The 144179-nt window shown below is 36.7% G+C and overlaps 9 protein-coding genes and 1 pseudogene across 9 annotated transcripts; 5 read left to right on the top strand and 5 right to left on the bottom strand.

Annotated features, from left to right (window-relative positions):
• Positions 1–10294: 10294 nt before the first annotated feature.
• On the top strand, positions 10295–11251 carry LOC131484013 (olfactory receptor 9K2-like). Its single transcript, XM_058682307.1, has one exon. The coding sequence runs from the start codon at positions 10310–10312 to the stop codon at positions 11249–11251; it is 942 nt and encodes a 313-aa protein (XP_058538290.1). The 5' UTR covers positions 10295–10309.
• Positions 11252–21471: 10220 nt separating this feature from the next.
• On the bottom strand, positions 21472–22452 carry LOC131483840 (olfactory receptor 9K2-like). Its single transcript, XM_058682225.1, has one exon. It carries the CDS (start codon positions 22432–22434, stop codon positions 21472–21474), a length of 963 nt encoding a protein of 320 aa, XP_058538208.1. The 5' UTR covers positions 22435–22452.
• A 14927-nt stretch (positions 22453–37379) lies between these two features.
• LOC131484011 (olfactory receptor 9K2-like) lies at positions 37380–38333 on the top strand. The gene has a single exon (XM_058682306.1). The coding sequence runs from the start codon at positions 37395–37397 to the stop codon at positions 38331–38333; it is 939 nt and encodes a 312-aa protein (XP_058538289.1). The 5' UTR covers positions 37380–37394.
• Positions 38334–48728: 10395 nt separating this feature from the next.
• On the bottom strand, positions 48729–49706 carry LOC131483839 (olfactory receptor 9K2-like). Its single transcript, XM_058682224.1, has one exon. The coding sequence runs from the start codon at positions 49689–49691 to the stop codon at positions 48729–48731; it is 963 nt and encodes a 320-aa protein (XP_058538207.1). The 5' UTR covers positions 49692–49706.
• A 17318-nt stretch (positions 49707–67024) lies between these two features.
• On the top strand, positions 67025–67978 carry LOC131484010 (olfactory receptor 9K2-like). Its single transcript, XM_058682305.1, has one exon. The coding sequence runs from the start codon at positions 67040–67042 to the stop codon at positions 67976–67978; it is 939 nt and encodes a 312-aa protein (XP_058538288.1). The 5' UTR covers positions 67025–67039.
• A 10380-nt stretch (positions 67979–78358) lies between these two features.
• Positions 78359–79336, bottom strand: LOC131483838 (olfactory receptor 9K2-like). The gene has a single exon (XM_058682223.1). It carries the CDS (start codon positions 79319–79321, stop codon positions 78359–78361), a length of 963 nt encoding a protein of 320 aa, XP_058538206.1. The 5' UTR covers positions 79322–79336.
• A 17318-nt stretch (positions 79337–96654) lies between these two features.
• LOC131484009 (olfactory receptor 9K2-like) lies at positions 96655–97608 on the top strand. Its single transcript, XM_058682304.1, has one exon. The coding sequence runs from the start codon at positions 96670–96672 to the stop codon at positions 97606–97608; it is 939 nt and encodes a 312-aa protein (XP_058538287.1). The 5' UTR covers positions 96655–96669.
• Positions 97609–107988: 10380 nt separating this feature from the next.
• LOC131483837 (olfactory receptor 9K2-like) lies at positions 107989–108966 on the bottom strand. Its single transcript, XM_058682222.1, has one exon. The coding sequence runs from the start codon at positions 108949–108951 to the stop codon at positions 107989–107991; it is 963 nt and encodes a 320-aa protein (XP_058538205.1). The 5' UTR covers positions 108952–108966.
• Positions 108967–120948: 11982 nt separating this feature from the next.
• LOC131483835 (glyceraldehyde-3-phosphate dehydrogenase-like) lies at positions 120949–121907 on the top strand (annotated as a pseudogene).
• A 3353-nt stretch (positions 121908–125260) lies between these two features.
• On the bottom strand, positions 125261–126199 carry LOC131484008 (olfactory receptor 6C75-like). Its single transcript, XM_058682303.1, has one exon. It carries the CDS (start codon positions 126197–126199, stop codon positions 125261–125263), a length of 939 nt encoding a protein of 312 aa, XP_058538286.1.
• Positions 126200–144179: the final 17980 nt, after the last annotated feature.

The following is a 144179-nucleotide window of genomic DNA, read 5'->3' as shown; positions in this document are numbered from 1 at the left end:
ATCTTTAGCAGTTGAAATGTGTCAAAAAAAGAGAAATCAAAGACTTGATTGCATTTACAGTTGAACATAGGGTAAGAGGAGAAAAAAGAGAGAGGGAAGCAAACTGTAAGCGACTCTTGACTATAGAGAACAAGCTGAGGGTTGATGGGGGCTGGCGAGTGGGGGATGGGCTAAATGGATGTTGGGTTTTAAGGAGGACACTTGTGATGAGCTCTAGTTGTTACATGTAAGTGATGAATCACTAAATTCTTTACCTGAAACCAATTTTACCATACATGTTAACTAATTAGAATTTAAATAAAACCTTGAAATAACAAAAAATAAATAAACAAAAGAAGATGTATATAAACACAAGAAGATTGGAGTCCGCATAATCCTATATAGTTCATGTTATCGATGTGGGTTTGAAGTGTACCAATGTAATTGAAAAAAAAGGCTGATTTGAAAAATTGTAGGTGAGATACATAGAACTAATTAACTAATTATTATGAGGGGAGTACACCAAGGAGATGTGCCTCACCATTTTTGGTTTTGTATGATGTTTCTGGTGATGGTACCAACAGATAAAAAGTTAGGGAACTCTTAGCAAACTAGGAATAGGGGGGGAATTTCCTTAGCTTGAAAATAACCTCTACAAAAACCTACGGCTGAGATTATATTTAATGGTGTTGAAATAGAAGTTTTCCCACTAAGATAGGAATCAGGCAAAGATGGTCCCCTCTCACCACATCTCTTCAGCACCCTTTTGAAAATTTTAGGTAATGCAATAGACAAAAAAGGAAATAAAGGTATTATGGGCTGAATATTGTCTTTCCAATCTCATATGTTGAAGCCTTAACCCCCAGCACATTGGTATGTGACTATGTTTGGAGATAGAGCCTTCAAAGAAGTAAATAAAATAAGTCTGTTACAGTGGGTTGTAATACAGTCTGGTTTGTGTCTTTATAGGAAGATATTAGGGCACACAGGGAGGCACTAGAGGTGCATATGCACTGAGGGGCAACCATGTGAAGAGGGAGAAAAAGGGCAGACATCTCAAATCCAAGAAGAGAAGCCTTATTTATGGCACTTCGGTCATGGACTTCTCTCTAGAATTGGGAGAAAAAAAATGATGTTTAAGACACTCATTCTGTTGTATTTTGTTATGGCAGCCCTAGTAAATTACCATAAACATTATACAGAGTGAAAAGGACGATTAATCTGTCTTTGTCCACAGGTGACATAGTTGTCTATGTAGAAAATCTGAAAGAGTTGCCCAAACACCCTCCTAAAATTAATGGGATATTTAGGAGTGTTACAGGATACATGGTTAATATACAAAAGTTAATTGCTTTCCATAGACCAGGAATGAGAAAGTAGAATTTAAAATTAAAAACAGAATACCATTTATATTTATAATTTTATATTATAAAATTAAAAACAGAATACTACCCCCAATAAAATATTTAGATGTCAACCTCACAAAATATGTACAAGATCTCTAGGAGGAAACATATGAAATTCTAATGAAACAAATACAAAAAGACTTGAATAAATGGAAAATGATTGAATGTTCAAGGCAAGGAAGACTTAATATTGTCAAGATATCATCTTTTCCCAGCTTGCTCTATTTATTCAATGAAATCTCAATCAAAACTCTAGCAAGTTATTTTTTGGTGTTTGACAAATTTTAGATATCGAATGAAGTTTATATGAAAAATGCAAGAGATCAGAATAACCAACACAATACTGATGGGGAGAACAGAATCAGAGGACATTCAAAAATATACTAATTCAACTATACATAACCATACAACTATATTAATCCAGACAGTGTGTGGTATTGGTGGAAGAATTAACAAATAGATCAATGGGAATAGAATAGAGAAACTGTGCTAGAGACTCTCATTGAAGAAGAAAAACATAATGTTCCCAATAGGTGAGGAAAAGTATTTGATACAATTCAACACACATATATATGATACTTTAAAAAATCATAACTAATTGAAGGTAGACATAAGAATTAAAGAAAAACTTCTATACACATAATTTTAATGGGAAACTGTTACAAGCCTTTTATTTGAAACCAAAAATTAGAGAAGCGACTACCAATGACTCATCTTCATTCACCAAAGATTGTAGCCAATGAAATAAGGAAACAAATTTAAAATGTAAGAGAGGAAAAACACTCATTATTTTAAGACATAACTATCTTCTCAGTAGGAAATTTGTGTACACATTATGAGGGTAGAATGTTTTTAAATTTACTATTAATATTTAAGATGGCTACCAATGTGGGTTTAGAACTTCTTGTTTTTGTGTGGTGAATATTATAACCATGAGTTATCCCCTTCATCAAGAAAGAATGAAATGTGGTATATATTTATGACTTGTGTCTTTTTATGTACGTAATACTTTTATGGAAATTGGTAATGACTATGTCTCCACTGATCATAAGTATTACATAATCAATGAAATATATTTGTATCATATACATTTACCTGTATATAATTTTAGGAAGATTGAGCTTTTCTTTTTGATCTCACAATTAACCATATTGTGAACTTGCAAACAAGGCCACTGAAATAACTGCGATAGGCTAATTAAACAGAGGAAGCACAACCATTGTAAATAATTATTTATATCATAATTTCTCACTCATTACTACCATCTCATCAAGGATTACAAGGAAATGGAGCAACCATCTTAAAATCTCAAAAAATATTTCAAGTACAAAACATCTTTTAAAAGTTGTTTTCCTTCTGAATTTTGGATCTTAAATTGGGGAAAGCAATTCCAAAAATATCAAAGTTGTCTAGTCATTATGTGAATATTTAAGCATAGGTCGTGGATATTTTGAGATAAGATTGGAATCTTAGGGGGCACCTGGGTGGCTTGAGCCAGGTGGTTGAGCTTCGACTCATGGTTTCAACTCAGGTCATGATCTCACAGTTTCATGGGTTCAAGACACGCATTGGTCTCTGCTCTGGCAGCATGGAGCCTGCTTGGGATTCTCTCTCCCTCTCTCTGCTCCTCCCCCACTCATGCTGTCTCTGTCTCTCTCAAAAGAAATAAATAAACTTAAAAAAAATATTGGAATGTTACCATTATTAGTTTCTGAGAAAAAAATAGAGTCAGGTTGATAGGTGGTGCTTCATGTGATATGATAACCAGCTGGAAATGGACTATTACTGCAGCATTCTAGTCCAATTCAAAGTTACTTCCTATGATACTTGTAAGGAAAATATTCTTAATAGACATAATTTTAAGCTGCATAGTTGTTCTCTTGTCTGGAATATAGTCTCAGACACATATTTGCACTGACTTAGGGTCAGTAGGCTAGTGGTTTATGTGGATAATTAGGAATTTGCCTTTTTGTTTTTTTAATTTTAATTTTAATTTTTTTAATATATGGAATTTATTGTCAAATTGGTTTCCATACAACACCCAGTGCTCATCCCAAAAGGTGCCCTCCTCAATACCCATCACCTACCCTTCCCTCCCTCCCACCCCCCATCAACCCTCAGTTTGTTCTCAGTTTTTAAGAGTCTCTTATGCTTTGGCTCTCTCCCGTTCTAACCTCTTTTTTTTTTTTTCCTTCCCCTCCCCCATGGGTTTCTGTTAAGTTTCTCAGGATCCACATAAGAGTGAAAACATAGGGTATCTGTCTTTCTCTGTATGGCTTATTTCACTTAGCATCACACTCTCCAGTTCCATCCACGTTGCTACAAAAGGCCATATTTCATTTTTTCTCATTGCCACGTAGTATTCCATTGTGTATATAAACCACAATTTCTTTATCCATTCATCAGTTGATGGACATTTAGGCTTTTTCCACAATTTGGCTATTGTTGAGAGTGCTGCTATAAACATTGGGTACAAGTGCCCCTATGCATCAGTACTCCTGTATCCCTTGGGTAAATTCCTGTGGATAACTAGGAATTTGAAAGCAATAATATTGAAGGAATCCAGAACAGTGTTCTGTTTGTAGAGAGACCTCCCTGAATGGTAAAAAGAATTGAGAATATCAATTTCCCATATGAATGCTCAGTAATTCATATCAGATATGGGGTAACTTATCCAAAATCTGGTGAAGGCACTGATTCATTATCTTCCAGATTCTTTGCCATCCCTATCATTGCTCATTCAGTAGGTTCTTATCAATAATATAACCATGGTAGAAGAGATAGAAGTCACAACACAGACGGCTCAACATTGGCTAACCTGGAAATGAACCATGCTAATTGCACAATTTTCTGATGATGATTATCAAAAATATAGGGAGAAAACCAAGATGTGATGGATGAATGGATAATGTTGAATATACATACAATGGAAACTTATTTGGCATTAAAAAGGAAGTAAATTCTGCCTTTTGACAACATAGATGACCATGGAAGACATAATGCTAAGAGAAAACGCCAATCACAAACAAATACTCTATAATTCCTATTATATAAGATAACTGAAAAAGTCAAGCTCATAGAAGCAGAGAGTAGAATGATGATTGCCTGGGGTTTGAGGGGAGGTGAAAATGAGAAATTGCCATTCAATGGGTTTCAACTTATTTAAATTATGCATGGTGAATGAGTTCTAAAGAACTGTTGTATAACATTGTTCCTATAGTTACAATACTGTGCGTTGCACACTTAAAACTTCTTTAAAGGCGAAGATCTCATGGTAAATATTCTTACTACAACAAAAAATTTTCCTGATAAATATAGTATAACCTGGGGCTATCAGCCAGTCATCATGCTTCAGTTTGATTACATTGATTTTTCCATGAAGAAGAAGCAGCGATTTGTCCAGGCTCTGCTCTAGTTATAATTTTGCCCTTCCTGCTCAAATTACTTATGTCAATACCACTATATGAGATGCAACAAATGCCTTATTTGTTACCATGTCTATTGCACTAGGGCTTTGGTGGAAGACACTCACTTTACAAGAAGAGAAGTGAGGGGATACACTCCTATCCATGGGATTCAAAGGAATTATCATCATCTCGTCAGACAGAATCAGGTGAACTCATGGAATGGTAGAATCACTTATTGAAGACTCCGTTTTTGGATATAACTGTCTGTCAGCACTTTACACAGTTGGGTTATTGTCTCTAGGATATTGTATTTATACTGCATTAGCAAATAATACATGAGGTTATTTATTTCATAATGTGACTATTGGCAGTCATTTCATTTATTTCATAATGTGACTATTGGCCCAAGTACCGTGGGTCAATGTTGGAATGTCAACTACCACTCTAAAACCTGCTAACCACTTTTTTTTCCTTGCTGCCCCTATGACATTGGATTTTGCTGAGTTATTATACTTACTACTCAACAGAGGGCTAATTTTACTGGGGGTCACAGCAATTGCTCCTGTCTCCTGGGTATTCATTTCACTGAACCGACAGGTAAACAAAATGCTTTGTATACTTTTGGGTACTGATAGTGATTAGCAAACGATATTAATAGAAAAGAGAGGAGGAGGTATAGCAGTAATTAAGGAATTTTCCAGGATGCCTTCTAGCACCACCATGCCTGATGGTAAATATTAATGAACAAGTATGGTATGCTTTTGTACTTCTAATTGTCAATTATCAATGACAGAATATAGCTAAAGAATAAATATGGAGAGTTTTAAGTGAAAAGGAAATGAACTTTATGATTAGGAATACAAGTATCTCGGGGCGCCTGGGTGGCGCAGTCGGTTAAGCGTCCGACTTCAGCCAGGTCACGATCTCGCGGTCCGTGAGTTCGAGCCCCGCGTCAGGCTCTGGGCTGATGGCTCGGAGCCTGGAGCCTGTTTCCGATTCTGTGTCTCCCTCTCTCTCTGCCCCTCCCCCGTTCATGCTCTGTCTCTCTCTGTCCCAAAAATAAATTAAAAACGTTGAAAAAAAATTAAAAAAAAAAAAAAAAAGGAATACAAGTATCTCTAAATACTATTTCATAATACAATATTTACTTTGGTATATATGTCAGTTTGCCTATGACAAGTTTTGCTGTAATGATAAATTGAAATGCTTCTTTTTCAGTGAAGTTACACAGATTGAGAGATCATTTTGGTCCCTCCCAAAGGATTCACACCACAAAAAAGGAAAAGAGAAAAAACAAATGCTTTATGTATTTTGACTCCTACTAAGTTTAGGCTCTTCTTTTTCCTCTCCTTTTTTCTTTCTTTTCTTTCTCTGTCTTTCTTCTCTTCCCTACCCCCAAATCTAGAGCATCTGTGTTCCTCAAGGAGCTTGACTCTGGCACCTAGGTACTTTAATAACGTACTTATACTTCCTTCTCTCCCAGGAGAACTATCTCTCAGAGGATTAGAGAAACCTCAATGGTGTAATTATTTGAAAAAGTTATACTGTTAGGCCAAAACAAAAGGCAGGATGGATAACTGGTGCTGATATTCTGGTAGATTATCGGAGATTCCAGATGGCTCGGGGCCTCTTACATATCCAAGACAATCCACTTCACTTCTTTAAAAGGACTCAACATCCAAGAATGAAGGACAGAATATCCTGTGGATTGATCCCTTGGGTTCACTTTGCAAAACCATAGACTGTAATTTATGAATCTGTTTCAGTCTTAGCAAAGCATCATTTAGAAAATTCACCTTGTGTCTCTTCTACAAAGGACCACAGCATTTTCCAAGAAGTCAACTGCTTAAGGAAAGTACAGTTGTTAAATAGAGAAATAAGGGGAATTAGTTTGATTTCTCCATGGAAAGTACTAAATCTGGATACTAAGCATGCATTTGGAATTTCTTTGCGGGGGGAGGATTCATTTTATCCTCACATACTGATTATTTAGTACTTGTAGCACAGTCATTAATTAACTTCATGCTTCTAAAATTAAAACAATAACAAGAGGAAAACATTGGAATTCTGCTGCTTCATTTTCAGGATCTGAAAAATTACCCAACCATATAAGGTAAGGGTACATCTTAAAACATGAGAGTTTTAAGTCTCAAACTGACTACTTGTTTATTGTCTACTCCCTTCTCCAGATATAAATGTCTTTAGGTATAACCTTATTAACATTAGAATAAGTTCAATAGGAATAAATCTGGATGATTAAAATGACGTATCTTCTTACCACTAGTAAAGATTAGAGGAAATAATAAAATATATGATTAAAAAATATTTCATGATGACTTCAGGCTTTCTTCTCACTATTTAAGTAAGTATCTTATGTCTCCTCAGAACCTAAGTGTTATCTATTTAAAATTTTGCTCTTTTATAATACAATTACTTGCATATTTAAGTTTCGGTGGAGGTGGTGAATAATGAAAATATAACAGGGAGACACCATACCACTTTTCTTCAGTGATCTCTTTCTGGGGCAAAATATTATACTTATATCAGATTTCTTTATTCTTTTAAAACTGTTAACAGTTTCTCTGATTCTTTCCCTCAACATAGAATGGTTTATTCCAAAAAAGCCCATATACATATTATTTATTTTCAGCCTAATTAGTGCCTATTATTTGGTGTGTATTGTTGGATTGAACACAGAAAGATATGATAAATGATAATGGTTAATATCTGTCAAGTGTTTATTCTGTGATAAATGATATTCAGTTATTTATGTGCATTATCCTGTTTTTAAGTTTATTTATTTATTTTGGGCACCTGGGTGGCTCAGTTAGTTAAGCAACTGACATTTGATCTCAGCCGAGGTCATGATCTCATGGTTTGTGAATCTGAGCCCCCTTCAGGCTCTATGCTGACAGCATGAAGTCTGCTTGGGATTTTCTCTTTCTCCCTCTCTCTTTATGCCTCTCCTCCCTTGCTCTCTTTCTCTCTATAAAATGTAAGTAAACATTTAAAATGAGGTTTATTTATTTATTTTAAGAGTGAGGGAGAGAGAGAACCCCAAGCATGCTGCATGCTGTCAGCACAGAGAGTGAAACAGAGCTCGAACTCATAATCCATGAGATCATGACCTGAGCTGAGATCAAGGGTCAGTCACTTAACCAGCTGAGCCACCCAGGTGCCTCTTATGTGCATGGTCTAAGTATATACCCCCAAGAAAACTTGGTAGTTATGTTGTTTTATCCTTGCTCTATGTGATGATACACTGGTATAGTAACTTGCCGCAAAATTACATCAGTAACTTAAGGAACATAAGGAGGTTGTACAGGAAACAAATAAGTGACATAAGTCACTTAGTCCAAGGTCCCAGTTAGTAAATGCGAGAAGCAGCACTGGCTGTTCCCTTACTTAAATCTAAACCCATGCTAACCACCTCAGTATTTCAAAGTCCTCAAGTTTTTCTGATTCTGCATGTTCAAATATCATGCAATATATTATCTATATGAGAAATATTGACCGCTATTTGCCAGACACAGAACACTGTGCTGAATTTATGGAGGACAACTTGAAGTTTGATCTTAAGGAAGAACTTATGAATATTTAATATGTATATTAAAATGTGGTGATCATAGCTACCATCCTTGGGAGCGTGATCTATACAGAAGTGTCTTAACCTAGGTTGATAATTGGAGAATTTATTTTGGAGATAAGAAACTTTAACTGAATTCTGAGGTACAAATAGAAGTAAGTCACCTAAAGGAACCAGAAGGGCTTATTATAAAAGGTGGTATCCTGCAGTGAATGAGAATGGAGGGATTCTGGAGCCAAGTTTTTACTCTAAAAATTCGGATTCTGACACCAGTAGGTGGTATCAACAGACTTAATTCCTCTGTATTTCAATTTCCCCTTCTGGAATATAATAGGATTCACCTCATATTATTGTTGTGTGGATTAAATGAGCTACTAAAAAGCATTTAGAAAAGTGTCTGGCACACTCTGGAAAACAGTATGAAGGTTCCTCAAAAAATTAAAAATAGAATTACCCTATTACCCAGCAATTGCACTACTAGGTATTTATCCAAAGGATACTGGTGTGCTGTTTCGAAGGCGCACATGCACCCCAATGTTTATAGCAGCATTATTGACAATAGTCAAAGTATGGAAAGAGCCCAAATGTCCATCAATAGATGAATGGATAAAGAAGATGTCGTACACACACACACACACACACACACACACACAATGGAGTATTACTCGGCAATCAAAAAGAAAGAAATCTTGCCATTTGCAACCACATGGATGGAACTAGTGGGTAATATGCTAAGCAAAATTATTCAGTGAGAGAAATACAAATATCATATGACTTCACTCCTATGAGGACTTTAAGATATAAAACAAAAGAACATAAGGAAAGGAAGCAAAAGTAATATAAAAACAGGGAGAGGGACAAAACATAAGAGACTCTTAAATATGGAGAACAACAGAAGGTTACTGGAGGGGTTGTTGGAGGGGGGATGGGCTAAATGGGTAAGGGCATTAAGGAATCTACTCCTGAAATCATTGTTGCACTATATGGTAACTAACTTGGATGGGTAAACTAAAAAATTTTTTTAAATTAAAAAAAAGAAAAAAAGTGGCTGGCATATCAAAAGTGCACCTTTATTGTTGTTGTTGTTGTTATTTAGGCAGAACCAAGCACATGGAACCCTCAGAAGATGGAAAATGTTACCATATTTTTACTATAAGCAGTTCAAATTCTCCGTTGAGCTGTCTTGTAAATGGCAGTTAAAAGTGTGACAGCTATGAAAGTCATATCCAGGGTAAAGAAGAATGCAGTCAACAATCCCTCATATGTATCTTTTCAGTATTTTTCTCTAAAGTAACTCTTCCATGTAGACTACCTGGAAGCCTCTTCTTAAAAATTGTAAACTGCAAGCTGAGTTAACACAGGGAAATTTACTTTATGGAAAGGCTATGGATGCCCATCTGGGAGAGACATCTTAGCACGTGAGTCCCGATAATACTTGTGTTTATTTGTGCACAACTTTGATCTTAGTGAGCAAATGACTTATATCAGAATTCAAAGTTTCCATTACTTATGAAAAGTATTTGCACATCTTAAGTAATTTTTATTTAAGGTCAGTCACTTTATTTAGATCTGTTTACATGTAATATGAGTTAAGGCCTCAAAGTTAAGATTTCCTAAAAGAGACTACTAAATGCCCTCATATCTACAAATGCAGACACTGTAATTCCTTCCCAAATGTCAACTATTAAATTATTTGTGGTCTCTTCCAATCACCTCTTCATGACAATGAATTTATTGAATAAATAATGAATCAGAAACACACAGAAGTGATACTTGCAAATGTGAAAGCCACTTAAGAAATATTGTGAAAGCCACAATAAGAATAGTGTTTGTACAATAGCTTTGTAATCCTAAATCTGCAATGGTCAAGGGCTATGTTCAAAGCCCAGAGTTCATTTATTTTTTCTTGTACCTCTCAGCAGGTTTCTGCCATGGGTGACAGGGGAACAGACAATCACTCGGAAGTGACTGACTTCATCCTTGTAGGCTTCAGGGTCCGCCCTGAGCTCCACATTCTCCTCTTCCTGATCTTTCTGCTTGTGTATGCCATGATCCTCCTAGGGAATGTTGGGATGATGACCATTATTATGACCGATCCCCGGCTGAACACACCCATGTATTTCTTCCTAGGCAACCTGTCCTTCATTGATCTCTTCTATTCGTCTGTTATTGCACCCAAGGCCATGATCAACTTCTGGTCTGAGAGCAAGTCCATCTCTTTTGCAGGCTGTGTGACCCAATTCTGTCTCTTTGCCCTCTTCATCGTGGCAGAGGGATTTCTCCTGGCAGCCATGGCCTATGACCGCTTCATTGCCATCTGCAACCCACTCCTCTACTCTGTCCAGATGTCAGCACGTCTCTGCACTCAGTTGGTGGCCAGTTCCTATTTATGTGGCTGCATCAGCTCGGTTCTTCAGACAAGCATAACATTTACTCTGTCCTTTTGTGGTTCTCGGGCCATTGACCACTTTTACTGTGACACTCGCCCACTTGAGAGGATATCTTGCTCTGACCTCTTCATCTCTAGAATCATTTCCATTTCTTTATCCAGCATCATCATCTTGCCTACCATCATAGTTATTATTATTTCTTACTTGTATATTGTGTCCACAGTTCTCAAGATACGCTCCTCTGAGGGACGTAAGAAAGCATTCTCCACTTGCAGCTCACACCTGGGAGTCGTGAGTGTGCTGTACGGTGCTGTGTTTTTTATGTATCTCACTCCTGACAGATTTCCTGAGCTGAGTAAAGTGGCCTCGTTATGTTACACCCTAGTCACTCCCATGTTGAATCCTTTGATTTACTCCCTGAGAAACAAAGATGTAAAAGAAGCTCTAAAAAAACTTCTACAGAAGAAAAATCCTAAAATTTGATTATTATTTTTTTCCTCCATTGATTTTGTGGTTATTTCTTTCATACTCCTTGTATCCATTAATGAAAGTTATTCCATTAAACATCATAAATATATTATCAGAAGCTTTTTTCTGGTGAGGTACCTGGAACATTGTTCATCTTGAACGTCTCAGATATTGGAGATGTCCTGGATATTAGAGAAGCATTTTTCATGATAAACCTTCCCACTATCTCAAATAACATTCTGTTTCACAGAATTGATTTGTATTTGTTTAATGGATTGCTGCTGAGCACAAATTTTATAGTTAATATAGTGTATAAACAATGTTTTGTGACCTCTTTGTTTTGGAAGGTCTCCTTGCTACATAACATAATCACTAATATTGACAAGAATGTTCAACCTATTTTAAAAAATAATGTTTTCCATTTATATAACTACCTTGTTTTAGCATGTTATGCAGTTATAGAATTTTCATTTTGAATCAAATATCTGATATTGTTATATCAAGAGGAAGTAATAATAATAAAAACAAATAATGAGTAATCCTTGCTATAATGATTAATTTGGAAATTTTTATATCAAATGATCTGACATTGTAGAGTGTTCTGAGACATTGTTAGTTGTTAAATCCTAAAATAAAGAACCAAAATTGTAGATAGAGACCTGCAAATATTTTTGAGCAATCATTGCCTCAATTTGGGTTGTCATGCATTGTTTTCCTGGGTTAATTATTGTGAAGAATATTTAATAAAGGTATAGAGCAAGTTTAGCATTAACACAGCTTATTGTCCAAAATTTACTCATCTATGCCTATGAATATTTATATATTTGATTAATTTATTGACAGTGTAATATGTCTTGTGGTAGGCTCAGGTATAAACAACGTTATTCTTTAGGGAGCTTACAATTCAGTGTGAGAATCACATCCTTGCATGCACAAGCAATCCAAATCCACAGATTTTTATGCCAAAGATAAACATACAGATTTCAAAGTGGGGTGCCTGACAGTGTGTCCCGGCAATCAGAGGAAGTCTTTATGCTGTATTGAAGATCTATTTAAAGGGAATAAGATTGGAGCCAGTATACTACTGTATCAATCATGTTGTTGATGTGGGCTTGAAGTATATCAACGTAATTGAAAGAAAGGTGATTTGAAAAATTGTAGGTTAGACACACGGAACTAATTACCTGCTTAGTGTGAGGGGAGTACACCAAGGAGGTGTGTCTCACCATTTTTGGTCTTGTATGATGTGTCTGGTGATGGTACCGACAGATAAAAAGTTAAGGAACTCTCAGCAAACTAGGAGTAGAGGGGCATTTCTTTAACTTGAAAAAGAACATCTATAAAAGCCTACAGGTGAGATTATATTTAATGGTGATGAAGTAGAAGCTTTCGCACTAAGATAGGCATTAGGCAAGAACGTCCTCCCTCAGCACATCTCTTCAGCGCCCTTTTGGATGTCTTAGGTAATGTCATAGAAAGAGAAGAAATGAAAGTGTAATGGGATGAATGATGTCTCTCCAAACTCACATGTTGAAACCCTAACCCCATAGTACCTCGGTATGTGAGTATGTTTGAAGACTGAACCTTCAAGGAAGTAATCTAAATAAGGCTGTTGCAGCTGGGTTCTAATACAGTGTGGCTGGTGTGTTTATAAGAAAATATTAGGACACACAGAGAGATGTTAGAGGTGCATATGCACTCAGAGATGACCGTGTGAAGAGGGAGCAAGAGGGCAGACATCTGCAAGTCAAGGACAGGAGCCTCAGATGTTTACTTACGGCACCCTGATTCTGGGCTTCCAGTCTTCAGAACTGGGAGAAAAAAATTTGGCAGTTAGGGCACCCCGTCTGTGGTATTTTATTATGGCAGCCCTAGCAAAATACTATAAAGCACTATACACAATGAAAGGAAGAATAAATCGATCTTTGTTCACAGGTGACTGTAGAAAATCTGAAAGAATTGCCCGAACACCCTCCTAAAACTAATAGGAAATAAAGAAGTATTGCAGGATACATGGTTACTATTCAAAAGTTAATTGCTTTCTATATGAGCAATTAGAATTTATGCAATGAGCAGGTAGAATTTAGAATTAAAAACACAATGCTATTTATGTTATCACTTTCCCTGATAAAATACTTAGGTATAAATCTCACAAAATAAGTATAAGATCTCTAGGAGGAAAGGTATAAAATTCAAATGGAAAAAACCAAAGAAGACCTATATAAATGGAGAAGCATTGAATGTTCATGGAGAGGAAGATGATATTGTCAAGATATCATTTATTCCCAACTTGCTCTATACATTCAATGCAATCCCAATCAAAATTTTAGCAAGTAATTTTTTGTTATTGACAAATAACATATTAAAATGAAGTTATATGAAAAAGTAACAAGCCAGAATAGCCAACACAATATTGAAAGAGAAGAGCAGAATGGGAGGAATGATACTACACCACATCAGTTATACACAACAATACAGCTACAGTAATCCAGACAATGTGGTATTGGTGAAAGAATAAACAAATAGATCAATTGCGTAGAATAGCGAAACTAGAAATAGAGACACATCGATAGGAGCAAAGCAAAGATAATACAATGACGAAAAGACAAGATGTTCAATAAAGAGTGCTGGAATACTTGGACAACCACATGCAAAAATGTGAGCATAGACATAGACTTTACAACATTCACAAAAATTAACTCAAAGGAGTCATAAACTTAAGTGTAAAACACAGAGTTACAAAACACTTAGAAGATAACATGGGAGAAATCTAGATGACTTTGTGTTTGGTGATGCATTTCAATATACAACACCAGGGCATAATCCATGAAAAGCATAACTGATAAGCTGAACTTCACTAAAATTAAAAACTTCTGCTCTCTGAGGCACACTTTTAACAATTAAGAAGAAAAGACATAGCCTCAGGAAAATTATGTACAAAAGATATATCTAGTAGAAGATATCCAATATATGCAAAGAACACTTAATACTCAAGGGTAGGAAAAAACCTTATTAAAAATGGACCAATGACCTTAATAGACACCTCAACAAGGAAGATATGCAGGTGGCAGATAAACATATGAAAACATGTTCCATACCATATACAGTGAGGGAATGTCATGTAAGACAACAATGGGATACCACTATGCACCTATCAGAATAACCAAAATTCAGAATACTGACAACATCATATCATTGCATGTGGAGCGACAGGAACACTTAAGCATCACTAGTGGGTAATGCAAAATAGTACAGCCACTTTGGTAGACAGTTTGGCAGTTTCTCACAAAACTAAACACACTCTTACTGATCTATGATCTAGCAATTATGCTGCTTGGTATTTATCCAAAAAAGCTGAAAATGTATGTCCACACAAACACCAGCACATGGAAATTTATGGCAGGTTTATTCATAGTTGCCAAAATTTGGAAACAACCAAGATTTCCTTCAGCAAGTGACTGGATAAATAAACCATGGTGTATTCAGGCAATAAAACATTATTTAGTGCAAAAAAACCCCCCACATTGAACTATCAAGCTGTGAAAAGACCAGGAGGAATCTTAAATACTTATTACTGAGTGAAAGAAGCCACTCTGAAAAGAATACCTATGTATGAGTCCAAATATGGCATTCTGAAAAAGCCAGAACTATAGAGTGAGGAAAAAGATAAGTGGTTGCTAGGGCCGTGGGTGGAGGAAGGGATGAACAGCGGGGTAGAAAAGATTTTTAGGGCAAAAGATTGTATGGCTCCATCATTATGGATATATGTCATTTATATTTGTCCAAACCATAAAATATACAATACCTAGGGTGAAACCTTAGGTAAACTGGATTTTGGATGATGATAGGTGTCACCATAGGTTCATCACATATCAGTCTGGTGGGGAATGTTGGCAATGGAGGAAGGTATGTATCTGTGGGGGCAAGGGATATCAGGTAAATATCTCTGTTCCTTAAACTTCTCTAAAATGTAAAGTCTTAAATAAAAAAGAAACAAAAAGAACAGTATACTATTACTACTACACCCCTATTAGAATGGCCACAATAGAAACCACAGACTCTACCAAATGCTGGCAAGGATATAGAGGAACAGTAATCCTCAGTCATTGCTATGGTGAATGCAAAATGGTATAGCCACTTTGGAAGACAGTTTTTCGATTCCATGCAAAACTAAAAATCCTCTTACTATACAATCCAGTAGTTGTGCTCCTTGATATTTACCCAAACAAGTTGAAAACTCTCACGTCCACACAAGATCCTGCACATGAATGTGTCTAGCAGCTTTATTCATAATTGCAAAAACATGGAAATAACCAAAATATCCTTCGGCAGGTGAATGAATAATAGACTGTGATACATCCAGACAATGGAACAATATTCAGCACTAAAAGGAAATGAGGAAATGACGCGTGGGTGGCTCACTTGGTTTAAGCATCCAACTCCTGATTTTGACTCAGGTCATGAATCCAGGGTCCTGGGATTGAGCCTGGTGTCAGGCTCCACGCTGGGTTGGGATCTACACTGGGTTGTTTACATTTCTCTCTCTCTCTCCCTCTGTCCCTCTCTCCAGTTGTTCTTTCTCTCTGTATCTCTCTCTGAAAAATAAAACAAAATAAAGTAAAAAAAAAAAATTAACAAATGAGCTAACTCTCATGTTGTGGAAGGATATGAAGCAGCTGTAAATGCATGTGATTAAATGTAAGAAGCCAATCTGAAAACAGTACACTATATAACATTTTTCAGTTATTGTACCTTTAAACTCCAGAATGTGTTTTGGAAATAATTTTTGTATTTTTGTTGTTTTTTTGTTTTGGTTTTTTGACTGTATTATTCAAACCTGTTTGCTCTGAGAAACCCTTTGTGTCCCTTTCCAGAGGCACAAGCTTAGGCTTGTGTGTCCTCTTGGATGACAGTGGATTTATAAGGTAAGCTTTGGCTGTGTCCTCCCGTGAACATTTTGTTGAGTGATGTGCCACTGTAGGTTTCCCACTGAGCACAGAGACTCCACAAATTTTCTTGTTCTGTTGTTTTGAAAACATTGTGGGACATCTATTTCTCCACTGTGTGATCTGATTGTTTTGGCCCCCTCTGGAAGGATAATCTTTAAAGCCAGTCTTTGAGGTTTGCTCCAATCCCAGAAGGGCCTTCTTAGCTGTCTCCTTCCCTGGTTCTCTCTAATATACATCTAGTTGGTCTACACTTAGATTTTTGCTCTCATGGAGCTACCAGCCTCCTCTTAATGTCTTATCACCAAATGTGCATTGTGTTTGAGAGTCACTTGAGCTAGAATTTTCCCACACTTTGCTCAAAATAAAGTCAGTTCACTTGAGGAGAGTTTGGAGCCTCTGTTAATACTGCCTGCCTTTCATTCCAGGTAAAACCTGTGTTCAACTGTTCTGGAACTGGAACAGGAGCATGACCAGTTCTGTCACAGTGACACCCTGGTTTATGAGCAGGTTTCCGCTGAGGTCAGTAACCTATGGTCTTCTAAGCTTATCTCTTTTGGCAAAAAACCTCTATCCTTTGAACTGACTCAGTTGAAGTTGAGCCCTGTAATTCTTGGCCTATCATGCTTGGGGTAGACCTTCTATCTTATGAATAGATGCTGGATAGAGGTAGAGACCTCTAGACCTTTTAGCTACTATTGCCTTGAGTGGAGCTTCTGCAGCATGGAGCTGGAAGGGGTAAGAAATGTTTTCAGCCTGCCACTCTCAAGGTGATAGGGTAGCCCTTGACTGGGATCTAGGGGAAGAGGAGTCTGCACTTGCCTGTGTGCTTCCTATCATGCTGGGCTGGGAGAGGGGGGAGACAGAGTAGGCCCTGTTCAAATACATGTCATGTGAATGTTCATATTGGCTTTATTCACAATATCTAATCAATTGCCCATCAATTTAAGAGTGCATAAACAAAATTTGGTGTATATATGCAACTAAAGATGGAATGCTACTGACCAATAAAAAGAGTGAATTACGTCTACACATGACAAAAGGAATAAATTCAAATTCATTTCACTCACTTAAAGAAGCCTTCCAGGAAAGAATGCATATCACATGCAGGTTAAATAGGTAGATAAATAGATGGATGTGCAAAACAAAAACAAAAACAAAAACAAATCAGATCACTGGTTATCTGGGAATGGGATTGGAAGGAGGCATGACTTAAATAGGGGCATGATAAATCTTTCTGAGGTGATAGAAAACTTCTGTGTCTTGGGGTTCCTGGTTGGTCCCGTTGGATGAGCAGGTGATTTCTGATTCCAGGTCATCAGTTTGAACCCTATAAGAGGTGTAGAGATTACTTAAATAAATAAAAAAAAAACCTTTGAAATAACAGTCTGGAATCTTAATCTAGTGAAGGTTTCACTGATGCATAAAACTGCCAAAATTCAGAATTGTATACTTTGAATGAATACAGTTTATTTTACAACTATTTCTCAATACAGTGGTTGAAGAAAGAATTGGGCAGATCTTATTTTTTAGATTGAAGGAGTTGCATTTTAGAGCAATGATTCAGAGATGTTTCTCTCTTTCTCACTCTCTTTCTCTCTCTCTCTCTCTCTTTTTTTCTTTTGGATTGAAGTTTTAATGTTGGCCTAAAAACAGGAAACTACTAAAGGCATAGAATATATTTATTATATAAAAAATCTCAATGACAAAAGTAGGCTCAAACCTTTTACTATGATCGTTAGTATAGCAGCTGTGGAATGAGGTTTCACTACCATTAACACTATTATTTAAATTAAGAAAGCTTTATTAGTTACTGGCAATGCAGTCAGCTATATGACACATTTAATGGGAAGTCATTAGATGAGTTTGAAGATGTTCCTTATGTGCATAAAGTTTTAGATAACAAGGTGGGTGAAACAGGTGAAAGGGCTTAAGAGTACACTTATGATGAGCACTGATAATGATGTATGGAAGTGTTGAATCACCATATTGTACACCTGAAACTAATATAACACTGTATGTTAACTCTACTGGAATTAAAATAAAAACCTTAATAAAAAATCATGTAATCTCAAAATTAAAATATTAGTTGTATGTTATTAAATGGTTTTGTACATGACTTGTACTACAATGATACGTTTATAAGTGGTCCTATAATGCATATATCATATTCAAAGAATTACATATACATATATGTTTATGCATTTCTGCATCTATTTTGATACATTTATATTAATATGCTAGCTATTATTATCATTATTATTCAATATATCCCTGCTTTAAGAACTTACATTGTATGGTACATGCATCCTTTTTGAATCAAAAAAAGGAGAGGAGTAATTTCCTAATAGGAGTGAGAACAGAATATACCTGACTGCAGGTGTATGCAATTCCTATAGCAACACAGAGATTTCTTGACATCAGGAAAAGGGAAAAGGTCAGAATTGAAGAATTATTGTGCATGTCTTGTCATGGTGAGGTCTGTTAGCTTCTACATCAGCCTGTGGATTCTGAGTCAGCTGCATGACATTGGACATATATTGTTCTAGGTTCGGTGATTGGTGTTCCTTTCAAAGATAACCTGGTGTGAGTGTTTGTGTGTGTGTGTGTGTGTGTGTGTGTGTGAGATTGTGTGTGTGTGTGTGTGTGTGTGTGTGTGTGTGAGAGAGAGAGAGAGAGGCAGAAACAGAGGCAGACAAAGACAGAGAAAGAGACAGAAAGACCACGTTAATGTTTGTATATATGTGCATGTGTGTGTCCAATGGTGGTTGTGGCAGTGTAGCACATAGTGAATATAGAGGAACATTGTTCTGCCATGGCAGTTAGCACTATGATTAGGGTCTTTTTTTTCTCAGTTTGATAAAGGATTACTAATATCAATTGATGAAGATTTAAAAAGTTAGGAGCCTCTCTCATTTCAGGTTTATCTGGAGTACTGCCTGAGGGCATCTGCATTTTATTCCCTAAGGAGGCTTAGTAAACTATGCCTCTTTCAACCTAAACATGTTTCTGCTTCATCTCAGGAGAGACAAGACACAACCTTAGCACAGTGACCACTTATTTGAAAATCGTAAAGTTTTTCTACCCAGTGAATCCTGTATTTTCCCTAGTAATCTGCAGTTTTTAAAATGTGGATGAAAGAGATGACATTTGTTAAAGTATAAGAGAGGATTCTTAGAGAAAGACATGGGTAGAGAGATGACTAGATAAAACATTTGATGATTAGATACTATTTTGCATTTAATTGGGGGATGGGCTAGATGGGTGATGGGTATTAAGGAGGGCACTTGTGATGAGCACTGGGTGTTGTATGTAAATGATGAGTCACTGAATTCTACTCCTGAAACCAATATTGCCCTATATGTTGGCTAGCTAAAATGTACTTAAAAAAAATAGTACTAAATAGAAAAAAAAATAATTTGGACCTCTGTTGCCTTTTTGATAATTTTACAATCTTTTCCATTAGTTTTCTGCAGAGAGAAAGGTAAAGAAATGTTATTCTGAAATGACAAAGTAGTAAGCGTTTCTCAAGCTCTGTCTATGGAAATGGAAGCAGATACACTTGGAGAGCTGGGGACACTTCATGGCACAGAGTGTAGAGAAAGGGGCAGAGAAAGTTAGTGTCTTCCTCTCTCAGATGTAACATGAATAGTGTTGAGAGCAGGAAGAAAGGACAAATCTGATGTGGATTTAACAAACATGCGAAATTTACATAATTCAATCATTCAAGTGACTCTATGGTGGAGATTCTCTTATACACCCCATTTTTCAGGAGGAAATAACAATGCGGAGATACTATGTAACTTACCCGAAGCAGCAGGGGCAAAAACAGAATTTGAAAGCTCTGTCTGACACCTGAGCTTATTTTCTTAACTCTTACTGATGAACTATTCTTACCCTTATATTTCCTTCCTCATTATGAGGTAGCATTTTCTCCAGCACAGATGCTCAAACATTAGAGTCATTGTTCACTTCTAGGTCATTCTCATGTGATCAACCAGCAATCAGTATTCAGCTTACTTTACCTTCCATTCTAAAGGTCATCTCTTTCTTCGCTGTCCCTAATAAGACTCCGTCCATTAAAGCCACCATAACCTCTTGGATGACCACACACTTTCTGGGATCACCGTCTTCTCCCTATGAGTATTTATCTTCCTCAAAGGTAACAGTATGATTTTTGTAAAATGCTAATTTGAATACAACACTGTCTTTCTAAAAATCCCCAATGCTTACCCCTGTATACAGAATAAAGGTCAGCTTCCTTAGCATGAAAAATATGGTCTGCATGATTTCCACGAATTTCCTTTGAAGTGTCATCCCTCACTTTGTCTTGTGCCTCACAAATCACTTACAAACTTCATGAAGCTCACCATATACTTAACTCTCCTTTTGCACAGAAAGCTATTTATTTCATTTGGCTTACTGCTATTTGTTTTAAAATGTGCTTAGGAAGTGTTCTGTGACCATAGGACCACTCACCTTTAGAGACTACACTTTCTTTGTATTTTCCATAAACGCCTTTTTCACTGGATTAACATATAGCAGCTTAGTTCTCTATAGCTATTTCCCCCTGATTTCACAGTGAGCTAAGCACTGAAGTTATTTATACATGGAAATTTCACAGGACAAGGGTGCATCAAAATTCAATAATTACCAATGAGATGAATTAATTTTCACTAAGCCATATATAACAAAAATGCATTATCTTTATTTTTGGTTCAATTTCATTACAGTAGTTTTGTGAAAGGGAGGATTTGCAAAAACAACTGATCTAAGCCAGAGAAACCATTAACTAAGAGTGTGAATCATTCAGTCCCTGGACAATTGAGCGACTCACATGTCACCCTTAGGATACTGTACACTCTATAGAGTATCTGTTTTTCCCATTCAGCACTGAAAAAGGTTTCTTCAGTAAAGCTGATACTTTGATCTGTCTTATTATATCATATTTTGTTACATCTACCAATTATGTATGTTAAATAACATTTGTTACTGACTCAAGATAGACAATACATCCCTTAGAGAGCCAGCGGCAAACTTGGAATATATTTTCCCTAAATTCAAATTACTTGGCAACCATTCTCTTTACTCAAATGAAGATGAAGTATGGAGAAAGCCATTCCACCCCAAAATTAACAGCTAGACAAAACATAGACCAAATGTATTCTTCAGCTATAAGTATGTGGGATTCAAATAAATAAACTTTCTAAAATTAAATATTTCAACCTCATTGGTTGCATTCTTCGCTTCAATGCCTCCCCAGATTGTGATAATATCGGTGCCTTTCAGTTATGTCACTGTTAAGATAGAATTAAACAAAAATATTTTTTTCCCCAGATTCTTTCTCAAAGCTTCTTTGACATCTTTGTTTCTTAGAGAGTAAATCAAAGGATTCAGCATGGGAGTGACTAGGGTGTAACATAACGAGGCCACTTTACTCAGCTCAGGAAATCTGTCAGGAGTGAGATACATAAAAAACACAGCACCGTACAGCACACTCACGACTCCTAGGTGTGAGCTGCAAGTGGAGAATGCTTTCTTACGTCCCTCAGAGGAGCGTATCTTGAGAACTGTGGACACAATATACAAGTAAGAAATAATAATAACTATGATGGTAGGCAAGATGATGATGCTGCATAAGGAAAAGGAAATGATTCTAGAGATGAAGAGGTCAGAACAAGATATCCTCTGAAGTGGGCGAGTGTCACAGTAAAAGTGGTCTATGGCCCGAGAACCACAAAAGGACAGAGTAAATGTCATACTGGTCTGAAGAACCGAGCTGATGCAGCCACATAAATAAGAACCGGCCACCAACTGAGTGCAGAGACGTGCTGACATCTGGACAGAGTAGAGGAGTGGGTTGCAGATGGCAATGAAGCGGTCATAGGCCATGGCTGCCAGGAGAAATCCCTCTGCCACGATGAAGAGGGCAAAGAGACAGAATTGGGTCACACAGCCTGCAAAAGAGATGGACTTGCTCTCAGACCAGAAGTTGATCATGGCCTTGGGTGCAATAACAGACGAATAGAAGAGATCAATGAAGGACAGGTTGCCTAGGAAGAAATACATGGGTGTGTTCAGCCGGGGATCGGTCATAATAATGGTCATCATCCCAACATTCCCTAGGAGGATCATGGCATACACAAGCAGAAAGATCAGGAAGAGGAGAATGTGGAGCTCGGAGCGGACCCTGAAGCCTACCAGGATGAAGTCAGTCACTTCAGAGTGATTGTTTGTTCCTCTGTCACTCATGGCAGAAACATGCTGAGAGGCACAAGAAAAAGCAAAGAAATGAAACCTGTGCTTGGTTTCTAGTGACACAAATAATTTCTTACGTGTAGAATAAATTAGTTATATCTTAATTAAATATTGCATATAAAGCCATGTTAATGTCATGAAGAATCAGGAATTTGAACTAGATAATATGAAGTCTGTAAAACTGTTATTTTCTTAAGCAGTGAAAGAAGTTAATGGGTTATTGCATTTTAGATCATTTTTTTGCTGAGTATTCACCAAGAAAGTACCATAACATATTGTCTAATGTTAGTGACATTTTGAATTTCTATTCCTAATATATTTATCATTAAATAGTTGTCTTTAACTAAAGTAAGAATATAACCTAAAATGCAGGGAATACATATAATCTGTATGATAGTGCCATAGCCATCATGATTGCCTGTCACTTCCTGAATCATTAAAAGACAGTAATATGTTTAGATACATTTTTACCTTCTTTCACCACTACTATTTGGTTTCCATTGTTACTGCGCCATCTCCAAAAATAGAATAAAAGGTGATAAGTTGTTGGTAATTAAAATTAATAACACCAAAACAATCACTAAACCTAGATATCATTTTCTAACGCTCTTTCCAAACCTGTGTTCATTTTCTCAGGTCAAGGATATTCCTCCCAAATAGATGCATTTTTATTGCCTCATTATATATATTTTTCTTTCCATTACTAGTTGTGTGATTTAATATATTAAATATTAACCTAACCATTTTCTTTGAAGCAGAGAAAGAAGCTGCTAACCATTCCAGTCCTTAGATGACAATGAATAACTTTTTTATCAAACCTGCATCAATTCAAGAGCTCTCGCTTTTTAGGGTAAGTATACTTAAGGAATATCTGTCTTATATTCTATTATGCCTTATATATCTTAAAATAAGGACAATGGGATGACCAGGGATATTTGAGGACCATAACAACCTTCGGTCTCCAGAGTCCATGATCACTTGGTAGAATATCAACAGTACTTACTTTACTTCTGATACCTTTCTGCAGGATTTTTCCACATGGAGGTTTTGTTCATCCTCTGTGATGGATTCCATTGGGAGAGGAGCAATCATAAAGTCAATTATGGAGACAGAAGTGCAGGCTCAAGGGCTGTTGTCCATGAGGACTGCAGTAACCTCAGACATAAGCAAATAATCTAATAATAGTCCATATGTGAGGAGCTTTTCTTCTCTGGTTGTGTGTATCCTTTGGGAAATTTCTCTGGACTTTATTTTCTTCATTGACAAGGAAAGACGTTCTGGTAATTATCATAGCATAGATATCGGTAAGCATAAGGAAACAGATTTAAAGTTTGTGCTATTTAAGTTTAAAACGAATGAATATATTAAATCATCATAAATTACATCTGCTATGCTTTAAAAAGAGATAGAAGTTAACTCCAAATTATGATTTACCTGTATTTCCTGATGTCGATGTGCTTCATGCCATGACAAATGCCCTCTAAGTCACAAAGTCAGATAATGTTTTGCTAATCTAAGCTTTCTTATGTGTAAATACTAAATATTTTGAAAATATAGTGGAAGAAATGATAATTTAAAAAATATTCTAAGAATTCTTAGCATGAAATTGTATAAGAGATCATGATCTGTATTTAAAAATCCTCAATAATTACGTGTGACTAAAAGACTACAGTAAAACCAAAGACATAATACTCTAATGAAACAGCATATTATAATTATGCAGATGCCATTTTCCCCTGAAGATTTCCATAATTTAATTATAATTCTACTTTTAGAAAACCTTTTTTATTTAAAAATTATTTCTAGAATTATCTGGATTTTTTTTTAGTGTGTACATAGCAAAACATATGGGCCCGGCGCTTTCCTTTATTATAATGCAGCATTAGTAAAAGTTTGGTAAGTGTAGGAAGAGTAAATAGTTTAAGTATCTTAAACTGGAAATTATTAATGAAGGTGAATTGAGGCCTGTGAAGTTTGGAAAGGCTGGAGGAATTTCTGGGTGACACTCTAATAATGACCCTTAGAGCAATATAATAAGATTCACGAAGATAGGCTACCATCGGAGATACAATGTAAAAATACTGAACCTTAACTCTGGTCCAGAGATCAGACACATGGAAGCAAAAAGATGTCACTGCTTCCTCATCCATGAAAATAGCCTCTCTAGGAAGTTGGGGACTCAACAATGCCGCAGAAAATAGCCCATATGTACCCACAACCTTCCTAAGGTGACATTTCCATGGTAGAAAATGTTGAAATTTTCTACCAAATTCTGAGTTTGTGTGGATCTCATTGGTAAAACAAAATCTGTGCCAGGAACCATAGTATTAGGAGACATTTGAACTTTCCAACATCTCCAAGGGGAAAGCACATGTGGTAGAGCTTCGCTATCCAATTGATCAAATATACCAGAATCCAATTCCTTAAACTGCCCACGATGGCCTTAACAATAAAAACATGCTAGGGCGCCTGGGTGGCGCAGTCGGTTAAGCGTCCGACTTCAGCCAGGTCACGATCTCGTGGTCCGTGAGTTCGAGCCCCGCGTCAGGCTCTGGGCTGATGGCTCAGAGCCTGGAGCCTGTTTCCGATTCTGTGTCTCCCTCTCTCTCTGCCCCTCCCCCGTTCATGCTATGTCTCTCTCTGTCCCAAAAATAAATAAAAAACGTTGAAAAAAAAATTAAAAAAAAAAACAACAATAAAAACATGCTAGTGCTCAAAATACATAAGAACACTTACTGCCATTCTCTAGTCTGATGGGACATAAAGAAACCCTCCACAGATTCAACTATTGAAATCATTCAGTGTGTGTTCTTTGATGATGGTCAGCTTAATATAGAAATCAGGGGGCGCCTGGGTGGCGCAGTCGGTTAAGCGTCCGACTTCAGCCAGGTCACGATCTCGCGGTCCGTGAGTTCGAGCCCCGCGTCGGGCTCTGTGCTGACAGCTCGGAGCCTGGAGCCTGTTTCCGATTCTGTGTCTCCCTCTCTCTCTGCCGCTCCCCCATTCATGCTCTGTCTCTCTCTGTCCCAAAAATAAATAAAAAACGTTGAAAAAAAAATTTTAAAAAAGAAATCAGTTAACTATTAGATAATTAGTTGAGAAGGGTCTAATGGCATGGACATTAAAGATACTCCCTAAAACTCAATAGATCGAAAAGAACTGAAATTAAATTTTGACTAACTTTGAACTAAATAGTGCATTATGTTATGTCTAAACTTTTGCAATTCAGTGAATGAAGTACTTAGAGGGATATACACAAAGCAATATAGGTAAAGACTATAAACAAGAAAAACAGGAACAACTGGATTAATCTTCTATTTTAATATAGTGAAAGAGAACATAGCAAGTCAAACAAAAAAATGAGAGTAATTTTACAGATAAAAAATCATGAAATAGAAACATGTGGATAATATAGGATATTCACATGGCTTAACATTTTTTTTTTCTACTGGCTATTTTAGTATGTCTTATTAAGTTTTTAATTTTAATTCCAGTACAGTTAACATACATGTCATACTAGTCTCAGGCGTACAATATAGTGACTCTTCAATCGTGTACCTTATTCAATGCTTATCATGATAAGTATACTCTCTAATCCCCTTCCTTTATTTCCAGGATCTCTCCAGTCACCTCCCCTCTCCCCTCTGGTAACCATCAGTTTGTTCTCTGTAATTAAGAGTTTGCTTCTTGGTTTCTCTCTCTCTGTGTCTCTTTCCTTTTTCCTTTGCTATTTATTTTTGTTTCCTTAATTTCACATATAAGTGAAATCATATGGTATCTGTCTTTCTCTGACTGAGTCATCTTGCTATCTCCATTATCCTCTCTAGCTCCGTTGATGTCATTGCAAATGGCAAGATCTCATTCTTTTTTATGGCTGCATAATATTCCATTGTATATTTAGGCCACATCTTGTTAATCCATTCATCTATCGATGGACACTTGGGCCACTTCCACAGTTTGGCTGTTGTAAATAATGCTGCAATACACATAGGGTGTGTGTCTTTGAATTAATGTTTTTGTATTTTTGAGTAAATACCCAGTAGTGTGACTGCCAGATCAGAGTGTAGTTCTATTTTTAACTCTTTGAGGGAACTCCATACTCTTTTCCATAGAGGCCGCACCAGTTTGCATTCCCACCAACAGTGCATGAAGGTCCCTTCATGGAGAACTGCATCCTCACCCACATTTAGCCATTCTGACAGGTGTGAGGCTGTCACATGGCTTAACATTGATTCTCAGAAAGACTAGTAAGATGTGTAAAACCTTAACCAATATAACAGTGGAAAAACAGCAACATTAAGTCACAAGTATCAGGAAAGAAAACGGGATAGCACTACAGACAGATACTCCTGATATTAAAAAATATATACAGTTGACCCTTGAATAACATGGACTTGAGCTGCATGGGTCCACTTCCATGCACATTTTTTTTTTTCAACAAATACAGTACAGTGCTGTAGATGTACTGTCCCTTCCTTATGATTTTCTTAATAACATTTTCTTTTCTCTAGCTTACTTAATTGTAAGAAAACAGCATATAATACATATAACACACAAAATGTATGTTAACCAACTGTTTAGGTTATTAGTAAGTCTCTGGTTGTCAGTAAGCTATTAGCAGTTTCATTTTTAGGGAGTCATGAGTTATATGCAGATTTTCGGCTACATAAGAGTTCTGTGTTCCCGACTCCTGGTCAAGGGTTCAACTGCATAATAAACAATATTTTTACCAAAAATTAAGGATTTGTTAAAGTAAAAAAAATTGAAGAGATCAGGGTGATGTATGAAGGAGAAACATACATTTTTAAATGTCTACTAAAACAATTGCATTTTTATTAACAATTTTCCCATGAAAAATGATTCTCTTGTAATTGGCTCCACTAGTGTTTACTACTAAACATTTAAGAAAGAAACGAGACCATTGTTACAAACCCAGGAACGATCATAAAGACAATATTTCCTAGCTGTATTTATGAGTCTCTCATAGTTATAATTTAGAAATTAAAATACAAATTATAGGTGTGTCTATCTCATAAATTTCACTCCAAAACCCTTAAACAAAAATAAATAAAATATAGCAATATATAAAGAATAGTAAGCTCTCACTGAAATGTCTATTGACACTACAAATATAAATATCTTTTAGTATTTAAAAAATAATGAATTTAAGGTATTTACACATCTAGTCATTTTTTGTGAATTTTTCTACAGTAAAATTATTAAACACCTGCTATGAAATATATTAATTAAATGAATATTGTATTGGTTAAATGAAAAAGAAATATATCAAGGGACAAAATAACCTGTCCAAAAATAAACATATATATTGATATATATGTGTAAATAAGCCTATCTGTCTATCTATGTTCAAATAACTTTTGATTCTGTGTTTTTTACGTTTGTTTGTTTATTTTGAGAGAGGGAAAGAGAGAATGTCAGCAGAGGAGGAGCAGAGAGAGAGGTAGAGAGAATCCCAAGCAGGCTCTGCGTTATCTGTGCAGAGCCCGATGTGGGGCTCGAACTCACAAACTCACGACCTGAGCCCAGGTCAGGAGTTGGACACTTAAGTGAGTCACCTAGATGCCCCTGTTCAATCCACTTTTGAAATAGGTGCCAAGGGAATTCAATGACAACACATTAGTTTTCTACAATTGGTCCTAGAAAAATGGGCTTCTCTAAGCAAAAGTCTGAAGCTTACATATTTCACGAAGTACAAAAGACAACTCAAAACAACTTCTTCCTAAATATGAAACCTGAAGTTTTATAATTTCCATCAACTGGTGAGTCTGTATATCTGTGCAATGACCTACTACTCCAGCAAACAAGGAATAAGCCAATGATATATACAAGTACATGGATGAATCTTAAAAGTTCATTCAAGGTGAAAAAAGGGACACTCAAAAGCTACCAACTATATGATTCTTGTTCTGTGACAATACAAAATAAACAAAACCATAGGACAATGTGGGTTTTTCAAGGGCTGTGGGTGAGGAGTAGGGATTGACTACAAAAGTACATCAGGAAATGTTTGGAGTCATGAAGATATTATTTATTTTGACTTGTCAAATTTATAAAAGCATGCGGCTGAAATTTACTGTTCGCAATTTAAAACCCTAAACCTGACCCAAAACCCCCAGGAAACAAAACAAAACCATAGTGTAATTTTGGTGGTGTGAAAAGTCAGTATAGTTGATGTGTCTTTTGAGATCTATATTTTTGGGGGCAGAAAACTGGGAGTTTCTGTTTTAGTCTGGTGTTTGCTGTGTTAGCCTGGGAAGTGGATGGATGTAAATAGTTTTTAGTTATTTTAATTAATTAATTAATTAATTAATTATTTAAATTTATATTTAATTTTTTAAAATTTATATCCAAATTAATTAGCATATAGTGCCACAATGATTTCAGGAGTAGATTCCATACTGCCCTTTACCCATTTACCCCATCCCTCCTCCCATAACCCCTCCAGTAACCCTCCGTTTGTTCTCTATATTTATGAGTCTTTTCTGTTTTGTCCCCTCCCTGTTTTTATATTATCTTTGTTTCCCTTCCCTTATGTTCATCTGTTTTGTCTGTTTGAGTCCTCATATGAGTGAGGCCAGATGATTTTTGTCTTTTTCCGACTAATTTCACTTAGCGTAATACCCTCCAGTTCCATCCACGTAGTTGCAAATGGCAAGATTTCATTCTTTTTGATTGCCAAGTAATACTCCATTGTATATATATACCATATCTTCTTTATCCATTCATTCATCAATGGACATGTGGGCTCTTTCCACACTTTGGCTATTGTTGATAGTGCTACTATAAACATTGGGGTGCATGTGCCCTTTCAAAACAGCATACCTGTATCCCTCGGATAAACACCTAGTAGTGCAATTGCTGGGTCATAGGGTAGTTCTATTTTCATTTTTGAGGAACCTCCATACTGGGTTCCAGATTGGCTGCACCAGTTTTCATTCCCACCAGTAGTGCAAAAGTGTTCTTCTCTGCATTGTTGCCAACATCTGTTGTTGCCTGAGTTGTTAATGTTAGTCATTCAGACAGGTGTGAGGTGGTGTCTCATTGTGGTTTTGATTTGTATTTCCCTGATGATGAGCGATGTTGAACACTTGGAAAAATTATTACAGTGTGAACATTAAATACAGGCATAAATTCATTTTGAAAGCCTCTAAAAACATGACCACCAACATATATATCTGATACATTTCTCACCAAAATTACATTTGGAATGAAAAGTTCATTATTTTATAATACTGCTAAATAATATTTCAATTTAAAGCATTTAATATTTGTTTTGGAAAGATTTATAGGGATTTTATCTTACCAACAATGTGAATGTTAGAATCAACTTCTTTGGAGAGGTTTTTGTCAATAAAGGTTTTATCCTCTTATTTCCCTCCTTCTCTCTGCTGTCTTCCTACTTAGCTTCTATTATACTTACCACACATATAATATATATTTGTTTAGTTAACATTTGCATGATGTTTTTCCACATTCCTGTGTTTCACTTTTGCATTTCTGCTTACTTGGTATAGTCTTACAAGGGCAAACTTGTATAGCTTCATTTCTTTACAAATTGATCTAATAAATAATTTGTAATCAAATAAAATCAGTTAATTTTCACTTCATGATAGTATTGTGTTAAGTCTGTTTGAAAAAACAATGTAACTCATTCCATGAAAGTACAGTGGTAAGAAATAGATGACTGCTCGCAGAGAGTCTCAACAATGAGCAATCAGGTAGGAAAAGTCTCTACTTAGAGACTATGTATGGTAGAAGTCTTTACATTAACCTATATATCGGACCAAGCCGGAAATCAGGAAACTAAAGTCAAATCCACTTACCCACTATGTAGTTAGACTCATAACTGTTGTTCCAAGACAGACATTCTTGTTAGTGATATATTGGAGCTGAGGAGATCATTGAGTGCAGGAACCAGGCTTGGACACATTTTTTACAGTTACCTGCCAGAGCCTTTTTTTTTTTGGACATGGATGTGGGAGGGAGAGCCTGCTGTGAAAGAGGCAATGGACAGATAAATATAGTATGTAGATATGCTAATAAAGGAAAGCTAAGGCATAAATGAGTCATATGTCATTGCTTCCAAGACAGTTTCTGAAGTTTACAGCTCACAGTGTTCAAGTTGCTAAGTTTCCTGTTTTCTTCATGTCAGTAGAAAAGACCATTTTTTGTATCAATTGAAAAAATATGATTATAAAAATGAATTTTTTAAATTTGCCTTTATAGACCATGGTTTTTGTTTTTAAATATGATTGGAAGAAATAGGGAAAATTTCAGTGAAAGATATTCTTCTCTTGGTGAAAAAAAGATTTTTGGGATACTAATTAAGATTCACATTTTTACTTATTTAACATAAAATAAATTTTGTATATGTATATATATTTCATAAGCTTTCTATTGTATAGCCATTTGCATTTTAGTACATGTTCTTAGTTATTTCTAAAATAACTTTGCACTTCCCTGCACAGATTATTCTTTTCTTGAAGGGTGAGAAAAGGGAATAGCCCAACGTTCAGGGTAAGTTTTGGGAGGCAAAGTTTATTATTAATTTTTCTTTTATTTTTGGTTCTAATACAACTCTGGGTGTTATTCAGGATTTGTTTGCTTTTCCTGTTTAAAGTTATTATTTTCCATAAAAGCTTTAGATGTGCTGTCACCTAAGATCATTTTTAAAAAATATTTAACTCTCCAGACAGCCTGTCTATGCCTGTATTGTCTTATTCATTTTCTATGTTTCAGAGGTTTAAGAGTTTTAAAAAGAAATGATGTTTTCTGAGGGTTTGCCAATTAATTTAATATGTTAATGAACTTACTAAAATCTTTTACCTGCATAATTGCTGGGTGGTAATAATTCCTACTTTCCATCATGTGTCCTCTTTGTTGTCATAAGATGTGCATTTTTTTTGGCTTCTGCCTTTACTTGACAGATGCTAACTTTTAGTATGTATAAATTCACATTGTGTAAAACTAAAACATAAGGTATATCTGCTCAGTGTTAAGATACATCAATTAAACTGTTTTGAATCTTGCAGAAAAAGAATACATTTTGTGTCCTGAAATTGATTATATTAAAATGATATTTGGGGCATCTGGCTGGTTCAGTCAGTACAGCATATGACTCTTGATCTTGATCTTGTCAGTTTGAGCCCCATGTTGGATGTAGAGATTATTTAAAGAATAAAATCTTGAGAAGGGGCAAGATGGTGGAATAGCATCAACACCAAACCATCTTGCACACCTAGAAAACTGATCTGAAGGTTACCTCAACGATCTGCACAACCTGAACCACAGAACTTGCCAGGTATATGGTGGGGAGAGGTGAACTGGGGAAGAGAGAAGCCATGAAGGGTAGGGAGCTGTTTTTGCTTGCAGAGAGAGGATGGAGAGAGAGGGGAGAGTACAGGAAAGGCACTCCCCCTGAAAGCAACTGGAGAAAAAGAGAAAGAGTGGAAAACACATAAAAGAATTAACAAGAAAGAAAGAAAGAAAGAAAGAAAGAAAGAAAGAAAGGTAAAAGGAGAGGATTTGGATACCATTAAGACTCTTATGAACAGGGGAGCACAGAGTCTGAAACTCTGCAGCTCGATAACCTGGTAGAGCTCTGGTGGGAAAGTGAGTCTCCAGCAGCAAACAGTGAGGTCCAAGGGGTCCTTGTGACACACAGGGAGAAGTGGCTCCCATGATGTGAAAGCATTTGGTAGAGGCTGTGTGGCCTCCCCAAAGGCCAAGGACCCACCCAACAGACCAAGGATGTTATGAGGTGGTGAAGCCTGGCACCAGATGTTGATGTGATGTACCATAAGCCCTGAAATGCTGCTGCTACACAATCCCACAAAGTTTTCAGAGGGGGGGGGGGGCTGGCACTGGTCTCAGTCTCTGGGCATCTGCAATGGTGTGGTTCCATGAGCATTCCTGGGGGTGGCCCAGCACTAGTCATTGCTTGGTGAGACCCTCCCCAAGAGGGTCTGAGTGGGTTGAAGATGCAGGGCCCTCAGAAGTGAGGGGTTTGGAAATGCAGCCCCATCTGAGATAAACTTGGGAGGAAGGTGCTGCCTGGAAGGTGATGACTTGGTCCCTGACAGGGTAGAAGCAGAGAGTGGATAGAGGTGGGAGACAAAGGAGGGGTGCTTGATTGCCAGTTGGTGAGAGCACAGAGTTCTGAAACCAGAGACTAGGTAGTTGTATGATGAGATTTTCACCTTTTCTGTGTATGTGCATACACATGTACCAGTGCCACAGTGATCCACCCTAGTGGGCTAAGCAGCACCCTCTAGTGAAGAATGGAGCCGTTACACCAAGCCCCATCCAAGGGTGTAAACAGTGCTCTAGAGAAACACCACAAGTCTCACTGAACGCCTAGTTTATGGATTATAAAGTGCTTCAGAATTTGACTTCTAGGGGGAGTGATGTAATTTCAGTGGTATTCCATTTTGTTTTCTGGTCCATCTATTCAATTTTTTCTTTTTCTTTTCTTTTCTTATTCTTGAATACAGAAAGAGAAAAAAAATTCTATTTTCCATTTTTATAAAACATATTTACCTTTCATTTTTCTCCACTCTATTTTTTACTTTTTTTGAAACATTTTTCCATTTTATTTGACTTTCATCATTTCATTTTGTCCTATTTTATTATTTATTTAAATTTTCATCATTTTCATTTTTCCATTTTTTCCCCCTTTTCTTCTATTCTATCAAGTTTCTTTCAACAACCAGACCAAAAAACACCTAGTATCTAGCATCCATTATTTATTTATTTTTGTGTTGTTTTTTATTTTTATTATTTATTTTATTAATTCTTTTTCTTCCTCCAAAATGATGGAACAAAGGAATTCACCCAAAAGAAAGGACAGGAAGCAATGACAGCCAGGGACTTGACCAACACAGATACAAGAAGATGCCTGAACCAGAATTTAGAATCACAATAATATAAATACTAGCTGGGGTTGAAGAAAGCATAGCATCCCTTTCTGTGGAAATAAAAGATGTAGAATCTAGTCAGGACAAAATTAAAAATGTTATACCAGAGATGCAATCTCAAATGGGTGCCAGGGCAGCAAGGATGGATGAAGCAGAGCTGTGAATCAGTGATATAGAGTACAAATTGTGGCGAATACTGAAGCAGAAGAAAATGAAGGAAACTAAGGCAAATGATATAAGAATTAGAGAACTCAGTGACTCATTCAGAAGGAATAACATCTGAATCATTGGGCTCCCAAAAGATGAAGAGAGAGAAAAAGGGGTAGAAGGTTTATTTGAGCAAATCACAGTGGAAAACAGGGTGGGGGACAAAACAGAAGAGACTCATAAATATGGAGAACAAACAGTGGAAAACTTTCCTAACCTGGCTAAAGACACAGGCATCAAAATCCAGGAAGCACAGAGAACTCCCATTAGATTCAACAAAAACTGACCATCAATAAAGCATCTCATAGTTAAATTCACAAAACACACAGACAAGGAAAGAATCATGAAAGCAGCCAGGGGAAAAAAGTCCTTAACCTAAAGAGAAGACAGATCAGGTTCACAGCAGACCTATCCACAGAAACCTGGCTGGCCAGAAAGGAGTGGCAGGATGTATTCAATGTACTGAATCAGAAAAATATGTAGCCAAAAACTGTTTATCCAGCAAGACAAATATGAATATAGCTTTTGATTGGAGCGTTTAGTCCATTGACATTTAGAGTGAGTTCTGAAAGATATGAATTTATTGCCCTTGTGTTACCTGTAGAGTTTCTGGTGGTGTTCTCTGGTCCTTTCTAGTCTTTGTTGTTTTCGGTCTTTTTTTGTTTGTTTATTTCATCTTTTATCCCCACAAAGAGTCATATTTGTCTATTTCATGAATTTTTATCCGTATTATTTACTTTCATTTTTTCTGTTTTGACTTGTTGTTTTTTCTTTCACTATATTAAAATAGAAGATTAGTCTAGTTGTTCCTGTTTTTCTTGTTTATAGTATTTACCTATAGTGCTTTGTATATATCCCTCTAAGTACTTCTTCTTCTGTATTGCAGAAGATTAGACATAACAAACTGTACTATTTAGTTCAAAGTTAGCCAAAATTTAATTTGATTTCTTTTTGATCCGTTGAGTTTTAGGAAGTATCTTTAATGTCCATGGCAATAAACTCTTCTTAGCTAATTATCTAATTGGTTATTGACTTCTATATTAAGCTGACCTTCATCAAAAAATACACACTGAATGATTTCAACCGTTGAATCCATGGAGGGTTTCTTTATGCCCAACTATGGCACATGACAGTAAGTGTTCTTACGTATTTTGAGCCCTAGCATATTTTTATTGCTAATGCCATTGTGGGCAGTTTAAGGAATTGGATTCTGGTACATTGTATAGACTGGATAGCCAAGTCCTATTCCATGTGCTTTCTAATTGGAGATGTTGGAAAGTTCAAATGTCTCCTGCTACTACGGTTCTTGGCACAAAATTTGTTCTACCAATGAGATCCCCACAAACTCAGAATTGGAAAGGGTGAAGTGAGGTGGGGATCAACTTTCTGGTCCTTTTGACATTTTCTATCAAGGAAGTGTCACCTTTGGAAGCTTGTGAATACATGTGGGTTATTTTCTGAAGCATTGTTGAGTCCCCAACGTCCTAGAGAAGCTGTTTTGATGGATTAGGAAACAGTGACATCTTTTTGCTTCCATGTATCTGATCCATAGACCACAGTTAAGGTTCTTTATTTTTAAATTGAATCACCAATGGTGGCCTATCTCTGTGAATTTTTCTATATTGCTCTAAGAGTCCTTATAAGAGTGTCACCCAGAAATTCCTCCAGCCTTTCCAAATTTCACAGGCCTCAATTCACCTTAATTAATCATTTCCTGTTCAAAATACTTAAACTGTTTGCTCTTCTTACACTTACCAAACTTCTACTAATACTGTATTATAATAAGGAAAAGCTCTTGTCCCATACGATTTGCTATCTACACACTAAAAAAAGTCCAGAATAATTCTAGAAATAATTTTTAAATAAAAAAAGATTTTTCTAAAAATAGAACTGTAATTAGGTTATGGAAATATTCAGGGGAAAATGGCATTCGTATAATATTAGTTTCATTATATAGAGTATTATGTCTCTTGTTTTACTGTAGTCTTTAGTCACACATAATTATTGAGGATTTTTAAATACAGATCATGATCTTTTATACAATTTCTTACTAAGAATTTTTAAAATATTTTTAAAACTATCATTTCTTCCATTATATTTTCTAACTATTTACTATTTACACATAAGAAAGCTTAGAATTAGTGAAACTTTATCTGGCTTTGTGACTTAGAGTACATTTGTCATATCATGAAATACATCGACATCAGGAAGTACAGGCAAATCATAATTTGGAGTTAACTTCTACCTTTTTTTAAAGCATGGTAAATGTAATTTATGACAATTTAATATATTCATTCATCTTAAACATATATATATATATATATATATATATATATATAGCACAAACGTTTAAATCTGTTTCCTTATGCTTACCAATATGTATGCTATGATAATTACCAGAAAGTTTTTCTTATCAACAAAGAAAATAAAATATAGAGAAGTTTCCCAAAGGAAACACACAACCAGAGAAGGACAGCTCCTTATATTTGGACTATTATTAGATAATTTGCTTATGTCTGAGGTTACTGCAGTCCTCATGGACAACAGCCCTTGAGCCTGCACTTCTGTCTCTGTAATTGACTTTATGATTGCTCCTGTCCCAATGGAATCCGTCACAGAGGATGAACAGAACCTCAATGTGGAAAACTCCTGCAGATAAGAAGAAAGTAAGTACTGTTGATATTCTACCAAGTGATCATGGACTCTGGAGATCCAAGGTTGCTATGGTCCTCAAATATCCATGGTTATCCTATTATCCTTATATTAAGATATATAAGGCATAATAGAATACAAGAAAGGAACTCTCCTTCCTTAAGGAGATCAGAACAGAAGTCTGTTCTTCTGTTAAGTCTGTATTTATGACTTAAGTCTATATTTATATATATATGTCTCTATATATATGTCTATATTATATATATATATATATATATATATATATATATTACTTATGTCTGTTTTCTCTGACTAAAGAGTGAAAGCCCTTGAATTGATGCAGCTTTGATAAAAAGCTATTCATTGTCATGTAAGGACTGGAATGGTTATCAGCTTATTTCTCTGCTTCAAAGAAAATAGTTAAGTTAATATGTAATATATTAAATCACACAACTAGCAAGGGAAAGAAAATATATGTAATAAAGCAATAAAAATGCATTTATTTGGGAGGGATATCCTTGAACTGAAAAAATGAACATAGGTTTGGAAAGAGCTTTAGAAAATGATATCTAGGTTTAGGGATTGTTTCGATGTTATTAATTTTAACATACCAATAACTTATCACTTTTTATTCCATTTTTAGAGATGGCACAGTAATAATGGAAATCAAATAGATGGAGGTAAAAGAAGGTAAAAATATTTCTAACTATATTTGTTACTGTCTTTTAATGATTCAGACACTGACAGGCAAGTGATGGCTATAGCACTATCATACAGGTCATATGTATTCCTTGTATTTTAGGTTATATTCTTTAGGTAAAGACAACTATTTAATGATAAATATATTAGGAATAGAAATTCAAAATGTGACTAACATTAGACAATATATTGTTACTTTCTTGGTGAATGCTCAGCAAAATAGTGATCTAAAATAAAATAACCCCTTAACTTCTCTCACTGCTTAACAGAATAACAGTCTCATGGACCTAGTATTACCTAATTCAAACTCCTACTTCTTCATGACATTAACATGGCTTTGTATGCAATATTTAATTAAGATATAACTAATTTATTTTACACTTAAGAAAGTATTTGTGTCACTAGAAACAAAGCCCAGATTTCATTTATTTTCCTTGTGCCTTTCAGCAGGTTGCTGCCATGAGTGAGAGGGGAACAGACAATCACTCGGAAGTGACTGACTTCATCCTTGTAGGCTTCAGGGTCCGCTCTGAGCTCCACATTCTCCTCTTCCTGCTCTTTCTGCTTGTGTATGCCATGATCCTTCTGGGTAATGTTGGGATGATGACCATTATTATGACCGATCCCCGGCTGAACACACCGATGTATTTCTTCCTAGGCAACCTGTCTTTCATTGATCTCTTCTATTCGTCTGTTATTGCACCCAAGGCCATGATCAACTTCTGGTCTGAGAGCAAGTCCATCTCTTTTGCAGGCTGTGTGACACAGCTCTTTCTCTTTGCCCTCTTCATCGTGGCGGAGGCATTTCTCCTGGCAGCCATGGCCTATGACCGCTTCATTGCCATCTGCAACCCACTCCTCTACTCTGTCCAGATGACAGCACGTCTCTGCATGCAGTTGGTGGCTGGTTCCTATTTATGTGGCAGCTTTAGCTCAATTCTTTTGACCAGTGTGACATTTACTTTGTCCTTTTGTGCTTCCCGAGCCATCGACCACTTTTATTGTGATTACCGTCCACTTCAAAGGATTTCTTGTTCTGATCTCTACTTTCTTAAGGTGGTTTCTTTTTTCTTATGCAGCATTATTATTTTGCCTACCATAATTGTCATTATTGTGTCCTATATGTATATTGTGTCCACGGTTTTAAAGATAAGATCCACTGAGGGACGTAAGAAAGCGTTTTCCACTTGCAGCTCTCACCTGGGAGTCGTGAGTGTGCTGTATGGTGCTGTGATTTTTATGTATGTCATCCCTGACAGATTTCCTGAGCTGAGTAAAGTGGCCTCGTTATGTTACACCCTAGTCACTCCCATGCTGAATCCTTTGATTTACTCCCTGAGAAACAAAGATGTCAAAGAAGCTCTAAAAAAACTTCTAAAGAAAAATCCTATTCTTTGATTATTATCTCTTTTTCTCCATGGATACATGGGTTTTGTATTTCTTTCATACTCCTTTTGACCATTAATAACATTCATTCTATTAAACATCATAAATATATTAGCAGAACCTTTTCCTGGTGAGATACCTGGGACATTGTTCATCCTGATATTGGAGATGTCCTGGATATCAGAGAAGCATTTTTCAAGATTTCCCTTCCCATTATCTCAAATAACATTCTATTTCACAGTATTGATTCGTATTTACTTAATGGCTTGCTGCAGAGCACGACTTTTATATGTTAATATAGTGTATAAACAGTTTTGTGAGCTGTTTGTTTTGGGCTTTCTCCTTGCTTTATAACATAATCTCCAACATTGACAAGAATGTCCAACTTTTTTTTTTTTTTGAGCAGCAGGTAAAAATTTATTAGAATATAAGATTAGAAAGGTAGAATAGTAAGAAAGCTCTCTTTACAGAGAGGGAACATTCAGAAGTGAATTCCCCTCCAACTTATTTTTTAAAATATTATGTTTTCTAATTATATAACTACTTTGTTTTAGCATGTTATATAGTTATTGAATTTTCATTTTGAATCAAGTATCTGAAATGTATTATATTAGGAGGAAGTAATAATAAAATACATATAATAATAAATAATAACAAATAATCTTAGCTATAAAGATTAATTTGGGAAATTTTATATCAAATTAACAGGCAGTGTAGCGTGTTCTGAGACATTGCTAATTGCTAAATCCTAATGTAAAGAACCAAAATGGTAGAGAGAGAACTACAAACATTTTTGAGCAACCAGTGACTCAGTTTGGGTTTTCATACATTGTTTCCCTGGGTTAATTATTGTGAAGAATATTTAATAAAGGTATAGAGCAAGTTAGCCATTAACATTGTGTGTTGTCCAAAATTTACTCATCTATACCTGTGAATATTCACTTATTTGATTAATTTATTGGGTGTGTAATATGTCTTGTGTAGGCTCAGGTCTAAATAATCTTATTCTTTAGGGAGCTTATAGTCCAGTGTGAGAATCACATCCTGCATGCAAAACCAATCCAAATCCACAGAATTTTATGCCGAAGATAAACATACAGATTACAAAGTAGGGTGCTTGAGAGGGTGTCCTGACAATTAGGGAAAGTCTTTAGACTGTATTGAAGATCTATTTAAAGGGCTAAGTTTGGAGGCAGTACACTACTATATCAGTTCATGTTATTGATGTGGGCTTGAAGTATACCAATGTAATTGAAAAAAAAAGTTTATTTGGAAAAAATTGTGGGTTAAGTACACAAAACAAAGTAACTGCTTAGTATGAGAAGAGTACACCAAGGAGGTGTGTCTCATAATTTTTGGTCTTGTATGATGTTTCTGGTGATGGTGCCAATGGATAAAAAGTAAAGGAACTCTTAGCAAAGTAGGAATAAGGGAGCATTTCCTTAACTTGAAAAAGAACATCTATAAAAACCATTATATTTAATGGTGATGAAGTAGAAGCTTTCCCAGTCACATAGGAATAAGGCAAAGATGTCCCTCCTCACCACATCTCTTCAGCACCCTTTTGGATGTCTTAGGTAACGTAATAGACAAAAAGGACGTAAAAGTATTATGGACTGAATGATGTCTTCCTAAACTCATATGTTGAAGCCCTAACCTCCAGTACCTTGGTATGTGACTATATTCAGAGATACAGCCTTCAAAGAAGTAATCTAAATAAGGCTGTTACAGCTGGGTACTAATATAGTTTGGCTGCTGTGTTTATAAGAAAATATTAGGACACACATAGAGACATAGAGGTGCATATGGACTCAGAGGTGACCATATGAAGAGGGAACAAGAGGGCAGATGCCTGCAAGTCAAGGACAGGAGCCTTAGAATATTTACTTATGGCACCCTGATTCTGTACTTCCAGTCTGCAAAACTGGGAGAAAAATATTTGGTGGTTAGGGAACCAAGTCTTTGGTATGTTGTTATGGCAGCCCTAGCAAATTACTATAAAGCATTATGCAGAAATGAAGAATACATCAATCTTTGTTCACAGGTGACATTTCTCTATGTAGAAAATCTGAAAGAATTTCCCAAATACCCTCCTAAAACTAGTAGGAAATATAGGAGTGTTTCAGGATACATGGTTACTATACAAAAGTTCATTGCTTTCTATATACTAGCAATGAGCAAGTAGAATTTAAAATAAAAAACACAATGCTATTCATATTGTCACTTTTGCTAACAAAATACTTAGGTATAAATTTCACAAAATATGTATAAGATCTCTAGGAAGAAAAGTATAAAATTCTACTGGGAGAAATCAAAGAAGACCTATATAAATGGAGAACCACTGAATGTTCGTAGAGAGGAAGGCAATATTGACAAGATGTAATTTCTTCTCAACTTGCTCTACATATTCAATGCAATACCAATAAAAACTCTAGCAAGTAACTTTTTTGTTATTGACAAACTATATATTTATATATTTATTTATTTATTTTTCTTTTCTCTTTTTTTTTGTTTTTTTTTTTTTTTGACAAACTATACATTAAAAATGAAGTTATATGAAAAGGTAACAAGCCAGAATAGCCAACACAATATTGAAGGAGAAGAACAGAATTGGAGGACTGATGATACTACACAACTTCAATTATACACAACTACACATCTACACTAATCCAGATAGTGTGGTATTGATGAAAGAATAAACAAATAGATAACTGAATAGAACAGAGAAACTAGAAATAAAGCCACATCGATAGACTCAACTGACCTTTGCCAAAGGAGGAAAGCAAAGAGGATACAATGGAGGAAAGACAGGATGTTCAATAAAGAGTACTAGAACACCTGGACAGCCACATGCAAAACGGTGAGCATAGACAAAGACTTTACAGCATTCACAAAAATTAACTCAATGGAGCCATAAATTTAAGTGTAAAACACAAAATTACAAAACCCTTAGAAGATAATTTAGGAGAAATCTGGATGACTTTGTGTTTGGTGATGCCTTTTTAGATACAATACCGGGGCATGATCCATGAAAAGCATAACTGATAAATTGAACTTCACTAAAATTATAAAATTATGCTCTGCAAAAGACATTTTTAGCAATTAAAAAGAAAAGACATAGTCTCAGGGAAAATATGTAGAAAAGATATATTTAACAAAGGTTATGCAAAAATGCAAGGAGCACTTAATACTCAAGTATAAGAAAACAAACAACCCTATTAAAAACTAGACAATGACTTTAACAGACACCCCTCAAGGAAGATATGCAGGTGGCAGATAAACATATGAAAACATGTTCCATACCATATACAATGAGGGAATGTAATGTAAAACAACAATGGGATACCACTATGCACCTATCAGAATAACCAAAATGCAGAATACCGACAACATCAAATCATTGCATGTGGAATGACAGGAACACTTAAGCATCACTAGTGGGTAATGCAAAATAGTACAGCCACTTTGGTAGACAGTTTGGCAGTTTCTCACAAAACTAAACACATTCTTACTGATCTATGATCTACCAAGTATGCTGCTTGGTATTTATCCAAAAGAGCTGAAAAGGTATGTCCATACCAAAATAGCACATGGAAATTTACAGCAGCTTTATTTATAATTGCCAAAATTTGGAAACAACCAAGATTTCTTTCAGCAAGTGACTGGATAAATAAACCATGGTATATTCAGGCAATAAAATATTATTTAGTGCAAAAAAAACACCCCACATTGAATTATCAAGCTGTGAAAAGACCAGGAGGAATCTTAAATACTTATTACTGAGTGAAAGAAGCCACTCTGAAAAGAATACCTATGTATGAGTCCAAATATGGCATTCTGGAAAAGCCAGAACTATAGCGTGAGGAAAAAGATAAGTGGTTGCTAGGGCCGTGGGTGGAGGAAGAGATGAACAGCGGGGTAGAAAAGATTTTTAGGGCAAAAGATTGTATGGCTCCATCATTATGGATACATGTCATTTATATTTGTCCAAACCCATAAAATATACGATACCTAGGGTGAAACCTTAGGTAAACTGGATTTTGGATGATGATAGGTGTCACCATAGGTTCATCACATACCAATCTGGTGAGGAATGTTGGCAATGGAGGAAGGTATGTATCTGTGGGGGCAAGGGATATCAGGTAAATATCTCTGTACCTTAAACTTCTCTAAAATGTAAAGTCTTAAATAAAAAAGAAACAAAAAGAAAGAACAGTATACTATTACTACTACACCCCTATTAGAATGGCCACAATAGAAACCACAGACTCTACCAAATGCTGGCAAGGATATGGAGGAACAGTAATCCTCAATCATTACTATGGTGAATGCAAAATGGTATAGCCACTTTGGAAGACAGTTTTTCGATTTCATGCAAAACTAAAAATCCTCTTACTATACAATCCAGTAGTTGTGCTCCTTGATATTTACCCAATCAAGTTGAAAACTCTCACGTCCACACAAGATCCTGCACATGAATGTGTCTAGCAGCTTTATTCACAATTGCAAAAACATGGAAATAACCAAAATATCCTTTGGCAGGTGAATGAATAATGGACCGTGATGGAATAACATTCAACCCTAAAAAGAAATAAGCTAAGGGGTACCTGGGTGGCTCACTCGGTTAAGCATCAGTCTCTTGATTTCAATTCAGATCATGATCCCAGGGTCCTGGGGGTGAGCCCCATGTCAGGCTCTGTGCAGGGTGGAGAGTCAGCTTAAGATTCTCTCTCTCTCTCTCTCTCTCTCTCTCTCTCTCTCTCTCCCTCTGCCCCTCCCCCGCTCATTCTCTCTCTCTCTCAAAAGTAAAATAAAGTAAAAAAATTAAAAAAATGAGCTAACTCTCAAGTTGTGAAAGGACATGAGGCGGCTGTAAATGCATGTGATTCAGTGAAAGAAGCCAATCTGAAAAGGGTACATACTGCATGATTCCCACTATTTAACATTTTTCAGTCATTGTACCTTTAAGCTCCCGAATATGTGTTTGAAATAACTTTTGTATTTTTTTGTGTTTTGGCTTGTTTAGTTTTTTACCTGTATCATTCAATCTGTTTGCTCTGAGAAATGCTTCGTGTCCCTTTCCAGAGGCACAAGCTTAGGCTTGTGTGTACTCTTGGATGACAGTGGATTTATTGGGTAAGCTTTGGCTGTGTCCTCCCCTGATCGTTTTCTTGAGTGATGTGCCACTGTAGGTTTCCCACTGAGCATAGAGACTCCACAAATTTTCTTGTTCTATTGTTTTAAAAAAAAAATTGTGTGACATCTATTTCTCTATTGTCTCATCCAATTGTTTTGGCCCCCTCTGCAAGGATGATCTTTAAGGCCAGTCTTTGAGGTTTGCTCTAATCCCAGAAGGGCCTTCTTAGCTGTCTCCTTACCTGGTTCTCTCTAGTAAACATCTAGTTGGTCTGCAGTTTGTTTTTTTCTCTCATGGAGCTATCAGCCTCCTCTCAATTTCTTATCACCAAATGTGCATTGTGTTTGAAAGTCACTTATGCTAGAATTATCCCACACTTTGTTCCAAATAAAGTCAGTTCACCTGAGGAGAGTTTGGAGCCTCTGTTATTACTGCCTGCCTTTCATTCCAGGTAAAGCCTGTTCAACTGTTCTCGAACTGGAAAAGAAGCAGTGGCCCATTTCTCTCAGAGAGACACCCTGGTTTTATGAGATTTCTGCTGAGGTCAGTAGCCTATGGTCTTCTAAGCTTATCTCTCCTGGCGAAAAACCTCTATCCTTTGAACCAATGCAATTGAAGTTGGAGCCTTATAATTCTTGGCCTATCATGCTTGGGGTAGACCTTCTATATTATGAATGGTTCCTGAGTAGAGGTAGAGATCTCTAGACATTTTAGTTACTCTTGCCTTGAGTAGAGCTTCTGCAGCATGGAGCTGGAAGGGGTAAGAAATGTTTTCAGCCTGCCACTCTCAAAGTGATAGGGTAGCCCTTGACTGGGACCTAGGGGAAGAGGAGTCTGTACTTGCCTGTGTGCTTCCTATCATGCTGGGCTGGGAGAGGGGAGAGACAGAGTAGGCCCTGGTTCAAATACATGTCATGTGAATGTTCATATTGCTGTTATTCACAATATCTAAAAGGTGATAGCACCTCAATTGCCCATCAGTTGTGGGAGGGGGGAGGGGCTAAATGGGCAAGGGGCATTAAGGAATCTACTCCTGAAATCATTGTTGCACCATATGCTAACTAACTTGGATGCAAATTAAACAATAAATTTTTTTTTAAAAAGCCCATCAATTGAAGAGTGCATAAACAAAATTTGGTGTTTGTGTACAACAGAAAATGGAATGCTACTGAACAATGAAAAGAATGAGTTACTTATACACGTGACAAAATGGATAAATTCAAATTCATTTTACTCAGTTAAAGAAGCCTGCCAGGAGAGAATGAATATCATATGCAGATTAAATAAGTAGATAAATAGATGGATGTGCAAAAAAAAAAAAAAAATCAGGTCACTGGTTATCTGGGAATGGGATTGGAAGGAGACATGATTTAAATAGGGGCATGATAAATCTTTCTGAGGTGACAGAAAACTTCTGTATCTTGGAGTTCCTGGATGGTCCAGTAGGAGGAGTAGGCAATTCTTGATCTTAGGGTCATCACTTCAAACCCCATGTTGACTGTAGAGATTACTTAAATAAATTTTTAAAAACTTTAAAATAACAGTCCGGTATCTTGGTCTGGAGAGGGTTTCATGATGTATAAAACTGCCCAAAGTCAGAATTGTATACTCTGAATGAATACAGTTGATTTCACACCAACTATTTCTCAATAAAGTGATTGAAGAAAGAATTGGGCAGATCTTTTTTAGGTTGAAGGAGTTGCATTTTAGAGCAATGACTCAGAGGTGTCTCTCTCTCTCTTTTTTGTTTCCGGATTGAAGTTTTAATTTTGGCCTAAAAACAGGAAACTACTGAAGGCATAGAAAATATTTATGATATAAAAAAATCTCAATGATAAAGTAGGCACAAACCTTTTACTGTAATTGTTAGCATAGCAGGTGTGGAGTGAGGATTCACTACCATTAACACTATCATTTAAATTAAGAAAACTTTACTAGTTATTGACAGTGCAGTCATCTGTAATGATACTTTAATGGGAAGTCGTCAGATGAGTTTGAAGAAGTTCCTTTTGTGCATTATGTTTTAGACAAGAGGGTGGGTGAAATAGGTGAAAGGGATTAAGAGTACACTTATTATGATGAGCACTGATAACGATGTATGGAAGTGCTGAATCACTATATTGTACAACTGAAACTAATATAACACTGTATGTTATAAACTCTACTGGAATTAAAATAAAAACTTAATAAAAAATCATATATCTCAAAATTAAAATATTAGCTATATATTATTAAAATGGTTTTGTATATGACTCCAACTACAACACTGATTTGTTTACAAGTGGTCCTATAATGCATATCATATTCAAAGAATTACATATACATATATATTTATGCATTTCTGAATCTATTTTGATTCATTATATTAACATGAGAGCTAATATTGTCCTTATTATTCAATATATCCCTCCTTTAAGAATTTACACTGTACAGCACATGTATCCTTCTTGAATCAAAAGTAAAAGGGTAAGAGCAATTTCCTAACAGGAGTGAGAATAGAATATACCTGAATGCAATTCCTATAGCAACACAGAAATTACTTGACGTCAGGAAAAGGGAATAGGTCAGAATTGAAAAATTATTGTGCATATCTTGCCATGGTGAGGTCTGTTAGCTTCTACATCAGCCTGAGGATTCTTTCCTGAGTCAGCTGCATGACATTAGACATATATTGTTATAGGTTCAGTGATACATCCGGTGATCTTTCTGGGTGTTCTGATCAAAGATATCCTGGTATGAGCGTGTGTGTGTGTGTGTGTGTGTGTGTGAGAGAGAGAGAGAGAGAGAGAGAGAGAGAGAGAGAGAGAGAGAGAGAGAGAGAGAGAGAGACTGAGAAACTATGCAAATGTTTGTATATATGTGCATGTGTGTCCGATGGTGGTTGTGGGGGTGCGGCATATGGTGAATATAGAGGAACATTGTTCTCCCATGGCAGTCAGCTCTATTGTTAGGGTCTTTTTTTTTCTCAGTTTGATAAAGGATTACTAATATCATTGGATGAAGATTTAAAAAGTTAGGATCCTCTCTCATTTCAGGTTTATTCCAGAGTGTTACTTAAGGGTATCTGCATCTTATTCATAGGGAGGGTTAGTAAACTGTGCCTCTTTCAACCTAAACATGTTTCTGCTTCCTCTCAGGAGACACAAGACACAGTGAGTCCTGTATTTTCCCTAGTGATCTGCATTTTTAAAAATGTGGTTGAAGAGATGACATTTGTTAAAATATAAGAGAGGATTCTTAGAGAAAGACATGGGTAGAGAGATGAATAGATACAGCATTTGATGCTTAGATAACTATTTTGCATTTAATTGGGGGATGGGCTAGATGAGTGATGGGTATTAAGGAGGGCACTTGTGATGATCAGTTACTGACTTCTACTCCTGAAACCAATATTACACTGTATATTGGCTAGTTAAAATGTACATTAAAAAAATAGCACTAAATAGAAAAAAAAATAATTGGGGCTTCTGTTGCCTTTTTGATCATTTTACAATTTTTTCCCTTAGTTTTCTGCAGAGAGAAAGGTAAAGACTGAAATAACAAAGTAGGAAGTGTTTCTCAAGCTCTGTCTATGGAAATGAAAACAGATATGCTTGGAGAGTTGGAGACACATCATGGCAAAGAGGGAAGGCAGAGGGGCAGAGAAAGTTAGTGTCTTCCTCTCTCAGACGTAATATGAATAGTGTTGAGAGCAGGAGGAAAGGACAAATCTGATTTGGATTTAACAAACATATGAAATTTACATAATTCAATCATTCAAGTGACTCTATGGTGGAGATTCTCTTATACACCCCATTTTTCAGGAAGAAATAACAATGCGGAGATACTATGTAACTTACCCGAAGCTACAGGGGCAAAAACAGAATTTGAAAGCTCTGTCTGACACCTGAGCTTATTTTCTTAATTCTTACCAATGAACTATTCTTACCCTTATATTTCCTTCCTCATTATGAGGTAGCATTTCTCCAGCACAGATGCTCAACCATTAGAGTCATTATTCACTTCTAGGTCATTCTCATGCGATCAACCAGCAATCAGTATTCAGCTTACTTTACCTTCCATTCTAAAGGTCATCTCTTTCTTCACTGTCCCTAATAAGACTCCCTCCATTAGAGCCACCATAACCTCTTGGATGACCACACACTTTCTGGGATTACCGTCTTCTCCCTATGAGTATTTATCTTCCTCAAAGCTACCAGTATGATTTTCATATAATGACACTTTGAATACAATACTGTCTTTCTAAAAATCCCCAGTGCTTACCCCCGTCTACAGAATAAAGGTCAGCTTCCTTGGCGTGACATATATGTCAGGAAATCTGTATGATTTCCATGAATTTCCCTTTAAGTCTCATGCTTCACTCTTTGTCTTGTGTGTTACAAATCACTTATAAACCACATGAAGTTCACCATAGAGTTATTTTCTTCATTTGCACAGAAAGCTATTTATTTCATTTGGCTTAATGCTATTTGTTTTAAAATGTGCTTAGGAAGTGTTCTGTGACCATAGAACCACTCACCTTTAGAAACTACACTTTCTTTGTATTTTCCATAAGTGTCTTTTTCACTGGACTAATATATGGCAGTTTAGTTCTCTATAGCTATTTCCCCCGGATTTCATGGTGAGCTAGGACTGAAATTATTTATACATAGGGAATTTCATAGCACAAGAAGGCATCAAAATTCAATAATTATCAATGTGATGAATTAACTCTCACTAGGCCATATATAACAAAAAAATGAATTGTCTTTATTTCTGGTTCAGTTTCATTACAGTTGTCTTGTGAAAGGGAGGATTTGTAAGAATAATTGATCTAAGTCAGAGAAACCATTAACTAAGTGTTTCACTCACTCAGTTCTTACACAATTGAATGACTCACATGTCACCCTTAGGGTGACCTTATATCATAAGGTTATCTACCAATTATACACATTATATAATTATACACATTATATAATATTTGTTACTGACTCAAGATAGAAAATAAATCCTAACATCATCCTTAGAGAGCCAGCAGCAAATTTGGAATATATTTTCCTTAAAATAAATTACATGGCAATCATTGTCTTTACTCAAATGAAGGTGAAGTATGGAGAAAGCTCTTCCACCCCAAAATCAACAGCTAGGCAAAATATAGACCAAATGTATTCTTCAGCTATAGGTACAAGGGATTCAAAAAATAAACTTTCTAAAATTGAGAATTTCAAAATCATTGGGTGCATTCTTTGCATCGATGCCTCCCAGACTGCCATAATGCCCCTTCCTTTCAGTTATGTCACTGTTAAGATAGAATTAAACAAAAATATTTTTTTCCCCAGAATCTTTCTCAGAGCTTCTTTGACATCTTTGTTTCTCAGAGAGTAAATCAAAGGATTCAGCATGGGAGTGACTAGGGTGTAACATAACGAGGCCACTTTACTCAGCTCAGGAAATCTGTCAGGAGTGAGATACATAAAAAACACAGCACCGTACAGCACACTCACGACTCCCAGGTGTGAGCTGCAAGTGGAGAATGCTTTCTTACGTCCCTCAGAGGAGCGTATCTTGAGAACTGTGGACACAATATACAAGTAAGAAATAATAATAACTATGATGGTAGGCAAGATGATGATGCTCGATAAGAAAAAGGAAATCATCCTATAGATGAAGAAGTCAGAACAAGATATCCTCTCAAGTGGGCGAGTGTCACAGTAAAAGTGGTCAATGGCCCGAGAACCACAAAAGGACAGAGTAAATACCATGCTTGTCTGAAGAACCGAGCTGATGCAGCCACAGATGTAAGAACCAGCCACCAACTGAGTGCAAAGACGTGTTGACATCTGGGCAGAGTAGAGGAGTGGGTTGCAGATGGCAATGAAGCGGTCATAGGCCATAGCTGCCAGGAGAAATCCCTCCGCCACGATGAAGAGGGCAAAGAGAAAGAGCTGGGTCACACAGCCTGCAAAGGAGATGGACTTGCTCTCAGACCAGAAGTTGATCATGGCCTTGGGTGCAATAACAGACGAATAGAAGAGATCAATGAAGGACAGGTTGCCTAGGAAGAAATACATGGGTGTGTTCAGCCGGGGATCGGTCATAATAATGGTCATCATCCCAACATTCCCTAGGAGGATCATGGCATACACAAGCAGAAAGATCAGGAAGAGGAGAATGTGGAGCTCGGAGCGGACCCTGAAGCCTACAAGGATGAAGTCAGTCACTTCCGAGTGATTGTCTGTTCCCCTGTCACCCATGGCAGAAACCTGCTGAAAGAGACAAGGAAAAAGGAACCAATGAAACCTGTGCTTTGTTTCTAGTGACACAAATACTTTCTTAAGTGTGGAAAAAATTAGTTATATCTTAATTAAATATTGTATATGAAACCATGTTAATGTCATGAAGAATCAGGAATTTGGATTAGATAATACAAGGTCCATGAGACTGTTTTTCTGTTAAGCAGTGAAAGAAGTTAATGGGTTATTGTATTTTAGGTCATAATTTTGCTGAGTATTCACCAAGAAAGTAACATAATATATGGTCTAAAATTCATCACTTTTTGAATTTCTATTCCTAATATATTCATTGTTAAATAATTAGCTTTACCTAAAGTAAGAATGTAACCTAAAATGCAGGGAATACGTATAATCTGTATGATAGTGCTATAGCCATCATGATTCACTACCCGTGTCTGAATCATTAAAAGACAGTACAAAATATATTTAGAAATATTTTTACCTTCTTTTATGTACAATCTTTGTTTTCCATTATTACTGTGTCATCTCTAAAAATGGAATAAAAATCATAAGTTATTGGTATGTTAAAATTAATAACATCAAAATAATCACTAAACCTAGATATCATTTTCTAATGCTCTTTCCAAATCTATGTTCATTTTCTCAGGTCAAGGATATTCCTCCCAAATAGATGCATTTTTGTTGCCTTGTTATATATATTTTACTTCCATTAGTAGGTGTGTGAATTAATGTATTACAGATTCACTTAGCCATTTTCTTTGAAGCAGAGAAGAAGCTGATAAACATTTTAATCCTCACATGACAGTGAATAACTTCTATCAAAGCTGTGTCCATTCAAGGGCTGTCACTCTTTAGTCAGGGAAAGCCAATTAAGGAATATATATTAAAGGAGAGTTCCTTTCTTGTATTCTATTATGCCTTATATATCTTAAAATGAGGACAATGGGATGACCAGGGATATTTGAGGACCATAACAACCTTCGGTCTCCAGAGTCCATGATCACTTGGTAGAATATCAACAGTACTTACTTTACTTCTGATACCTTTCTGCAGGATTTTTCCACATGGAGGTTTTGTTCATCCTCTGTGATGGATTCCATTGGGAGAGGAGCAATCATAAAGTCAATTATGGAGACAGAAGTGCAGGCTCAAGGGCTGTTGTCCATGAGGACTGCAGTAACCTCAGACATAAGCAAATAATCTAATAATAGTCCATATGTGAGGAGCTTTTCTTCTCTGGTTGTGTGTATCCTTTGGGAAATTTCTCTGGACTTTATTTTCTTCATTGACAAGGAAAGACGTTCCGGTAATTATCATAGCATAGATATCGGTAAGCATAAGGAAACAGATTTAAAGTTTGTGCTATTTAAGTTTAAAACGAATGAATATATTAAATCATCATAAATTACATCTGCTATGCTTTAAAAAGAGATAGAAGTTAACTCCAAATTATGATTTACCTGTATTTCCTGATGTCGATGTGCTTCATGCCATGACAAATGCCCTCTAAGTCACAGTCAGATAATGTTTTGCTAATTCTAAGCTTTCTTATATGTAAATACTAAATATTTTGAAAATATAGTGGAAGAAATGATAATTTAAAAAATATTCTAAGAATTCTTAGCATGAAATTGTATAAGAGATCATGATCTGTATTTAAAAATCCTCAATAATTATGTGTGACTAAAAAACTACAGTAAGACCAAAGACATAATACTCTATTTAATGAAACAGCATATTATAATTATGCAGATGCCATTTTCCCCTGAAGATTTCCATACTTTAATTATAATTCTACTTTTAGAAAATCTTTTTTATTTAAAAATTATTTCTAGAATTATCTGGATTTTTTTTAGTGTGTACATAGCAAAACATATGGGCCCGGCGCTTTCCTTTATTATAATGCAGCATTAGTAAAAGTTTGGTAAGTGTAGGAAGAGTAAATAGTTCAAGTATCTTAAACTGGAAATTATTAATGAAGGTGAATTGAGGCCTGTGAAGTTTGGAAAGGCTGGAGGAATTTCTGGGTGACACTCTAATAATGACCCTTAGAGCAATATAATAAGATTCACGAAGATAGGCTACCATCGGAGATACAATGTAAAAATACTGAACCTTAACTCTGGTCCAGAGATCAGACACATGGAAGCAAAAAGATGTCACTGCTTCTTCATCCATCAAAATAGCTTCTTTAAGGAAGTTGGGGACTCAACAATGCCGCAGAAAATAGCCCATATGTTCCCACAACCTTCCTAAGGTGACATTTCCATGGTAGAAAATGTTGAAATTTTCTACCAAATTCTGAGTTTGTGTGGATCTCATTGGTAGAACAAAATCTGTGCCAGGAACTATAGTATTAGGAGACATTTAAACTTTCCAACATCTCCAAGGGGAAAGCACATGTGGTAGAGCTTCGCTATCCAATTGATCAAATGTACCAGAATCCAATTCCTTAAACTGCCCACGATGGCATTAGCAATAAAAACATGCTAGTGCTCAAAATACATAAGAACACTTACTGCCATTCTCTACTCTGATGGGACGTAAAGAAACCCTCTACAGATTCAACTATTGGAATCATTCAGTGTGTGTTCTTTGATGATGGTCAGCTTAATATAGAAATCAGTTAACCATTAGATAATTAGTTGAGAAAGGTCTAATGGCATGGACATTAAAGATACTCCCTAAAACTCAATAGATCGAAAAGAACAAAATTAAATTTTGACTAACTTTGAACTAAATAGTTATGTGTAAACTTTTGCAATTCAGTGAATGAAGTACTTAGAGGGATATATACAAAGCACTATAGGTAAAGACTATAAACAAGAAAAACAGGAACAACTGGATTAATCTTCTATTTTAATATAGTGAAAGAGAACATAGCAAGTCAAAAAAAATGAGAGTAAAATTTACAGGTGAAAAAAATCATGAAACAGAAAAATATCGATAATATAGGATATTCACATGGCTTAACATTTTTTTTTCTACTGGCTATTTTAGTATGTCTTATTAAGTTTTTAATTTTAATTCCAGTATAGTTAACATACATGTCATATTAGTCTCAGGCGTACAATATAGTGACTCTTCAATCGTGTACCTTATTCAATGCTTATCATGATAAGTATACTCTCTAATCCCCTTCCATTATTTCCAGGATCTCTCCAGTCACCTCCCCTCCTCCCCTCTGGTAACCATCAGTTTGTTCTCTGTAATTAAGAGTTTGCTTCTTGGTTTCTCTCTCTCTGTGTCTCTTTCCTTTTTCCTGTGGTTGATTTCAAGCTTCATAGCATTGTGGTCTGAAAGTATGCATGGTATAATTTCAATTCTTGTAAACTTATGAAGGGCTGTTTTGTGACCCAGTATATGATCTATCTTGGAGAATGTTCCATGTGCACTCGAGAAGAAAGTATATTCTGTTGCTTTGGGATGCAGAGTTCTAAATATATCTGTCAAGTCTATCTGATCCAATGTATCATTCAGGGCCCTTGTTTCTTTATTGACCGTGTGTCTAGATGATCTATCCATTTCTGTAAGTGGAGTGTTAAAGTCCCCTGCAATTACCACATTCTTATCAATAAGGTTGCTTATGTTTAAGAGTAATTGTTTTATATATTTGGGGGCTCCGGTATTTGGCGCATAGACATTTATGATTGTTAGCTCTTCCTGATGGATAGACCCTGTAATTATTATATAATGCCCTTCTTCATCTCTTGTTACAGCCTTTAATTTAAAGTCTAGTTTGTCTGATATAAGTATGGCTACTCCAGCTTTCTTTTGGCTTCCAGTAGCATGATAAATAGTTCTCCATCCCCTCACTCTCAATCTAAAGGTGTCCTCAGATCTCAAATGAGTCTCTTGTAGACAGCAAATAGATGGGTCTTGTTTTTTTATCCATTCTGATACCCTATGTCTTTTGGTTGGGGCATTTAGTCCATTTACATTCAGTGTTATTATAGAAAGATACGGGTTTAGAGTCATTGTGATGTCTGTATGTTTTATGCTTGTAGTGATGTCTCTGGTACTTTGTCTCACAGGATCCCCCTTAGGATCTCTTGTAGGGCTGGTTTCGTGGTGACGAATTCCTTCAGTTTTTGTTTGTTTGGGAAGACCTTTATCTCTCCTTCTATTCTAAATGACAGACTTGCTGGATAAAGGATTCTCGGCTGCATATTTTTTCTGTTTAGCACACTGAAGATATCGTGCCAAGCCTTTCTGGCCTGCCAGGTTTCAAAGGAGAGATCAGTCACGAGTCTTATAGGTCTCCCTTTATATGTGAGGGCACGTTTACCCCTTGCTGCTTTCAGAATTTTCTCTTTATCCTTGTATTTTGCCAGTGTCACTATGATATGTCGTGCAGAAGATCGATTCAAGTTACGTCTGAAGGGAGTTCTCTGTGCCTCTTGGATTTCAATGCCTGTTTCCTTCCCCAGTTCAGGGAAGTTCTCAACTATAATTTCTTCAAGTACCCCTTCAGCACCTTTCCCTCTCTCTTCCTCCTCTGGGATACCAATTATGCGTATATTATTTCTTTTTAGTGTATCACTTAGTTCTCTAATTTTCCCCTCATACTCCTGGATTTTTTTATCTCTCTTTCTTTCAGCTTCCTCTTTCTCCATAACTTTATCTTCTAGTTCACCTATTCTCTCCTCTGCCTCTTCAATCCGAGCTGTCGTGGTTTCCATTTTGTTTTGCATTTCGTTTAAAGCGTTTTTCAGCTCCTCGTGACTGTTCCTTAGTCCCTTGATCTCTGTGGCAAGAGATTCTCTGCTGTCCTGTATACTGTTTTCAAGCCCAGCGATTAATTTTATGACTATTATTCTAAATTCACTTTCTGTTATATTATTTAAATCCTTTTTGATCAGTTCATTAGCTGTTGTTATTTCCTGGAGATTCTTCTGAGGGGAATTCTTCCGTTTGGTCATTTTGGATAGTCCCTGGAGTGGTGAGGACCCGCAGGGCACTTCCCCCATGCTGTAGTGTATAACTGGAGTTGGTGGGCGGGGCCGCAGTCCGACCTGATGTCTGCCCCCAGCCCACCGCTGGAGCCACAGTCAGACTGGTGTGTGCCTTCTCTTCCCCTCTCCTAGGGACGGGATTCACTGTGGGGTGGCGTGGCCCGTCTGGGCTACTTGCACACTGCCAGGCTTGTGGTGCTGGGGGTCTGGCGTATTAGCTGGGGTGGGTAGGCAAGGTGCACGGGGGCAGGAGGGGCAGGCTTAGCTCGCTTCTCCTTAGGTGATCCACTTCAGGAGGGGCCCTGTGGCAGCGGGAGGGAGTCAGATCCGCTGCCGGAGGTTTGGCTCCGCAGAAGCACAGAGTTGGGTGTTTGCGCGGAGCGAGCAAGTTCCCTGGCAGGAACTGGTTCCCTTTGGGATTCTGGCCGGGGGATGGGCGGGGGAGATGGCGCTGGCGAGCGCCTTTGTTCCCCGCCAAGCTGAGCTCTGCCATCCGGGGGCTCAGCAGCTCTCCCTCCCTTTGTCCTCCAGCCTTCCCGCTTTCTGAGCAGAGCTGTTAACTTATGACCTTCCAGACGCTAAGTCGCGCTTGCTGTCGGAACACAGTCCGTCCGGCCCCTCCGCTTTTGCCAGCCAGACTCGGGGCTCTGCTTGGCCGGCGGGCTGCCCCTCCACCCCGGCTCCCTCCCGCCAGTCCGTGGGGCGCGCACCGCCTCGCCGCCCTTCCTACCCTCTTCCATGGGCCTCTCGTCTGCGCTTGGCTCCGGAGACTCCGTTCTGCTAATCTTCTGGCGGTTTTCTGGGTTCTTTAGGCAGGTGTAGGTGGAATCTAAGTGATCAGCAGGACGCGCGGTGAGCCCAGCGTCCTCCTACGCCGCCATCTTCCCTCAAGTCCTCAGAGGTCCAAGTTTCAAAAGCAGCTCCCCACTCACCAGCTGGGGGAGCTCGAACAGATAACTCAACTTCTACGAGCTTCAGTTTCCTGGACTCTAGAATGGGCTGGGGTATTTCCGCAGTGATTCAACATCTGATTCAGTCACAGAGGCCACGAGGCAGTGCTGTAAGTTGTATCTCTGCCTTTCATGCACAGTTTTCCCTGCACCGACGCAGCGGTGAGATGCCAGGGAGAGAGCTCTTTCCTTTTTCCTTTGCTATTTATTTTTGTTTCCTTAATTTCACATATACGTGAAATCATATGGTATCTGTCTTTCTCTGACTGAGTCATCTTGCTATCTCCATTATCCTCTCTAGCTCCGTTGATGTCATTGCAAATGGCAAGATCTCATTCTTTTTTATGGCTGCATAATATTCCATTGTATATTTAGGCCACATCTTGTTAATCCATTCATCTATCGATGGACACTTGGGCCACTTCCACAGTTTGGCTGTTGTAAATAATGCTGCAATACACATAGGGTGTGTGTCTTTGAATTAATGTTTTTGTATTTTTGAGTAAATACCCAGTAGTGTGACTGCCAGATCAGAGTGTAGTTCTATTTTTAACTCTTTGAGGGAACTCCATACTCTTTTCCATAGAGGCCGCACCAGTTTGCATTCCCACCAACAGTGCATGAAGGTCCCTTCATGGAGAACTGCATCCTCACCCACATTTAGCCATTCTGACAGGTGTGAGGCTGTCACATGGCTTAACATTGATTCTCAGAAAGACTAGTAAGATGTGTAAAACCCTAACCAATATAACAGTGGAAAAACAGCAACATTAAGTCACAAGTATCAGGAAAGAAAACGGGATAGCACTACAGACAGATACTCCTGATATTAAAAAATATATACAGTTGACCCTTGAATAACATGGACTTGAGCTGCATGGGTCCACTTCCATGCACATTTTTTTTTTCAACAAATACAGTACAGTGCTGTAGATGTACTGTCCCTTCCTTATGATTTTCTTAATAACATTTTCTTTTCTCTAGCTTACTTAATTGTAAGAAAACAGCATATAATACATATAACACACAAAATGTATGTTAACCAACTGTTTAGGTTATTAGTAAGTCTCTGGTTGTCAGTAAGCTATTAGCAGTTTCATTTTTAGGGAGTCATGAGTTATATGCAGATTTTCGGCTACATAAGAGTTCTGTGTTCCCGACTCCTGGTCAAGGGTTCAACTGCATAATAAACAATATTTTTACCAAAAATTAAGGATTTGTTAAAGTAAAAAAAATTGAAGAGATCAGGGTGATGTATGAAGGAGAAACATACATTTTTAAATGTCTACTAAAACAATTGCATTTTTATTAACAATTTTCCCATGAAAAATGATTCTCTTGTAATTGGCTCCACTAGTGTTTACTACTAAACATTTAAGAAAGAAACGAGACCATTGTTACAAACCCAGGAACGATCATAAAGACAATATTTCCTAGCTGTATTTATGAGTCTCTCATAGTTATAATTTAGAAATTAAAATACAAATTATAGGTGTGTCTATCTCATAAATTTCACTCCAAAACCCTTAAACAAAAATAAATAAAATATAGCAATATATAAAGAATAGTAAGCTCTCACTGAAATGTCTATTGACACTACAAATATAAATATCTTTTAGTATTTAAAAAATAATGAATTTAAGGTATTTACACATCTAGTCATTTTTTGTGAATTTTTCTACAGTAAAATTATTAAACACCTGCTATGAAATATATTAATTAAATGAATATTGTATTGGTTAAATGAAAAAGAAATATATCAAGGGACAAAATAACCTGTCCAAAAATAAACATATATATTGATATATATGTGTAAATAAGCCTATCTGTCTATCTATGTTCAAATAACTTTTGATTCTGTGTTTTTTACGTTTGTTTGTTTATTTTGAGAGAGGGAAAGAGAGAATGTCAGCAGAGGAGGAGCAGAGAGAGAGGTAGAGAGAATCCCAAGCAGGCTCTGCGTTATCTGTGCAGAGCCCGATGTGGGGCTCGAACTCACAAACTCACGACCTGAGCCCAGGTCAGGAGTTGGACACTTAAGTGAGTCACCTAGATGCCCCTGTTCAATCCACTTTTGAAATAGGTGCCAAGGGAATTCAATGACAACACATTAGTTTTCTACAATTGGTCCTAGAAAAATGGGCTTCTCTAAGCAAAAGTCTGAAGCTTACATATTTCACGAAGTACAAAAGACAACTCAAAACAACTTCTTCCTAAATATGAAACCTGAAGTTTTATAATTTCCATCAACTGGTGAGTCTGTATATCTGTGCAATGACCTACTACTCCAGCAAACAAGGAATAAGCCAATGATATATACAAGTACATGGATGAATCTTAAAAGTTCATTCAAGGTGAAAAAAGGGACACTCAAAAGCTACCAACTATATGATTCTTGTTCTGTGACAATACAAAATAAACAAAACCATAGGACAATGTGGGTTTTTCAAGGGCTGTGGGTGAGGAGTAGGGATTGACTACAAAAGTACATCAGGAAATGTTTGGAGTCATGAAGATATTATTTATTTTGACTTGTCAAATTTATAAAAGCATGCGGCTGAAATTTACTGTTCGCAATTTAAAACCCTAAACCTGACCCAAAACCCCCAGGAAACAAAACAAAACCATAGTGTAATTTTGGTGGTGTGAAAAGTCAGTATAGTTGATGTGTCTTTTGAGATCTATATTTTTGGGGGCAGAAAACTGGGAGTTTCTGTTTTAGTCTGGTGTTTGCTGTGTTAGCCTGGGAAGTGGATGGATGTAAATAGTTTTTAGTTATTTTAATTAATTAATTAATTAATTAATTATTTAAATTTATATTTAATTTTTTAAAATTTATATCCAAATTAATTAGCATATAGTGCCACAATGATTTCAGGAGTAGATTCCATACTGCCCTTTACCCATTTACCCCATCCCTCCTCCCATAACCCCTCCAGTAACCCTCCGTTTGTTCTCTATATTTATGAGTCTTTTCTGTTTTGTCCCCTCCCTGTTTTTATATTATCTTTGTTTCCCTTCCCTTATGTTCATCTGTTTTGTCTGTTTGAGTCCTCATATGAGTGAGGCCAGATGATTTTTGTCTTTTTCCGACTAATTTCACTTAGCGTAATACCCTCCAGTTCCATCCACGTAGTTGCAAATGGCAAGATTTCATTCTTTTTGATTGCCAAGTAATACTCCATTGTATATATATACCATATCTTCTTTATCCATTCATTCATCAATGGACATGTGGGCTCTTTCCACACTTTGGCTATTGTTGATAGTGCTACTATAAACATTGGGGTGCATGTGCCCTTTCAAAACAGCATACCTGTATCCCTCGGATAAACACCTAGTAGTGCAATTGCTGGGTCATAGGGTAGTTCTATTTTCATTTTTGAGGAACCTCCATACTGGGTTCCAGATTGGCTGCACCAGTTTTCATTCCCACCAGTAGTGCAAAAGTGTTCTTCTCTGCATTGTTGCCAACATCTGTTGTTGCCTGAGTTGTTAATGTTAGTCATTCAGACAGGTGTGAGGTGGTGTCTCATTGTGGTTTTGATTTGTATTTCCCTGATGATGAGCGATGTTGAACACTTGGAAAAATTATTACAGTGTGAACATTAAATACAGGCATAAATTCATTTTGAAAGCCTCTAAAAACATGACCACCAACATATATATCTGATACATTTCTCACCAAAATTACATTTGGAATGAAAAGTTCATTATTTTATAATACTGCTAAATAATATTTCAATTTAAAGCATTTAATATTTGTTTTGGAAAGATTTATAGGGATTTTATCTTACCAACAATGTGAATGTTAGAATCAACTTCTTTGGAGAGGTTTTTGTCAATAAAGGTTTTATCCTCTTATTTCCCTCCTTCTCTCTGCTGTCTTCCTACTTAGCTTCTATTATACTTACCACACATATAATATATATTTGTTTAGTTAACATTTGCATGATGTTTTTCCACATTCCTGTGTTTCACTTTTGCATTTCTGCTTACTTGGTATAGTCTTACAAGGGCAAACTTGTATAGCTTCATTTCTTTACAAATTGATCTAATAAATAATTTGTAATCAAATAAAATCAGTTAATTTTCACTTCATGATAGTATTGTGTTAAGTCTGTTTGAAAAAACAATGTAACTCATTCCATGAAAGTACAGTGGTAAGAAATAGATGACTGCTCGCAGAGAGTCTCAACAATGAGCAATCAGGTAGGAAAAGTCTCTACTTAGAGACTATGTATGGTAGAAGTCTTTACATTAACCTATATATCGGACCAAGCCGGAAATCAGGAAACTAAAGTCAAATCCACTTACCCACTATGTAGTTAGACTCATAACTGTTGTTCCAAGACAGACATTCTTGTTAGTGATATATTGGAGCTGAGGAGATCATTGAGTGCAGGAACCAGGCTTGGACACATTTTTTACAGTTACCTGCCAGAGCCTTTTTTTTTTTGGACATGGATGTGGGAGGGAGAGCCTGCTGTGAAAGAGGCAATGGACAGATAAATATAGTATGTAGATATGCTAATAAAGGAAAGCTAAGGCATAAATGAGTCATATGTCATTGCTTCCAAGACAGTTTCTGAAGTTTACAGCTCACAGTGTTCAAGTTGCTAAGTTTCCTGTTTTCTTCATGTCAGTAGAAAAGACCATTTTTTGTATCAATTGAAAAAATATGATTATAAAAATGAATTTTTTAAATTTGCCTTTATAGACCATGGTTTTTGTTTTTAAATATGATTGGAAGAAATAGGGAAAATTTCAGTGAAAGATATTCTTCTCTTGGTGAAAAAAAGATTTTTGGGATACTAATTAAGATTCACATTTTTACTTATTTAACATAAAATAAATTTTGTATATGTATATATATTTCATAAGCTTTCTATTGTATAGCCATTTGCATTTTAGTACATGTTCTTAGTTATTTCTAAAATAACTTTGCACTTCCCTGCACAGATTATTCTTTTCTTGAAGGGTGAGAAAAGGGAATAGCCCAACGTTCAGGGTAAGTTTTGGGAGGCAAAGTTTATTATTAATTTTTCTTTTATTTTTGGTTCTAATACAACTCTGGGTGTTATTCAGGATTTGTTTGCTTTTCCTGTTTAAAGTTATTATTTTCCATAAAAGCTTTAGATGTGCTGTCACCTAAGATCATTTTTAAAAAATATTTAACTCTCCAGACAGCCTGTCTATGCCTGTATTGTCTTATTCATTTTCTATGTTTCAGAGGTTTAAGAGTTTTAAAAAGAAATGATGTTTTCTGAGGGTTTGCCAATTAATTTAATATGTTAATGAACTTACTAAAATCTTTTACCTGCATAATTGCTGGGTGGTAATAATTCCTACTTTCCATCATGTGTCCTCTTTGTTGTCATAAGATGTGCATTTTTTTTGGCTTCTGCCTTTACTTGACAGATGCTAACTTTTAGTATGTATAAATTCACATTGTGTAAAACTAAAACATAAGGTATATCTGCTCAGTGTTAAGATACATCAATTAAACTGTTTTGAATCTTGCAGAAAAAGAATACATTTTGTGTCCTGAAATTGATTATATTAAAATGATATTTGGGGCATCTGGCTGGTTCAGTCAGTACAGCATATGACTCTTGATCTTGATCTTGTCAGTTTGAGCCCCATGTTGGATGTAGAGATTATTTAAAGAATAAAATCTTGAGAAGGGGCAAGATGGTGGAATAGCATCAACACCAAACCATCTTGCACACCTAGAAAACTGATCTGAAGGTTACCTCAACGATCTGCACAACCTGAACCACAGAACTTGCCAGGTATATGGTGGGGAGAGGTGAACTGGGGAAGAGAGAAGCCATGAAGGGTAGGGAGCTGTTTTTGCTTGCAGAGAGAGGATGGAGAGAGAGGGGAGAGTACAGGAAAGGCACTCCCCCTGAAAGCAACTGGAGAAAAAGAGAAAGAGTGGAAAACACATAAAAGAATTAACAAGAAAGAAAGAAAGAAAGAAAGAAAGAAAGAAAGAAAGGTAAAAGGAGAGGATTTGGATACCATTAAGACTCTTATGAACAGGGGAGCACAGAGTCTGAAACTCTGCAGCTCGATAACCTGGTAGAGCTCTGGTGGGAAAGTGAGTCTCCAGCAGCAAACAGTGAGGTCCAAGGGGTCCTTGTGACACACAGGGAGAAGTGGCTCCCATGATGTGAAAGCATTTGGTAGAGGCTGTGTGGCCTCCCCAAAGGCCAAGGACCCACCCAACAGACCAAGGATGTTATGAGGTGGTGAAGCCTGGCACCAGATGTTGATGTGATGTACCATAAGCCCTGAAATGCTGCTGCTACACAATCCCACAAAGTTTTCAGAGGGGGGGGGGGGCTGGCACTGGTCTCAGTCTCTGGGCATCTGCAATGGTGTGGTTCCATGAGCATTCCTGGGGGTGGCCCAGCACTAGTCATTGCTTGGTGAGACCCTCCCCAAGAGGGTCTGAGTGGGTTGAAGATGCAGGGCCCTCAGAAGTGAGGGGTTTGGAAATGCAGCCCCATCTGAGATAAACTTGGGAGGAAGGTGCTGCCTGGAAGGTGATGACTTGGTCCCTGACAGGGTAGAAGCAGAGAGTGGATAGAGGTGGGAGACAAAGGAGGGGTGCTTGATTGCCAGTTGGTGAGAGCACAGAGTTCTGAAACCAGAGACTAGGTAGTTGTATGATGAGATTTTCACCTTTTCTGTGTATGTGCATACACATGTACCAGTGCCACAGTGATCCACCCTAGTGGGCTAAGCAGCACCCTCTAGTGAAGAATGGAGCCGTTACACCAAGCCCCATCCAAGGGTGTAAACAGTGCTCTAGAGAAACACCACAAGTCTCACTGAACGCCTAGTTTATGGATTATAAAGTGCTTCAGAATTTGACTTCTAGGGGGAGTGATGTAATTTCAGTGGTATTCCATTTTGTTTTCTGGTCCATCTATTCAATTTTTTCTTTTTCTTTTCTTTTCTTATTCTTGAATACAGAAAGAGAAAAAAAATTCTATTTTCCATTTTTATAAAACATATTTACCTTTCATTTTTCTCCACTCTATTTTTTACTTTTTTTGAAACATTTTTCCATTTTATTTGACTTTCATCATTTCATTTTGTCCTATTTTATTATTTATTTAAATTTTCATCATTTTCATTTTTCCATTTTTTCCCCCTTTTCTTCTATTCTATCAAGTTTCTTTCAACAACCAGACCAAAAAACACCTAGTATCTAGCATCCATTATTTATTTATTTTTGTGTTGTTTTTTATTTTTATTATTTATTTTATTAATTCTTTTTCTTCCTCCAAAATGATGGAACAAAGGAATTCACCCAAAAGAAAGGACAGGAAGCAATGACAGCCAGGGACTTGACCAACACAGATACAAGAAGATGCCTGAACCAGAATTTAGAATCACAATAATATAAATACTAGCTGGGGTTGAAGAAAGCATAGCATCCCTTTCTGTGGAAATAAAAGATGTAGAATCTAGTCAGGACAAAATTAAAAATGTTATACCAGAGATGCAATCTCAAATGGGTGCCAGGGCAGCAAGGATGGATGAAGCAGAGCTGTGAATCAGTGATATAGAGTACAAATTGTGGCGAATACTGAAGCAGAAGAAAATGAAGGAAACTAAGGCAAATGATATAAGAATTAGAGAACTCAGTGACTCATTCAGAAGGAATAACATCTGCATCATTGGGCTCCCAAAAGATGAAGAGAGAGAAAAAGGGGTAGAAGGTTTATTTGAGCAAATCACAGTGGAAAACAGGGTGGGGGACAAAACAGAAGAGACTCATAAATATGGAGAACAAACAGTGGAAAACTTTCCTAACCTGGCTAAAGACACAGGCATCAAAATCCAGGAAGCACAGAGAACTCCCATTAGATTCAACAAAAACTGACCATCAATAAAGCATCTCATAGTTAAATTCACAAAACACACAGACAAGGAAAGAATCATGAAAGCAGCCAGGGGAAAAAAGTCCTTAACCTAAAGAGAAGACAGATCAGGTTCACAGCAGACCTATCCACAGAAACCTGGCTGGCCAGAAAGGAGTGGCAGGATGTATTCAATGTACTGAATCAGAAAAATATGTAGCCAAAAACTGTTTATCCAGCAAGACAAATATGAATATAGCTTTTGATTGGAGCGTTTAGTCCATTGACATTTAGAGTGAGTTCTGAAAGATATGAATTTATTGCCCTTGTGTTACCTGTAGAGTTTCTGGTGGTGTTCTCTGGTCCTTTCTAGTCTTTGTTGTTTTCGGTCTTTTTTTGTTTGTTTATTTCATCTTTTATCCCCACAAAGAGTCATATTTGTCTATTTCATGAATTTTTATCCGTATTATTTACTTTCATTTTTTCTGTTTTGACTTGTTGTTTTTTCTTTCACTATATTAAAATAGAAGATTAGTCTAGTTGTTCCTGTTTTTCTTGTTTATAGTATTTACCTATAGTGCTTTGTATATATCCCTCTAAGTACTTCTTCTTCTGTATTGCAGAAGATTAGACATAACAAACTGTACTATTTAGTTCAAAGTTAGCCAAAATTTAATTTGATTTCTTTTTGATCCGTTGAGTTTTAGGAAGTATCTTTAATGTCCATGGCAATAAACTCTTCTTAGCTAATTATCTAATTGGTTATTGACTTCTATATTAAGCTGACCTTCATCAAAAAATACACACTGAATGATTTCAACCGTTGAATCCATGGAGGGTTTCTTTATGCCCAACTATGGCACATGACAGTAAGTGTTCTTACGTATTTTGAGCCCTAGCATATTTTTATTGCTAATGCCATTGTGGGCAGTTTAAGGAATTGGATTCTGGTACATTGTATAGACTGGATAGCCAAGTCCTATTCCATGTGCTTTCTAATTGGAGATGTTGGAAAGTTCAAATGTCTCCTGCTACTACGGTTCTTGGCACAAAATTTGTTCTACCAATGAGATCCCCACAAACTCAGAATTGGAAAGGGTGAAGTGAGGTGGGGATCAACTTTCTGGTCCTTTTGACATTTTCTATCAAGGAAGTGTCACCTTTGGAAGCTTGTGAATACATGTGGGTTATTTTCTGAAGCATTGTTGAGTCCCCAACGTCCTAGAGAAGCTGTTTTGATGGATTAGGAAACAGTGACATCTTTTTGCTTCCATGTATCTGATCCATAGACCACAGTTAAGGTTCTTTATTTTTAAATTGAATCACCAATGGTGGCCTATCTCTGTGAATTTTTCTATATTGCTCTAAGAGTCCTTATAAGAGTGTCACCCAGAAATTCCTCCAGCCTTTCCAAATTTCACAGGCCTCAATTCACCTTAATTAATCATTTCCTGTTCAAAATACTTAAACTGTTTGCTCTTCTTACACTTACCAAACTTCTACTAATACTGTATTATAATAAGGAAAAGCTCTTGTCCCATACGATTTGCTATCTACACACTAAAAAAAGTCCAGAATAATTCTAGAAATAATTTTTAAATAAAAAAAGATTTTTCTAAAAATAGAACTGTAATTAGGTTATGGAAATATTCAGGGGAAAATGGCATTCGTATAATATTAGTTTCATTATATAGAGTATTATGTCTCTTGTTTTACTGTAGTCTTTAGTCACACATAATTATTGAGGATTTTTAAATACAGATCATGATCTTTTATACAATTTCTTACTAAGAATTTTTAAAATATTTTTAAAACTATCATTTCTTCCATTATATTTTCTAACTATTTACTATTTACACATAAGAAAGCTTAGAATTAGTGAAACTTTATCTGGCTTTGTGACTTAGAGTACATTTGTCATATCATGAAATACATCGACATCAGGAAGTACAGGCAAATCATAATTTGGAGTTAACTTCTACCTTTTTTTAAAGCATGGTAAATGTAATTTATGACAATTTAATATATTCATTCATCTTAAACATATATATATATATATATATATATATATATATATATATAGCACAAACGTTTAAATCTGTTTCCTTATGCTTACCAATATGTATGCTATGATAATTACCAGAAAGTTTTTCTTATCAACAAAGAAAATAAAATATAGAGAAGTTTCCCAAAGGAAACACACAACCAGAGAAGGACAGCTCCTTATATTTGGACTATTATTAGATAATTTGCTTATGTCTGAGGTTACTGCAGTCCTCATGGACAACAGCCCTTGAGCCTGCACTTCTGTCTCTGTAATTGACTTTATGATTGCTCCTGTCCCAATGGAATCCGTCACAGAGGATGAACAGAACCTCAATGTGGAAAACTCCTGCAGATAAGAAGAAAGTAAGTACTGTTGATATTCTACCAAGTGATCATGGACTCTGGAGATCCAAGGTTGCTATGGTCCTCAAATATCCATGGTTATCCTATTATCCTTATATTAAGATATATAAGGCATAATAGAATACAAGAAAGGAACTCTCCTTCCTTAAGGAGATCAGAACAGAAGTCTGTTCTTCTGTTAAGTCTGTATTTATGACTTAAGTCTATATTTATATATATATGTCTCTATATATATGTCTATATTATATATATATATATATATATATATATATATATATATATATATTACTTATGTCTGTTTTCTCTGACTAAAGAGTGAAAGCCCTTGAATTGATGCAGCTTTGATAAAAAGCTATTCATTGTCATGTAAGGACTGGAATGGTTATCAGCTTATTTCTCTGCTTCAAAGAAAATAGTTAAGTTAATATGTAATATATTAAATCACACAACTAGCAAGGGAAAGAAAATATATGTAATAAAGCAATAAAAATGCATTTATTTGGGAGGGATATCCTTGAACTGAAAAAATGAACATAGGTTTGGAAAGAGCTTTAGAAAATGATATCTAGGTTTAGGGATTGTTTCGATGTTATTAATTTTAACATACCAATAACTTATCACTTTTTATTCCATTTTTAGAGATGGCACAGTAATAATGGAAATCAAATAGATGGAGGTAAAAGAAGGTAAAAATATTTCTAACTATATTTGTTACTGTCTTTTAATGATTCAGACACTGACAGGCAAGTGATGGCTATAGCACTATCATACAGGTCATATGTATTCCTTGTATTTTAGGTTATATTCTTTAGGTAAAGACAACTATTTAATGATAAATATATTAGGAATAGAAATTCAAAATGTGACTAACATTAGACAATATATTGTTACTTTCTTGGTGAATGCTCAGCAAAATAGTGATCTAAAATAAAATAACCCCTTAACTTCTCTCACTGCTTAACAGAATAACAGTCTCATGGACCTAGTATTACCTAATTCAAACTCCTACTTCTTCATGACATTAACATGGCTTTGTATGCAATATTTAATTAAGATATAACTAATTTATTTTACACTTAAGAAAGTATTTGTGTCACTAGAAACAAAGCCCAGATTTCATTTATTTTCCTTGTGCCTTTCAGCAGGTTGCTGCCATGAGTGAGAGGGGAACAGACAATCACTCGGAAGTGACTGACTTCATCCTTGTAGGCTTCAGGGTCCGCTCTGAGCTCCACATTCTCCTCTTCCTGCTCTTTCTGCTTGTGTATGCCATGATCCTTCTGGGTAATGTTGGGATGATGACCATTATTATGACCGATCCCCGGCTGAACACACCGATGTATTTCTTCCTAGGCAACCTGTCTTTCATTGATCTCTTCTATTCGTCTGTTATTGCACCCAAGGCCATGATCAACTTCTGGTCTGAGAGCAAGTCCATCTCTTTTGCAGGCTGTGTGACACAGCTCTTTCTCTTTGCCCTCTTCATCGTGGCGGAGGCATTTCTCCTGGCAGCCATGGCCTATGACCGCTTCATTGCCATCTGCAACCCACTCCTCTACTCTGTCCAGATGACAGCACGTCTCTGCATGCAGTTGGTGGCTGGTTCCTATTTATGTGGCAGCTTTAGCTCAATTCTTTTGACCAGTGTGACATTTACTTTGTCCTTTTGTGCTTCCCGAGCCATCGACCACTTTTATTGTGATTACCGTCCACTTCAAAGGATTTCTTGTTCTGATCTCTACTTTCTTAAGGTGGTTTCTTTTTTCTTATGCAGCATTATTATTTTGCCTACCATAATTGTCATTATTGTGTCCTATATGTATATTGTGTCCACGGTTTTAAAGATAAGATCCACTGAGGGACGTAAGAAAGCGTTTTCCACTTGCAGCTCTCACCTGGGAGTCGTGAGTGTGCTGTATGGTGCTGTGATTTTTATGTATGTCATCCCTGACAGATTTCCTGAGCTGAGTAAAGTGGCCTCGTTATGTTACACCCTAGTCACTCCCATGCTGAATCCTTTGATTTACTCCCTGAGAAACAAAGATGTCAAAGAAGCTCTAAAAAAACTTCTAAAGAAAAATCCTATTCTTTGATTATTATCTCTTTTTCTCCATGGATACATGGGTTTTGTATTTCTTTCATACTCCTTTTGACCATTAATAACATTCATTCTATTAAACATCATAAATATATTAGCAGAACCTTTTCCTGGTGAGATACCTGGGACATTGTTCATCCTGATATTGGAGATGTCCTGGATATCAGAGAAGCATTTTTCAAGATTTCCCTTCCCATTATCTCAAATAACATTCTATTTCACAGTATTGATTCGTATTTACTTAATGGCTTGCTGCAGAGCACGACTTTTATATGTTAATATAGTGTATAAACAGTTTTGTGAGCTGTTTGTTTTGGGCTTTCTCCTTGCTTTATAACATAATCTCCAACATTGACAAGAATGTCCAACTTTTTTTTTTTTTTGAGCAGCAGGTAAAAATTTATTAGAATATAAGATTAGAAAGGTAGAATAGTAAGAAAGCTCTCTTTACAGAGAGGGAACATTCAGAAGTGAATTCCCCTCCAACTTATTTTTTAAAATATTATGTTTTCTAATTATATAACTACTTTGTTTTAGCATGTTATATAGTTATTGAATTTTCATTTTGAATCAAGTATCTGAAATGTATTATATTAGGAGGAAGTAATAATAAAATACATATAATAATAAATAATAACAAATAATCTTAGCTATAAAGATTAATTTGGGAAATTTTATATCAAATTAACAGGCAGTGTAGCGTGTTCTGAGACATTGCTAATTGCTAAATCCTAATGTAAAGAACCAAAATGGTAGAGAGAGAACTACAAACATTTTTGAGCAACCAGTGACTCAGTTTGGGTTTTCATACATTGTTTCCCTGGGTTAATTATTGTGAAGAATATTTAATAAAGGTATAGAGCAAGTTAGCCATTAACATTGTGTGTTGTCCAAAATTTACTCATCTATACCTGTGAATATTCACTTATTTGATTAATTTATTGGGTGTGTAATATGTCTTGTGTAGGCTCAGGTCTAAATAATCTTATTCTTTAGGGAGCTTATAGTCCAGTGTGAGAATCACATCCTGCATGCAAAACCAATCCAAATCCACAGAATTTTATGCCGAAGATAAACATACAGATTACAAAGTAGGGTGCTTGAGAGGGTGTCCTGACAATTAGGGAAAGTCTTTAGACTGTATTGAAGATCTATTTAAAGGGCTAAGTTTGGAGGCAGTACACTACTATATCAGTTCATGTTATTGATGTGGGCTTGAAGTATACCAATGTAATTGAAAAAAAAAGTTTATTTGGAAAAAATTGTGGGTTAAGTACACAAAACAAAGTAACTGCTTAGTATGAGAAGAGTACACCAAGGAGGTGTGTCTCATAATTTTTGGTCTTGTATGATGTTTCTGGTGATGGTGCCAATGGATAAAAAGTAAAGGAACTCTTAGCAAAGTAGGAATAAGGGAGCATTTCCTTAACTTGAAAAAGAACATCTATAAAAACCATTATATTTAATGGTGATGAAGTAGAAGCTTTCCCAGTCACATAGGAATAAGGCAAAGATGTCCCTCCTCACCACATCTCTTCAGCACCCTTTTGGATGTCTTAGGTAACGTAATAGACAAAAAGGACGTAAAAGTATTATGGACTGAATGATGTCTTCCTAAACTCATATGTTGAAGCCCTAACCTCCAGTACCTTGGTATGTGACTATATTCAGAGATACAGCCTTCAAAGAAGTAATCTAAATAAGGCTGTTACAGCTGGGTACTAATATAGTTTGGCTGGTGTGTTTATAAGAAAATATTAGGACACACATAGAGACATAGAGGTGCATATGGACTCAGAGGTGACCATATGAAGAGGGAACAAGAGGGCAGATGCCTGCAAGTCAAGGACAGGAGCCTTAGAATATTTACTTATGGCACCCTGATTCTGTACTTCCAGTCTGCAAAACTGGGAGAAAAATATTTGGTGGTTAGGGAACCAAGTCTTTGGTATGTTGTTATGGCAGCCCTAGCAAATTACTATAAAGCATTATGCAGAAATGAAGAATACATCAATCTTTGTTCACAGGTGACATTTCTCTATGTAGAAAATCTGAAAGAATTTCCCAAATACCCTCCTAAAACTAGTAGGAAATATAGGAGTGTTTCAGGATACATGGTTACTATACAAAAGTTCATTGCTTTCTATATACTAGCAATGAGCAAGTAGAATTTAAAATAAAAAACACAATGCTATTCATATTGTCACTTTTGCTAACAAAATACTTAGGTATAAATTTCACAAAATATGTATAAGATCTCTAGGAAGAAAAGTATAAAATTCTACTGGGAGAAATCAAAGAAGACCTATATAAATGGAGAACCACTGAATGTTCGTAGAGAGGAAGGCAATATTGACAAGATGTAATTTCTTCTCAACTTGCTCTACATATTCAATGCAATACCAATAAAAACTCTAGCAAGTAACTTTTTTGTTATTGACAAACTATATATTTATATATTTATTTATTTATTTTTCTTTTCTCTTTTTTTTTGTTTTTTTTTTTTTTTTGACAAACTATACATTAAAAATGAAGTTATATGAAAAGGTAACAAGCCAGAATAGCCAACACAATATTGAAGGAGAAGAACAGAATTGGAGGACTGATGATACTACACAACTTCAATTATACACAACTACACATCTACACTAATCCAGATAGTGTGGTATTGATGAAAGAATAAACAAATAGATAACTGAATAGAACAGAGAAACTAGAAATAAAGCCACATCGATAGACTCAACTGACCTTTGCCAAAGGAGGAAAGCAAAGAGGATACAATGGAGGAAAGACAGGATGTTCAATAAAGAGTACTAGAACACCTGGACAGCCACATGCAAAACGGTGAGCATAGACAAAGACTTTACAGCATTCACAAAAATTAACTCAATGGAGCCATAAATTTAAGTGTAAAACACAAAATTACAAAACCCTTAGAAGATAATTTAGGAGAAATCTGGATGACTTTGTGTTTGGTGATGCCTTTTTAGATACAATACCGGGGCATGATCCATGAAAAGCATAACTGATAAATTGAACTTCACTAAAATTATAAAATTATGCTCTGCAAAAGACATTTTTAGCAATTAAAAAGAAAAGACATAGTCTCAGGGAAAATATGTAGAAAAGATATATTTAACAAAGGTTATGCAAAAATGCAAGGAGCACTTAATACTCAAGTATAAGAAAACAAACAACCCTATTAAAAACTAGACAATGACTTTAACAGACACCCCTCAAGGAAGATATGCAGGTGGCAGATAAACATATGAAAACATGTTCCATACCATATACAATGAGGGAATGTAATGTAAAACAACAATGGGATACCACTATGCACCTATCAGAATAACCAAAATGCAGAATACCGACAACATCAAATCATTGCATGTGGAATGACAGGAACACTTAAGCATCACTAGTGGGTAATGCAAAATAGTACAGCCACTTTGGTAGACAGTTTGGCAGTTTCTCACAAAACTAAACACATTCTTACTGATCTATGATCTACCAAGTATGCTGCTTGGTATTTATCCAAAAGAGCTGAAAAGGTATGTCCATACCAAAATAGCACATGGAAATTTACAGCAGCTTTATTTATAATTGCCAAAATTTGGAAACAACCAAGATTTCTTTCAGCAAGTGACTGGATAAATAAACCATGGTATATTCAGGCAATAAAATATTATTTAGTGCAAAAAAAACACCCCACATTGAATTATCAAGCTGTGAAAAGACCAGGAGGAATCTTAAATACTTATTACTGAGTGAAAGAAGCCACTCTGAAAAGAATACCTATGTATGAGTCCAAATATGGCATTCTGGAAAAGCCAGAACTATAGCGTGAGGAAAAAGATAAGTGGTTGCTAGGGCCGTGGGTGGAGGAAGAGATGAACAGCGGGGTAGAAAAGATTTTTAGGGCAAAAGATTGTATGGCTCCATCATTATGGATACATGTCATTTATATTTGTCCAAACCCATAAAATATACGATACCTAGGGTGAAACCTTAGGTAAACTGGATTTTGGATGATGATAGGTGTCACCATAGGTTCATCACATACCAATCTGGTGAGGAATGTTGGCAATGGAGGAAGGTATGTATCTGTGGGGGCAAGGGATATCAGGTAAATATCTCTGTACCTTAAACTTCTCTAAAATGTAAAGTCTTAAATAAAAAAGAAACAAAAAGAAAGAACAGTATACTATTACTACTACACCCCTATTAGAATGGCCACAATAGAAACCACAGACTCTACCAAATGCTGGCAAGGATATGGAGGAACAGTAATCCTCAATCATTACTATGGTGAATGCAAAATGGTATAGCCACTTTGGAAGACAGTTTTTCGATTTCATGCAAAACTAAAAATCCTCTTACTATACAATCCAGTAGTTGTGCTCCTTGATATTTACCCAAACAAGTTGAAAACTCTCACGTCCACAAAAGATCCTGCACATGAATGTGTCTAGCAGCTTTATTCACAATTGCAAAAACATGGAAATAACCAAAATATCCTTTGGCAGGTGAATGAATAATGGACCGTGATGGAATAACATTCAACCCTAAAAAGAAATAAGCTAAGGGGTACCTGGGTGGCTCACTCGGTTAAGCATCAGTCTCTTGATTTCAATTCAGATCATGATCCCAGGGTCCTGGGGGTGAGCCCCATGTCAGGCTCTGTGCAGGGTGGAGAGTCAGCTTAAGATTCTCTCTCTCTCTCTCTCTCTCTCTCTCTCTCTCTCTCTCTCTCCCTCTGCCCCTCCCCCGCTCATTCTCTCTCTCTCTCAAAAGTAAAATAAAGTAAAAAAATTAAAAAAATGAGCTAACTCTCAAGTTGTGAAAGGACATGAGGCGGCTGTAAATGCATGTGATTCAGTGAAAGAAGCCAATCTGAAAAGGGTACATACTGCATGATTCCCACTATTTAACATTTTTCAGTCATTGTACCTTTAAGCTCCCGAATATGTGTTTGAAATAACTTTTGTATTTTTTTGTGTTTTGGCTTGTTTAGTTTTTTACCTGTATCATTCAATCTGTTTGCTCTGAGAAATGCTTCGTGTCCCTTTCCAGAGGCACAAGCTTAGGCTTGTGTGTACTCTTGGATGACAGTGGATTTATTGGGTAAGCTTTGGCTGTGTCCTCCCCTGATCGTTTTCTTGAGTGATGTGCCACTGTAGGTTTCCCACTGAGCATAGAGACTCCACAAATTTTCTTGTTCTATTGTTTTAAAAAAAAATTGTGTGACATCTATTTCTCTATTGTCTCATCCAATTGTTTTGGCCCCCTCTGCAAGGATGATCTTTAAGGCCAGTCTTTGAGGTTTGCTCTAATCCCAGAAGGGCCTTCTTAGCTGTCTCCTTACCTGGTTCTCTCTAGTAAACATCTAGTTGGTCTGCAGTTTGTTTTTTTCTCTCATGGAGCTATCAGCCTCCTCTCAATTTCTTATCACCAAATGTGCATTGTGTTTGAAAGTCACTTATGCTAGAATTATCCCACACTTTGTTCCAAATAAAGTCAGTTCACCTGAGGAGAGTTTGGAGCCTCTGTTATTACTGCCTGCCTTTCATTCCAGGTAAAGCCTGTTCAACTGTTCTCGAACTGGAAAAGAAGCAGTGGCCCATTTCTCTCAGAGAGACACCCTGGTTTTATGAGATTTCTGCTGAGGTCAGTAGCCTATGGTCTTCTAAGCTTATCTCTCCTGGCGAAAAACCTCTATCCTTTGAACCAATGCAATTGAAGTTGGAGCCTTATAATTCTTGGCCTATCATGCTTGGGGTAGACCTTCTATATTATGAATGGTTCCTGAGTAGAGGTAGAGATCTCTAGACATTTTAGTTACTCTTGCCTTGAGTAGAGCTTCTGCAGCATGGAGCTGGAAGGGGTAAGAAATGTTTTCAGCCTGCCACTCTCAAAGTGATAGGGTAGCCCTTGACTGGGACCTAGGGGAAGAGGAGTCTGTACTTGCCTGTGTGCTTCCTATCATGCTGGGCTGGGAGAGGGGAGAGACAGAGTAGGCCCTGGTTCAAATACATGTCATGTGAATGTTCATATTGCTGTTATTCACAATATCTAAAAGGTGATAGCACCTCAATTGCCCATCAGTTGTGGGAGGGGGGAGGGGCTAAATGGGCAAGGGGCATTAAGGAATCTACTCCTGAAATCATTGTTGCACCATATGCTAACTAACTTGGATGCAAATTAAACAATAAATTTTTTTTTAAAAAGCCCATCAATTGAAGAGTGCATAAACAAAATTTGGTGTTTGTGTACAACAGAAAATGGAATGCTACTGAACAATGAAAAGAATGAGTTACTTATACACGTGACAAAATGGATAAATTCAAATTCATTTTACTCAGTTAAAGAAGCCTGCCAGGAGAGAATGAATATCATATGCAGATTAAATAAGTAGATAAATAGATGGATGTGCAAAAAAAAAAAAAAAAATCAGGTCACTGGTTATCTGGGAATGGGATTGGAAGGAGACATGATTTAAATAGGGGCATGATAAATCTTTCTGAGGTGACAGAAAACTTCTGTATCTTGGAGTTCCTGGATGGTCCAGTAGGAGGAGTAGGCAATTCTTGATCTTAGGGTCATCACTTCAAACCCCATGTTGACTGTAGAGATTACTTAAATAAATTTTTAAAAACTTTAAAATAACAGTCCGGTATCTTGGTCTGGAGAGGGTTTCATGATGTATAAAACTGCCCAAAGTCAGAATTGTATACTCTGAATGAATACAGTTGATTTCACACCAACTATTTCTCAATAAAGTGATTGAAGAAAGAATTGGGCAGATCTTTTTTAGGTTGAAGGAGTTGCATTTTAGAGCAATGACTCAGAGGTGTCTCTCTCTCTCTTTTTTGTTTCCGGATTGAAGTTTTAATTTTGGCCTAAAAACAGGAAACTACTGAAGGCATAGAAAATATTTATGATATAAAAAAATCTCAATGATAAAGTAGGCACAAACCTTTTACTGTAATTGTTAGCATAGCAGGTGTGGAGTGAGGATTCACTACCATTAACACTATCATTTAAATTAAGAAAACTTTACTAGTTATTGACAGTGCAGTCATCTGTAATGATACTTTAATGGGAAGTCGTCAGATGAGTTTGAAGAAGTTCCTTTTGTGCATTATGTTTTAGACAAGAGGGTGGGTGAAATAGGTGAAAGGGATTAAGAGTACACTTATTATGATGAGCACTGATAACGATGTATGGAAGTGCTGAATCACTATATTGTACAACTGAAACTAATAGAACACTGTATGTTATAAACTCTACTGGAATTAAAATAAAAACTTAATAAAAAATCATATATCTCAAAATTAAAATATTAGCTATATATTATTAAAATGGTTTTGTATATGACTCCAACTACAACACTGATTTGTTTACAAGTGGTCCTATAATGCATATCATATTCAAAGAATTACATATACATATATATTTATGCATTTCTGAATCTATTTTGATTCATTATATTAACATGAGAGCTAATATTGTCCTTATTATTCAATATATCCCTCCTTTAAGAATTTACACTGTACAGCACATGTATCCTTCTTGAATCAAAAGTAAAAGGGTAAGAGCAATTTCCTAACAGGAGTGAGAATAGAATATACCTGAATGCAATTCCTATAGCAACACAGAAATTACTTGACGTCAGGAAAAGGGAATAGGTCAGAATTGAAAAATTATTGTGCATATCTTGCCATGGTGAGGTCTGTTAGCTTCTACATCAGCCTGAGGATTCTTTCCTGAGTCAGCTGCATGACATTAGACATATATTGTTATAGGTTCAGTGATACATCCGGTGATCTTTCTGGGTGTTCTGATCAAAGATATCCTGGTATGAGCGTGTGTGTGTGTGTGTGTGTGTGTGAGAGAGAGAGAGAGAGAGGGAGAGAGAGAGAGAGAGAGAGAGACTGAGAAACTATGCAAATGTTTGTATATATGTGCATGTGTGTCCGATGGTGGTTGTGGGGGTGCGGCATATGGTGAATATAGAGGAACATTGTTCTCCCATGGCAGTCAGCTCTATTGTTAGGGTCTTTTTTTTTCTCAGTTTGATAAAGGATTACTAATATCATTGGATGAAGATTTAAAAAGTTAGGATCCTCTCTCATTTCAGGTTTATTCCAGAGTGTTACTTAAGGGTATCTGCATCTTATTCATAGGGAGGGTTAGTAAACTGTGCCTCTTTCAACCTAAACATGTTTCTGCTTCCTCTCAGGAGACACAAGACACAGTGAGTCCTGTATTTTCCCTAGTGATCTGCATTTTTAAAAATGTGGTTGAAGAGATGACATTTGTTAAAATATAAGAGAGGATTCTTAGAGAAAGACATGGGTAGAGAGATGAATAGATACAGCATTTGATGCTTAGATAACTATTTTGCATTTAATTGGGGAATGAGCTAGATGAGTGATGGGTATTAAGGAGGGCACTTGTGATGATCAGTTACTGACTTCTACTCCTGAAACCAATATTACACTGTATATTGGCTAGTTAAAATGTACATTAAAAAAATAGCACTAAATAGAAAAAAAAATAATTGGGGCTTCTGTTGCCTTTTTGATCATTTTACAATTTTTTCCCTTAGTTTTCTGCAGAGAGAAAGGTAAAGACTGAAATAACAATGTAGGAAGTGTTTCTCAAGCTCTGTCTATGGAAATGAAAACAGATATGCTTGGAGAGTTGGAGACACATCATGGCAAAGAGGGAAGGCAGAGGGGCAGAGAAAGTTAGTGTCTTCCTCTCTCAGACGTAATATGAATAGTGTTGAGAGCAGGAGGAAAGGACAAATCTGATTTGGATTTAACAAACATATGAAATTTACATAATTCAATCATTCAAGTGACTCTATGGTGGAGATTCTCTTATACACCCCATTTTTCAGGAAGAAATAACAATGCGGAGATACTATGTAACTTACCCGAAGCTACAGGGGCAAAAACAGAATTTGAAAGCTCTGTCTGACACCTGAGCTTATTTTCTTAATTCTTACCAATGAACTATTCTTACCCTTATATTTCCTTCCTCATTATGAGGTAGCATTTCTCCAGCACAGATGCTCAACCATTAGAGTCATTATTCACTTCTAGGTCATTCTCATGCGATCAACCAGCAATCAGTATTCAGCTTACTTTACCTTCCATTCTAAAGGTCATCTCTTTCTTCACTGTCCCTAATAAGACTCCCTCCATTAGAGCCACCATAACCTCTTGGATGACCACACACTTTCTGGGATTACCGTCTTCTCCCTATGAGTATTTATCTTCCTCAAAGCTACCAGTATGATTTTCATATAATGACACTTTGAATACAATACTGTCTTTCTAAAAATCCCCAGTGCTTACCCCCGTCTACAGAATAAAGGTCAGCTTCCTTGGCGTGACATATATGTCAGGAAATCTGTATGATTTCCATGAATTTCCCTTTAAGTCTCATGCTTCACTCTTTGTCTTGTGTGTTACAAATCACTTATAAACCACATGAAGTTCACCATAGAGTTATTTTCTTCATTTGCACAGAAAGCTATTTATTTCATTTGGCTTAATGCTATTTGTTTTAAAATGTGCTTAGGAAGTGTTCTGTGACCATAGAACCACTCACCTTTAGAAACTACACTTTCTTTGTATTTTCCATAAGTGTCTTTTTCACTGGACTAATATATGGCAGTTTAGTTCTCTATAGCTATTTCCCCCGGATTTCATGGTGAGCTAGGACTGAAATTATTTATACATAGGGAATTTCATAGCACAAGAAGGCATCAAAATTCAATAATTATCAATGTGATGAATTAACTCTCACTAGGCCATATATAACAAAAAAATGAATTGTCTTTATTTCTGGTTCAGTTTCATTACAGTTGTCTTGTGAAAGGGAGGATTTGTAAGAATAATTGATCTAAGTCAGAGAAACCATTAACTAAGTGTTTCACTCACTCAGTTCTTACACAATTGAATGACTCACATGTCACCCTTAGGGTGACCTTATATCATAAGGTTATCTACCAATTATACACATTATATAATTATACACATTATATAATATTTGTTACTGACTCAAGATAGAAAATAAATCCTAACATCATCCTTAGAGAGCCAGCAGCAAATTTGGAATATATTTTCCTTAAAATAAATTACATGGCAATCATTGTCTTTACTCAAATGAAGGTGAAGTATGGAGAAAGCTCTTCCACCCCAAAATCAACAGCTAGGCAAAATATAGACCAAATGTATTCTTCAGCTATAGGTACAAGGGATTCAAAAAATAAACTTTCTAAAATTGAGAATTTCAAAATCATTGGGTGCATTCTTTGCATCGATGCCTCCCAGACTGCCATAATGCCCCTTCCTTTCAGTTATGTCACTGTTAAGATAGAATTAAACAAAAATATTTTTTTCCCCAGAATCTTTCTCAGAGCTTCTTTGACATCTTTGTTTCTCAGAGAGTAAATCAAAGGATTCAGCATGGGAGTGACTAGGGTGTAACATAACGAGGCCACTTTACTCAGCTCAGGAAATCTGTCAGGAGTGAGATACATAAAAAACACAGCACCGTACAGCACACTCACGACTCCCAGGTGTGAGCTGCAAGTGGAGAATGCTTTCTTACGTCCCTCAGAGGAGCGTATCTTGAGAACTGTGGACACAATATACAAGTAAGAAATAATAATAACTATGATGGTAGGCAAGATGATGATGCTCGATAAGAAAAAGGAAATCATCCTATAGATGAAGAAGTCAGAACAAGATATCCTCTCAAGTGGGCGAGTGTCACAGTAAAAGTGGTCAATGGCCCGAGAACCACAAAAGGACAGAGTAAATACCATGCTTGTCTGAAGAACCGAGCTGATGCAGCCACAGATGTAAGAACCAGCCACCAACTGAGTGCAAAGACGTGTTGACATCTGGGCAGAGTAGAGGAGTGGGTTGCAGATGGCAATGAAGCGGTCATAGGCCATAGCTGCCAGGAGAAATCCCTCCGCCACGATGAAGAGGGCAAAGAGAAAGAGCTGGGTCACACAGCCTGCAAAGGAGATGGACTTGCTCTCAGACCAGAAGTTGATCATGGCCTTGGGTGCAATAACAGACGAATAGAAGAGATCAATGAAGGACAGGTTGCCTAGGAAGAAATACATGGGTGTGTTCAGCCGGGGATCGGTCATAATAATGGTCATCATCCCAACATTCCCTAGGAGGATCATGGCATACACAAGCAGAAAGATCAGGAAGAGGAGAATGTGGAGCTCGGAGCGGACCCTGAAGCCTACAAGGATGAAGTCAGTCACTTCCGAGTGATTGTCTGTTCCCCTGTCACCCATGGCAGAAACCTGCTGAAAGAGACAAGGAAAAAGGAACCAATGAAACCTGTGCTTTGTTTCTAGTGACACAAATACTTTCTTAAGTGTGGAAAAAATTAATTATATCTTAATTAAATATTGTATATGAAACCATGTTAATGTCATGAAGAATCAGGAATTTGGATTAGATAATACAAGGTCCATGAGACTGTTTTTCTGTTAAGCAGTGAAAGAAGTTAATGGGTTATTGTATTTTAGGTCATAATTTTGCTGAGTATTCACCAAGAAAGTAACATAATATATGGTCTAAAATTCATCACTTTTTGAATTTCTATTCCTAATATATTCATTGTTAAATAATTAGCTTTACCTAAAGTAAGAATGTAACCTAAAATGCAGGGAATACGTATAATCTGTATGATAGTGCTATAGCCATCATGATTCACTACCCGTGTCTGAATCATTAAAAGACAGTACAAAATATATTTAGAAATATTTTTACCTTCTTTTATGTACAATCTTTGTTTTCCATTATTACTGTGTCATCTCTAAAAATGGAATAAAAATCATAAGTTATTGGTATGTTAAAATTAATAACATCAAAATAATCACTAAACCTAGATATCATTTTCTAATGCTCTTTCCAAATCTATGTTCATTTTCTCAGGTCAAGGATATTCCTCCCAAATAGATGCATTTTTGTTGCCTTGTTATATATATTTTACTTCCATTAGTAGGTGTGTGAATTAATGTATTACAGATTCACTTAGCCATTTTCTTTGAAGCAGAGAAGAAGCTGATAAACATTTTAATCCTCACATGACAGTGAATAACTTCTATCAAAGCTGTGTCCATTCAAGGGCTGTCACTCTTTAGTCAGGGAAAGCCAATTAAGGAATATATATTAAAGGAGAGTTCCTTTCTTGTATTCTATTATGCCTTATATATCTTAAAATGAGGACAATGGGATGACCAGGGATATTTGAGGACCATAACAACCTTCGGTCTCCAGAGTCCATGATCACTTGGTAGAATATCAACAGTACTTACTTTACTTCTGATACCTTTCTGCAGGATTTTTCCACATGGAGGTTTTGTTCATCCTCTGTGATGGATTCCATTGGGAGAGGAGCAATCATAAAGTCAATTATGGAGACAGAAGTGCAGGCTCAAGGGCTGTTGTCCATGAGGACTGCAGTAACCTCAGACATAAGCAAATAATCTAATAATAGTCCATATGTGAGGAGCTTTTCTTCTCTGGTTGTGTGTATCCTTTGGGAAATTTCTCTGGACTTTATTTTCTTCATTGACAAGGAAAGACGTTCCGGTAATTATCATAGCATAGATATCGGTAAGCATAAGGAAACAGATTTAAAGTTTGTGCTATTTAAGTTTAAAACGAATGAATATATTAAATCATCATAAATTACATCTGCTATGCTTTAAAAAGAGATAGAAGTTAACTCCAAATTATGATTTACCTGTATTTCCTGATGTCGATGTGCTTCATGCCATGACAAATGCCCTCTAAGTCACAGTCAGATAATGTTTTGCTAATTCTAAGCTTTCTTATATGTAAATACTAAATATTTTGAAAATATAGTGGAAGAAATGATAATTTAAAAAATATTCTAAGAATTCTTAGCATGAAATTGTATAAGAGATCATGATCTGTATTTAAAAATCCTCAATAATTATGTGTGACTAAAAAACTACAGTAAGACCAAAGACATAATACTCTATTTAATGAAACAGCGTATTATAATTATGCAGATGCCATTTTCCCCTGAAGATTTCCATACTTTAATTATAATTCTACTTTTAGAAAATCTTTTTTATTTAAAAATTATTTCTAGAATTATCTGGATTTTTTTTAGTGTGTACATAGCAAAACATATGGGCCCAGCGCTTTCCTTTATTATAATGCAGCATTAGTAAAAGTTTGGTAAGTGTAGGAAGAGTAAATAGTTCAAGTATCTTAAACTGGAAATTATTAATGAAGGTGAATTGAGGCCTGTGAAGTTTGGAAAGGCTGGAGGAATTTCTGGGTGACACTCTAATAATGACCCTTAGAGCAATATAATAAGATTCACGAAGATAGGCTACCATCGGAGATACAATGTAAAAATACTGAACCTTAACTCTGGTCCAGAGATCAGACACATGGAAGCAAAAAGATGTCACTGCTTCTTCATCCATCAAAATAGCTTCTTTAAGGAAGTTGGGGACTCAACAATGCCGCAGAAAATAGCCCATATGTTCCCACAACCTTCCTAAGGTGACATTTCCATGGTAGAAAATGTTGAAATTTTCTACCAAATTCTGAGTTTGTGTGGATCTCATTGGTAGAACAAAATCTGTGCCAGGAACTATAGTATTAGGAGACATTTAAACTTTCCAACATCTCCAAGGGGAAAGCACATGTGGTAGAGCTTCGCTATCCAATTGATCAAATGTACCAGAATCCAATTCCTTAAACTGCCCACGATGGCATTAGCAATAAAAACATGCTAGTGCTCAAAATACATAAGAACACTTACTGCCATTCTCTACTCTGATGGGACGTAAAGAAACCCTCTACAGATTCAACTATTGGAATCATTCAGTGTGTGTTCTTTGATGATGGTCAGCTTAATATAGAAATCAGTTAACCATTAGATAATTAGTTGAGAAAGGTCTAATGGCATGGACATTAAAGATACTCCCTAAAACTCAATAGATCGAAAAGAACAAAATTAAATTTTGACTAACTTTGAACTAAATAGTTATGTGTAAACTTTTGCAATTCAGTGAATGAAGTACTTAGAGGGATATATACAAAGCACTATAGGTAAAGACTATAAACAAGAAAAACAGGAACAACTGGATTAATCTTCTATTTTAATATAGTGAAAGAGAACATAGCAAGTCAAAAAAAATGAGAGTAAAATTTACAGGTGAAAAAAATCATGAAACAGAAAAATATCGATAATATAGGATATTCACATGGCTTAACATTTTTTTTTCTACTGGCTATTTTAGTATGTCTTATTAAGTTTTTAATTTTAATTCCAGTATAGTTAACATACATGTCATATTAGTCTCAGGCGTACAATATAGTGACTCTTCAATCGTGTACCTTATTCAATGCTTATCATGATAAGTATACTCTCTAATCCCCTTCCTTTATTTCCAGGATCTCTCCAGTCACCTCCCCTCCTCCCCTCTGGTAACCATCAGTTTGTTCTCTGTAATTAAGAGTTTGCTTCTTGGTTTCTCTCTCTCTGTGTCTCTTTCCTTTTTCCTGTGGTTGATTTCAAGCTTCATAGCATTGTGGTCTGAAAGTATGCATGGTATAATTTCAATTCTTGTAAACTTATGAAGGGCTGTTTTGTGACCCAGTATATGATCTATCTTGGAGAATGTTCCATGTGCACTCGAGAAGAAAGTATATTCTGTTGCTTTGGGATGCAGAGTTCTAAATATATCTGTCAAGTCTATCTGATCCAATGTATCATTCAGGGCCCTTGTTTCTTTATTGACCGTGTGTCTAGATGATCTATCCATTTCTGTAAGTGGAGTGTTAAAGTCCCCTGCAATTACCACATTCTTATCAATAAGGTTGCTTATGTTTAAGAGTAATTGTTTTATATATTTGGGGGCTCCGGTATTTGGCGCATAGACATTTATGATTGTTAGCTCTTCCTGATGGATAGACCCTGTAATTATTATATAATGCCCTTCTTCATCTCTTGTTACAGCCTTTAATTTAAAGTCTAGTTTGTCTGATATAAGTATGGCTACTCCAGCTTTCTTTTGGCTTCCAGTAGCATGATAAATAGTTCTCCATCCCCTCACTCTCAATCTAAAGGTGTCCTCAGATCTAAAATGAGTCTCTTGTAGACAGCAAATAGATGGGTCTTGTTTTTTTATCCATTCTGATACCCTATGTCTTTTGGTTGGGGCATTTAGTCCATTTACATTCAGTGTTATTATAGAAAGATACGGGTTTAGAGTCATTGTGATGTCTGTATGTTTTATGCTTGTAGTGATGTCTCTGGTACTTTGTCTCACAGGATCCCCCTTAGGATCTCTTGTAGGGCTGGTTTCGTGGTGACGAATTCCTTCAGTTTTTGTTTGTTTGGGAAGACCTTTATCTCTCCTTCTATTCTAAATGACAGACTTGCTGGATAAAGGATTCTCGGCTGCATATTTTTTCTGTTTAGCACACTGAAGATATCGTGCCAAGCCTTTCTGGCCTGCCAGGTTTCAAAGGAGAGATCAGTCACGAGTCTTATAGGTCTCCCTTTATATGTGAGGGCACGTTTACCCCTTGCTGCTTTCAGAATTTTCTCTTTATCCTTGTATTTTGCCAGTGTCACTATGATATGTCGTGCAGAAGATCGATTCAAGTTACGTCTGAAGGGAGTTCTCTGTGCCTCTTGGATTTCAATGCCTGTTTCCTTCCCCAGTTCAGGGAAGTTCTCAACTATAATTTCTTCAAGTACCCCTTCAGCACCTTTCCCTCTCTCTTCCTCCTCTGGGATACCAATTATGCGTATATTATTTCTTTTTAGTGTATCACTTAGTTCTCTAATTTTCCCCTCATACTCCTGGATTTTTTTATCTCTCTTTCTTTCAGCTTCCTCTTTCTCCATAACTTTATCTTCTAGTTCACCTATTCTCTCCTCTGCCTCTTCAATCCGAGCTGTCGTGGTTTCCATTTTGTTTTGCATTTCGTTTAAAGCGTTTTTCAGCTCCTCGTGACTGTTCCTTAGTCCCTTGATCTCTGTGGCAAGAGATTCTCTGCTGTCCTGTATACTGTTTTCAAGCCCAGCGATTAATTTTATGACTATTATTCTAAATTCACTTTCTGTTATATTATTTAAATCCTTTTTGATCAGTTCATTAGCTGTTGTTATTTCCTGGAGATTCTTCTGAGGGGAATTCTTCCGTTTGGTCATTTTGGATAGTCCCTGGAGTGGTGAGGACCCGCAGGGCACTTCCCCCATGCTGTAGTGTATAACTGGAGTTGGTGGGCGGGGCCGCAGTCCGACCTGATGTCTGCCCCCAGCCCACCGCTGGAGCCACAGTCAGACTGGTGTGTGCCTTCTCTTCCCCTCTCCTAGGGACGGGATTCACTGTGGGGTGGCGTGGCCCGTCTGGGCTACTTGCACACTGCCAGGCTTGTGGTGCTGGGGGTCTGGCGTATTAGCTGGGGTGGGTAGGCAAGGTGCACGGGGGCAGGAGGGGCAGGCTTAGCTCGCTTCTCCTTAGGTGATCCACTTCAGGAGGGGCCCTGTGGCAGCGGGAGGGAGTCAGATCCGCTGCCGGAGGTTTGGCTCCGCAGAAGCACAGAGTTGGGTGTTTGCGCGGAGCGAGCAAGTTCCCTGGCAGGAACTGGTTCCCTTTGGGATTCTGGCCGGGGGATGGGCGGGGGAGATGGCGCTGGCGAGCGCCTTTGTTCCCCGCCAAGCTGAGCTCTGCCATCCGGGGGCTCAGCAGCTCTCCCTCCCTTTGTCCTCCAGCCTTCCCGCTTTCTGAGCAGAGCTGTTAACTTATGACCTTCCAGACGCTAAGTCGCGCTTGCTGTCGGAACACAGTCCGTCCGGCCCCTCCGCTTTTGCCAGCCAGACTCGGGGCTCTGCTTGGCCGGCGGGCTGCCCCTCCACCCCGGCTCCCTCCCGCCAGTCCGTGGGGCGCGCACCGCCTCGCCGCCCTTCCTACCCTCTTCCATGGGCCTCTCGTCTGCGCTTGGCTCCGGAGACTCCGTTCTGCTAATCTTCTGGCGGTTTTCTGGGTTCTTTAGGCAGGTGTAGGTGGAATCTAAGTGATCAGCAGGATGCGCGGTGAGCCCAGCGTCCTCCTACGCCGCCATCTTCCCTCAAGTCCTCAGAGGTCCAAGTTTCAAAAGCAGCTCCCCACTCACCAGCTGGGGGAGCTCGAACAGATAACTCAACTTCTACGAGCTTCAGTTTCCTGGACTCTAGAATGGGCTGGGGTATTTCCGCAGTGATTCAACATCTGATTCAGTCACAGAGGCCACGAGGCAGTGCTGTAAGTTGTATCTCTGCCTTTCATGCACAGTTTTCCCTGCACCGACGCAGCGGTGAGATGCCAGGGAGAGAGCTCTTTCCTTTTTCCTTTGCTATTTATTTTTGTTTCCTTAATTTCACATATACGTGAAATCATATGGTATCTGTCTTTCTCTGACTGAGTCATCTTGCTATCTCCATTATCCTCTCTAGCTCCGTTGATGTCATTGCAAATGGCAAGATCTCATTCTTTTTTATGGCTGCATAATATTCCATTGTATATTTAGACCACATCTTGTTAATCCATTCATCTATCGATGGACACTTGGGCCACTTCCATAGTTTGGCTGTTGTAAATAATGCTGCAATACACATAGGGTGTGTGTCTTTGAATTAATGTTTTTGTATTTTTGAGTAAATACCCAGTAGTGTGACTGCCAGATCAGAGTGTAGTTCTATTTTTAACTCTTTGAGGGAACTCCATACTCTTTTCCATAGAGGCCGCACCAGTTTGCATTCCCACCAACAGTGCATGAAGGTCCCTTCATGGAGAACTGCATCCTCACCCACATTTAGCCATTCTGACAGGTGTGAGGCTGTCACATGGCTTAACATTGATTCTCAGAAAGACTAGTGAGATGTGTAAAACCCTAACCAATATAACAGTGGAAAAACAGCAACATTAAGTCACAAGTATCAGGAAAGAAAACGGGATAGCACTACAGACAGATACTCCTGATATTAAAAAATATATACAGTTGACCCTTGAATAACATGGACTTGAGCTGCATGGGTCCACTTCCATGCACATTTTTTTTTTCAACAAATACAGTACAGTGCTGTAGATGTACTGTCCCTTCCTTATGATTTTCTTAATAACATTTTCTTTTCTCTAGCTTACTTAATTGTAAGAAAACAGCATATAATACATATAACACACAAAATGTATGTTAACCAACTGTTTAGGTTATTAGTAAGTCTCTGGTTGTCAGTAAGCTATTAGCAGTTTCATTTTTAGGGAGTCATGAGTTATATGCAGATTTTCGGCTACATAAGAGTTCTGTGTTCCCGACTCCTGGTCAAGGGTTCAACTGCATAATAAACAATATTTTTACCAAAAATTAAGGATTTGTTAAAGTAAAAAAAATTGAAGAGATCAGGGTGATGTATGAAGGAGAAACATACATTTTTAAATGTCTACTAAAACAATTGCATTTTTATTAACAATTTTCCCATGAAAAATGATTCTCTTGTAATTGGCTCCACTAGTGTTTACTACTAAACATTTAAGAAAGAAACGAGACCATTGTTACAAACCCAGGAACGATCATAAAGACAATATTTCCTAGCTGTATTTATGAGTCTCTCATAGTTATAATTTAGAAATTAAAATACAAATTATAGGTGTGTCTATCTCATAAATTTCACTCCAAAACCCTTAAACAAAAATAAATAAAATATAGCAATATATAAAGAATAGTAAGCTCTCACTGAAATGTCTATTGACACTACAAATATAAATATCTTTTAGTATTTAAAAAATAATGAATTTAAGGTATTTACACATCTAGTCATTTTTTGTGAATTTTTCTACAGTAAAATTATTAAACACCTGCTATGAAATATATTAATTAAATGAATATTGTATTGGTTAAATGAAAAATAAATATATCAAGGGACAAAATAACCTGTCCAAAAATAAACATATATATTGATATATATGTGTAAATAAGCCTATCTGTCTATCTATGTTCAAATAACTTTTGATTCTGTGTTTTTTACGTTTGTTTGTTTATTTTGAGAGAGGGAAAGAGAGAATGTCAGCAGAGGAGGAGCAGAGAGAGAGGTAGAGAGAATCCCAAGCAGGCTCTGCGTTATCTGTGCAGAGCCCGATGTGGGGCTCGAACTCACAAACTCACGACCTGAGCCCAGGTCAGGAGTTGGACACTTAAGTGAGTCACCTAGATGCCCCTGTTCAATCCACTTTTGAAATAGGTGCCAAGGGAATTCAATGACAACACATTAGTTTTCTACAATTGGTCCTAGAAAAATGGGCTTCTCTAAGCAAAAGTCTGAAGCTTACATATTTCACGAAGTACAAAAGACAACTCAAAACAACTTCTTCCTAAATATGAAACCTGAAGTTTTATAATTTCCATCAACTGGTGAGTCTGTATATCTGTGCAATGACCTACTACTCCAGCAAACAAGGAATAAGCCAATGATATATACAAGTACATGGATGAATCTTAAAAGTTCATTCAAGGTGAAAAAAGGGACACTCAAAAGCTACCAACTATATGATTCTTGTTCTGTGACAATACAAAATAAACAAAACCATAGGACAATGTGGGTTTTTCAAGGGCTGTGGGTGAGGAGTAGGGATTGACTACAAAAGTACATCAGGAAATGTTTGGAGTCATGAAGATATTATTTATTTTGACTTGTCAAATTTATAAAAGCATGCGGCTGAAATTTACTGTTCGCAATTTAAAACCCTAAACCTGACCCAAAACCCCCAGGAAACAAAACAAAACCATAGTGTAATTTTGGTGGTGTGAAAAGTCAGTATAGTTGATGTGTCTTTTGAGATCTATATTTTTGGGGGCAGAAAACTGGGAGTTTCTGTTTTAGTCTGGTGTTTGCTGTGTTAGCCTGGGAAGTGGATGGATGTAAATAGTTTTTAGTTATTTTAATTAATTAATTAATTAATTAATTATTTAAATTTATATTTAATTTTTTAAAATTTATATCCAAATTAATTAGCATATAGTGCCACAATGATTTCAGGAGTAGATTCCATACTGCCCTTTACCCATTTACCCCATCCCTCCTCCCATAACCCCTCCAGTAACCCTCCGTTTGTTCTCTATATTTATGAGTCTTTTCTGTTTTGTCCCCTCCCTGTTTTTATATTATCTTTGTTTCCCTTCCCTTATGTTCATCTGTTTTGTCTGTTTGAGTCCTCATATGAGTGAGGCCAGATGATTTTTGTCTTTTTCCGACTAATTTCACTTAGCGTAATACCCTCCAGTTCCATCCACGTAGTTGCAAATGGCAAGATTTCATTCTTTTTGATTGCCAAGTAATACTCCATTGTATATATATACCATATCTTCTTTATCCATTCATTCATCAATGGACATGTGGGCTCTTTCCACACTTTGGCTATTGTTGATAGTGCTACTATAAACATTGGGGTGCATGTGCCCTTTCAAAACAGCATACCTGTATCCCTCGGATAAACACCTAGTAGTGCAATTGCTGGGTCATAGGGTAGTTCTATTTTCATTTTTGAGGAACCTCCATACTGGGTTCCAGATTGGCTGCACCAGTTTTCATTCCCACCAGTAGTGCAAAAGTGTTCTTCTCTGCATTGTTGCCAACATCTGTTGTTGCCTGAGTTGTTAATGTTAGTCATTCAGACAGGTGTGAGGTGGTGTCTCATTGTGGTTTTGATTTGTATTTCCCTGATGATGAGCGATGTTGAACACTTGGAAAAATTATTACAGTGTGAACATTAAATACAGGCATAAATTCATTTTGAAAGCCTCTAAAAACATGACCACCAACATATATATCTGATACATTTCTCACCAAAATTACATTTGGAATGAAAAGTTCATTATTTTATAATACTGCTAAATAATATTTCAATTTAAAGCATTTAATATTTGTTTTGGAAAGATTTATAGGGATTTTATCTTACCAACAATGTGAATGTTAGAATCAACTTCTTTGGAGAGGTTTTTGTCAATAAAGGTTTTATCCTCTTATTTCCCTCCTTCTCTCTGCTGTCTTCCTACTTAGCTTCTATTATACTTACCACACATATAATATATATTTGTTTAGTTAACATTTGCATGATGTTTTTCCACATTCCTGTGTTTCACTTTTGCATTTCTGCTTACTTGGTATAGTCTTACAAGGGCAAACTTGTATAGCTTCATTTCTTTACAAATTGATCTAATAAATAATTTGTAATCAAATAAAATCAGTTAATTTTCACTTCATGATAGTATTGTGTTAAGTCTGTTTGAAAAAACAATGTAACTCATTCCATGAAAGTACAGTGGTAAGAAATAGATGACTGCTCGCAGAGAGTCTCAACAATGAGCAATCAGGTAGGAAAAGTCTCTACTTAGAGACTATGTATGGTAGAAGTCTTTACATTAACCTATATATCGGACCAAGCCGGAAATCAGGAAACTAAAGTCAAATCCACTTACCCACTATGTAGTTAGACTCATAACTGTTGTTCCAAGACAGACATTCTTGTTAGTGATATATTGGAGCTGAGGAGATCATTGAGTGCAGGAACCAGGCTTGGACACATTTTTTACAGTTACCTGCCAGAGCCTTTTTTTTTTTGGACATGGATGTGGGAGGGAGAGCCTGCTGTGAAAGAGGCAATGGACAGATAAATATAGTATGTAGATATGCTAATAAAGGAAAGCTAAGGCATAAATGAGTCATATGTCATTGCTTCCAAGACAGTTTCTGAAGTTTACAGCTCACAGTGTTCAAGTTGCTAAGTTTCCTGTTTTCTTCATGTCAGTAGAAAAGACCATTTTTTGTATCAATTGAAAAAATATGATTATAAAAATGAATTTTTTAAATTTGCCTTTATAGACCATGGTTTTTGTTTTTAAATATGATTGGAAGAAATAGGGAAAATTTCAGTGAAAGATATTCTTCTCTTGGTGAAAAAAAGATTTTTGGGATACTAATTAAGATTCACATTTTTACTTATTTAACATAAAATAAATTTTGTATATGTATATATATTTCATAAGCTTTCTATTGTATAGCCATTTGCATTTTAGTACATGTTCTTAGTTATTTCTAAAATAACTTTGCACTTCCCTGCACAGATTATTCTTTTCTTGAAGGGTGAGAAAAGGGAATAGCCCAACGTTCAGGGTAAGTTTTGGGAGGCAAAGTTTATTATTAATTTTTCTTTTATTTTTGGTTCTAATACAACTCTGGGTGTTATTCAGGATTTGTTTGCTTTTCCTGTTTAAAGTTATTATTTTCCATAAAAGCTTTAGATGTGCTGTCACCTAAGATCATTTTTAAAAAATATTTAACTCTCCAGACAGCCTGTCTATGCCTGTATTGTCTTATTCATTTTCTATGTTTCAGAGGTTTAAGAGTTTTAAAAAGAAATGATGTTTTCTGAGGGTTTGCCAATTAATTTAATATGTTAATGAACTTACTAAAATCTTTTACCTGCATAATTGCTGGGTGGTAATAATTCCTACTTTCCATCATGTGTCCTCTTTGTTGTCATAAGATGTGCATTTTTTTTGGCTTCTGCCTTTACTTGACAGATGCTAACTTTTAGTATGTATAAATTCACATTGTGTAAAACTAAAACATAAGGTATATCTGCTCAGTGTTAAGATACATCAATTAAACTGTTTTGAATCTTGCAGAAAAAGAATACATTTTGTGTCCTGAAATTGATTATATTAAAATGATATTTGGGGCATCTGGCTGGTTCAGTCAGTACAGCATATGACTCTTGATCTTGATCTTGTCAGTTTGAGCCCCATGTTGGATGTAGAGATTATTTAAAGAATAAAATCTTGAGAAGGGGCAAGATGGTGGAATAGCATCAACACCAAACCATCTTGCACACCTAGAAAACTGATCTGAAGGTTACCTCAACGATCTGCACAACCTGAACCACAGAACTTGCCAGGTATATGGTGGGGAGAGGTGAACTGGGGAAGAGAGAAGCCATGAAGGGTAGGGAGCTGTTTTTGCTTGCAGAGAGAGGATGGAGAGAGAGGGGAGAGTACAGGAAAGGCACTCCCCCTGAAAGCAACTGGAGAAAAAGAGAAAGAGTGGAAAACACATAAAAGAATTAACAAGAAAGAAAGAAAGAAAGAAAGAAAGAAAGAAAGAAAGGTAAAAGGAGAGGATTTGGATACCATTAAGACTCTTATGAACAGGGGAGCACAGAGTCTGAAACTCTGCAGCTCGATAACCTGGTAGAGCTCTGGTGGGAAAGTGAGTCTCCAGCAGCAAACAGTGAGGTCCAAGGGGTCCTTGTGACACACAGGGAGAAGTGGCTCCCATGATGTGAAAGCATTTGGTAGAGGCTGTGTGGCCTCCCCAAAGGCCAAGGACCCACCCAACAGACCAAGGATGTTATGAGGTGGTGAAGCCTGGCACCAGATGTTGATGTGATGTACCATAAGCCCTGAAATGCTGCTGCTACACAATCCCACAAAGTTTTCAGAGGGGGGGGGGGGCTGGCACTGGTCTCAGTCTCTGGGCATCTGCAATGGTGTGGTTCCATGAGCATTCCTGGGGGTGGCCCAGCACTAGTCATTGCTTGGTGAGACCCTCCCCAAGAGGGTCTGAGTGGGTTGAAGATGCAGGGCCCTCAGAAGTGAGGGGTTTGGAAATGCAGCCCCATCTGAGATAAACTTGGGAGGAAGGTGCTGCCTGGAAGGTGATGACTTGGTCCCTGACAGGGTAGAAGCAGAGAGTGGATAGAGGTGGGAGACAAAGGAGGGGTGCTTGATTGCCAGTTGGTGAGAGCACAGAGTTCTGAAACCAGAGACTAGGTAGTTGTATGATGAGATTTTCACCTTTTCTGTGTATGTGCATACACATGTACCAGTGCCACAGTGATCCACCCTAGTGGGCTAAGCAGCACCCTCTAGTGAAGAATGGAGCCGTTACACCAAGCCCCATCCAAGGGTGTAAACAGTGCTCTAGAGAAACACCACAAGTCTCACTGAACGCCTAGTTTATGGATTATAAAGTGCTTCAGAATTTGACTTCTAGGGGGAGTGATGTAATTTCAGTGGTATTCCATTTTGTTTTCTGGTCCATCTATTCAATTTTTTCTTTTTCTTTTCTTTTCTTATTCTTGAATACAGAAAGAGAAAAAAAATTCTATTTTCCATTTTTATAAAACATATTTACCTTTCATTTTTCTCCACTCTATTTTTTACTTTTTTTGAAACATTTTTCCATTTTATTTGACTTTCATCATTTCATTTTGTCCTATTTTATTATTTATTTAAATTTTCATCATTTTCATTTTTCCATTTTTTCCCCCTTTTCTTCTATTCTATCAAGTTTCTTTCAACAACCAGACCAAAAAACACCTAGTATCTAGCATCCATTATTTATTTATTTTTGTGTTGTTTTTTATTTTTATTATTTATTTTATTAATTCTTTTTCTTCCTCCAAAATGATGGAACAAAGGAATTCACCCAAAAGAAAGGACAGGAAGCAATGACAGCCAGGGACTTGACCAACACAGATACAAGAAGATGCCTGAACCAGAATTTAGAATCACAATAATATAAATACTAGCTGGGGTTGAAGAAAGCATAGCATCCCTTTCTGTGGAAATAAAAGATGTAGAATCTAGTCAGGACAAAATTAAAAATGTTATACCAGAGATGCAATCTCAAATGGGTGCCAGGGCAGCAAGGATGGATGAAGCAGAGCTGTGAATCAGTGATATAGAGTACAAATTGTGGCGAATACTGAAGCAGAAGAAAATGAAGGAAACTAAGGCAAATGATATAAGAATTAGAGAACTCAGTGACTCATTCAGAAGGAATAACATCTGCATCATTGGGCTCCCAAAAGATGAAGAGAGAGAAAAAGGGGTAGAAGGTTTATTTGAGCAAATCACAGTGGAAAACAGGGTGGGGGACAAAACAGAAGAGACTCATAAATATGGAGAACAAACAGTGGAAAACTTTCCTAACCTGGCTAAAGACACAGGCATCAAAATCCAGGAAGCACAGAGAACTCCCATTAGATTCAACAAAAACTGACCATCAATAAAGCATCTCATAGTTAAATTCACAAAACACACAGACAAGGAAAGAATCATGAAAGCAGCCAGGGGAAAAAAGTCCTTAACCTAAAGAGAAGACAGATCAGGTTCACAGCAGACCTATCCACAGAAACCTGGCTGGCCAGAAAGGAGTGGCAGGATGTATTCAATGTACTGAATCAGAAAAATATGTAGCCAAAAACTGTTTATCCAGCAAGACAAATATGAATATAGCTTTTGATTGGAGCGTTTAGTCCATTGACATTTAGAGTGAGTTCTGAAAGATATGAATTTATTGCCCTTGTGTTACCTGTAGAGTTTCTGGTGGTGTTCTCTGGTCCTTTCTAGTCTTTGTTGTTTTCGGTCTTTTTTTGTTTGTTTATTTCATCTTTTATCCCCACAAAGAGTCATATTTGTCTATTTCATGAATTTTTATCCGTATTATTTACTTTCATTTTTTCTGTTTTGACTTGTTGTTTTTTCTTTCACTATATTAAAATAGAAGATTAGTCTAGTTGTTCCTGTTTTTCTTGTTTATAGTATTTACCTATAGTGCTTTGTATATATCCCTCTAAGTACTTCTTCTTCTGTATTGCAGAAGATTAGACATAACAAACTGTACTATTTAGTTCAAAGTTAGCCAAAATTTAATTTGATTTCTTTTTGATCCGTTGAGTTTTAGGAAGTATCTTTAATGTCCATGGCAATAAACTCTTCTTAGCTAATTATCTAATTGGTTATTGACTTCTATATTAAGCTGACCTTCATCAAAAAATACACACTGAATGATTTCAACCGTTGAATCCATGGAGGGTTTCTTTATGCCCAACTATGGCACATGACAGTAAGTGTTCTTACGTATTTTGAGCCCTAGCATATTTTTATTGCTAATGCCATTGTGGGCAGTTTAAGGAATTGGATTCTGGTACATTGTATAGACTGGATAGCCAAGTCCTATTCCATGTGCTTTCTAATTGGAGATGTTGGAAAGTTCAAATGTCTCCTGCTACTACGGTTCTTGGCACAAAATTTGTTCTACCAATGAGATCCCCACAAACTCAGAATTGGAAAGGGTGAAGTGAGGTGGGGATCAACTTTCTGGTCCTTTTGACATTTTCTATCAAGGAAGTGTCACCTTTGGAAGCTTGTGAATACATGTGGGTTATTTTCTGAAGCATTGTTGAGTCCCCAACGTCCTAGAGAAGCTGTTTTGATGGATTAGGAAACAGTGACATCTTTTTGCTTCCATGTATCTGATCCATAGACCACAGTTAAGGTTCTTTATTTTTAAATTGAATCACCAATGGTGGCCTATCTCTGTGAATTTTTCTATATTGCTCTAAGAGTCCTTATAAGAGTGTCACCCAGAAATTCCTCCAGCCTTTCCAAATTTCACAGGCCTCAATTCACCTTAATTAATCATTTCCTGTTCAAAATACTTAAACTGTTTGCTCTTCTTACACTTACCAAACTTCTACTAATACTGTATTATAATAAGGAAAAGCTCTTGTCCCATACGATTTGCTATCTACACACTAAAAAAAGTCCAGAATAATTCTAGAAATAATTTTTAAATAAAAAAAGATTTTTCTAAAAATAGAACTGTAATTAGGTTATGGAAATATTCAGGGGAAAATGGCATTCGTATAATATTAGTTTCATTATATAGAGTATTATGTCTCTTGTTTTACTGTAGTCTTTAGTCACACATAATTATTGAGGATTTTTAAATACAGATCATGATCTTTTATACAATTTCTTACTAAGAATTTTTAAAATATTTTTAAAACTATCATTTCTTCCATTATATTTTCTAACTATTTACTATTTACACATAAGAAAGCTTAGAATTAGTGAAACTTTATCTGGCTTTGTGACTTAGAGTACATTTGTCATATCATGAAATACATCGACATCAGGAAGTACAGGCAAATCATAATTTGGAGTTAACTTCTACCTTTTTTTAAAGCATGGTAAATGTAATTTATGACAATTTAATATATTCATTCATCTTAAACATATATATATATATATATATATATATATATATATATATAGCACAAACGTTTAAATCTGTTTCCTTATGCTTACCAATATGTATGCTATGATAATTACCAGAAAGTTTTTCTTATCAACAAAGAAAATAAAATATAGAGAAGTTTCCCAAAGGAAACACACAACCAGAGAAGGACAGCTCCTTATATTTGGACTATTATTAGATAATTTGCTTATGTCTGAGGTTACTGCAGTCCTCATGGACAACAGCCCTTGAGCCTGCACTTCTGTCTCTGTAATTGACTTTATGATTGCTCCTGTCCCAATGGAATCCGTCACAGAGGATGAACAGAACCTCAATGTGGAAAACTCCTGCAGATAAGAAGAAAGTAAGTACTGTTGATATTCTACCAAGTGATCATGGACTCTGGAGATCCAAGGTTGCTATGGTCCTCAAATATCCATGGTTATCCTATTATCCTTATATTAAGATATATAAGGCATAATAGAATACAAGAAAGGAACTCTCCTTCCTTAAGGAGATCAGAACAGAAGTCTGTTCTTCTGTTAAGTCTGTATTTATGACTTAAGTCTATATTTATATATATATGTCTCTATATATATGTCTATATTATATATATATATATATATATATATATATATATATATATATATTACTTATGTCTGTTTTCTCTGACTAAAGAGTGAAAGCCCTTGAATTGATGCAGCTTTGATAAAAAGCTATTCATTGTCATGTAAGGACTGGAATGGTTATCAGCTTATTTCTCTGCTTCAAAGAAAATAGTTAAGTTAATATGTAATATATTAAATCACACAACTAGCAAGGGAAAGAAAATATATGTAATAAAGCAATAAAAATGCATTTATTTGGGAGGGATATCCTTGAACTGAAAAAATGAACATAGGTTTGGAAAGAGCTTTAGAAAATGATATCTAGGTTTAGGGATTGTTTCGATGTTATTAATTTTAACATACCAATAACTTATCACTTTTTATTCCATTTTTAGAGATGGCACAGTAATAATGGAAATCAAATAGATGGAGGTAAAAGAAGGTAAAAATATTTCTAACTATATTTGTTACTGTCTTTTAATGATTCAGACACTGACAGGCAAGTGATGGCTATAGCACTATCATACAGGTCATATGTATTCCTTGTATTTTAGGTTATATTCTTTAGGTAAAGACAACTATTTAATGATAAATATATTAGGAATAGAAATTCAAAATGTGACTAACATTAGACAATATATTGTTACTTTCTTGGTGAATGCTCAGCAAAATAGTGATCTAAAATAAAATAACCCCTTAACTTCTCTCACTGCTTAACAGAATAACAGTCTCATGGACCTAGTATTACCTAATTCAAACTCCTACTTCTTCATGACATTAACATGGCTTTGTATGCAATATTTAATTAAGATATAACTAATTTATTTTACACTTAAGAAAGTATTTGTGTCACTAGAAACAAAGCCCAGATTTCATTTATTTTCCTTGTGCCTTTCAGCAGGTTGCTGCCATGAGTGAGAGGGGAACAGACAATCACTCGGAAGTGACTGACTTCATCCTTGTAGGCTTCAGGGTCCGCTCTGAGCTCCACATTCTCCTCTTCCTGCTCTTTCTGCTTGTGTATGCCATGATCCTTCTGGGTAATGTTGGGATGATGACCATTATTATGACCGATCCCCGGCTGAACACACCGATGTATTTCTTCCTAGGCAACCTGTCTTTCATTGATCTCTTCTATTCGTCTGTTATTGCACCCAAGGCCATGATCAACTTCTGGTCTGAGAGCAAGTCCATCTCTTTTGCAGGCTGTGTGACACAGCTCTTTCTCTTTGCCCTCTTCATCGTGGCGGAGGCATTTCTCCTGGCAGCCATGGCCTATGACCGCTTCATTGCCATCTGCAACCCACTCCTCTACTCTGTCCAGATGACAGCACGTCTCTGCATGCAGTTGGTGGCTGGTTCCTATTTATGTGGCAGCTTTAGCTCAATTCTTTTGACCAGTGTGACATTTACTTTGTCCTTTTGTGCTTCCCGAGCCATCGACCACTTTTATTGTGATTACCGTCCACTTCAAAGGATTTCTTGTTCTGATCTCTACTTTCTTAAGGTGGTTTCTTTTTTCTTATGCAGCATTATTATTTTGCCTACCATAATTGTCATTATTGTGTCCTATATGTATATTGTGTCCACGGTTTTAAAGATAAGATCCACTGAGGGACGTAAGAAAGCGTTTTCCACTTGCAGCTCTCACCTGGGAGTCGTGAGTGTGCTGTATGGTGCTGTGATTTTTATGTATGTCATCCCTGACAGATTTCCTGAGCTGAGTAAAGTGGCCTCGTTATGTTACACCCTAGTCACTCCCATGCTGAATCCTTTGATTTACTCCCTGAGAAACAAAGATGTCAAAGAAGCTCTAAAAAAACTTCTAAAGAAAAATCCTATTCTTTGATTATTATCTCTTTTTCTCCATGGATACATGGGTTTTGTATTTCTTTCATACTCCTTTTGACCATTAATAACATTCATTCTATTAAACATCATAAATATATTAGCAGAACCTTTTCCTGGTGAGATACCTGGGACATTGTTCATCCTGATATTGGAGATGTCCTGGATATCAGAGAAGCATTTTTCAAGATTTCCCTTCCCATTATCTCAAATAACATTCTATTTCACAGTATTGATTCGTATTTACTTAATGGCTTGCTGCAGAGCACGACTTTTATATGTTAATATAGTGTATAAACAGTTTTGTGAGCTGTTTGTTTTGGGCTTTCTCCTTGCTTTATAACATAATCTCCAACATTGACAAGAATGTCCAACTTTTTTTTTTTTTTGAGCAGCAGGTAAAAATTTATTAGAATATAAGATTAGAAAGGTAGAATAGTAAGAAAGCTCTCTTTACAGAGAGGGAACATTCAGAAGTGAATTCCCCTCCAACTTATTTTTTAAAATATTATGTTTTCTAATTATATAACTACTTTGTTTTAGCATGTTATATAGTTATTGAATTTTCATTTTGAATCAAGTATCTGAAATGTATTATATTAGGAGGAAGTAATAATAAAATACATATAATAATAAATAATAACAAATAATCTTAGCTATAAAGATTAATTTGGGAAATTTTATATCAAATTAACAGGCAGTGTAGCGTGTTCTGAGACATTGCTAATTGCTAAATCCTAATGTAAAGAACCAAAATGGTAGAGAGAGAACTACAAACATTTTTGAGCAACCAGTGACTCAGTTTGGGTTTTCATACATTGTTTCCCTGGGTTAATTATTGTGAAGAATATTTAATAAAGGTATAGAGCAAGTTAGCCATTAACATTGTGTGTTGTCCAAAATTTACTCATCTATACCTGTGAATATTCACTTATTTGATTAATTTATTGGGTGTGTAATATGTCTTGTGTAGGCTCAGGTCTAAATAATCTTATTCTTTAGGGAGCTTATAGTCCAGTGTGAGAATCACATCCTGCATGCAAAACCAATCCAAATCCACAGAATTTTATGCCGAAGATAAACATACAGATTACAAAGTAGGGTGCTTGAGAGGGTGTCCTGACAATTAGGGAAAGTCTTTAGACTGTATTGAAGATCTATTTAAAGGGCTAAGTTTGGAGGCAGTACACTACTATATCAGTTCATGTTATTGATGTGGGCTTGAAGTATACCAATGTAATTGAAAAAAAAAGTTTATTTGGAAAAAATTGTGGGTTAAGTACACAAAACAAAGTAACTGCTTAGTATGAGAAGAGTACACCAAGGAGGTGTGTCTCATAATTTTTGGTCTTGTATGATGTTTCTGGTGATGGTGCCAATGGATAAAAAGTAAAGGAACTCTTAGCAAAGTAGGAATAAGGGAGCATTTCCTTAACTTGAAAAAGAACATCTATAAAAACCATTATATTTAATGGTGATGAAGTAGAAGCTTTCCCAGTCACATAGGAATAAGGCAAAGATGTCCCTCCTCACCACATCTCTTCAGCACCCTTTTGGATGTCTTAGGTAACGTAATAGACAAAAAGGACGTAAAAGTATTATGGACTGAATGATGTCTTCCTAAACTCATATGTTGAAGCCCTAACCTCCAGTACCTTGGTATGTGACTATATTCAGAGATACAGCCTTCAAAGAAGTAATCTAAATAAGGCTGTTACAGCTGGGTACTAATATAGTTTGGCTGGTGTGTTTATAAGAAAATATTAGGACACACATAGAGACATAGAGGTGCATATGGACTCAGAGGTGACCATATGAAGAGGGAACAAGAGGGCAGATGCCTGCAAGTCAAGGACAGGAGCCTTAGAATATTTACTTATGGCACCCTGATTCTGTACTTCCAGTCTGCAAAACTGGGAGAAAAATATTTGGTGGTTAGGGAACCAAGTCTTTGGTATGTTGTTATGGCAGCCCTAGCAAATTACTATAAAGCATTATGCAGAAATGAAGAATACATCAATCTTTGTTCACAGGTGACATTTCTCTATGTAGAAAATCTGAAAGAATTTCCCAAATACCCTCCTAAAACTAGTAGGAAATATAGGAGTGTTTCAGGATACATGGTTACTATACAAAAGTTCATTGCTTTCTATATACTAGCAATGAGCAAGTAGAATTTAAAATAAAAAACACAATGCTATTCATATTGTCACTTTTGCTAACAAAATACTTAGGTATAAATTTCACAAAATATGTATAAGATCTCTAGGAAGAAAAGTATAAAATTCTACTGGGAGAAATCAAAGAAGACCTATATAAATGGAGAACCACTGAATGTTCGTAGAGAGGAAGGCAATATTGACAAGATGTAATTTCTTCTCAACTTGCTCTACATATTCAATGCAATACCAATAAAAACTCTAGCAAGTAACTTTTTTGTTATTGACAAACTATATATTTATATATTTATTTATTTATTTTTCTTTTCTCTTTTTTTTTGTTTTTTTTTTTTTTTTGACAAACTATACATTAAAAATGAAGTTATATGAAAAGGTAACAAGCCAGAATAGCCAACACAATATTGAAGGAGAAGAACAGAATTGGAGGACTGATGATACTACACAACTTCAATTATACACAACTACACATCTACACTAATCCAGATAGTGTGGTATTGATGAAAGAATAAACAAATAGATAACTGAATAGAACAGAGAAACTAGAAATAAAGCCACATCGATAGACTCAACTGACCTTTGCCAAAGGAGGAAAGCAAAGAGGATACAATGGAGGAAAGACAGGATGTTCAATAAAGAGTACTAGAACACCTGGACAGCCACATGCAAAACGGTGAGCATAGACAAAGACTTTACAGCATTCACAAAAATTAACTCAATGGAGCCATAAATTTAAGTGTAAAACACAAAATTACAAAACCCTTAGAAGATAATTTAGGAGAAATCTGGATGACTTTGTGTTTGGTGATGCCTTTTTAGATACAATACCGGGGCATGATCCATGAAAAGCATAACTGATAAATTGAACTTCACTAAAATTATAAAATTATGCTCTGCAAAAGACATTTTTAGCAATTAAAAAGAAAAGACATAGTCTCAGGGAAAATATGTAGAAAAGATATATTTAACAAAGGTTATGCAAAAATGCAAGGAGCACTTAATACTCAAGTATAAGAAAACAAACAACCCTATTAAAAACTAGACAATGACTTTAACAGACACCCCTCAAGGAAGATATGCAGGTGGCAGATAAACATATGAAAACATGTTCCATACCATATACAATGAGGGAATGTAATGTAAAACAACAATGGGATACCACTATGCACCTATCAGAATAACCAAAATGCAGAATACCGACAACATCAAATCATTGCATGTGGAATGACAGGAACACTTAAGCATCACTAGTGGGTAATGCAAAATAGTACAGCCACTTTGGTAGACAGTTTGGCAGTTTCTCACAAAACTAAACACATTCTTACTGATCTATGATCTACCAAGTATGCTGCTTGGTATTTATCCAAAAGAGCTGAAAAGGTATGTCCATACCAAAATAGCACATGGAAATTTACAGCAGCTTTATTTATAATTGCCAAAATTTGGAAACAACCAAGATTTCTTTCAGCAAGTGACTGGATAAATAAACCATGGTATATTCAGGCAATAAAATATTATTTAGTGCAAAAAAAACACCCCACATTGAATTATCAAGCTGTGAAAAGACCAGGAGGAATCTTAAATACTTATTACTGAGTGAAAGAAGCCACTCTGAAAAGAATACCTATGTATGAGTCCAAATATGGCATTCTGGAAAAGCCAGAACTATAGCGTGAGGAAAAAGATAAGTGGTTGCTAGGGCCGTGGGTGGAGGAAGAGATGAACAGCGGGGTAGAAAAGATTTTTAGGGCAAAAGATTGTATGGCTCCATCATTATGGATACATGTCATTTATATTTGTCCAAACCCATAAAATATACGATACCTAGGGTGAAACCTTAGGTAAACTGGATTTTGGATGATGATAGGTGTCACCATAGGTTCATCACATACCAATCTGGTGAGGAATGTTGGCAATGGAGGAAGGTATGTATCTGTGGGGGCAAGGGATATCAGGTAAATATCTCTGTACCTTAAACTTCTCTAAAATGTAAAGTCTTAAATAAAAAAGAAACAAAAAGAAAGAACAGTATACTATTACTACTACACCCCTATTAGAATGGCCACAATAGAAACCACAGACTCTACCAAATGCTGGCAAGGATATGGAGGAACAGTAATCCTCAATCATTACTATGGTGAATGCAAAATGGTATAGCCACTTTGGAAGACAGTTTTTCGATTTCATGCAAAACTAAAAATCCTCTTACTATACAATCCAGTAGTTGTGCTCCTTGATATTTACCCAAACAAGTTGAAAACTCTCACGTCCACAAAAGATCCTGCACATGAATGTGTCTAGCAGCTTTATTCACAATTGCAAAAACATGGAAATAACCAAAATATCCTTTGGCAGGTGAATGAATAATGGACCGTGATGGAATAACATTCAACCCTAAAAAGAAATAAGCTAAGGGGTACCTGGGTGGCTCACTCGGTTAAGCATCAGTCTCTTGATTTCAATTCAGATCATGATCCCAGGGTCCTGGGGGTGAGCCCCATGTCAGGCTCTGTGCAGGGTGGAGAGTCAGCTTAAGATTCTCTCTCTCTCTCTCTCTCTCTCTCTCTCTCTCTCTCTCTCTCCCTCTGCCCCTCCCCCGCTCATTCTCTCTCTCTCTCAAAAGTAAAATAAAGTAAAAAAATTAAAAAAATGAGCTAACTCTCAAGTTGTGAAAGGACATGAGGCGGCTGTAAATGCATGTGATTCAGTGAAAGAAGCCAATCTGAAAAGGGTACATACTGCATGATTCCCACTATTTAACATTTTTCAGTCATTGTACCTTTAAGCTCCCGAATATGTGTTTGAAATAACTTTTGTATTTTTTTGTGTTTTGGCTTGTTTAGTTTTTTACCTGTATCATTCAATCTGTTTGCTCTGAGAAATGCTTCGTGTCCCTTTCCAGAGGCACAAGCTTAGGCTTGTGTGTACTCTTGGATGACAGTGGATTTATTGGGTAAGCTTTGGCTGTGTCCTCCCCTGATCGTTTTCTTGAGTGATGTGCCACTGTAGGTTTCCCACTGAGCATAGAGACTCCACAAATTTTCTTGTTCTATTGTTTTAAAAAAAAATTGTGTGACATCTATTTCTCTATTGTCTCATCCAATTGTTTTGGCCCCCTCTGCAAGGATGATCTTTAAGGCCAGTCTTTGAGGTTTGCTCTAATCCCAGAAGGGCCTTCTTAGCTGTCTCCTTACCTGGTTCTCTCTAGTAAACATCTAGTTGGTCTGCAGTTTGTTTTTTTCTCTCATGGAGCTATCAGCCTCCTCTCAATTTCTTATCACCAAATGTGCATTGTGTTTGAAAGTCACTTATGCTAGAATTATCCCACACTTTGTTCCAAATAAAGTCAGTTCACCTGAGGAGAGTTTGGAGCCTCTGTTATTACTGCCTGCCTTTCATTCCAGGTAAAGCCTGTTCAACTGTTCTCGAACTGGAAAAGAAGCAGTGGCCCATTTCTCTCAGAGAGACACCCTGGTTTTATGAGATTTCTGCTGAGGTCAGTAGCCTATGGTCTTCTAAGCTTATCTCTCCTGGCGAAAAACCTCTATCCTTTGAACCAATGCAATTGAAGTTGGAGCCTTATAATTCTTGGCCTATCATGCTTGGGGTAGACCTTCTATATTATGAATGGTTCCTGAGTAGAGGTAGAGATCTCTAGACATTTTAGTTACTCTTGCCTTGAGTAGAGCTTCTGCAGCATGGAGCTGGAAGGGGTAAGAAATGTTTTCAGCCTGCCACTCTCAAAGTGATAGGGTAGCCCTTGACTGGGACCTAGGGGAAGAGGAGTCTGTACTTGCCTGTGTGCTTCCTATCATGCTGGGCTGGGAGAGGGGAGAGACAGAGTAGGCCCTGGTTCAAATACATGTCATGTGAATGTTCATATTGCTGTTATTCACAATATCTAAAAGGTGATAGCACCTCAATTGCCCATCAGTTGTGGGAGGGGGGAGGGGCTAAATGGGCAAGGGGCATTAAGGAATCTACTCCTGAAATCATTGTTGCACCATATGCTAACTAACTTGGATGCAAATTAAACAATAAATTTTTTTTTAAAAAGCCCATCAATTGAAGAGTGCATAAACAAAATTTGGTGTTTGTGTACAACAGAAAATGGAATGCTACTGAACAATGAAAAGAATGAGTTACTTATACACGTGACAAAATGGATAAATTCAAATTCATTTTACTCAGTTAAAGAAGCCTGCCAGGAGAGAATGAATATCATATGCAGATTAAATAAGTAGATAAATAGATGGATGTGCAAAAAAAAAAAAAAAAATCAGGTCACTGGTTATCTGGGAATGGGATTGGAAGGAGACATGATTTAAATAGGGGCATGATAAATCTTTCTGAGGTGACAGAAAACTTCTGTATCTTGGAGTTCCTGGATGGTCCAGTAGGAGGAGTAGGCAATTCTTGATCTTAGGGTCATCACTTCAAACCCCATGTTGACTGTAGAGATTACTTAAATAAATTTTTAAAAACTTTAAAATAACAGTCCGGTATCTTGGTCTGGAGAGGGTTTCATGATGTATAAAACTGCCCAAAGTCAGAATTGTATACTCTGAATGAATACAGTTGATTTCACACCAACTATTTCTCAATAAAGTGATTGAAGAAAGAATTGGGCAGATCTTTTTTAGGTTGAAGGAGTTGCATTTTAGAGCAATGACTCAGAGGTGTCTCTCTCTCTCTTTTTTGTTTCCGGATTGAAGTTTTAATTTTGGCCTAAAAACAGGAAACTACTGAAGGCATAGAAAATATTTATGATATAAAAAAATCTCAATGATAAAGTAGGCACAAACCTTTTACTGTAATTGTTAGCATAGCAGGTGTGGAGTGAGGATTCACTACCATTAACACTATCATTTAAATTAAGAAAACTTTACTAGTTATTGACAGTGCAGTCATCTGTAATGATACTTTAATGGGAAGTCGTCAGATGAGTTTGAAGAAGTTCCTTTTGTGCATTATGTTTTAGACAAGAGGGTGGGTGAAATAGGTGAAAGGGATTAAGAGTACACTTATTATGATGAGCACTGATAACGATGTATGGAAGTGCTGAATCACTATATTGTACAACTGAAACTAATAGAACACTGTATGTTATAAACTCTACTGGAATTAAAATAAAAACTTAATAAAAAATCATATATCTCAAAATTAAAATATTAGCTATATATTATTAAAATGGTTTTGTATATGACTCCAACTACAACACTGATTTGTTTACAAGTGGTCCTATAATGCATATCATATTCAAAGAATTACATATACATATATATTTATGCATTTCTGAATCTATTTTGATTCATTATATTAACATGAGAGCTAATATTGTCCTTATTATTCAATATATCCCTCCTTTAAGAATTTACACTGTACAGCACATGTATCCTTCTTGAATCAAAAGTAAAAGGGTAAGAGCAATTTCCTAACAGGAGTGAGAATAGAATATACCTGAATGCAATTCCTATAGCAACACAGAAATTACTTGACGTCAGGAAAAGGGAATAGGTCAGAATTGAAAAATTATTGTGCATATCTTGCCATGGTGAGGTCTGTTAGCTTCTACATCAGCCTGAGGATTCTTTCCTGAGTCAGCTGCATGACATTAGACATATATTGTTATAGGTTCAGTGATACATCCGGTGATCTTTCTGGGTGTTCTGATCAAAGATATCCTGGTATGAGCGTGTGTGTGTGTGTGTGTGTGTGTGAGAGAGAGAGAGAGAGAGGGAGAGAGAGAGAGAGAGAGAGAGACTGAGAAACTATGCAAATGTTTGTATATATGTGCATGTGTGTCCGATGGTGGTTGTGGGGGTGCGGCATATGGTGAATATAGAGGAACATTGTTCTCCCATGGCAGTCAGCTCTATTGTTAGGGTCTTTTTTTTTCTCAGTTTGATAAAGGATTACTAATATCATTGGATGAAGATTTAAAAAGTTAGGATCCTCTCTCATTTCAGGTTTATTCCAGAGTGTTACTTAAGGGTATCTGCATCTTATTCATAGGGAGGGTTAGTAAACTGTGCCTCTTTCAACCTAAACATGTTTCTGCTTCCTCTCAGGAGACACAAGACACAGTGAGTCCTGTATTTTCCCTAGTGATCTGCATTTTTAAAAATGTGGTTGAAGAGATGACATTTGTTAAAATATAAGAGAGGATTCTTAGAGAAAGACATGGGTAGAGAGATGAATAGATACAGCATTTGATGCTTAGATAACTATTTTGCATTTAATTGGGGAATGAGCTAGATGAGTGATGGGTATTAAGGAGGGCACTTGTGATGATCAGTTACTGACTTCTACTCCTGAAACCAATATTACACTGTATATTGGCTAGTTAAAATGTACATTAAAAAAATAGCACTAAATAGAAAAAAAAATAATTGGGGCTTCTGTTGCCTTTTTGATCATTTTACAATTTTTTCCCTTAGTTTTCTGCAGAGAGAAAGGTAAAGACTGAAATAACAATGTAGGAAGTGTTTCTCAAGCTCTGTCTATGGAAATGAAAACAGATATGCTTGGAGAGTTGGAGACACATCATGGCAAAGAGGGAAGGCAGAGGGGCAGAGAAAGTTAGTGTCTTCCTCTCTCAGACGTAATATGAATAGTGTTGAGAGCAGGAGGAAAGGACAAATCTGATTTGGATTTAACAAACATATGAAATTTACATAATTCAATCATTCAAGTGACTCTATGGTGGAGATTCTCTTATACACCCCATTTTTCAGGAAGAAATAACAATGCGGAGATACTATGTAACTTACCCGAAGCTACAGGGGCAAAAACAGAATTTGAAAGCTCTGTCTGACACCTGAGCTTATTTTCTTAATTCTTACCAATGAACTATTCTTACCCTTATATTTCCTTCCTCATTATGAGGTAGCATTTCTCCAGCACAGATGCTCAACCATTAGAGTCATTATTCACTTCTAGGTCATTCTCATGCGATCAACCAGCAATCAGTATTCAGCTTACTTTACCTTCCATTCTAAAGGTCATCTCTTTCTTCACTGTCCCTAATAAGACTCCCTCCATTAGAGCCACCATAACCTCTTGGATGACCACACACTTTCTGGGATTACCGTCTTCTCCCTATGAGTATTTATCTTCCTCAAAGCTACCAGTATGATTTTCATATAATGACACTTTGAATACAATACTGTCTTTCTAAAAATCCCCAGTGCTTACCCCCGTCTACAGAATAAAGGTCAGCTTCCTTGGCGTGACATATATGTCAGGAAATCTGTATGATTTCCATGAATTTCCCTTTAAGTCTCATGCTTCACTCTTTGTCTTGTGTGTTACAAATCACTTATAAACCACATGAAGTTCACCATAGAGTTATTTTCTTCATTTGCACAGAAAGCTATTTATTTCATTTGGCTTAATGCTATTTGTTTTAAAATGTGCTTAGGAAGTGTTCTGTGACCATAGAACCACTCACCTTTAGAAACTACACTTTCTTTGTATTTTCCATAAGTGTCTTTTTCACTGGACTAATATATGGCAGTTTAGTTCTCTATAGCTATTTCCCCCGGATTTCATGGTGAGCTAGGACTGAAATTATTTATACATAGGGAATTTCATAGCACAAGAAGGCATCAAAATTCAATAATTATCAATGTGATGAATTAACTCTCACTAGGCCATATATAACAAAAAAATGAATTGTCTTTATTTCTGGTTCAGTTTCATTACAGTTGTCTTGTGAAAGGGAGGATTTGTAAGAATAATTGATCTAAGTCAGAGAAACCATTAACTAAGTGTTTCACTCACTCAGTTCTTACACAATTGAATGACTCACATGTCACCCTTAGGGTGACCTTATATCATAAGGTTATCTACCAATTATACACATTATATAATTATACACATTATATAATATTTGTTACTGACTCAAGATAGAAAATAAATCCTAACATCATCCTTAGAGAGCCAGCAGCAAATTTGGAATATATTTTCCTTAAAATAAATTACATGGCAATCATTGTCTTTACTCAAATGAAGGTGAAGTATGGAGAAAGCTCTTCCACCCCAAAATCAACAGCTAGGCAAAATATAGACCAAATGTATTCTTCAGCTATAGGTACAAGGGATTCAAAAAATAAACTTTCTAAAATTGAGAATTTCAAAATCATTGGGTGCATTCTTTGCATCGATGCCTCCCAGACTGCCATAATGCCCCTTCCTTTCAGTTATGTCACTGTTAAGATAGAATTAAACAAAAATATTTTTTTCCCCAGAATCTTTCTCAGAGCTTCTTTGACATCTTTGTTTCTCAGAGAGTAAATCAAAGGATTCAGCATGGGAGTGACTAGGGTGTAACATAACGAGGCCACTTTACTCAGCTCAGGAAATCTGTCAGGAGTGAGATACATAAAAAACACAGCACCGTACAGCACACTCACGACTCCCAGGTGTGAGCTGCAAGTGGAGAATGCTTTCTTACGTCCCTCAGAGGAGCGTATCTTGAGAACTGTGGACACAATATACAAGTAAGAAATAATAATAACTATGATGGTAGGCAAGATGATGATGCTCGATAAGAAAAAGGAAATCATCCTATAGATGAAGAAGTCAGAACAAGATATCCTCTCAAGTGGGCGAGTGTCACAGTAAAAGTGGTCAATGGCCCGAGAACCACAAAAGGACAGAGTAAATACCATGCTTGTCTGAAGAACCGAGCTGATGCAGCCACAGATGTAAGAACCAGCCACCAACTGAGTGCAAAGACGTGTTGACATCTGGGCAGAGTAGAGGAGTGGGTTGCAGATGGCAATGAAGCGGTCATAGGCCATAGCTGCCAGGAGAAATCCCTCCGCCACGATGAAGAGGGCAAAGAGAAAGAGCTGGGTCACACAGCCTGCAAAGGAGATGGACTTGCTCTCAGACCAGAAGTTGATCATGGCCTTGGGTGCAATAACAGACGAATAGAAGAGATCAATGAAGGACAGGTTGCCTAGGAAGAAATACATGGGTGTGTTCAGCCGGGGATCGGTCATAATAATGGTCATCATCCCAACATTCCCTAGGAGGATCATGGCATACACAAGCAGAAAGATCAGGAAGAGGAGAATGTGGAGCTCGGAGCGGACCCTGAAGCCTACAAGGATGAAGTCAGTCACTTCCGAGTGATTGTCTGTTCCCCTGTCACCCATGGCAGAAACCTGCTGAAAGAGACAAGGAAAAAGGAACCAATGAAACCTGTGCTTTGTTTCTAGTGACACAAATACTTTCTTAAGTGTGGAAAAAATTAATTATATCTTAATTAAATATTGTATATGAAACCATGTTAATGTCATGAAGAATCAGGAATTTGGATTAGATAATACAAGGTCCATGAGACTGTTTTTCTGTTAAGCAGTGAAAGAAGTTAATGGGTTATTGTATTTTAGGTCATAATTTTGCTGAGTATTCACCAAGAAAGTAACATAATATATGGTCTAAAATTCATCACTTTTTGAATTTCTATTCCTAATATATTCATTGTTAAATAATTAGCTTTACCTAAAGTAAGAATGTAACCTAAAATGCAGGGAATACGTATAATCTGTATGATAGTGCTATAGCCATCATGATTCACTACCCGTGTCTGAATCATTAAAAGACAGTACAAAATATATTTAGAAATATTTTTACCTTCTTTTATGTACAATCTTTGTTTTCCATTATTACTGTGTCATCTCTAAAAATGGAATAAAAATCATAAGTTATTGGTATGTTAAAATTAATAACATCAAAATAATCACTAAACCTAGATATCATTTTCTAATGCTCTTTCCAAATCTATGTTCATTTTCTCAGGTCAAGGATATTCCTCCCAAATAGATGCATTTTTGTTGCCTTGTTATATATATTTTACTTCCATTAGTAGGTGTGTGAATTAATGTATTACAGATTCACTTAGCCATTTTCTTTGAAGCAGAGAAGAAGCTGATAAACATTTTAATCCTCACATGACAGTGAATAACTTCTATCAAAGCTGTGTCCATTCAAGGGCTGTCACTCTTTAGTCAGGGAAAGCCAATTAAGGAATATATATTAAAGGAGAGTTCCTTTCTTGTATTCTATTATGCCTTATATATCTTAAAATGAGGACAATGGGATGACCAGGGATATTTGAGGACCATAACAACCTTCGGTCTCCAGAGTCCATGATCACTTGGTAGAATATCAACAGTACTTACTTTACTTCTGATACCTTTCTGCAGGATTTTTCCACATGGAGGTTTTGTTCATCCTCTGTGATGGATTCCATTGGGAGAGGAGCAATCATAAAGTCAATTATGGAGACAGAAGTGCAGGCTCAAGGGCTGTTGTCCATGAGGACTGCAGTAACCTCAGACATAAGCAAATAATCTAATAATAGTCCATATGTGAGGAGCTTTTCTTCTCTGGTTGTGTGTATCCTTTGGGAAATTTCTCTGGACTTTATTTTCTTCATTGACAAGGAAAGACGTTCCGGTAATTATCATAGCATAGATATCGGTAAGCATAAGGAAACAGATTTAAAGTTTGTGCTATTTAAGTTTAAAACGAATGAATATATTAAATCATCATAAATTACATCTGCTATGCTTTAAAAAGAGATAGAAGTTAACTCCAAATTATGATTTACCTGTATTTCCTGATGTCGATGTGCTTCATGCCATGACAAATGCCCTCTAAGTCACAGTCAGATAATGTTTTGCTAATTCTAAGCTTTCTTATATGTAAATACTAAATATTTTGAAAATATAGTGGAAGAAATGATAATTTAAAAAATATTCTAAGAATTCTTAGCATGAAATTGTATAAGAGATCATGATCTGTATTTAAAAATCCTCAATAATTATGTGTGACTAAAAAACTACAGTAAGACCAAAGACATAATACTCTATTTAATGAAACAGCGTATTATAATTATGCAGATGCCATTTTCCCCTGAAGATTTCCATACTTTAATTATAATTCTACTTTTAGAAAATCTTTTTTATTTAAAAATTATTTCTAGAATTATCTGGATTTTTTTTAGTGTGTACATAGCAAAACATATGGGCCCAGCGCTTTCCTTTATTATAATGCAGCATTAGTAAAAGTTTGGTAAGTGTAGGAAGAGTAAATAGTTCAAGTATCTTAAACTGGAAATTATTAATGAAGGTGAATTGAGGCCTGTGAAGTTTGGAAAGGCTGGAGGAATTTCTGGGTGACACTCTAATAATGACCCTTAGAGCAATATAATAAGATTCACGAAGATAGGCTACCATCGGAGATACAATGTAAAAATACTGAACCTTAACTCTGGTCCAGAGATCAGACACATGGAAGCAAAAAGATGTCACTGCTTCTTCATCCATCAAAATAGCTTCTTTAAGGAAGTTGGGGACTCAACAATGCCGCAGAAAATAGCCCATATGTTCCCACAACCTTCCTAAGGTGACATTTCCATGGTAGAAAATGTTGAAATTTTCTACCAAATTCTGAGTTTGTGTGGATCTCATTGGTAGAACAAAATCTGTGCCAGGAACTATAGTATTAGGAGACATTTAAACTTTCCAACATCTCCAAGGGGAAAGCACATGTGGTAGAGCTTCGCTATCCAATTGATCAAATGTACCAGAATCCAATTCCTTAAACTGCCCACGATGGCATTAGCAATAAAAACATGCTAGTGCTCAAAATACATAAGAACACTTACTGCCATTCTCTACTCTGATGGGACGTAAAGAAACCCTCTACAGATTCAACTATTGGAATCATTCAGTGTGTGTTCTTTGATGATGGTCAGCTTAATATAGAAATCAGTTAACCATTAGATAATTAGTTGAGAAAGGTCTAATGGCATGGACATTAAAGATACTCCCTAAAACTCAATAGATCGAAAAGAACAAAATTAAATTTTGACTAACTTTGAACTAAATAGTTATGTGTAAACTTTTGCAATTCAGTGAATGAAGTACTTAGAGGGATATATACAAAGCACTATAGGTAAAGACTATAAACAAGAAAAACAGGAACAACTGGATTAATCTTCTATTTTAATATAGTGAAAGAGAACATAGCAAGTCAAAAAAAATGAGAGTAAAATTTACAGGTGAAAAAAATCATGAAACAGAAAAATATCGATAATATAGGATATTCACATGGCTTAACATTTTTTTTTCTACTGGCTATTTTAGTATGTCTTATTAAGTTTTTAATTTTAATTCCAGTATAGTTAACATACATGTCATATTAGTCTCAGGCGTACAATATAGTGACTCTTCAATCGTGTACCTTATTCAATGCTTATCATGATAAGTATACTCTCTAATCCCCTTCCTTTATTTCCAGGATCTCTCCAGTCACCTCCCCTCCTCCCCTCTGGTAACCATCAGTTTGTTCTCTGTAATTAAGAGTTTGCTTCTTGGTTTCTCTCTCTCTGTGTCTCTTTCCTTTTTCCTGTGGTTGATTTCAAGCTTCATAGCATTGTGGTCTGAAAGTATGCATGGTATAATTTCAATTCTTGTAAACTTATGAAGGGCTGTTTTGTGACCCAGTATATGATCTATCTTGGAGAATGTTCCATGTGCACTCGAGAAGAAAGTATATTCTGTTGCTTTGGGATGCAGAGTTCTAAATATATCTGTCAAGTCTATCTGATCCAATGTATCATTCAGGGCCCTTGTTTCTTTATTGACCGTGTGTCTAGATGATCTATCCATTTCTGTAAGTGGAGTGTTAAAGTCCCCTGCAATTACCACATTCTTATCAATAAGGTTGCTTATGTTTAAGAGTAATTGTTTTATATATTTGGGGGCTCCGGTATTTGGCGCATAGACATTTATGATTGTTAGCTCTTCCTGATGGATAGACCCTGTAATTATTATATAATGCCCTTCTTCATCTCTTGTTACAGCCTTTAATTTAAAGTCTAGTTTGTCTGATATAAGTATGGCTACTCCAGCTTTCTTTTGGCTTCCAGTAGCATGATAAATAGTTCTCCATCCCCTCACTCTCAATCTAAAGGTGTCCTCAGATCTAAAATGAGTCTCTTGTAGACAGCAAATAGATGGGTCTTGTTTTTTTATCCATTCTGATACCCTATGTCTTTTGGTTGGGGCATTTAGTCCATTTACATTCAGTGTTATTATAGAAAGATACGGGTTTAGAGTCATTGTGATGTCTGTATGTTTTATGCTTGTAGTGATGTCTCTGGTACTTTGTCTCACAGGATCCCCCTTAGGATCTCTTGTAGGGCTGGTTTCGTGGTGACGAATTCCTTCAGTTTTTGTTTGTTTGGGAAGACCTTTATCTCTCCTTCTATTCTAAATGACAGACTTGCTGGATAAAGGATTCTCGGCTGCATATTTTTTCTGTTTAGCACACTGAAGATATCGTGCCAAGCCTTTCTGGCCTGCCAGGTTTCAAAGGAGAGATCAGTCACGAGTCTTATAGGTCTCCCTTTATATGTGAGGGCACGTTTACCCCTTGCTGCTTTCAGAATTTTCTCTTTATCCTTGTATTTTGCCAGTGTCACTATGATATGTCGTGCAGAAGATCGATTCAAGTTACGTCTGAAGGGAGTTCTCTGTGCCTCTTGGATTTCAATGCCTGTTTCCTTCCCCAGTTCAGGGAAGTTCTCAACTATAATTTCTTCAAGTACCCCTTCAGCACCTTTCCCTCTCTCTTCCTCCTCTGGGATACCAATTATGCGTATATTATTTCTTTTTAGTGTATCACTTAGTTCTCTAATTTTCCCCTCATACTCCTGGATTTTTTTATCTCTCTTTCTTTCAGCTTCCTCTTTCTCCATAACTTTATCTTCTAGTTCACCTATTCTCTCCTCTGCCTCTTCAATCCGAGCTGTCGTGGTTTCCATTTTGTTTTGCATTTCGTTTAAAGCGTTTTTCAGCTCCTCGTGACTGTTCCTTAGTCCCTTGATCTCTGTGGCAAGAGATTCTCTGCTGTCCTGTATACTGTTTTCAAGCCCAGCGATTAATTTTATGACTATTATTCTAAATTCACTTTCTGTTATATTATTTAAATCCTTTTTGATCAGTTCATTAGCTGTTGTTATTTCCTGGAGATTCTTCTGAGGGGAATTCTTCCGTTTGGTCATTTTGGATAGTCCCTGGAGTGGTGAGGACCCGCAGGGCACTTCCCCCATGCTGTAGTGTATAACTGGAGTTGGTGGGCGGGGCCGCAGTCCGACCTGATGTCTGCCCCCAGCCCACCGCTGGAGCCACAGTCAGACTGGTGTGTGCCTTCTCTTCCCCTCTCCTAGGGACGGGATTCACTGTGGGGTGGCGTGGCCCGTCTGGGCTACTTGCACACTGCCAGGCTTGTGGTGCTGGGGGTCTGGCGTATTAGCTGGGGTGGGTAGGCAAGGTGCACGGGGGCAGGAGGGGCAGGCTTAGCTCGCTTCTCCTTAGGTGATCCACTTCAGGAGGGGCCCTGTGGCAGCGGGAGGGAGTCAGATCCGCTGCCGGAGGTTTGGCTCCGCAGAAGCACAGAGTTGGGTGTTTGCGCGGAGCGAGCAAGTTCCCTGGCAGGAACTGGTTCCCTTTGGGATTCTGGCCGGGGGATGGGCGGGGGAGATGGCGCTGGCGAGCGCCTTTGTTCCCCGCCAAGCTGAGCTCTGCCATCCGGGGGCTCAGCAGCTCTCCCTCCCTTTGTCCTCCAGCCTTCCCGCTTTCTGAGCAGAGCTGTTAACTTATGACCTTCCAGACGCTAAGTCGCGCTTGCTGTCGGAACACAGTCCGTCCGGCCCCTCCGCTTTTGCCAGCCAGACTCGGGGCTCTGCTTGGCCGGCGGGCTGCCCCTCCACCCCGGCTCCCTCCCGCCAGTCCGTGGGGCGCGCACCGCCTCGCCGCCCTTCCTACCCTCTTCCATGGGCCTCTCGTCTGCGCTTGGCTCCGGAGACTCCGTTCTGCTAATCTTCTGGCGGTTTTCTGGGTTCTTTAGGCAGGTGTAGGTGGAATCTAAGTGATCAGCAGGATGCGCGGTGAGCCCAGCGTCCTCCTACGCCGCCATCTTCCCTCAAGTCCTCAGAGGTCCAAGTTTCAAAAGCAGCTCCCCACTCACCAGCTGGGGGAGCTCGAACAGATAACTCAACTTCTACGAGCTTCAGTTTCCTGGACTCTAGAATGGGCTGGGGTATTTCCGCAGTGATTCAACATCTGATTCAGTCACAGAGGCCACGAGGCAGTGCTGTAAGTTGTATCTCTGCCTTTCATGCACAGTTTTCCCTGCACCGACGCAGCGGTGAGATGCCAGGGAGAGAGCTCTTTCCTTTTTCCTTTGCTATTTATTTTTGTTTCCTTAATTTCACATATACGTGAAATCATATGGTATCTGTCTTTCTCTGACTGAGTCATCTTGCTATCTCCATTATCCTCTCTAGCTCCGTTGATGTCATTGCAAATGGCAAGATCTCATTCTTTTTTATGGCTGCATAATATTCCATTGTATATTTAGACCACATCTTGTTAATCCATTCATCTATCGATGGACACTTGGGCCACTTCCATAGTTTGGCTGTTGTAAATAATGCTGCAATACACATAGGGTGTGTGTCTTTGAATTAATGTTTTTGTATTTTTGAGTAAATACCCAGTAGTGTGACTGCCAGATCAGAGTGTAGTTCTATTTTTAACTCTTTGAGGGAACTCCATACTCTTTTCCATAGAGGCCGCACCAGTTTGCATTCCCACCAACAGTGCATGAAGGTCCCTTCATGGAGAACTGCATCCTCACCCACATTTAGCCATTCTGACAGGTGTGAGGCTGTCACATGGCTTAACATTGATTCTCAGAAAGACTAGTGAGATGTGTAAAACCCTAACCAATATAACAGTGGAAAAACAGCAACATTAAGTCACAAGTATCAGGAAAGAAAACGGGATAGCACTACAGACAGATACTCCTGATATTAAAAAATATATACAGTTGACCCTTGAATAACATGGACTTGAGCTGCATGGGTCCACTTCCATGCACATTTTTTTTTTTCAACAAATACAGTACAGTGCTGTAGATGTACTGTCCCTTCCTTATGATTTTCTTAATAACATTTTCTTTTCTCTAGCTTACTTAATTGTAAGAAAACAGCATATAATACATATAACACACAAAATGTATGTTAACCAACTGTTTAGGTTATTAGTAAGTCTCTGGTTGTCAGTAAGCTATTAGCAGTTTCATTTTTAGGGAGTCATGAGTTATATGCAGATTTTCGGCTACATAAGAGTTCTGTGTTCCCGACTCCTGGTCAAGGGTTCAACTGCATAATAAACAATATTTTTACCAAAAATTAAGGATTTGTTAAAGTAAAAAAAATTGAAGAGATCAGGGTGATGTATGAAGGAGAAACATACATTTTTAAATGTCTACTAAAACAATTGCATTTTTATTAACAATTTTCCCATGAAAAATGATTCTCTTGTAATTGGCTCCACTAGTGTTTACTACTAAACATTTAAGAAAGAAACGAGACCATTGTTACAAACCCAGGAACGATCATAAAGACAATATTTCCTAGCTGTATTTATGAGTCTCTCATAGTTATAATTTAGAAATTAAAATACAAATTATAGGTGTGTCTATCTCATAAATTTCACTCCAAAACCCTTAAACAAAAATAAATAAAATATAGCAATATATAAAGAATAGTAAGCTCTCACTGAAATGTCTATTGACACTACAAATATAAATATCTTTTAGTATTTAAAAAATAATGAATTTAAGGTATTTACACATCTAGTCATTTTTTGTGAATTTTTCTACAGTAAAATTATTAAACACCTGCTATGAAATATATTAATTAAATGAATATTGTATTGGTTAAATGAAAAATAAATATATCAAGGGACAAAATAACCTGTCCAAAAATAAACATATATATTGATATATATGTGTAAATAAGCCTATCTGTCTATCTATGTTCAAATAACTTTTGATTCTGTGTTTTTTACGTTTGTTTGTTTATTTTGAGAGAGGGAAAGAGAGAATGTCAGCAGAGGAGGAGCAGAGAGAGAGGTAGAGAGAATCCCAAGCAGGCTCTGCGTTATCTGTGCAGAGCCCGATGTGGGGCTCGAACTCACAAACTCACGACCTGAGCCCAGGTCAGGAGTTGGACACTTAAGTGAGTCACCTAGATGCCCCTGTTCAATCCACTTTTGAAATAGGTGCCAAGGGAATTCAATGACAACACATTAGTTTTCTACAATTGGTCCTAGAAAAATGGGCTTCTCTAAGCAAAAGTCTGAGGCCTACATGTTTCACGAAGTGCAAAAGACAACTCAAAACAACTTCTTCCTAAATATGAAACCTGAAGTTTTATAATTTCCATCAACTGGTGAGTCTGTATATCTGTGCAGTGACCTACTACTCCAGCAAACAAGGAATAAGCCAATGATATATACAAGTACATGGATGAATCTTAAAAGTTCATTCAAGGTGAAAAAAGGGACACTCAAAAGCTACCAACTATATGATTCTTGTTCTGTGACAATACAAAATAAACAAAACCATAGGACAATGTGGGTTTTTCAAGGGCTGTGGGTGAGGAGTAGGGATTGACTACAAAAGTACATCAGGAAATGTTTGGAGTCATGAAGATATTATTTATTGTGACTTGTCAAATTTATAAAAGCATGCAGCTGAAATTTACTGTTCGCAATTTAAAACCCTAAACCTGACCCAAAACCCCCAGGAAACAAAACAAAACCATAGTGTAATTTTGGTGGTGTGAAAAGTCAGTATAGTTGATGTGTCTTTTGAGATCTATATTTTTGGGGGCAGAAAAACTGGGAGTTTCTGTTTTAGTCTGGTGTTTGCTGTGTTAGCCTGGGAAGTGGATGGATGTATATCGTTTTTAGTTATTTTAATTAATTAATTAATTAATTATTTTAAATTAATTTATTTTTTTAATTTATATTTTATTTTTTAAAATTTATATCCAAATTAATTAGCATATAGTGCCACAATGATTTCAGGAGTAGATTCCTTAATGCCCCTTACCCATTTAGCCCATCCCCCCTCCCACAACACCTCCAGTAACCCTCTGTTTGTTCTCCATATTTATGAGTCTCTTCTGTTTTGTCCCCCTCCCTGTTTTTATGTTATCTTTTTTCCCTTCCCTTATGTTCATCTGTTTTGTGTCTTTAAGTCCTCATATGAGTGAAGCCGGATGATTTTTGTCTTTCTCTGACTGACTTATTTCACTTAGCATAATACCTTCCAGTTCCATCCACGTAGTTGCAAATGGCAAGATTTCGTTCTTTTTGATTGCCGAGTAATACTCCATAATATATATATATATATATATATATATATATATATATATCACATATATATATATCACATATATATATATCACATATATATATCACATATATATATCACACACATATATATATATCATATATATGATATATATATATATATATACCACATCTTCTTTATCCATTCATCCATCGGTGTACATTTGGGCTCTTTCCATACTTTGGCTATTGTTGATAGTGCTGCTATAAACATGGGGGTGCCTGTGTCCCTTTGAGACAGCACACCTGTATCCCGTGGATAAATGCCTAGTAGTACAATGGTGGGTCATAGGGTAGTTCTATTTTTAGTTTTTCGAGGAACCTCCATATTGTTTTCCAGAGTAGCTGCACCAGCTTGCATTCCCATAGTTTTTAGTTATTTTAAATTGACATCACTGACTTCATATGCTCTTCTATATATAGGACACATTTAACAATGAAAACAACACAAATAATGTAAGAATTTTATCATAAAATGTCAATATTTCCATTTTATCCAGATTAGATAATCTGGATAATCTGGATAATCTGGATAATCTGGATAATCAGATCTATTCTGAGATCTATCTAATCTCAGATCTATTTGACATAAAAATGTCAAATAGTAAATTAATCTTTGCAGTGCATTACATGGTTTTATTTTCAAATTATTTTTAGATATAACGAATTAAAAATTGTAAAGTTACTGTTTTTCACCTATGAGTGTGAGTGCTTCTTTTGGCTGTAGAAAGCTAACTTTGAGATCAAGCTCTCCACTTCTGAACCAGACACCTGTTGAAATTTAATTCCTGTCCCCTCGAAGCCTTTGCAATACTGTATTATTATTATTTTTTTTTTTATTTATTTTTGGGACAGAGAGAGACAGAGCATGAACGGGGGAGGGGCAGAGAGAGAGGGAGACACAGAATCGGAAACAGGCTCCAGGCTCCGAGCCATCAGCCCAGAGCCTGACGCGGGGCTCGAACTCACAGACCGCGAGATCGTGACCTGGCTGAAGTCGGACGCTTAACCGACTGCGCCACCCAGGCGCCCCTGCAATACTGTATTATTACAGAGACATAATTGTACCATTGGGTTGGTGGTTAAGGGGTGGAGAACATAGGAAAGGCAAGCCTGATTTTACTTACTTGAAACACAGCAATGATGATAAGATGCCTGTGAGGATGAAATGTGATAATACATATGCAGTGATCAAACAGGTATAAATGCTCTCTGCTTTGTTAACATTCAATGTATGGAATTTATTGTGACTGATACCAAAGGAGAGTTTGGATTAGTGTCTCATGCTTCAGCCTAAGGTTTTCTTGGTTATTGCTATCAAACTAAAAATGAAACTTCTGAAGTGCTATTTCATGAGTAATACTGTCCCTTATATAGTTACGAAGTTGACTACATAATATTGTTCCAAGGCTTATGATGTGCCCAGATCATGTAATTTGTAGGTGACTTTAGCCTCCAGGATGGACACTGATTTTTATGAGTGTATGGAAGACTTTTTCAGTACATAATAGGTTAATTCCTTGCTCAGTATTTTAAAGAAATCAGGAAGCAGCAACATAAGGAATGAAACAGTCCTGGGTAAAGGCCTCTGTCCCTGATAGCTCCTTCTCTCTACTTCCCATTTTCTCCTATTAGTTCTGAGATCAATGCTGTTTTCAAGCATGTCCTCCATATTAATTTAAAGTATTATTTTTTAGGGCGGCTCAACAAGTGACTGTAATGACAGTCTCAAATGTACAGAGAGACTTCATGGGACTCAGTCTTTAGAAGAAGAATAAATTCAACCCCAAATATGGCAAAGAACTAGTAGTAAAGAGATATTTTACGTATTTAAATTCATTCCACAACATTCCTCACTTGATATCATAATTTTTTTTAACTTTATCTTTTTCTAAATTTTAAAAAATATTTATTTATTTTTGAGACAGAGAGAGACAGAGCATGAATGGGGGGAGGGTCAGAGAGAGAGGGAGACACAGAATCTGAAACAGGTTCCAGGCTCTGAGCTGTCAGCACAGAGCCCAACGCGGGGCTCAAACTCACAGACCGCAAGATCATGACCTGAGCAGGAGTCAGACGCTCAACCGACTGAGCCACCCAGGCGCCCCGATATCATAATGTTTTTTAAATCCTTGCACGTAGTATTTCTTCTTACTGTTTCATCCTAAAATGGAGCATGACAGCAGTTGGCCTTCTTTCATTGTTTCTCTGCACCACCTGTCTACTCTCCTTGCATTTCCTGTCTTCACTGCAAAGCTCACAACAAGTTGTGTCTCTTAAGCCCGATTCCTGGATGTCATTGCTTTCTCTATTTTCTTCCCATAGGCTTGCATTTTTTGCTTCACTCTTACCTCAAGACAATGTCAAGTTTCTTGAAAATGCATCATTAGATGTCTTTTTACATCCCCAGTACTAATATCTTAGATATGGATCTTACCATTTTTGTTTGTTTTAACCATGGCAGACCCTGACTTCCTTCAATCTATTTTATGCATTGCAATCAGAGTTATTTTCTTGTCTGCTAACAGTCTTCAATGACTACTTGTTACTATGGTACAAAAACCCAAGTTGATACTTGGAAACACTTTTAGGGATTAATTTTGAAATTCAGAATGACAATTTTTAATGTTAGACTTCAGTGTGGGGTAAGGATGGCATTTTTGTGACCACTATGATCATGCTAATGAGTGACTCACAGTATATACAGATGAGTCATTCATGTCCTTATTTAGAAGCTAAGCATCTGTTGTATTAAAATCTTTAATTCATCTAAAAAATCTGAAAAATACATACATGTGCTGTCTCTGTTCTTCCTCACTTGACAGACAGCTGCATCTCCTTGTGTAGTGTCTCCCAGGCCCCAGAGACACGATGGTGAAGGTTTGAGTAAACAGATTTAGCCACATTGGGTGCCTGGTCAGCATGACTGTTTTTAACTCTGGCAGAGTGGATTTTGTCATCATCAGTGACACCTTCGTTGACCTCAACAGCATGGTCTACTTGTCTCAGTATGATTCCATCCATAACAGATTCAATGGCACAGTCAGCACTGAGAACAAGACACTTGTCATCAATGGGAAGCTCATCTCCATCCTTCAGGAGCAAGATCCTGCCAACATCAAATGGGGTGATACTGGTGCTGAAGTCACTTCACTACCATTGAGAAAACTGGGCTTATCTGAATGGAGCCAAGAGCATCATCATCTCTGCCCCTTCTCCTGATGCCCCCATGTTTGTGAAGGGTGTGAACCCTGAGAAGTATGGCAACTCTCTCCAGATTACCAGCAATACCTTCTGCACCACTAACTATTTGGCCTCTGGTTAAGGTCATTCATGACAACTTTGGCATCACGGAGAGACTCATGCCCACAGTCCATGCCGTCACTGCCACCCAGAAACCGTGGATGGCTTTTCTGGAAAGCTGTTGTGTGGTGACTGAGGAGCTGTCCAAAACATCATCGCTGCCTCTAATGGTGTGGGCAAGGTCATCCCTGAGCTGAATGGGAAGTTTGCTGGCATGGCCTTTCATGTCCCCACCCTCAATATGTCAGTTATGAATCTAACCTGCTGCCTGGAGAAAGTTGCCAGAATGATATCAAAAAGTGATGAAGTAGGCATCAGAGGGCACTTTCAAGGAAATCCTGGGCTACACTGAGAAGCAGGTTATCTCTTGTGACTTAAACAGTGACACCCACTCTTCCACCTTTGATGCTGGGTCTGGCATTGCCCTCAATGACCAATTTGACAAGTTCATTTCCTGTTACCACAATGAATTTGGCTATAGCAACAAGGTAGTAGACCTCATAGTCTATATGGCCTCCCAGGAGTAAGAGCCCTCCGGACTACTATTCTCACTGACCATATAAGAAAAAGAGAGAGTCTCTCAGCTGCTGGAGAGTCCTTGCCCCAAATCATTCCTCAACACACTGAGAATCTTCTGACCTCTACTCGGTTTCTATCCCAGACCCCCTGAAGAAGGGGAGGGGCTCAGGTTCCCCTATTCTGTCATGTACCATCACTAAAGTATACTGTATCCAGCCAGAAAAATACCTGTGCATGTACAGATGCTGTTATCAAATTTTTATATAAAGATTTAATTTTTTTTAAAGGTTTCTGATCGTGTACACACACACACACACACACACACACAGACATGTGTGTCAATGAATATACTTAAATACAAATATTTTATGTACACATGGATATATGTTTGTGTGTATAACTAGTTGTGTCTATGTCTAGGAAACTTTGGATAATTTATTTGTGGAATGCCAGTTGAAACCATAAAAGACATACACACTCTTGTGGATCTATATATTCTGGGAAACGAAAACTAAAGCAAGGAAAATAGCAGTGAGAATCACACCTTAGGAAACTGGAGAGAAAGAGATGGTACTAAATATGGTTTATTTTTGCTCTTGCCAGCACCAATAGCCTTCCAACCCCTCATTCACTCATTCACTCATTCATTCATTCATTCATTCGTTTGCTAAAAACATAGTCCAGTAGATGTGTGGACTCTAGTAACAAAGTTAATGATATAAAGTTTTACCTCATTCCAATTGTACATTACTCTCAACACAGAGTGCTCACCCCTTATTAAAAATGTAGCAAATCAATAGAGCACTCAACTATGAAATCAGTGAATTAGTTAAGATAATATCTAAATGTCTTTTTATCATCTCCTTAGTAAAAACAAAAGCAAGAAAATTTAAGCGATTGAATATGCTATAAAACCTAGTCACATTTCTAGCTAATACATAGTTTCTAGTATTATTTTCACGTGGAATTCTGGAGAATAATATACTTGGTTACATAATGGGAAAAAGCAGACCATGCTTTGTCCAATATTCTCTGATATTTCAAATGGCAGTTAATTTTACTTGGGTATCCAACCAAAATCCTTATTCACAGCAAAACTAGACTACTCTTAGGTAGGCATTTCCTCCCCAGGCTTTTTATCCGTCTCTTCCCTTCTCCTCATTTAACTTTGTTTATCAGAATTAACTCTCAAAATGTTAACTTACCAATGAAAATAAATGACTATTTATGTTTTCTATAACCACAAATATACATATGCATATATATATATATATATATATTATATACACACACACACACACACACACACACACATATATATCCAGTGGAATACTGTTCAGTCATAAAAAAAGGATAAAATCTTGCTATTTGCAACAATGTGGATGGAGCTAGGGAGTATTATGGTAAGTGTTGGTCAAAGAAAGACCAATATCAAATGAAGTCACTCATATATGAAATTTAATAGCAAACCAAATGAGCAAAGGGAAAATCAGAGAGAGAAGGAGATGCAAACCAAGATACAGACTTTTAACCATGAGAAAACAAAACTGATGATTACCAGAGGGGAGGTGGGTGAGGGATGGATAAAATAGGTCATGGGGATTAAGGAGGGCACCTGTGATGTGCACCAGGTGACTTATGGAAGTGTTCAATCACTATATCACATACCTGAAACTAATATTACACTGCATGTTAACTAACTGGAATTTCAATAAAAACTTAAAGAAAGGAAAAGTGTTTTTGAAATATTTCAGCGTGAGCATAAAATATGGGCATAAATACTTTTTGAAAGCTTCTAAAAACATGACCTCAGGTATATGTATACCTGATACATTTCTCACCAAAATTACATTTGCAACAAAAAGTTCATAATTTAATAATACTTCTAAATATTATTTCAATTTAAAGCATATAATATTTGTTTTGGAAAGATTTGTAGGGATTTTCTTATCTTACTGACAATGTGAATGTTAGAATCAACTTCTTTGGAGAGGTTTTTGTCAATCAAGAGGATGAACTTTCCTTTACCTTCTTATATCCCCCTTTGTCTCTGCTGTCTTCCTACTTAGCTTCTATTATACTTACCACACATATAATATATATTTGTTTAGTTAACATTTGCGTGTTGTTTTTCCACATTCCTGTGTTTCACTTTTGCATTTCTGCTTACTTAGTATAGTCTTATAAGGGCAAACTTGTATAGCTTCATGTCTTTACAAATTTATCCAATAAATAATTTATAATCAAATAAAATCAGTTAATTTTCACTTCATGATAGTATTGTGTTAAGTCTGTTTGAAAAAACAATGTAACTCATTCCATGAAAGTACAGTGGTAAGAAATAGATGAGTGCTCACAGAGTCTCATCTATAAGCAATTAGGAAGGAAAAGTCTCTACTTAGAGACTATGTATGGTAGAAGTCTTTACATTAATCTATATATCAGACCAAGCCAGAAATCAAGAAACCAAAGTCAAATCCACTTACCCACTATGTAGTTAGACTCATAACTATGGTCCCAACACAAACACCCTTGTTAGTGAAACATTGGAGCTGAGAGGCTCATTAAGTATAGGAACCAGGCTTGGACACATTTTTTACAGTTACCTGTGAGAGTCTTTTTTTTGCACATGGATGCGGGAGGGAGAGCCTGCTGCGAAAGAGGCAATGGACAGATAAACACAGTATGTAGATTTGCAAATAAAGGACAGCTAAGGTGTAAATGGGTCATATGTCATCATTTCCAAGACAGTCTCTGAATTCTACAGCTCACAGTGTTTGAGATGCTAAGTTTTCTGTTTTCTCCATGTTGGTAGAAAAGACCATTTTTGTATCAATTGAAAGAATCTGATATAAAAATGAATTTTTAAATTTGCTTTTATAGACCATGGTTTTCCTTTTTAAATATTACTGGCAGAAATAGGGAAAACTTCAGTGAAAGATATTCTTTTCTTGGTAACAAGAAGAAGAAAATTTAGGGATACTGACTGAGACACATTTTTACTTATTTCACATAATATAAATTTTATATTTGTATGTGGTTTTAGTAAACCTCCTGTAGTATAGCCATTTGCATTTTTGTACAAATTTATAACCTACTTGCTTTGATAGGAGAAATAATAAAGATTATTGACATCTAAAATTTAGCTACACAGGTGAAGGCTGGCCATTTTCCCTAGAACATAAAATACATAGGACCCAGCTTTCAGGCTAATAAGAAAAAGAGATATTGACAATATATAAAAATGTCTAACTGAAAGAATGAACTGGGGTGTTTAAAGAATTTATGGGGGGAAAATCCAGAGACTTTTTCATTCAGTTTTGCTTTCAGGGGTATGTATATATTTTTTGCACAATCCCATTCATTTATATAAAGAAAAGACCATTCTCTGGACCATGTTCTTGAAGGCTTGCTTTACCTGCTGGTTCCTTAGTGAATATATGAAAGGATTCAGGAGAGGAGCAACTGAGGTAATGATTACAGCTACCCCTTTGTTTAAAGTCACCCTTTCCCTTGCAGAAGGCTTAATGTACATGAAGATGCAGCTTCCATAAGAGAGGGAGACCACTATCATGTGGGAGGAACAAGTGGAAAAGGCTTTTTTCCTTTGACTCTTGGAAGGAATTTTCAGAATTGTCCGGATGATGTACGTATAGGAGAGCATAACTAGTGTTAAGGTGACCATAAGTGTTACCACTGCTAAAATAAATGCCATGAGTTCTAAAAAGCGAGTGTTTGTACAGGAAAGCTGTAGAATCGGAGAAGAGTCGCAGATAAAATGATCAATTACATTGGAGGCGCAGAACTCCAACTTCTGCAGCAGAATTACTGGTGGAAAGATGATCAGGAATCCTGCAAGCCATGAGCTAAAGACAAGGAGTATGCAGACTCTGTGATTCATGATGGTCATGTAATGGAGAGGCTTGCAGATGGCCACGTAGCGGTCATAGGACATGGCAGCCAGAAGGTAAAATTCTGTCACCCCCAACAGGATGAAGAAAAACAACTGAGCCACACAATCATTGTAGGAAATAGTTCTGTTTCCCGTCACTATAGTGACAAGGAATCTGGGGATACAGACAGATGTGAATGATAATTCTAGGAATGAGAAGTTTCGAAGGAAGAAATACATTGGAGTCTTTAAGTGGGGATCTGAAAGTGTGAGAATGATAATGATCAGGTTCCCAGTCACACTAAGCATGTAGGTAGCAAGAAGAAATACGAAAAGTACAACCTGCCATTGTGGGTCATTTGTCAATCCGAGAAGAATAAATTCTGTTACTGCTGTGTAATTTCTCATTATTTTCCTTCTTTATGATGGTATTTCTTGTTTTAGCTGAAAAATAGATGAAAAATAAAAATTATTACATCATAAAAGAAACTCAAACACATACACACACACGTTTAAAAACTCATTGCTGTCTTTCACTTTTAGAGGAAAATGACTTTGTACTAAAAAGAAACAAAATACTTTTAACATTTTTTTCCAATATATTAACATTTCTTTATTATGTGATATATTGATTCATTGTTTCTGTATTCTTTCATTTTATTTTCACATATCTCAATATAAACCTGTCTTCTGAATGTTTCAATATATTCCTGAAAACGAGAAAAAAAGGGAAATTAAAACCTCTGAGATTAAAACCTCCTCATATAAGATTATGAGTTTACTCCCAGCATACCACAGTACTCTTTGAAGGTATTTTTTGTTGTTGCGTTCCTCTTCACATCTTTAAATTTTTTTCTCTTTCGAATAAACATTTCTTTCTTTTTTCCCATTCAAACTTTTACAACCCACAGAGACCACTCCCTTGCCCATCTGGTAGAATAATGTGTCTCTGATAACGGTATACAGAATCCAGAAATATTTAATAGATGGGAGGGTAGCCCCAATCTAATTCCAATGGCTATGCCAAAAGGCATTCTAATTTTAATTACTAATTGGTTATAATGGTCTTGTCTAAGATTAATATGTTTTTCTTATATATTTTTTTCATTTATTGCCTACCTATAAGGAATCTCTGACATATAAAGCAGGATTTTTCTTTAAGACCTAATTTTATTTTTGTAAGCTGTAAGTGTTCTTACTTATTTTTAAAATAACTTAACACTGCTCCACACATTGCTTATTCTTTTCTTGAGGGGTGATAAAAGGGAATAGTCAAACATCAAGCTAAGTTTTGGGAGGCAAAGATTATTACTATTTTTTTCTTCTATTTTGTTTCTAATACAACTCTGGGTATTGCTCAGGATTTGTTTGTTTTTCCTGTTTAAAGTTATTATTTTCCATAAAAGCTTTACACGTGCTGTCATCTAAGATCATTTTTAAAAATACTTACTTTCCAAAAACATAAAAGACTCTTAAATGTGGAGAACAAACAGAAGGTTACTGGGGGGGTTCTGGGAGGGGGGATGGGCTAAATGGGTAAGGGACATTAAGGGATCTACTCCTGAAATCATTGTTGTACTATATGCCAACTAACTTGGATGTAAATTAAAAAAATAAATTAAAGGGGCGCCTGGGTGGCTCAGTCGGTTAAGCGGCCGACTTCGGCTCAGGTCATGATCTCGCGGTCCGTGAGTTCAAGCCCCGTGTCGGGCTCTGTGCTGACAGCTCAGAGCCTGGAGCCTGTTTCAGATTTTGTGTCTCCCTCTCTCTGACCCTCCCCCGTTCATGCTCTGTCTCTCTCTGTCTCAAAAATAAATAAACATTAAAAAAAAATTAAAAAAATACATAAATAAATTAAATAAAAATTTAAAAGAAAAAAAGCAAAAAAAAAAAAAAAATACTTACTGTCCAGACAGCCTGTCTACATCTGTACCATCTTATCTGTTTTCTATGTCCTTCAGAAGTTTCAGAGCTGTCAAAATGAATGACATTTTCTGAGGATTAGCCAACTAACTTAATATGTTAATGAACTTACTAAAATCTTTTACCTACATAATTGCTGGGAGAAAATAATTCCTACTTTCCATTGTCTGTCCTCTTCTTTGTGGTCATAAGATTTGCATTTTTTTGGCTTCTGCCTTTACTTGACAGATGCTAACTTTTACTATGTATAAATTCACATTGTATAAAACTAAAACATAAGGTATATCTGCTCAGTGTTAAGATATGTCAATTAAATTGTTTTGAATCTTGCAGAAAAATAATACATTTTGTGTCCTGAAATTGACTATATTAAAATGATTATTGGGGCACCTGCCGAGTTCAGTCGGTACAGCATGTGACTCTTGATCTTGGGGTTGTAAGTTCGAGCCTCACGTTGGATGTAGAAATTACTTAAAAAGTAAAATCTTTAAAAAAATGTTAAATTAAAAAGATTATTATTAAAAAAATAACTACAGATAGTTAGCTAAGAACACCAAAGTCATGTAATTCTATCAATCACAAAATATCAATGTTACAATAAAAATGTTGCATAAAACTATTAAATTATAGTAGTTTTAAATTTTTCTTTATTTACATATTTCATATAAATTGTGCAGTTTAATTTGATTCATATAAAGCATTGTGCATTAATTAAGAATACTTGTAAAAAGTGTAAACATATACTATAAAAGCAAAAATATAATCCTGAAAGAAAAATTTAAAGGCATACTTACTTTTCTGGTAAATATCATTGGTTTAGTCAATGGTATTTTTAATCGCTTCTTTAATTTGTTTAAATGTAAGTGCTTTGGGATTTTTCAAAGGCCTTTGGAATCTGTTTCTCCTCTGTCATTTTATATTTGTAACCAAATATTCAAAATACTGATCATAAAGAATAATTTCAAGAGCTCCTCTACTGTGTTAATAAAAGGGTATACATTAACCTATTTCTGTACATCAACCTCAATTTCTCTAAGGAGCTGAGGTCTTAGAAGATCCTACCTGTTACTATTTATTATTATCTTGATACTTAAAATGAAATAAGTTGTAGTTGAAATAAAAGCTAATGTATTGTCTTTCCAACCTTAGTGGACAAAATGATGTGATCTTAGTAATGTTATTCAGGCTAGCCATAATTTTATCTGCTCCATTCCTAATAGACTCAGGGGGATTAGTTGAATGAATAGACAAAAGGTGCTATAGTGATTGGTGTTCTCAGGACACCAGCATTAAACTATAGTCCAAATTAGTACCCAATTTAGAATATAATATTTAGGTGAGAGTGGCCTGAAAGCAGAACAGAAAAATATATACAATCATTTGATTTTTTTTAATAACAAATTTGAGGAAGCTCTTTCTTTCTTTTTTTTAAATTTTCTTTTTTCTTTTTTAAAATTTACATCCAAATTAGTTAGCATATAGTGCAACAATGATTTCAGGAGTACATTCCTTAATGCCCCTTACCCATTTAGCCCATCCTCCCTCCCACAACCCCCTCAGCCACCCTCAGTTTGTTCTCCATAATTATGAGTCTCTTCTGTTTTGTTCCCCTCCTTGTTTTTATATTATTTTGTTTCCCTTCCCTTATGCCCATCTGTTTTGTCTCTTAAAGTTCTCATATGAATGAAGCCAGATGATTTTTGTCTTGCTTTGACTGACTAATTTGACTTAGCATAATACCCTCCAGTTCCATCCACGTAGTTGCAAATGGCAAGATTTCATTCTTTTTGATTGCTGAGTAATACTCCATTATATATATATATATATATATATATATATATATATATATACCACATCTTCTTTATCCATTCATCCATCAGTGGACATTTGGGCTCTTTCCATACTTTGGCTATTGTTGATAGTGCTGTTATAAACATGCGGGTCCATGTGTCCCTTCGAAACAGCACACCTGTACCCCGTAGATAAATGCCTAGTAGTGCAATTGCTGGGTCATAGGGTAGTTCTATTTTTACTTTTTCAAGGAACCTCATACTGTCTTCCAGAGTGGCTGCACCAGCTTGCATTGCCACCAACAATGCAAAAGAGATCCTCTTTCTCTGCATCCTTGCCAACATCTGTTGTTGCCTGAGTTGTTAATGTTAGCCATTCTGACAGGTGTAAGGTGGTATCTCATTGTGGTTTTGATTTTACCAATGGAATAAAGACAGTCTCTTCAGCAAGTGGTGCTGGGAAACATGCAGAAGAATGAACCTGGACCAGTTTCTTACACCATACACAAAAATAAACTAAAAATGGATGAAAGACCTCAATGTAAGGCAGGAAGCCATCAAAATCCTTGAGGAGAAAGTAGGCAAAAACCTCTTTGATCTTGCCTGCAGCAACTTCTTACTCAAAATGTCTCTGGAGGCAAGGGTAACAAAAGTAAAAATGAACTACTGGGACCTCATCAAAATAAGAAGTTTCTGCACAGCAAAGAAAACAATCAGCATAACTAAAAGGCAATGGACAGAATGGGAGAAGATATTTGCAAATGACATATCAGATAGAGGGTTAGTATCCAAAATCCATAAAGAACTTATCCAACTCAACACCTCCCCCCCCAAAATAATAATCCAGTGAAGAAATGGGCAGAAGACATGAATAGACATTTCTCTAAGTAAGACATTCAGATGGCCAACTGACACATGAAAAAATGCTCAACATCACTCATCATCAGGGAAACACAAATCATTTAAATTTTTTGTAATAGTTTCTAACTTCATAAGGAGAAAAAATAATGGAATAATCAAGATTAACAATTTATCAAGAGCAACTCGCTAAGTTGTCAACAGTGGGCTTCTCTCAAATCTTAGGGAAAATATTAAGAATTTTTTAAAACTGTGTCTGAGGTCTTTATTATTCTTATTCTATACCATAAGAGATGTCAGGCTTAACTGTAAGCTTTTACATGTTTTCACTGAATGATGACATAAACTTGATCATTACAATCAGTACCATGTACTCATTCAATAATTAATTTTATTTATTTATTTATTTATTTATTTTCTCAAAATAACTTTTTAAAGTTTTTTTTTAATTTTTTTTTTTTTTTCAGAGAGAGAGAGGGAGAAAATTTGCTTAAGTGGTGGAGGGGCAGACACAGAGGAAGAGAGAGAATCCCAATCAGGCTCTGTGCTGTCAGCCAGGAGCTGCACCAGGGACTTGATCTCATGAATTGTGAGATCATGACCTGAGCTAAGAGATTAAGAGTCAGATGCTTAACCAACCAAGCCACCCAGGCACCCCAATAATTAATTTTTATTTTTATTTTATTTATATATTTGTATATATGTATTTATTCACTCATTTTAAAGTTTATTTTTTTTTCTGGGGGCGGGGTGGGTAGGGTGGAGAGGCAGAAAGAGAGGGAAGCTAAGCAGTGTCTCTACTGTCCGTCCAGACCCGATGTGGGACTTGAACTCACAAATGATGAGATCATGACCTGAGCTGAAGTTGGACACTTAACTGACTGAGCCACCCAGCCACCCCAATACGCTTATTTATTTTTGAGAGAGAGAGAGAGAGAGAGGCAGAGAATGCAAAGTAGGTTCCTTGCTGTCAGTGGAAAGCCTGACCTGGGGCTCCAACTCCCAAACTGTAAGATCATTCCCTGAGCTGAAGTCGGGCACTCAACTTTTTGAGCCACCTAGGCGCCCCTCAATAATTACTTTTTATATCTCATTATGTGTTGGGCTCAAGCTTAGATTTTGAGAATACGAAGATAATAAAGACAACTTTCTGCATAATTTTCACCTACAGAAATATGTGAGAATTAGTTTTGAAATCTCATATTCTGTATTTAATGTCCAATTGAAGCAATATCCTACCCTCCCACCTGCATCATCTTATTTCTCACTGCATTGATCTGAAATGACATGTACAATATCCCTTTCACATTCATTATTTGAGACTTGTATTAGTTGCTACTTAAACAAGGAGGTACAAACACACATAAACAGTTTACAGTAAATTGAATTTGGGATTGTTTAATGCTACACACTATCTGAACAAAGATTTTAAGATATTTTTACTGTTTCTTTGGGAAACATGAAGTTATTCAGGGTATATGATTAAATAATACAGAGTGCACAGTATAGAGACTAGGAAAGCAGAACAGCTATTTTAAACTAAAAGTATATTAATCTATTAACAATAAAAGTCAATAATTTGAATAGTGTGCCATAAACATATTCCTGTTTCACTACAAACATTGTTGCAATTGTATTATGTGATGTTTATGTGTAGGCCAAAATATTATTTAAAATTATACATTGCGGTGAACCTGTTACTAAGTAAAGATAGGTGAAAGTTTGCTTTATGTAGGGGAGGGAAGATAATTTTGATTATGTAGTGGAGGTAAGATCATTGTCCCTCTATTTTTCTAGGTTCTTGAGTAAGACCACCCCCTGTAATAAAAGACTGATTAACAAGATAAAAACAAACAGAAGTTTAATAACACGTATACCTCCTGTGTACATGGGAGAGATACAGGAAAACTGAGTAACTCCCCCAAATGGCCCAAAGCTACTACTTTATTTTTTTTCAACGTTTTTTTTTTTTTTTTTTTTTTTTTTTTTTATTTTTGGACAGAGAGAGACAGAGCATGAACGGGGGAGGGGCAGAGAGAGAGGGAGACACAGAATCGGAAACTCAAAGCTACTACTTTAAATGACTTCTTCAGCTAAAGCCAGAAGATGTGTGTGAGGTGGGGGGAGAGGTGGATGGAACCAGTTACAGGAAGTTTTCAGGGGAAGCGCAAGAATGAGGGTATGTTGTTATGCAGATTGAAATTGCTGCCTGTCTTTTGAGGAGAAATTTTAGGGATTTGATCATCCTCTCCTTCTTGGTACAGAGAGGTACAGAGACACCCTTGCCAATAGAGATTTCCCTTATAAATGTAAACATCTTATGAAAGAGTAACTTCTACTCAGTTTTCAAATCTTTTCCTTTGCTTGTTTTTTTTCTTTTCTTCTTTTTTTTTTTTTTTTGAAAGAGAGAGAGATGCTGCATGCGAGCCAGGCAGAAGGGCAGAGGGAGAGAATCTTTTTTTTTTAAAACTTTTATTTATTTTGAGAGGGAGAGATAGCTGCAGGGGAGGGGCAGAGAGAGAGAGATGGAGAATCCTAAGCAGGCTGCACACTGTCAGTGCAGAGCAGGACATGGGGCTTGAACTTACAAACTGTGAGATCATGACCTGAGCTGAAATGCACTCAGACTCTTAACTAACAGAGCCATCTAGGTGCCCTGGGAGAAAGAGAATCTTAACCAGGCTTCACACCCAGTGAGGAGCCTCAAGTGGGGATCTCTCAGGACCCTGAGATCATGACCCTAAGATCATGACCTGAGCTGAAACCAAAAGCCTGCAGCTCCAACCAACTGAGCCACCCAGGTTCCCCTGTGTGCTATTTCTTAAAAATGACTAGCTCAGAGGTGCCTAGGTGGCTCAGTCGGTGGAGCGGCCAGCTCTTTATTTTGGCTCAGGTCATGATCACATGGTCAGTGAGGTCAGCCCCATGCTGGGCGCTGTGCTGACATGCTGGAGGCTGCCTGGAATTCTCTCTCTCTCCCTCTCTCTGCCCCGCTCCCTCTCCCTCTCTCTCTCTCTCTGTCTCTCTCTCTCTCTCTCTCAACATAAATACATTAAAAAAACTTTTTAAAAAAGTTAAAATCTATCAAACTTACTTATACACACAAACACTTGAAAACGATATATGGCACCATTCAAAGTGGAGAGAAATGCAAACAAACGTAAAGATGCAGTATTAAATCATAACTGCATAAGATGAACTGTGGTACACACTGTAGTACTGTATATCTTCATAGCCACCTCCTGTTGCTATTGTGGTGAGCTCAAGCATTGCGTGTATCTGCTTAAAACACCATGCGACCCTGATATCTCAGTGTGAGTTATTCATCTACCCAGGAAACTGCTTATCACAATAAAATTGAACTCGTGAGGTTTTTGATTTTTTCTCATTGTGTCTAGTCCAGTACCATAAACCCTAAATAACACCAGTGGAACCTGCCGTAAGTGCCACTAAGTGATACTGGATATGCTCCCGAGAAGGTGGGAAAAGTCGTAACATTACAAGAAGAAGTTGAATTGCTTGGTATGTACTATAGATTGAGGTCTGCAGTTACAGTTGCCCATTTCAAGATAAATGAATCAGCATTAAAGACTGTTGTAAAAAAAGGAGCGGGGGAATTCATGAGACTGTCACTACAGCTATGGCAGCAGCCATGAAAACATTGCACTTTTTGCAAAATACCTTTGTATCTCATATTAAAAATGCAGGTTTTGTGTGGGCACAGGATTGCTAAGAAAGGTATACCCATAGACTCTAATATAATTGAAGAAAAAGCATAGTCATTACATGACAACGTCGGTGAAGTGTGTTAGATGAGAATTTAAGGCCAGCGAATGATGGTTTGATAATTTTAGAAAGAGCTTTGGCTTTAAAAATCTCAAAATAACAGGAGAAGTGGCTTCTGCCAATCAAGAGACAGAAGATGAGTTCCCCAATGTCATTAAGAAAATCTTTGAGAAGAAAAGATATCTTCCTTTTTTTTTTAATTCTTGAGAGAGAGAGAGAGAGACAGACAGACAGACATACAGAGTGTGAGTGGAGGGGGAGCAGAGAGAGAGGGAGACACAGAATCTGAAGCAGGCTCCAGGCTCTGAGCTGTCAGCACAGAGCCCGACCCAGGGCTCCAACCATGAACCATGAGATCATGACCTGAGCCCAAGGCAGACACTTAACTGACCAAGTCACCCAGGTGCCTTGAAAAGATATTTTCCTGAACAGAGTTTTAGTGTGGACAAAAGTGCCCTATTATGGGGACAGAGTGTGTGGGGAAAGCCACAAAAGATTTGTATTAGTAAATAAGAAAAGTGAGCACCAGAATTTAGCAAGAAAGGGTTAGGCTAATTCTACAGTTTTGTTACATGCGGGCAAGTTTTTGTCCAAGACCGCTTTTATCTATACAGTTGCTAACCCCTGAGGCTTGAAGGAAAAGATAAATACCAGCTATCAGTCTTTTGTTGGTACCACAAGAAGGCCTGGACAACAAGAACCCATTTTCTGGATTGATTCCATTGATGCTCTGTCCCTAAAGTCGGAAAGTACCATGCCAGCAAGGGACTACCTTTTTTTTTTTTTTTTTTTTTTTAAATTTTTTTTTCAACGTTTTTTATTTATTTTTGGGACAGAGAGAGACAGAGCATGAACGGGGGAGGGGCAGAGAGAGAGGGAGACACAGGATCGGAAACAGGCTCCAGGCTCCGAGCCATCAGCCCAGAGCCCGACGCGGGGCTCGAACTCACGGACCGCGAGATCGTGACCTGACTGAAGTCGGACGCTTAACTGACTGCGCCACCCAGGCGCCCCAAGGGACTACCTTTTGAAGTTCTTTTCATATTGGACGATGCCCCTGGCCACCCAAAACCCCATGAGCTCAATACTGAAGGTGTTTTACTTGCTCCCAAACACAATATCTCTAATTCAGCTTCTAGATCAAGGGGTCAGAGGACCTTTACGGCTCATTATACACCATATGCCAGGGAAAGGATTGCCAACATTATGGAAGAGAATCCTCATGGAACATCATGAAAGTCTGGAAGGATTACACCACTGAAGATGCCATTGTTCTTACAGAAGGATCTGTGTGAGCCATCGAGCCTGGAACCATAAATTCCATCTGGAGGAAACTGTGTCCAGATGTTGTGGATGACTTCACAGGATTTAGGACAGAGCCAATGAAGAAAATCACAAAAAGGATTGTATATTCAGCACAAAGGTGGGGGCAAAGAGTTTCAAGATATAGATCTTGGAGAAATTCAAGAGCTAATAGACAGCGCACAAGAGGAAGTAACAGATTATGATTTGATAGATTATGATTTGATAGAGTACCAAACCAGTACCAGGCGATGAGGAAGAAGAAGAAGTGCCAAAAAACAAATTGACATTAGACAGTCTGGCAGAGGAGTTCTGATTATTCAAGACTGCTTATGACTTCTTTTACAACATGGACCCTTCTATGATACAGGCACTGAAAGCGAAGCAAGCAATGGAAGAAGGACTAGTATTGTATGGAAACACTTTTAGAGAAATTATAAAGCAAAAAATCAGACAGAATTACAATGTATTTCCATAAAGTTGTACCAAGTGTGCCTCCCTCTCCTGTGACCCCTCCCACTTTCTCTCTGTCTTCCACTTCTGTCCTCCTTGAGACAGTAAGGCCAACCCTTCCTCTTCCTCCTCAATCTGCTCAATGTCAAGATAACAAAGATGAAGACCTTTATGATGATCCGCTTCCACTTAATGAATAGTAAACAGTCACCATGCCATATAGCTAATAAATTTATGTGTTGTATATGTCCATGTCTTCACGTGAAAATATAATCACTGTATAGCAAGAACTCTTTGAGACGTTTGTGTTATCATTATCATCATCACCTAAGTATTCACCATGTAAGGCAACACGTGTAAACCTTGTTTTTAACTGGATAGCCTATATCCATAGGAATAAGGTGAGTAATATTTAGCTTAAAATTCATAATGGGCTAGCTTTCTTAACCTTTTATAACTTTGCTTTCAAAGAATTGCATTGCCCTACAGTATGCTTCTCCTTCTCTGGTAATTGGAGAAACTGTGTATCAGCCTATCAGCACAGGTAAGTGGTTTTTAAAAAAATGTGACAGTGTTTCTAAAAGTGTATTATGAATGACTATAAAATTGTATGCCATAAAAATTGTACAGTGATTCATTCATTAGTGACTAGTCTGGGTTACTGTGAACAATAGTAGCAATCGCACTAGGTTACCATTAAGCAATCATGTGACTGCTTTTTCCTATCAGTGTTTGAATCATTGTACTTGTAAATAAATCTGAGTTTCTTTTTCATCTTATCTTTCTCATTTTTGAAAAGTAGAGAGAGACAGAGACAAGGAGAGAAAGAGAGAGAGAGAGAGGTAGAGAGAGGTTTGCTAATCTGAAAACAAGTCAGTGACCTATAACTGAGGGAATAGCGTAAAGTTAATCTATGCCCCCTTAACACGTTGGACACTGATCGATAATACAAACACACCACAGCTCTTAGGAGGGAGGCTTTAGTCTCTTAAGAGGGATTTTTATCATTTTTTTTTTTTTACTAATACACAGATTTTATTTAAATTGTGTTTAGTGTGTACATTGCATGTTTGTCTCAATGCAACTGCACAGTGTGGATTTTTGACCACATCATGTCACTGACATCCACAAGGAGTATTTGATGAATTCATCTGAGCTGCCAACCCAGAGACTCTTTCCAAGGCCATTGCAGTGTTCACTGAAGGAACGGTCAGGGCAGCCACACAGAGTAACAGGTATCGTCCCCTCAAATGCTCCCAATCTCACTCCCTCTGACTGAAGTGCAATGAAAGTCAAGTTAATTGGAAAGCCACTCTCAACTGGTAGTACATTTTAATGAGAATTTTCTTTTTAGCAAATGCTCAAAAGAATCTTACATACCAGAAACAAGGAATACTTTGTTACTCTTTCAATGATTTCAGGAATTTCCCAGGAACAAAATCTCCATTATTCAACTCCATTCAAAGAAACAAACAGGATGCTTGGGTGGCTCAGTCAGATAAGCAACCAACTCTTGATTTTGGCTCAGGTCATGATCTCACTGTTCATGGGATTGAGCCCCACATGGGACTCTGCATTGATGGGGCAGAGCCTACTTGTGACACTCTCTCTCTCTCTCTCTCTCTCTCTGCCACTCCCCTGATCATGCATGCCTGCTCTCTCTCTCTCAAACGAAACAAATAAACATTTAAAACAAATGCAAAAACAGTTTACGAGCATTTCCTCTTTATTTCATTATGAATACACGTGTGAATGTTAATACAATGTAAGATATATTGACTTTCTATCATAATATCTGAATATTGGCTTTTGTTGTTATCATTATTTTCCAGTATTATTGAAATATGCTTGATGTGTAACATTGTATACATTTAAGGTGTATAAAATAATGATTTGATATATGTATACATTATGAAATGATTACCACAATAAGAATAGTTTAAAAATCCATCATCTCACACAGTTATTGTTTTTTAAAAAATGTTCTTTGTGTGTAGTAAGAACATTTAAGATCTATTCTCTTAGTATCATTCAGGTATACAGTAGAGTACTGGTAATTATAGGCAGCATACTGTATAGAAAGCCCCCAGAACTTACTCATAACCAGAAGTTTGCACCCTTTGACTATCCTCAACCATTTCCCCACCTCTTTGCACCTGGACACCATCATTCTACTCTGTTTCTATGAGGTTGCCTTTTTAAAATTCCACATTATAAGTGAGATAATACAGTATTTGTCTTTGTCTGCCTGACTTATTTCTCTTAACATAATGTCCCCATGGTTCATCTGTGTGGTCACAAATGGCAGGATTACCTTCTTTTTAATGGCTAAATAATATTCCTTTGCATATATGGGTCACATTTTCTTTATCCATTCATCTGGTGATGGACATATAGATCCAAAGGAAGCATAGGGGAGAGATTTTCAGGAGCTGGGGAGGGTTTATGAAGAGACCCATCAGTGAAATAGTCATTTTTCAAGATTTACAAGGCATGTGAGCAGCTTTGGTAGATCATAATAACAGTATCCATTAAATAAGAATTTCCCTGCTCTCCTTTTGCTTTCCTGCACTCTAGTTATGGAAGATGAGCAAGATGGGAGAGAAGAATTCCTACACAAAGAAAGAGAATTGAAGCTTGGTCCTGTTCTGCTACTGTAGGTGCCTTTGTTCAACAAGCTCCATATATGTGATGTGTTATAAGTTGTAACATAGGTATTTAACCATTTCTTTGGTGAACTTTACTTCATGATATGATATCTATTTTGATATGTGGTGTATATTGTGTGTATACTTCTAGCTGAAATATCCATGACACTAGCTTCATACACCAATCCTTTTCTTTAATATGCAGATCTAGGGGTGCCTGGGTGGCTCAGTCGGTTAAGCGTCCGACTTTGGCTCAGGTCACGATCTCACTGTCCGTGAGTTCGAGCCTCGCATCAGGCTTTGTGCTGACTGTTCAGAACCTGGAGCCTGTTTCGGATTCTGTGTCTCCCTCTCTCTCTGACCCTTCCCCGTTCATGCTCTGTCTCTCCCTGTCTCAAAAATAAATAAAACGTTAAAAAAATTTAATATGCAGATCTATATTTAACCATCAGTACTATCATGAAGAGATCTTCCAGGGAGGATCTAGGTCTACAACTCTATTAGCCTTTTAAATAATTAATATTCCAGTTGCTATACTATTAAAGGAATAATATCTTATGTAAAAGTTGTTCCTATTCAAAACATGAAAACACTACATATATAAGCTTATTTTCCAGAGGTATCTACTATTAACATTAATGTGTCTACATATATCTGCATAAAGATTATTTTTCCTCTAAGAGGAATTATGCAAAATAAACAGAGACAGGTTTTATAATCATTATTACCTATTTATTTTATTGTTTAGTTACCTTATTTTTTATCATTTATTTTCTATGACATCTGTCATTGGCTTTTTACTTCAGATGTGGGTTAAGCTGCATAATCTCAACATAATTTTTAGGATCTTTAATTACATAAAACTTTGGTGAACTCATTGTGTGCTGAGATATTGTTTATGCTGTTTCAAAGTCTCTGTTTTATATTTTGCAGTCACCCCAATGCAAGGTCTTCATCACATCAGATTTAGGTTTTAACTGTGATAGAATAGAACTACAATTTTTTTCCTTCAAATCTAAATTAATGTCTTCCATTCCATTATCTGGAGATATTTCTTTATAACTAACATATTCAAGTAGGCATTTAGAAATGCATGCTGCTCAGAAAAGTAGACACATCAGAGGAAGTGACTGCTTACATGTATTGCAAAGTTTCCAATATCAAGAAACGTCTCCATGATTTTGCTCCAGGACTCTATGTTATAAATCTGAAAACAGGTTATATTTGGAATAGCTCCAAAACTAATAAAAAAAAATTCTGCCTTTTTTTTCCTGAAGATATTGAAGTCCTACCTCCATGCAGACGTACAGTAAGTTTTCTCACAAGTATGAATTTTGAGTAAGTTATTCAACTATAAGTAGGGTACCACCTCATCTGTTCCTGTGGTTTTAGTATGGGATTTAGATTGGGGACAAGAGGCCTTTAAACCTGGATTACCCATGTAGTGTAAACACAGGGAAGATGAGATGAATCTTGGAGAGATTTTCTTTTTCTTTCTTTCTTTTTTTTAATTTAAATTCAAGCTAGTTAACATACAGTGGAGTCTTGGCTTCAGGAGTAGGACCCAGTGATTCATTTCTTACAGATATATCCAGTGCTCATCCTTAAATGTGCCCTCTTTAATGCCCATTTAAACCATCTCCCCCCAACAACCCTCAATTTGTTCTCTGTATTTAAGAGGCTCTTATGGTTTTCCCCCTCTCTATTTTTAATCTTATTTTTACCTCCCTTTCCCTATGTTCATCTGTTGAGTTTCTCAAATTACACATGAGTGAAATCATATACCTCTCTTTCTATGATTGATTTATTTCACTTAGCATAATCCCCGATAGTTCCATCCATGTTCTTTCAAATGGAGTGATTTTCATGTAATAAAAAAAATCAATGTTTTTATTGATGAAATTTAAAATAAGGAATGGAGAATGTTTAAATATCACTCTTTCAGTCTTTTGTTAGAAAGCACAATATAACTTTCCAGCTCTGAAAAACTTTACTGTTCTAAATAAATGATTAGTACCTAAGCTATTAACACCACTGTAGTTAATACAAATTTTATATTTGGATCAAGTTGGACCCTATGAGTGTACAAAGCAACCACGTTATCTTAGTCTTCTACAAAACTTTTAGTGCAATATCCTTGGCTTTTATAGAAAGCTGCTACTGTATACAGCTATGTTAAATCTTCCTTTGCACATAGCATAAATGTTTTATTTTGTCCATAATAATAAGCCCTGCATGTAGAGCTGTCTTTAGAATTTAATGCTAAGAAAACTTTGCTTTTTTGAAATGGTGGTATAGTATTTTTTCTCCAATAATACAAAATTTTTTAAAAAATAATCCAGAGTACTTTTCTATTCTGTCTTGATTGTCATAACTTCAGAGAAAGTATTTGAAGTTAAGTCATAGAATATATGTCCTAGTTAATCTATGTAAAGTTTGTACTTTCACTAATTTTGTATCATGTCATTTATATTTTGCTATTTGTAAATGTATTATAGTTGTTTAGTGGTAAAACTGTTATTTTGAAGCCAAAATTCCTGGATTCGAATTTGGGCTCCTCCCCTTGGTATTAAATGGCTCTGCACCTCAGTTTTATTATGTCTACAATGATAAAAATAGTACATAAGACATTGAGACAAAAGTTGGTAAAATTGATTTGAGAAACAAAATATGCAGTCTATATAAAGTGTTTAGAAAAATGTTTGACAGAAATTGAGGTTTCAATACATTCAATAACTTCTTTTTTCACTACATTTGTTGCAAGTTACTCCAAAATATTTTAGAATAAGAATATACATATGCACTTGATAAACAATAAATGAGCATCCATAATGCATACCAAATTGTGATAAGTGTTAGAGGGCCTTATAGAGAAATTTATTCCATCTTATGGCAGCAGAAAATTTGTTAGGATAGTAAAATGATATGCATGAGATAAAGTATAAATAGGTACAACCATATATAGGGATAACTATAATTATATTGAAAAAGTATGTGAAGAAGTTGTGCCAAAGTTGTTTACTGTAGCAAGAAGATAGTATATTTTGGACAGATATGAACTGGGTATTAGATGTAGGTAGAATTTAGAACTAGACTGAAGGAGAGAGAATTGTGGGTAATTCATGTCAGGGTGCTAAGCCTAGACTGAGCAAGATGAGTGGATGCAAAGTGAGGCGGCCCATTGATTTCATGAGGTTATAATTTGGAGAGTAGTAGAAGGCCTAATTTGCTAACTAGAAATTGGGAACTAACAAAATCTTTTAAGAAAAGAGTGACATGCTGAAAATAGTGCTTTAGAAAGCAATAATCTGGAAGCTTAAAAAACGAATGCTGAGAAGGCCAAGATAACCATGTAAGATTTTAAAATTATTATTGCTATACTCAAGTTGAGATAAGGAGGTTTCAAATTTGAAGTATAACTATAGCAGTGAAAAAAAGAAAGAAAGATGAATGTGAGGATTATTTCAAGCACTAGATTAAAAATATTTCTTATATATTGAAAACATAGTGTTATTACTTACAGAAGTTTGATAAGTAGGAATGGGGCTTATTAAAAGTTGTCACCATTAGTGACAGGTGGGAAGGAGCTAAGATGGCAAACAAGTAGGAGGGCCCTCGGCTTGCCTCATCCCTGGAACACAGCTACATAAATGTCAAATCATTTTGAATATGCAACATATTGACCCGAGGACTGACAGAACAAATTGCACAACTAGAGGGAAGGAAGAAGCCATATTGTGGAAGGTAGGAAGTGAGGGGATGTGGTTTGGGTGATAAATGGATCATGGGTGCTGTGGAGGAGAGGGACCCTGGTTATGGACAGAGGAGAGAGAGAGAGAGAGAGAGAGAGAGAGAGAGAGAGAGAGACGTATACAGGGGATTGCACAAGGGAAACACTTCCCTAAAGCCAGTGAGAACATAAAAATGAGAGGGGCTGGTTTTTATGAGATTTTTCAACCAGTGGGGTTCAAGGTCTGGAGTTTTAGAGGTCCACAGTGTGACTGGTATAGAGCCCCAAGGGCACTGCAGTGCTCCTGTGGAAAAGGCCTGTAGAAAACCTGGGGCAGCAGTTGCAGTCTGAGGGTCTCCTGGGACACATAGCAAGAGATTTTTCCCCCTTCTCCAAGTGCATCTGGAAGATGTCCCTCTCTAGGGACAAAGTAGCTGGTGGGTGCGATATCCACCCCCCACCCCTCAACATAAACTAACTACAGTAAGCAGCATAGCAGTAACAGTGATGGCCTAAACTGCTTATAACAAGCCCTGTACACCTGTTCTATGCAGGTGCTTCTTTTCTTGGGTAAGTGTGCCTGGGAACCAGCGCAGAAGACCAGCACAAATCCCCACAGGTACACGTTTATTGTCCATGAAGTTCTTCAAAGCTTCAGTTTAGTGGAAATAGCATCAGGTCTCTTTTAGCAAGCAGACCAGAGCACACATAGTTAAAATTTGACACACTCTGGGCAGGGTCCAAATACTCTCCATGGAAAGCAAGGAGAAACTCAGTAGAAGACTGACCTGAGATATAGAGCAGCCAAAACACAGGAGCAGAGTGCACCCAGGATACAGCACAGACACTTCCTGAAGCCCCAGGCCCTGGATCATATGTGATATCTTCTTCATGAAGCCATTACTTTTAGGAATACGAAACATAACAGGCTTTCCAAACACAGAGAAGAATACAGAAACCTAGATAAAATGTAAAGATAGAGGAATTCATTCCAAAAGAAATAACAAAAGGTCATAGCCAGGGATCTAATCGAAACATATATAAGTAATGTGCCTGATCCAGAATTTGAAACAACAAACAAGGATCCTATCTGGGCTTGAGAAAAGCATAGAAGATACCAGGGAGTCCCTTACCACAGTGATAAAAGAGTTAAAACTAATGAGGGCAAACAAGAATGCAATAACTGAGATTTGAAACCAGCTGAATATAATCACCACAAGGATGGAAGAAGCAGAGGAATGAATAAGTGATATAGAAGTCAGAATTATGGAAAATCATGAAGCTGCACAAAAGGGGATAAAAGGTTTACTCAAGGAAATTCTGGCTGAAAGTTTCACTAATCTGGGAAGGAAACACATTCAAATCCACGAGGCACAAATAACTTCCATCAAAATTAAGAAAAGCAAGCCAACACCAAGACATATCATAGTTAAATTTGTAAAATATAAATATAAAGAAAAAAAATCTAAAAACAAAAAGAAGCCTCTAACTTGAAAGAAAAGACAAACCATTTTCGGAGCAGATCTCTCCATAAAAACTTGTTAGGCAAGAAAGGAATGGCATGATATATTCAACATGCTGAATAGGAAAAATATGCAGCCACAAATACTCTATCCAACAAGACTATCATTCAGAATAGAGGAAGAGATAGAATTTCCCAGACAAACAAGAACTAAAGGAGTTTGTGACCATTAAACTAGAGCTGCAAGAAATATTAAAGGTGACTATTTAAGTGGGAAAGAAAGACCAAGAGTAAGAAAGTGTCAAAAGGAACAGAAAAAATCTCCAAAAACAACAACAAAACCAGTAATAAATGGCAATAAAATAATATCTATCAATAATTATACTGAATGTATATGGACCAAATGCTCTAATCAAAAGACATAGGTTATCAGAAT

This window comes from Neofelis nebulosa, chromosome 8 (assembly GCF_028018385.1).
Source record: "Neofelis nebulosa isolate mNeoNeb1 chromosome 8, mNeoNeb1.pri, whole genome shotgun sequence".
NCBI lineage: Eukaryota > Metazoa > Chordata > Mammalia > Carnivora > Felidae > Neofelis > Neofelis nebulosa.
The sequence above is the reverse complement of the archived record's forward strand: the minus strand, read 5'-3'. Positions and strand labels throughout refer to the sequence as shown.

Excerpts from the sequence above, each read along its gene's own strand:
- LOC131484013 (XM_058682307.1), top strand. The coding sequence starts at position 10,310 with ATGGGTGACAGGGGAACAGACAATCACTCGGAAGTGACTGACTTCATC.
- LOC131483840 (XM_058682225.1), bottom strand. The coding sequence starts at position 22,434 with ATGAGTGACAGAGGAACAAACAATCACTCTGAAGTGACTGACTTCATC.
- LOC131484011 (XM_058682306.1), top strand. The coding sequence starts at position 37,395 with ATGAGTGAGAGGGGAACAGACAATCACTCGGAAGTGACTGACTTCATC.
- LOC131483839 (XM_058682224.1), bottom strand. The coding sequence starts at position 49,691 with ATGGGTGACAGGGGAACAGACAATCACTCGGAAGTGACTGACTTCATC.
- LOC131484010 (XM_058682305.1), top strand. The coding sequence starts at position 67,040 with ATGAGTGAGAGGGGAACAGACAATCACTCGGAAGTGACTGACTTCATC.
- LOC131483838 (XM_058682223.1), bottom strand. The coding sequence starts at position 79,321 with ATGGGTGACAGGGGAACAGACAATCACTCGGAAGTGACTGACTTCATC.
- LOC131484009 (XM_058682304.1), top strand. The coding sequence starts at position 96,670 with ATGAGTGAGAGGGGAACAGACAATCACTCGGAAGTGACTGACTTCATC.
- LOC131483837 (XM_058682222.1), bottom strand. The coding sequence starts at position 108,951 with ATGGGTGACAGGGGAACAGACAATCACTCGGAAGTGACTGACTTCATC.
- LOC131484008 (XM_058682303.1), bottom strand. The coding sequence starts at position 126,199 with ATGAGAAATTACACAGCAGTAACAGAATTTATTCTTCTCGGATTGACA.